Source organism: Lepidochelys kempii, unplaced genomic scaffold (genome assembly GCF_965140265.1).
Source record: "Lepidochelys kempii isolate rLepKem1 unplaced genomic scaffold, rLepKem1.hap2 scaffold_54, whole genome shotgun sequence".
In the NCBI taxonomy this organism is placed as follows: domain Eukaryota; kingdom Metazoa; phylum Chordata; order Testudines; family Cheloniidae; genus Lepidochelys; species Lepidochelys kempii.
In genome coordinates, this window is record NW_027333639.1 from 784,014 (window position 1) to 924,912 (window position 140,899).

At 53.9% G+C, this 140,899-nt stretch overlaps 2 protein-coding genes and 2 non-coding genes across 4 annotated transcripts; 1 reads left to right on the top strand and 3 right to left on the bottom strand.

Annotated features, from left to right (window-relative positions):
• Window positions 1-36,289: 36,289 nt before the first annotated feature.
• On the bottom strand, window positions 36,290-41,506 carry LOC140904648 (C-type lectin domain family 2 member D-like). The gene is made up of 5 exons (XM_073327080.1): window positions 41,410-41,506; window positions 40,246-40,347; window positions 38,927-39,114; window positions 38,081-38,184; window positions 36,290-36,440 (listed from the first exon to the last, which is right to left on the bottom strand). Exons 1-5 carry the CDS (start codon window positions 41,504-41,506, stop codon window positions 36,290-36,292), a joined length of 642 nt encoding a protein of 213 aa, XP_073183181.1.
• A 13,419-nt stretch (window positions 41,507-54,925) lies between these two features.
• TRNAN-GUU (transfer RNA asparagine (anticodon GUU)) lies at window positions 54,926-54,999 on the bottom strand. The gene has a single exon. It is a non-coding gene; the product is annotated as a tRNA-Asn (tRNA).
• Window positions 55,000-60,306: 5,307 nt separating this feature from the next.
• Window positions 60,307-108,050, bottom strand: LOC140904634 (C-type lectin domain family 2 member D-like). Its single transcript, XM_073327036.1, has 6 exons — window positions 107,976-108,050; window positions 104,624-104,880; window positions 103,414-103,515; window positions 62,961-63,148; window positions 62,110-62,210; window positions 60,307-60,460 (listed from the first exon to the last, which is right to left on the bottom strand). Exons 2-6 carry the CDS (start codon window positions 104,715-104,717, stop codon window positions 60,307-60,309), a joined length of 639 nt encoding a protein of 212 aa, XP_073183137.1. The 5' UTR covers window positions 104,718-104,880; window positions 107,976-108,050.
• A 27,156-nt stretch (window positions 108,051-135,206) lies between these two features.
• Window positions 135,207-135,280, top strand: TRNAN-GUU (transfer RNA asparagine (anticodon GUU)). Its single transcript has one exon. It is a non-coding gene; the product is annotated as a tRNA-Asn (tRNA).
• The last annotated feature ends 5,619 nt before the right edge of the window (window positions 135,281-140,899 follow it).

Here is a 140,899-nt window from a genome sequence, read left to right on the forward strand (position 1 = left end):
GTGACCATCGCTTATTAGCACTGTAGTGTCCAGGAAGCGGATCTCTTGTGTGGACTGGTCCAGGCTGAGGTTGATGGTGGGATGAAAGTTGTTGAAATCATGGTGGAATTCCTCGCTGGCTTCTTTTCCATGGGTCCAGATGATGAAGATGTCATCAATGTAGTGCAAGTAGAGTAGGGGCATTAGGGGATGAGAGCTGAGGAAGCATTGTTCTAAGTCAGCCATAAAAATGTTGGCATACTGTGGGGCCATGCGGGTACCCATAGCAGTGCCGCTGATTTGAAGGTATACATTGTCCCCAAATATGAAAGAGTTATGGGTGAGGACAAAGTCAAAAAGTTCAGCCAGCATGTTTGCCGTGATATTATTGGGGATACTGTTCCTGACGGCTTGTAGTCCATCTTTGTGTGGAATGTTGGTGTAGAGGGCTTCTACATCCATAGTGGCCAGGATGGTGTTTTCAGGAAGATCACCGATGGATTGTAGTTTCCTCAGGAAGTCAGTGGGGTCTCGAAGGTAGCTGGGAGTGCTGGTAGCATAGGGCCTGAGGAGGGAGTCTACATAGCCAGACAATCCTGCTGTCAGGGTACCAATGCCTGAGATGATGGGGCGCCCAGGATTTCCAGGTTTATGGATCTTGGGTAGCAGATAGAATATCCCAGGTCAGGGTTCCAGGGGCATGTCTGTGCGGATTTGATCTTGTGCTTTTTCAGGGAGCTTCTTGAGCAAATGCTGTAGTTTCTTTTGGTAACCCTCAGTGGGATCAGAGGATAATGGCTTGTAGAAAGTGGTGTTGGAGAGCTGCCGAGCAGCCTCTTGTTCATATTCCGACCTATTCATGATGACGACAGCACCTCCTTTGTCAGCCTTTTTGATTATGATGTCTGAGCTGTTTCTGAGGCTGTGGATGGCGTTGTGTTCTGCACAGCTGAGGTTATGGGGCAAGTGAAGCTGCTTTTCCACAATTTTAGCCCGTGCATGTCTGTAGAAGTCCAGTCTGCTGTTTCGACCTTCAGGAGGAGTCCACCTAGAATCCTTCTTTTTGTAGTGTTGGTAGGAAGGTCTCTGTGGGTTAGTATGTTGTTCAGAGGTGTGTTGAAAGTATTCCTTGAGTGGGAGATGTCGAAAATAGGATTCTAGGTCACCACAGAACTGTATCATGTTCGTGGGGGTGGAGGGGCAGAAGGAGAGGCCTCCAGATAGGACAGATTCTTCTGCTGGGCTAAGACTATAGTTGGATGGATTAACAATATTGCTGGGTGGGTTAAGGGAACCACTGTTGTGGCCCCTTGTGGCATGTAGTAGTTTAGAGAGTTTAGTGTCCTTTTTCTTTTGTAGAGAAGCGAAGTGTGTGTTGTAAATGGCTTGTCTAGTTTTTGTAAAGTCGAGCCATGAGGAAGTTTGTGTGGAAGGTTGTTTTTTTATGAGAGTATCCAGCTTTGAGAGCTCATTCTTAATCTTTCCCTGTTTGCTGTAGAGGATGTTGATCAGGTGGTTCCGCAGTTTCTTTGAGAGTGTGTGGCACAGGCTGTCAGCATAGTCTGTGTGGTATGTAGGTTGTAATGGATTTTTTACCTTCAGTCCTTTTGGTATGATCTCCATCTGTTTGCATTTGGAAAGGAAGATGGTGTCTGTCTGTATCTGTACGAGTTTTTTCATGAAGTTGATAGATTTCCACTCCATACGGCTAAATTCAGTGCCTTGCATCAGGACAGGTTTCAGAGTAGCAGCCGTGTTAGTCTGTATTCGCAAAAAGAAAAGGAGTACTTGTGGCACCTTGTTTGATGCAATAGAGAAGGGGGAGCTGGGTTAAATGGAGGCAGGGCTGAGGGCGGGGCGCACGTGGATCGGCCGCTGTTGTGATGAAATCGGGCACTGGCGTCTCCGCTGTTCTCTTAGGTCGCGCTGTGGCTGTGAACTCACCCGGCGGGATGCGGCTGCGAGCTGGCCTGGCTGGTGCGTGGGACCTCACCTCCTTCCCCCCGGCTGCGGCACCGGGTGCTCTTCCCGTGGGCGAGACGCTCCCGGTCCCAGGGGTCCCTGCCAGAGCCACCCGGGGCGTGGGAGGGAGGGTGCTGCTGGCTGCTCTGCGGTGGCTCGCTCGCTGCTCGGCGGGGTTTGCGGGCTGGTTCCAGCCACAGCCGGGCTGGGGCGATGGGGGACCGCGGGCCCGAATGCGGGGGGGGGGGGGGGGGGCTCGGGTGGGAGCCCGGATGGGGAGGGGCTGGGGACCGAATGGGGGCTGCAGGGGGCTGGAAGGTCAGGCCTGTGCTGCCAGGGGTGGTGGTTTGAGAGAGCTGACCCATGGCAGGCCTGGACAAGACTCCCCCAAAGGTGCCTCATTTGCCTGCTATGAATTGCTCAAACGGGCACACGTCCCCGGCTCATTCCACCCCTGCACCCCCCAGGTACAGCCCGCACAAGGCATTCTGCCTGGGGCGAGGAGAACACGTGAGCTTCTGCCCTTCTGTCCCATTCCTGCTGCTTGCCCGGAGCTAGGCTGCCTGCAATGGGTTTTCAGTGTTTGCTACTTTCAGTGGGTTTAGCGTGCAAGTGGCTGCGGGAGGGGAAAAGAGAGTCGGAAAGTTGTATCCCGAGGGTTTAGGGAAGCATCAACCTCCACCGTCCCATGAAAGCCATGGCAAATCAAGTATGTGAGGCGGTGCAGGGCGGTAGTTCACATTCCACCGCGTATGTCAGCCTGCAATGCAAGGAGGGGGGTGCACCAGACGTCTCTCTTTTCCTTGCTTGCCTGGACCCAACCCCAGTGATGATAGGGAGGATTTCTGGTTGGCTGTACCGGGTCTGCTACCCAGCAGTGACTTGAGCCCACTCCCGGTGAAAATTCTCACCCTTAGTCTCACAAATAGGGTGCAGGCCGTATCAGGCCATACTGGGGTTGGCATTAGCTCCGCTCACCACAGGGCCCTAGGCAGCAGACGGTTCAGATTCTCAGTTGGTTTTAAGAGCCATGGCAGGAGAGGGGAGGTAGGAGCCCCTTAAAACTATATTGGGCACAGACAGGCTCTTGAGAAGTTTGATTTGTCCCATGGCCCCGTCCCCACTCTGCCCCTTCCCCCAAGGCCTCACTCTCGCGCCCCCTGTTCCTGCGCCCAGGGAGTCAGCACCCACAGCAGGTGTGTAAGACTAAGTGACGCGTGTGTGTGTGTGACAGAGAGAGAGAGGGGTTAGATAATTTCTGTATTGATAAACGCAAGAGTTCAAAATGAGTCAGGCCTCAAAACCATGAGACCCACTTAAAAATCATGAAACTTAAAATACTAAATGCAGAGTTTTTTATCTGCTGGTTTGTGAGCCTTTGGCGGTCATGGTGTGGAACCAGGAAGAGTAGTGTCGTCCCCAGGGGGAGCCAGCGGGGCCGGGGCAGAGAAGGGTGTACAGTTCGGGGGGGGGCATGGCAGGGGGGCCCAGGCCCAGGTCCAGGCCCAGGCGAGTTCAGTTTCAACAGCTGGAGGTGGTGGTGCAGGGTTCGGGGAGACTGAGGCACATGGGCCGGGCTGGGCTACCTACACTCAGAGCCCTGGGTATAAACAGAGAGACTCAGCCTAAGCAATTGCTTGGGGCCCCCAGCAGTTCAAGGGGGGGGCCCTAGTCCCTTTTTTTATTATAAGAACTTGTCTGTTTTAGTATTGGGGGAGGGGCCAAAAGGCAACTTGCGGGGAGGGAGAGGAAGGGATGGGGCGGGTCAGAGCCTCTCTGCAAGCTGGAGAGAGAGAGAGACACACACCCCCCCCCAGCGCCTGTCTTCCCACTTCCACATTGTAAGGTGGGGGGGAGGAGCGAGGGGGCGGGGCCTCAGGGGAAAGGGTAGTACAGGGGGCAGTGCCCCGGTTCGGGCGCCAGTGGTCCCGTCCCCCCCCAGCACACACACTTTAAGGTACTTCCACTGCCCCGGAAAGCCGAGTGTGGGGGGACTGGGCTGTCGCCCCTCCGCAGCCAGCTGCTGCACACAGGGCCTGCCAGGGAGGGGCTGCGGCTCACCGGGAAGCTGAGCCTGGGCAGGGATCGGGCTGCTGCTGCCGCCCCTCCCCAGCCAGGCTCTCCCCAGCAGCTGGCTATGGCCACTTGCTCCCTGCCTGGGGCCTGGCTGCCCAGTCTCTGTGACGCAATCGGTTAGCACATTTGGCTGTTAACCGAAAGGTTGGTGGTTCGAGCCCACCCAGGGATGCGGACCTGCTTTGGGGGGGTAGGGATAGCTCAGTGGTTTGAGCATTGGCCTGCTAAACCCAAGGTTGAGAGTTCAATCCTTGAGGGGGCCATTTGGGATCTGGGGCAAAAAGTGGGGATTGGTCTTGCTTTGAGCAGGGGGTTGGACAAGATGACCGGCTGAGGTCCCTTCCAACCCTGATACCCTATGAACAGGGGGAGGGGTGGAGCAGCAGGAGGACACAGCCCCGCCCCTCCCACCCACATGTCTGGAAGACGCGCCTAATATGGTATCATACGTCACTGGCCGACAGTCGATAGCGGGGGTGGTCAAACTACAGCCCGCAGGCCAGGGGACCCTCCTGTCCAGCCCCTGAGCTGCTGGCCCGGGAGACTCACCCACTTCCCCGCAGCCTCAGGCCAGGCGCTCTCCCCGGCAGCTGGCTACGCTGCACTGAGCCGCATCGGGGGGTGGGGGGCGGCTCTATCCCGCTCCCCGATGCGCTTCATATGGATAATTCCGTGTCAGTGTCCCCGGATCTCGCGGTGCGGCATATTTAAGGAGGACGCCCCGCCCCGCCCAGCCCGAGCCATAAGCCCGGGAGGCAGCCACACAAGAGCGGGGAGCGCTGCGGGATCCTGACCGGCTGGAGCCTCTGCTCTTTGCCTGCTCCCCGGGGACAGACAGCTGGGTGCGTTTCCCTTCGGTGTTGCTGACCTGCCCAGCTGAGCGGGGCTGCAGCTGCGGGACCCTCTCCCCGAGCCTGGCGGCTCCCGGCGGGGCAGCCCGTCCCCTCGCTGCTCCCTCTGCCTGCCAGCCGGGTTCGCTCTGAGCCCGCTCCAGGGGACACGAGCCTGGGCGAGCTGCGAGCCAGGATCCAGGCGCCGGCTGCCCAGGGAGCGATCAGGGGCTGGGGGTCTCCACCAGCAGGTGAGGAGGGGCTAGTGTTGTGCACGGATCGGGGAAAGGGCGAGCAGGGAGGTGCCGGGTGGGGGGGGAGGAGAAGACCTGGGTGGGTGCATCGATCACACTGGGGAACCCTGGGTCTATTGGGGAGGGGGTTGTGTGCTGACCAGATGGGGGCAGGGGCGGGCGGGGTCTATTGGTGAGGGGGCTGTGCGCTGACCAGATGGAAGGAGGGTTAAGGGGGCAAAATAGGCGGGTAACCTGCAGGAGCTGAAGTTGCCTCCCGAGACAAGAACTCCGCTGCTGGGCAGCAAATCATGAGCGCGGATCGTTTTGGGGTGGAAGGGGAAATGATTTTTCTCTGCAGTGAGAGAAGATGTCTCCGTTGGTCCCCAGGGCAGACTTTGTTTCTTTGTCTTTTAACTGATGGGCCAAAGTGTCCTAACACCCCCTCTGAACTGCCGTCCCGGCAGCGTCGCGTGACTCAGCCCGCCGTGGGGGGGAGTCCGGGGCTGACCCTCACTTGGGGTCCCAAGCGAGCCCTGGGGACGAGGCGCTGAAGGACGGGATCTTAGTGGAGGGCAGCTAAAGAGATTTTATTCTAGCAAAGCGCCAGCTCCCTGCCTAAAGCACCGATCTCCTACCTGCTCTGAAATCCATCCACTCACTTGGAGCCTTGACAGTTTGTGTGCCTCGGGGGGGGGGTGTGTGTGCCCACAGGGCCATTTGGACAAGGGATTTCTGAGATCCCCTCCTCCCCCAAACAAAGCCCCCAACCAGCTAAAGTTGACCTGCTTTCCTTACAGCCAGGGCTGAGATCACTGCACCAGAATTTTAAATGCATCCGACGCAGTGAGCTGTAGCTCCTGAAAGCTTATGCTCAGATAAATGTGTTCGTCTCTAAGGTGCCACAAGTCCTCCTGTTCTTTTTTTAGATGGCTGAAAGTTCTCCCAGCAGAGTGAAGGGCATCCCCCAGCCCTTTCGGGGAGATCAAATGACCACGTTATGAACCACTTTGATTCTAGGTTGGCCAGCTGCTGAGCCGGTGTGAGACTCATACGCCAAGCAGATCACGCTGTGCCCGTGCAGGGAGAGAGGGGAAGGAGCTTGAAAGCTAGTTATGACTCCAGGGGGAATGGTCCAGCCATTGAACCGAAGCGGGCATCATGAATTCATGCAGAACAGGTCCATCCATGGCTATGAGCCAAGATGGGCAGGGATGGTGTCCCTAGCCTCTGCCAGACACTGGGAATGGGCAAGAGGGGATGGATCACTTGATGATTCCCTGTTTTATTCATTCCCTCTGGGGCACCTGGCCCTGGCCACTGTCGGAAGACAGGACACTGGGCTGGATGGACCTTTGGGCTGACCCAGTGTGGGAGGTCTTATGCTCTTAGGAGTTCAAATCCAAGCCTTGGTAGGAAATCTGTATCTTAAAAAAAGGAGGCATCTTGCTCTAATCTGCCTCTCTCCAAGGGTTTTTATTATTATTATAATTTATTTTGGGGAAACTTAATCCAAATACAGCAGAATACTCAGAAGGTGCTAACCCTGTCTTTGAAATGACAATGAATTCCACATGCAAATGCTTGCTGGGAGTGGAGGGTGAGAAGGACGGAAGAGTGGCTGGGAATAGGGGCAGAGAGGGGTTGAGGTTGGGGGCTAGATGGGGTGGGGCACTGAGAAGGGAGGAGTGGGGGAGAGGGATGGGGACTGGGGGAGAATAGGAGCGGGGGTGTGTGGGCCATGATCTGGCACCTCCCAGTCCATATATGGCTGACACCCCCATGGGATCTGGGAGCTGGAAGGCCTTGGCCTGTCCTTGAGGAGTCTGAGCCTGTTTCCCTAAAACTTCCCATGTGTGCCTGTCCCTTGTGCGAGTGGCAGGATCTGGGGGAGGGGGGAGGGCCCTGGCCAACTGTGTAGTTCTGACCCCACCCTCTGTGCCCTCCATCCTCATGTGAGCATGGTTCTGGGGGGCCATTGCTTTTGAGGGAGGGTCCTGAGCCCCCTCCCTCCCAATGATCCTCGACCCCCTCATGTGAGCTGGGCTCTGTGGGTCTCTGCCCCTCTGTGGGTGTCTGAGCACCTCTTCCTGCACCCCCTGTGAGCCAGTATGTGGGGAAGCCCTACCACTGTGGGTGTGGAGCGGAGAACAGGTATACTGGGAGCATGCACCAAGAACACACCGCTGACACCAGGGTGAGGAGCTGAGTCCGGGCACGCTTGGTGCATATCCCAGGCTCTCCAGCAGTGGGGATGAGAATATCCATGGCCATGAATGGAGCAGTTCCAGAATATCGAGTTTAGCAAATCTCAGCCACCTAAAAGCCAGGAAATACAGGTACGTGCCCAGGTAGCCGTAACTCCGCCCTCTGAGTGATGTCCCAACAGGTCCAACATACGCTCACACTCGGCCTTTTCACTGTCATGGACAGGAGCTGCCTCCGCTTGCCCAGGGCTCAAACACTAAGCACAATCCCTGCACAATACTGCACATGTGAAATGTACCAACCACTTCCCACTCACTCACTGGATACCATCTAACCTTAGACTTTCCCTTACCCATCATTCAACCCACAGCCTGCTCTGGCATCCCACCTCACTGCTGCCAATCCCCATGGCAAGACCCCCCCAGTGCCTTGCTACTGAGACAACATACACAAGTTTGCAACAAAATGAGGCAGACTGGATCCTCAAGGTACAAGGCTTCCTGCGCTTTGATGGGGTGGGAGCAACCCCTGGTTTCCTCGTAGCCCAGTCACAGCTCGGACACTCCTCAAACTAACGCCTATCACCTCTCTCGACCTGCCCCACCCTTCAGTACAGCTACAGGTCCCACAGTGAGTGCAGCCGCTGTACATGCCGATAATCCCAGTGCCTATTGCCTGCTCCAGGGAGAAGAGTTGAGGTTGCCTGGGCATGGACCGTAACTCTGTAATTCCCAGGTTTCTGATGCTTGAGTTTTGCCGATGCCCACGTCCTGGAAGGGAAGGAGCTGTCCCTGCCTGGCAAGCTGGACCTCTGCCTGCATGAAGTCTCTGCTGTTTAACTGATTTCAGATTCCTGCCCCTGGTTGGAGCTGAATTCACACTGCTGCGGGGTGGCGGCGGGGGGGGGACGGGACGGGGGACAGTCTCTCAGAGCCCCACAAGTCTTGTCCATCCCAGCGGCCTTTCAACCCTCTGGCTCTCTGTCTGTGCATGCTCAGTGTAGTCCAGGGGTTCTCAAACTGGGGGTCGTGAGGTTATTATGTGGGGGTCATGAGCTGTCAGCCTCCACCCCCAAACCCTGCTTCATCCCCAGCCATTATAACAGTGTTAAATATATTAAAGTGTTTTTTAATGTATAATGGCGGGGGAGGGGGGTTGCACTCAGAGGCTTGCTGTGTGGAAGGGGTCACCAGGACAAAAGTTGGAGAACCACTGGATAATCCATTTGGTTCTTGGGCTGGAGGCACAACCCTAAAAGGAGACGCACGCGCTTTTGCCTCTCGTGTTCTCCGTTTTGCTCCGGCTGGTGGGGCTGCAGGGGTAGCTGCTGCCCCTGTCCCAGGCTGGCTAGGGGGAAGGGAGGGACAAGGACCCTGGGCTGGAAGCACTGGGAATGAATTCTCAGCCAAGCAGATTGTGGGGCGTGACACCAGGAGCATGGGAGAGGGTATGAAGCCAGATAACTGGGTGTGGAATGGAGGGGCAACAGCTCCGGAGCCCATTGGGGTGGCATTGGGACAGGGGTGCTTGGGAGAGACACCACTGGTCACAATCCTGTAAGTGGGGAGTGGATGAACACGAGTGAATGTCACCACGTGCCTGAGGGATCCCAGCAGGCCAGGGCCAAGGACTGAAGTGAGATCCCTTCATCTGGTCCCTCCAGGGCGTGGTGAGGGGATATAAGGGGGGAATCCTGATACGGGGACCCCACAACCGGTTCTAAACCATGGAGGCAATGTCGTGACTGACAGGTCTGGGAGGAACTGTCCGAGCTCCCCTTAGAGAGAAGCTTGCCACGTTCAGACAATCTGCAAGGGGCCAGGAGGTGACCAGCCCTGCAAACCAGCTGCTGAGCCACCCCAGAGGGGCCTGATCCCAACCCAACGCTCGCCTGGAGCCCAGATGGATCCAGCAGCTTCTCCCTCTGCCAGGGCACCACAGCCCACAGGGCATCTTCATGGCAGGATGGGCCTGGCACAGCCCCAGGTACCGCGCTTCTCTGCCCGGGACGGGGACGGGGAGAGGCTAAACACGGACCCTGCAGGGCTGAGCGGCAGCAGGTGCAGCTGGCTGGTCCCTGTGTGCATCCCCCCATTGGGATCTGCTGCAGTTGCTCTTTGGGGGGCAGGGAAGGGGCCCTATGGCCAGGCAGGGGGCGCAGCTGTGCGTGCAATGGGTGCAGGGTCTGGAGTTGGGGGGGAGGTGGTGGGAACTGGGGTGGGTGGGATGAGGGATTTCACAACAGCTGTAACGAGTGGACTGAAATGGTTCATTGACTTTTTTTTTTTTTTAAGGAAAAATTGGGTTTTGATTCAAGGCAAGTTTTTGTGGAAAGTGTCGGCTTTAATAGAAAACATTCACTGTCTTCCTGGAAAATTCAAAAACCAAAAATTATTCTGTTTTCAATGATTCTGGACTAATTTTTTCTGATTCTGGAAGAAGATTTTGGCGGGGTTGGCCATTTTTGTCGGAAGTTTTTCTTGTTCTAGCCCTCCTGGCTGGGGAGAAAAGCTTGAAAAGGTGACCCCTAAAGGCTGCACCACCAGGAGATCAAGAACAGAACCCAAAGTTGTTTTCAAAATCTCATCTTGTTTCAGCCAATCTGATGGTTTTGGGGGGCTCTGACTTGTGATTTTTGGTCACTGGGGGTTGGCCACATGGGCTAGAACCAGTTTGGCCAGGATCCAGATGTTAACACCAGTGTAGAGGGCCCTGGCAGTTGCCCATACCCAGCAGATGTGGGGGCAGGAGAGAGATTTGATGTGTTCCCTGAAGTTCAAATTAGCAAGAGAACCGGCCGGGGAGACGCATTATAAACTGGGGGATCAGTGACATTCAGGACGAGGCAACATTGAAAATACTCAGCAGTGTTACAGTTACTTTGCTCTGACGCTCTCAGCCCTGGTGGAGCAGAGCCCCCGGCCCTTCCCTGAACACACCTACAGATACCCCTGCTATGGGGGTCCAGAGCTAGGAGCGGGGCAGGGGGACCCCTGGGCACCAACTCCTCACCACACTCTCCTCTCCCTGTTCTCTCTCTCTCTTTCCAGATCCAGCCAGCCGGAGCGGGGTGGAAGCTCCTCCCGCCCCACAGGGACCCCTTGCTGCAGCTGTCATGAGTAAGTGTTGGGGAGCGAACCCCTGTGCCAGGCCGGGATCTCGGTGTCTGGGGTGGGGGGTGGGGGGATTTCCTGGGGGGTGTCTCTCTTCTGCGCGCTCACAGCCCTGCTTTCCTCTCTCTGTTAAATCTCCTGAGGTGGGATCCACCTTCCACCCCTCCGCTGACCTGCCTGTGCCCCTCTCCTCTCTCTGCCAGGCCCCTGCCTTCACTTGGAGCTCTCGCCGGGGAGGGGCTGCTGCTGCTGACTCTGCTCTGAGCTCTGCCTGAGGCTGGGGAAGATGCACTCGGCTCCTGGAGGGGTCAGGAACCGAAGGTAGAGAGCATCTTGCAGGGGTTCCTGTTTCAAACGGATCGCTGCACCCAGGGCCTGCTGCACTGGGAGAGCCATCGAGGGCCTGATTCTGGGAGCTCCCTCCTCTGAGAATCGGCCCAGAGACGCCTGGGAACTAGTTCATGGTTTGAGATTGTCTAGCTCGGCATTAGTCCAACTGGGAGTCCTGACCCAAAAGGGGGTTGCAAGTCTTTGGGGGGGTGGGGGGGTCAAGAGATCACAAAAATATTCTCAGGGGAGGGGGGGCAGGAGGGGAAGAGGGCTACAACAGCTGTCCCTCTCCAGCTGCCCAGCTCTGAGGGCAGTGCCCCGCCCGTAGCAGCCCAGAAGTAAGGGTGGCAATACCATGCGTATGTTTCTATGAGTCCGTACAGTAACTTGCTATGACTGTTTGGGGGTCGGGGGTTGTCATAGCCTGAAATACTTTCAAAGTGGGGCCAGCAAAACCAAAAGTTTGAGAAGCCCGGGTCTAGCTTATTCTGATACCTGTTGCTCCCAGCCTTCCCCCAGCTGGTTTTATAGAGCTGGTGAGGCTCTTCCTCCCCATCTAGTGTCCGATGCTAGTAAAGCAAGAGGGAAAAAAGTGATCCAGGCAACTACAGACCCATTCATCTAAGCAAAAAGAAAATGAGGACTTGTGGCACCTTAGAGACTAAACAATTTAGTTGAGCATAAGCTTTTGTGAGCTACAGCTCACTTCATCGGATGCATTCAGTGGAAAATACAGTGAGGAGATTTATATACACACAGAACGTGAAAAAATGGGTGTTATCATACACACTCACTTCAGATGAGCTATTACCAGCAGGAGAGTGGAACGGGGGAAAGAAAACCTTTTGTAGTGATATTCAAGGTGGGCCATTTCACTCTCACAAATCTTGAGAGACAGGCCAGTCCTTGACTACAGACAGCCCCGCAACCTGAAGCAAATACTCACCAGCAACCACACACCACACAACAGAACCACTAACCCAGGAACCTATCCTTGCAACAAAGCCCGTTGCCAACTGTGTCCACATATCTATTCAGGGGACACCATCATAGGGCCTAATCACATCAGCCACACTATCAGAGGCTCGTTCACCTGCACATCTACCAATGTGATATATGCCATCATGTGCCAGCAATGCCCCCTGCCATGTACATTGGCCAAACCGGACAGTCTCTACGTAAAAGAATAAATGGACACAAATCAGATGTCAAGAATTATAACATTCATAAACCAGTCAGAGAACACTTCAATCTCTCTGGTCACTCAATCTCTGACCTAAAAGTTGCTATATTACAACAAAATGACTTCAAAAACAGACTCCAACAAGAGACTGATGAATTGGAGCTAATTTGCAAACTGCATACAATTAATTTAGGCTTGAATAAAGACTGTGAATGGATGAGTCATTACACAAAGTAAAACTATTTCCCCATGTTTATTCCCCACCCCCACCCCCACTGTTCCTCAGACGTTCTTGTAAACGGCTGGAAATAGCCCACCTTGATTATCACTACAAAAGGTTTTCTTCCCCCTCCCCGCCCTCCTGCTGCTAATAGCTCATCTGAAGTGAGTGTGTATGAGAACACCCATTGTTTCACGTTCTGTGCTTATATAAATCTCCTCACTGTATTTTCCACTGAATGCATCCAATGAAGTGAAGTGAAGTGCATGCAATTATACTCTCAGCCCAGCAGAAGAATCTGTCCTATCTCGGGGCCTCTCCTTCTGCCCCTGCACTTATTCCCTTCACCTGGGGATAGGTTCAGTTGAGCTACTACCCCTTTCATGGCCATCTCACCCTGGGACAGCCTGAAACTGGAAACCTGTGCTCGAACAGGAACTGTTTGCTAGGAAAGGTGCTGAATACACAATGGAAGAGGAAATCCTTTGGACTGGATTGAAATTATTCCAAAGGAAAGTGAATGAGAGAAAATGTCCAGCCTTACCCTCCTAGCGAAAAAAAAGAATTAAGGTCAGAAAGGACCATTCTGTCCATCTTCTGTGCAACACAGGCCCAAGAACGTCACCGAGCACTTCCTCCAGAAAACCTACGACATGGGACTGAGCCAGAGCACGTCTTCTGGAAAGACATCTCCGTGCATTAGAGCCAGCTGGTCAGAAACAATCTTTCTTCTGCAGTGACGTGAAGTTAAAGGACATGGAGAAGAAGAAAACCTCGACTTGGGTTGTTGCTGGAGCTGAAGCAGAGAGGCCAGGACAAACACGGCTAGGGCCCAGGACTGACTATCAGCAGATCTGCCGTTTTCTATTCCTGGCTTTTTCACCATGAGCGAATTTCTTTGCTTCTCTGTGCCTCAGTTTCCATCACTATAAAATAAAGCTAATCAAGGTTCTGTTTTTTTCTCTCCTCTTTTTCAAGGCGGGACACTTAGAAACATTTGGGGCCTGTCTACGCTATCGGTCTAGAGTGTATTTGTAAGCTGATGACCCCCACATGTTGTTCAGAAGCTATGGATGACACAAGCTCCTAAGGTTATTCTGTGCTTAGCCCCTATGGCACAGCTGGGCTGGGCGGCCTTTTCTTACTGTGCTGTGTGGAGCAGGTTCTGGGCACTAGGGATATGAAGAGGCTCTCGGGGACTAATTCTTGAAAATAAATATCAATGAACTGCAACCCAAATAAAAAATCACTGCTGCTAACATTGGTGGGTGATGAAATAGTAGCAGAGTGGTAATTAATGATGAGGACAGGGCAGTGTCACAGAGCAATTGGATCCCTTGAGAAGCTGGACCCATTCAAAGAAAACAAGTTGGAAAATAACCAAAGGAAGGGTCCTATAGCTAGCAACAAAGCATGCAGGCCACACCTACAGAATGGGGAAGTGTAGCCAGGAAAGCACTGACTGTGAAGAGGATTTCGGGGCCATGCTGGGCAAGCCATTCAACATGAGCATTTGGCTTCCACCTTTGAAAAAAGATTTTGAAATCTTGGAGATGGGGCAGCAAAAAGCAATGAAACATTTCGAGGGCTGGAGAAAAATGCCTGCTCGTGAGCTATTGAGAGAGCTCAGCCTGTTTAGATGATAAAAAAGATCGGGAGGTGACGTCATTGAAGTGTTGAAGTGACTTCATGGAGAGAAACTATCGGGTATTAAAGGGCTCATTGATCTAGCAGAGAAAAGCATAACAAGATGCAGTGGCTGGAAACTCAAAAGAGACCAATTCGTATTCGAAAGAGGGCACACATGTTCAACCGTGAGGATGAATCACCAAAGGAACAAACTAGAAAGGGAAGTGGTGGGAATTCCCCACCTCTTGATGTCTTCTAATGAAGACTAGATGCCTTTCTGGAACGTGTGTAGTCAAAAACCAGCTCTTTGCGCTACAGAAAGCATGTGATATGCAGGGGGTCAGATGACATGCTCTAATTGTCTCTTCTGTCCATAAAGTCTGCTAATTTATGAAAAACTGAGCATAGCATGGGGAGAAGCCTCTGATGTTTTACTGTGTGGTTGGTGTCATCCCCACAAGGAAGAGTCATTGCGTGGGGTGATCCAGGGGAAGCAGCTCAAACATCCAGTGTGGCTGGACAGGGGCAGGACATCAGCACTGCAGGGGAGGGGTGGGTGTGGCAGTGACATCACAAGGGCCTTTGGCAGGACCTCAGCCTATTGGACAAAGGTGGTGGGGAGGCGATGACCTCACAGAGAGATCTTGACATCAGCCAGGCAGGACAGGGGTGCAGGACAGGGGCAACCTCGGAGATCCCTGTGGCTTTGCTTCAGCACGTCTCCTTCTCGAGGTCTCTCCTGGAGGACTGAGAGAGCATTCACTTGCACGTACGTGAGCGCAAGGAGGACCCTCTTCGGAGTTTTCTCCTATTCTTTTCGTGGTTTTGCTCGAAAACAGACGTCCCTGTATAGAAGGTAAGAGCCTCGGAGAAGTTTGGAACCTGCTCAGTCTGATCCATCAGGTGCCAGCTGATTTTTAGGAAAGGAAACCACTAGTTTGTGGGGGCAGCATTTTATTATGTGAACACCCTGGGCCCAGACGCTCTCCCAGGGATACGGGGTGGGGGGGGTCCCCAGCCCAGGAGTCTGGCCTGAGCCCCGCGAACCCCACGGACAGCAGCAGCCGTCACACAGCTGCCCCTTCCGCACGGGGACCTGGGGGTGGGGGCGTGAAGAGCTGCTGCCACTTTGGTCCTTGCTGCTCCGGGGCCGGGGGAATCGGCACCTCCCCTGGAGTCCTGGGCAGGGGAGGGGGGCTCTGCTCTGGGCTTTGGCAGCTGTTGGGGGCTGAAGGCATCCCTGAGAGGGAGGTTTGGGGCCCGATCTGCCCTGGGGGCCTGAGGTGGGAAGGGGGGTCTTGAATCCTGCTCTGCCCACCACGCCCCTGTCCTTCCCTCCCTGGTGCAGGGAGCCCCCTGGATTCGGAGCAGGAGGAAGGGGTGGACCTGGCCAAAGATGAAGCTGCTCTCAAGGTCATCCGAGAGCAGCTCCAGTGCAGAGATAAGGTACAAATGTTCCCCACCTGGGCTGGAACCAAGATTGCCCTGTCCCTTCCCAGCATCCCCACCCCCTGCCAAGGGTCTTGTCCTTCCTGATCCACCACCCCTAATGGGGCCCTTTTACATCCATGATGTGGGACCCCCAGTTGGGGGTCTTTGTCCCACAACAGCCGAGGTCGTCTCCCCCCACAGGCACTGTCCCAGTTCCTGATCCTGCTTGTGTAGGAGTGGGGGGGGATTTGGAGAATAGGCGGGTCCCCACAATCTCCCATTGAGGCCTGAGCCCTGGAGCTGGTTTGGGTGGGGCAGGAAGGTCCCTCGCTAACAGGTTCTCTCTCGCTATACCCCACTCCTGGTGGGTCCAGGATGAGGGGCAGCAGCTCCTGTTCCTTCAGGCCATCTACCCCGCATGTCTGGCTGCACGGGAGAGAGGGGAGGACACGCTGGAGCCGCGCTGCTGCAAGGCGGCTGTGGTGAAGAGGATTGTGGTGAGTGAGACACGCCATACGGCAGCTGGCGAGAGGAGAGAGACATGGGATTGGCAGGGGTATGGCCCTGCTAATGGGTGGGGGCTGGGTACTATTGGAGGTGGCAGCAGAGGGCAGGGATTGCTGTCGCTGAAGACTTGGGAGAAGAGAAGGGAGAAATTCTGAGATTGGTCAGTAGTGGGCAGGGAGGGAATTGTGGGGCTGGAGGGCAGCTGAGAGTGGGAGACAAGGAATTACATGGTCCCAGATTGGTCATCGGGATGGGGCTGAATGGGGGCAGTTTTGACAGGGAGGAGGAAAGAAGGGGATTGGGGGTGAGCTGCGCAGGAATCCGGGAAGTGGGACAAGTCGGATGGGCAGGAAGGAATTGGGGGAGCGGGTGGTGGTGGGGGATCCTGCTGGCCATGTGGGGCACTGGCTGTGTCATCTCCTCACTGGGAGGTGTCAGTCAGGCCTGAATCTTACACTCTCCTTTGTCTCCTTTGCATTTCACAGGAGCTCATCGAGGAGCTTCCCGATGACTCGTCACCCAGCGCCGTCCTCGCCCACTCCCTGGCTGCAGTGGGCAACCTCTGGTACCGAGACAGCCCCACCCCCCCACCCCGCCGGCTCCCCTCACCCCAGTGCTGCTCAGGCCCAAGGCTGGGAGTCACCGTCACTCTCCCTCCCAGGTCACCTCCCAAGAGTGGCACCTCTGGCAGAGATGGTGGGGTGGGAAGGTTCACTCTCTCCTGGCGGGGCTCTTCTTTTCACTTCCATAACATGACAGGGGCCTTGGGGAGGGGCTCACTCCTGGGCTTAGATACAGGAGCGGCCGCAGGCTCCAGGGAACAGGAGCTATTCCTGTCCTGCCACTGTCTGTCTGGGACGCCTTGGCCTTGTCATTCCCTAGCTAAGTGCCTCAGTTTCCATTCTCACCAGCCTGTGCCTCTATCCCTGTGGCTTGGTGTCCATGTTGGCGACAGTCCCACTCCCATACTGCACAGTCTAATACCAGCTCCTCTCTCTTGCCAGCACCATGAAACCTGCCCTGGAGCCAGCCCTAGAGACCCACCTCTTGCGAGCTGCCCTTCACTCCGTCTTCACCCTGGGCACGGAGAAGGACACCACCGGCATCCAGGTACCTCCTCCTCCTCCATCCTCTTACTTTTCCTTGGTCCCTGCTCCCTTGATTTGCTGGAGCTCCAGATTTAGGGGTGGGGTAACAGAGTTGGAACAAGCTGCAGGGTTGGATTCTTCCCTCCAGCAGGGAAGAGATTACCCCTCCCTGGAGGATTTCTTTCTTTCTTTCTTTCTTTCTTTCTTTCTTTCTTTCTTTCTTTCTTTCTTTCTTTCTTTCTTTCTTTCTTTCTTTCTTTCTTTCTTTCTTTCGCCATGTTTTATCCAGAAGCCCAGCTTCCATCCATAGCAACTTGGCTGTTTCATACTCTTCTGCCTACAAGGCCCTCTGCAGAGACCTGCTAAGCTCATGGATCAAAGGTCCAGGGGTCATCAATTCTTGCGAATTGCCTGCCGTGGGATGTGAAGGAGAGAGGCCAGGAGATGTGTTTGGAGTCTCCCCAGTGCTTCCCAGAGACCCCTCTTCCCATCCTGTGGCACGTGTAGGCCCAGGTTCCCTACCTCTGACCCATGCTTTGCAGGCTCTGCACAAAGTCATCCCAGAGGTCCTGGATGCCATGCTGGGGAACCTGCTGGCAGAGTCCCCAGACACAGACAGGCTCCACTTCATCTTGGAGGTGAGCCCCATTTCACCTGAACTCTTTGGGGGACTGGTAAGGAGAGAGTGGAAGATCCATTTTCTACTGTGTCCTCCTAGCTGGGTCCCCAGTGGGCCGTCCTTGGTTGGGGAAGTCAGTGCAATGCAGTGTCAGGTCCTTCCTTCTTGAGGGACAGAGGAAAGAGCTGGGATTTCAAGCCAGAGCTCTGCCTGGTTCTGCTGAGCACTAACCACAGGGCTCCTTGCTGTCTTGGGGAGTGAGAGTCTGAAAACCCACCCTTCCCCCACCCCCCCAACACACACACCCCATGAGATTTGGGAGATGGTTCTCAGAGAAGAGGCACATGCTCCTTCCTAGAGAAACAGGAGGAGCCCAAGGAATCAGCCCTTCCCTCTGATCTGCTCTGAAATTCCTGGGGGGATTGTGTTCTCAGTCACTCCCTACATCCCCCCAAGGATTTTCATAGCAGGGAAGGGCCGAGGGTTCAGTCTCCTTTCTGGTGAACTGTTCAGGAATCAGGAGTTCTGGGAGGATGGGACCAGCCCTGACCCCGAACATTGTCCCAATCTAGAGAGACGCTGACAAGTTGTGACCCGCAGGGTACAAGCTGTGTCCTGGGGGAAAGAATCCCCTTCTAAAGCTCTGCCATCAAGGCCTCAGCTATTCCCCCCTGCGCAGAATGTCTTAGGCCCCTGGGGCTGGGGGCGTGGGGGGCTCATTTGCAAAGCAGGTGCACCTGGACACTGAGTCTGACCTGCCTCCTTTTCCCACAGAATATCAACTTGTGGGTCATGTCCAGGGTGTCACAGGAGCGAGCCAGGGCCATCAGGAGCAGCACAGCCCTGCTGAGATACACAGTCTCCCTCCCTGAGTTCGACGTAAGTGACCTCCGACCCCAGCTTGCTGGCTCCAGGCGGAGGCGGGCTGGCTCCAGCGGGCTGCAGGATCTGCTGCTGCCGGGGCTGTGGCTTAGGAGGGTTCTTCATAGGGAGGCAGAGTCAGAGCAGGGACTGAGCTAGGCTTGAGTCAAGTTCTTCTTGTCCTGGTTCAGTGTTGTCCCTGGGCCTTTAAGGAGCCCATGCTCCACCCCTGCTTGGCATCCCAAAGCAGCTCTGGGCTCCCTTGGCAGCAGAGCAAATGAAGGATCGATCTCAAGCTCCTCTCCCCCAGCATCTCCTGCAGAGGAGCTAAGGGGAAGGAGCCCTCTGGCCCAGGGGAGCTGACAGGAAAATGCTGATGGAGTCCCCTCTCCTCTCCCTTCCATTAGATCTCAGCTGAGTTCCCTAGGATGGGTCACCATGTGGCCCAGCTGGCTCTATTTGTCAGCGATCCAGACAAGGACATCAGCCGGCAGGCCAGGGAGGGGACTTACCGGCTCTACCAACTGCTGCTCCAACAGAGGGGTAAGGAACCCAGCTGGGACACGGAACCCAATAGGGGACTGAGAGTGACCACAGGTGGATAATGGGACCCCAGACCATTGCTCTCCGACTGACCCCAGCTGGAGGACAAGTCTCTCTCTGCCTCTGTTCTTCTCCACTCCACTGTGGAGCCACCAATGGGATTGGAAGGACACAGAAACTGCAACCAGAATGAGAAAAGTCTCTCTCTCTCTCTCTCTCTTCCAGGCCTGACCATACATGATGCGGAAGATCTCTGGTGTTATGACTGGCACCAGGACAGAAGGCTCTTAGGCTACAAGAATACAGCCAGAGTGGGGGAGGTAAGGGCACTGTGCCAGGGCATGACACAGCTCAGGGAGTGGGGCTGGCTGGGTTCCCTGCAGTGGATGCCTCCTGGAGACAGGAAAAGAGCCCACTCCTTATTTCCAGCTCAGAGTTCCTCATCCAGCAACCAGTGGGACAGGCTGGTGCTAAAGGTCCCCCATTGGAACCTCGCTAGTTGCCGTGATTTGAGTGTCTTACATGGCTGCATTGCTCCGTGGCATAAGGAGGATCCCCGGGTGGGTGAGTTAAAATAGGATTATGGCTCTGGGTGTCTCTCTGCTCCTCGTCCCCCTGGCTGATCCCCAAGTGTCTGAGAGGAGAGCCCTGAGTCAGTCAGTCACGATTGCTTGATCAGACCCTTGTTTAATTCCCTGCACCCTGTAGAAGCAGAGAAAGGAGGTGGGCTTTGCCCAATTCCATTGCCAGTCAGGAAGCAGAATGCCCCAACCTGGGAACTGGGTAGGGGACATAGTGAGCTCCAGAGCCAATATGGACCACATGCGCCCCCCTCATGTCTCCAGACCCGACCAGGGAATGGCAGAGTATCTGGACCTCAGCCACTGTTCCAAAGAAGCACATTGTCACTGACCCAAGTTGCGGCTACTTGCTGCACAAGTAGAAAGTCAAAGACACCCCCCCGCCCCCGTCTCACAACTGTGGTGAGAATATCCAAACCTTCGAACACACCGTAACACAGTGCCCCCAGCCTGGAGTCAAAGGTGAAATGGGTGATTGCCACAACATCACAGAGGAGGCCCTGGAGCGGCTCCTGGATAGACAAGGGCATCGACAGAACGCTGCTCCAGAGACGCCCCGTGAGAGAGACTGTGTGAGCTTGTCCCGTCTCACACAAGCTGAATTGCTGCAGCGGAAGAAAAGTCACCCCTTTGGGATGGGGACTGGGCCATGAGTCTCCTTGTCCTTGTGAGGCTGCAGGTTGGATTCCCCTTGAAGAAACCAAGGAGATGCAGAGGCCATTCCCAGCAATGAGAGAAATCACTAAGCTGGGGTGAAGAGACCTTTGGTCTGTCAGCTCCAACCCCCTCGCCCCACACAACACACACACACTCCTCTAGCCGCTGAGGTGCAGGATATCTCTCTGCTGGAAGCAACACAGGGTCCCCTGTCGTCTCGGTGCCCTGCACAGCAGAGTGGGCCTGCTCACACACATTAGAGATCCATTTCCAGCCCATCCTGGCCCCTGCCAGAAATTGCCCTCCCGAAAGAGCCACTGGAGGCTTTGGTCCCTCAGCATCTGCGACCTTTTAATAAAGGGGCTTCCCTGAGCCCTGGGACCCTGAAAGCCTCCTGGGGAATGAACTGCCTTGGCCACAGCAGCTCTCTTCCCCACCCTTTGGGACACTAGACGCCATTGTACCGCCAGGACTTGGAGGCTGGCTCTGGCCAATCTGCTCGAGCCTCATGTCCTCTTGGTTTTAGGTCTTTGGAAAATTCTTCTCCATCGGTCAGAAAAGATCCTTCCTTCAGACAGCAGTGCTGGCCATCCACGACCCCCTGCTGCGTGTCAGCCAGGCTGGGCTGCTGCTCGTCTACTCCCTCCTGGGGGAAGCCCAGCAACTGATGGGGGTCACGGTAAGCAGCTGCAATCGACTCAGGAGCTTGGGGTGGGGGCCAGGGCCTCATTCCCATCCTATCGCCATTCGCTGGCCTGGTGGCAAGGAGCCTAGTGGGGACTTCTGGACTTCATGGACTTCTCTTCTTAGGATGTGGTGCTCTGCTATCACTCCTGGGAAAAGCAGGAGAGTCTCCTAAGAGCCCTCTGGGAACCTTTCCTGCCCCACAGAGCTGCACCCATTTCCCCATAGCCTAGTGTCCATGTCACCTGAGCCACCATCGAGAGATGCTCCCTTCACCAGCAGCCTGGGAGGCCAAGGACTGACTGGTGATGGTGACCGAGCAGGAAGGGCTGAGGCACATGGGCGTGGGAAGCTGGTGTTGCTGCTGGTAGGGCTGGACCCGCTCTCGAGAGATTGGGAGGATTCAGTCAGCAGGGGCTGCTGACCTGCCTCATTCACCAGGGCTGCCATCCTGTGGCTTCAGCTTTTGTCACTGGGGTGACTTGGGGAAAGGTCTCAACCTCTCCCCATCCCACTTCACTGCTGCCAGAATCCCTCCTACCCCCCGCCACCCTGCTAGAGCCCCCTCCCTGCCCTTCTAGAGGGTTCTATGAACTTGAGCGGTGTCCCCAGGTGGGTTGGAGGTGGAACAGCTGTCAGGGGCACTGATGGGGAGGTGGCAGGAGCTCACAGTACAAGGAGGGGGGTTGGCACTGGAGGTCACTAGAGAGGACAGCAAGCCTCCATCCTGGGGGTCGGGAGGGTGAATCCACCACTCAGACATGAGCAGCTGCTGGGTGGAAATGATGGTGCTGGTTCCAGGTGCCCTTAATCCTCCCTGATTCCTGGGGAGTGTCTCTGTCTCTAACATGTTCTCGTTCCCCTGCAGCACGAGGATGTCACAGCCAAGGTCATGTGCCAGCTTCACATCATCAGGCACTTGCACCAGATGCCCGAGGCGCTGCAAGGGCTGTGGCTCGTCTGATGCTCTTAAAGGTTCCCCTCCCTGTTCAGCAAGTCCCGCTCCCTGCTGCAGGTACTGCTCTTTCTCACTGTAAATGCGGGGCTAGTGGAAGCAGAAATGGAGGCCCCTGGCACTCACAGAAATTCTCTGCCCTCTCTGTGGAGCCGGGTCCTTCCCTTGGCCCCCCAAATTCCTTCATGTGGGGCAGGAGCTCTTTCCCTCCCACCCATACCCCTCCCCTCTTTCCTTGAGCTCACCCCCATCCCATTCCCCGTGCTCCCAGGCAGAGATCTTCCTGCCCCATATGGCGCAGAAGGACCTTTGTGTCAGGGCTACAGACTGTCTGCCCAACTGAAGCTCAGGAAGCTCCACATTTGCGGAGGTGAGGATGGGACAGAGGCTCAGGGCTAGCTTCATCTCCTGCCCTTTATTCTTCTTTGGGCTCTCAGAGTCTGACATGAAGAGGAGCCTGCTCCCCCCACGTCTTCTAGGCACTGGGGTGTGTGACAGCCTCCCAGATGGCTGCACTCAGAAGCTGAACCACCTCAGGGAGCAGTGGGGGCAGGTCCCTTGTCCGAGGAAACCAAGCAGTGGTAGTTCTCAAAGAGGCTGAGAGGGAAGACCCCGTTCCCTCATGGAGGTAAGAGCCATTGACTTCTTTGGGCCTATGGGTTTCTTGGGGGAGAAATGGGATCCCTGCTGCATAGCCTGGCTAGGAGCTTCCCCCATCCCTGGGAAAGAGACATCTCCATCAATGTTCCACCCTTGTTTTTTTCCTAGCAAGAGACTCCCCAGAGAACTCCTCAAACCTGTTCTCCTGGGAGAGTTTCTGGGAGGAGGCTCCCATCCCTCAGTCTCCAACTCCATCATGCAGTCTCTTTCACCTTACTTCTCCGCTCTCCAGCTCCACTTCCCACAGCAGAACAAACGGACCTTCAGCTCCTAGAGAACAGACTCTGACCTCCTTCTGATCAGCAATGGGTTTTCACCATCCCCTCAGCAAACCTGTCAGCCGGGCTGGACCGGATTTGAAGGAGGAGGGTATCTAACAGGGTGGCTTGGCCTATGGCTGCCTAGCCTGGGGCAAGGCCAAATTGATGACCAAGTGAGCCCCACCCGAGAGGAAACAAGGGAAAACAGCATCAAAGGTACAGAAACAGAGCGAGCTGTTCAGTCGACGGCCTTGGGTCAAAACCTGGAGTCCAGGGTAGGACTGGGTTCTCTCACCGTCCCTAAGGAAGGGGACACAGAAGACCATAGAAACCCAAGAAGGGCAGGCCGAGCCGAAATCAGGAGGAGGAAGAACTCCCCACGAGGGTGGAAGGCCTTGTTTCTGTTCAAGACATTTTTGGACTTTGTTTGGAAGGAGCACGACCCAGGAAGGAGTGGAGTAAAGGCCAGTCACCTGGTTGGAGGGCTGAGTTCTCAGCCAAAAAACTGCAAGAGTGAGTATCAGTGGGGTTGCTAGCCAGCTAGAAAGCGGTGACACGAGGCCTGGCCAGCATCTAGCGGTGAGTGAACTCTGGTACGCACCTGCTTCCATTCTGGAAACAGCCTCGTATTGGAGAATGAGTGGGGAGAGCAGGGAGGTGGGAGGGGTTCCTGAGGCTGGGGTGGGGAGGAAGCTGTGGGGCTGGGAGGGGAAGGACATGGCCCAGCTTGTGGGAGGGATCCTGCTGGCTGTGTCCGGAGCCCTGTGTAGCCTCTTCTGTGGGAAGTTCCCATGGATCAGTGGGGCCTGAATCTCTCCTGCTCCTTTGGTCTCTTTGGGCTTCACAGGAGATGTCTGGTGAACTGCCCTTGGACTCTGGGCCCAGCACCGCTCAGAAATTATTCGCTACCTTCAGAGAGACAGGGCACAGCTCAGCCTGTTGGGTAGGTTGGAGATTCACACTTCACTCGAACACACAACGCTGAGGTGCTTTGGGAAGCACAGTAACAAAGAAGAGATTTAAGTGAAACTAAGCAAGAGAAAAAGACAAATTTCAATCAGACAAAGAAAACACAACTCACTTTGTAGTGACTTAAACTGAACCTTTACAAGTCACAATCTTTGCCTTAGCTGTTTCCAGACTAACATCTCAGCTTTCCTAACAGACCTTCTTTGATGTCCCTGTAGGGTAAAAAACTTCTCTGTCGAATCCGCGGATTTGATTGCTTCGTCTTGTGGTTTCAGACCCTCTGTTCTCCTTCTGGGCTGCCTGGACCCTGATTGTAACATCTCTCTGGCCCAGCCTCTTACACAGATGTGTGCTGCAGCCAGCCCGGCGCAGGGAGCAGTGGGGACAGATGATCTCATCCTGTCAGACCAAGAAATAGGGGTCCCAGTGAGGCTTAGATGGAAGATCCCAGGCATGTCCTGGAGGTAAGAACTGTCAATTCTTCTGGGCACTTGGGGCTGTTGCAACAAAGAGGGGGCTCCTGTTCCATAGCCTATTTGTCCTCATGACTGTGTTTTTTTATTCTCAGAGGATGCATCCGGGACCCTGGAGACTGTTTCATGCAGGAGGTTTGAGCGGGGAGAGATCACTCACTGTCATGACCCATGGCTCATTAACCCGGGTGTGCAGGGTTCCTGGGAGCAGCCACCCTTCAGCACGCCACCTGGAAGCCTACGAAAAACTGCTTAGCTAGGACTGATGAAGTCCAGACCCAGTTTGAGGCTCCTATTGGCAGAGTCCCAGAGCAGCTAATCGGCCCCCAGGACCTCCTTAAACCAGCAGCAGGAACAAGAAGCTGCCTGAACACCCGAGCTCCCACCCGCCCCCTCTGGACCGTGTGTTAGCTGTTCCTGCTCCCACTCCCCAGGCTTGATTTCCTGGCATCTGGACTCGGGGTGACTCATCTGACTTGAGGTGCTGAACACAATTTGGTCTTTTGCTTCTGCTCTTCCAGTGTCCTGACCCAGCTGACTCTCGACTCCTGTCTCGTGAGTGTGGACTCTGCCTCTGACCACTAGATCTGCCTGCCCATGACTCGGCCATGACACTGACTTTTCTACAATTCCTCCAGTGCCCTTTTCTGCTCTCCAGCTCTGCTCTCCCAGCAAGACACACCGATCCCTGGCTCCCAGAGTCCTGCTTGCCTGTTAGTCAAGGGCTCAGGGGGAGAGCTTGTCTTGCCCCCTCCCCTACCACAGCTGCTTTTCCTCGGGGACTCTCCCTAGTGCAGAGGAGAGTCCGTCCTGGCAGCAATTCAGGAAGTCACAGAAGGGACGGTCTGCTCAGCTCCCTCTGCAATGTCACTGCCCAAGACCATTACGAGTGGGTGCCCAGTGACTGCGCCGGCAGCTCCTTGAGAGACTCCTGGGGGCAGGGCAGTCGTGTTTCCTGGTGACCGCGGGAAGCCATGCAAAGAGTGCGGCGTTGAGGAGACTCTCCTGCTGTCCCCAAGGGTTTCTGTTCTCCTGCACGGTCAGACCGTGGGGCCGGCTGGCAGAATGGGGAAGAGCTGGTTGGTGATAAGTTGGAGGAATCACCATAGAGGTGGCAGCAGCTGCAGATCCTGGAGTCCCTGTGGTCGGGTTACCATGCGTCCGGATTTTCCCGGACATGTCCGGCTTTTGGAGTTTTAAATTGCCCTCCGGGAGGAATTTGTAAAACTCTCCAAAGGGCCAGGATTTCCCTCCCAATGCAGCACTCTGGGGGCGGGACGGGGGGGAGCTGTGCGCTCTGTGGGGGAGCGCGGCACTGTGTCTGGCTCCGCACCTCAGACACACTGCTCTGAGCAGCAGGATAAGGGGGCCAGGGGGCTGGAGAAGGGGCATGGGGTCCCAAGGGACAGTCAGGGGACAGGGAGCAGGAGCGGTTGGATGGGTCAGGGGTTCTGGGGGGAGCCTGTCAGGGGGTGGGCATATGGAGAGGGGTCGGGGGAGACAAGGGACAGGGAGCAGGGGGGGTTGGATGGGGCGGAGGTTCAGGGGCAAAGTCAGGGGCAGGGAGCAGGGGGAGGTTAGATGGGTCGGGGGTTCTGCGGGGGCAGTCAGGGGACAGGGAGTGGTTGGATAGGTGTGGGAGACCTGGGGGTCTGTCAGGGGATGGGGTTGCGGATTGGGGTCCAGGCAGTCAGGGGACAGGTACGGGGGGAAGTTCTAGGGGGGCAGTTAGTGTGGGGGGTGTCTAAGGAGGAGGTAGTTGGAGACAGGGAGAAGGAATGCTTAGACAGAGGGCGGGGTCCTGGGGGTGGCGATCAGGGGACAAGGAGCAACAGTGTTTGGATGGGTTAGCAGTTCTGTGGGGGGCAGTCAGGGGGCAGGAAGTGGGAGAGAGTAGATAGGGGGCAGGGCTACAACTGCCCCCCCCTCCAGAGTGTCCTCTTTTTGGAAAGTTCAAATATGGTAACCCTACCCTATGGGCCAAGCCTCCACTCCTGAGAGTTCAGGCGAACCTCCCCCTGTTCTCAGGGAGTCTTTGGCTTTCACGGCTGGGCCTGCCTGCCGAGACAGAGGACTCAGTGTTTCCATCAGGCTGCTCAGCTGCAAATGCAGCCACCCAAAGAGGTGAAGAATGGAAGCGAAAGAGCAAAGCTGGACCCTCCACTGAGCTCCTGCCATCAAGTGAGCACAGCCTGGGAGAGACGAGGGAAAGCTCCAAGGTGGCTGGTGGCTGCAGGAATCCAGGGGAGGAGAAATAAATAGTTCATGATGAATCCTACGGGCTTTGTCTTGTGTGGTGAAGAGTTTAAAATGGGTCTAGTTACTATCACATTAAACTTTACAATGGCTGTGTCTGATTGAAGGGCAGGTCTGGAAAGGTCAGAGGTCACTCGAGGAGCTTCAAGTCTCCGATTCTGTCCCTATTGCCTGCTTTGACCAGCTGATCTCAGCCCAACACATCCCTCAGGTGGTCGCAGTGGTGAGCTCTTTCCCCCTTTTTCTGGATTAGCCGCCAGCATGGGGACAGGATCCATGTGGCCAAGGAAATGGAGAGGCGTGGGGGTCACTTGCAGAGGCATGCAGAGAACTTGCAGAGTTGCCTGTTCATGCAGCTCCTCTTGGGGAAGCACGGTAGGGTACCGTGCACTCAGGGCACCATTTCAAATTTTGGTGGTGGTGGGGAGAATAATTTCACCATGATTCCAGGGGCTATTTAGGCACCTGAAAACTCTAGTGTTTTGGCAGATAACCTAGCAATGAGGTGACAGGAACACTTGCTAGACTGCTTTCCGGGGAAGACAGCTATAAGAATGGATCCAGGGAATGGTTCTGTATCTCTGAGCTGTTTGGACACTTTCAGGGAACATTCCAGATGCAAGACAGAGATCCCCAAAGTTATCCTGGGTACCCCTGAGAGACTTATGGAAAACTAGCAGATACCTCATCTCTGCTGTCACTTTGCCCTGAGAAACTTGGACTGTCCGAACCTGTTCATGTATTTTACCTGCTTTAAGCTCTCAAGAACTTTCACAAATAAAAGAAAGAAAATTAAATAAATGACGTAGTTACACCGATATAGGGCCGTAGCATAAACCCAACCTCAGAGTTGTCCCATTGAAATGGAATTATTCACAGCAGTCATTAAAGTTAAACATGCACGTAAGTGTTTCCAGGGCCAAGATTAAGGCCACAGCTTATGAGAGGGGCAGACGCAAGAAGAGAAGAGCGGTGCAAAAGCTGAAATACCACTTGGAACTTGGCCCAAACAATGCAGCATGACAAATAAACTCATCTTGTTATACAGTAATAGAGCTGGTTCAAAATGTTTTTACACTGACAATGCAACCTTTGAATTAGAAATGCCACTTTGGATTACATTGATCATTTGAACAAAGTTCCCTTTTTAAAAAAAAACATTTTGGATTTCTCTGCCCACTTGAGAGAGAACGTGGAGTTTTTCCCACCAAAACTAAACAAAAATTTGATCTTTAAAAACATTTGCAAATAAGTTTGAAGAATATCGGGGGGGGGGGAGTGGTTTCTTCTTCAATTTTCATGACTCTCCCCACCCCCACTATTTTTGACCAGTTCTAATTATGAATAAATGTCTGTCTGTCCATGAACGATAAATATGTCTGCTACTGAAACATTTACAAACAATAAGAAAAGGAGTACTTGTGGCACCTTAGAGACTAACCAATTTATTTTGGTTAGTCTCTAAGGTGCCACAAGTACTCCTTTTCTTTTTGCGAATACAGACTAACACGGCTGTTACTCTGAAACCTTTACAAACAATGGCTCTCAGCAGGAGCACTGAGGTCACATTAGGCAGAGAAACACCCAGGCCTGCAGGGCTCACATTCTCCAAGACATAAACCGCCCCAAGGACGGAAACGGGAATGTCACACACAGCACAGCGTGACTGGCCCGGGTTGGTTAGGTGTGTGTTTTGCTGTTGCTGGCGAATTGTGCTTTTTTGAGGTGTTGGGGAGTTATATTTGAAAGGAGTTCTTCATCCTCTCCCATTCTCATCCAGGGGAGACCAGGGCCCACCAGTTTTTACTGGCCATAAGTGTGAGCGACTGGATGAGGGGGGAGAGAAAGGAGCGGAGTGGGGGTGTTTTGGGGGCAAGAGACAGCGTGAAGTGGGAGCTCAGGGAGAAAGACGGCATGAGGGGGGCGCGTCAGGGAAAGGGGCAGTTTGAGGGGGCAGGACCTTGAGGAGAAGGGGTGGCACAGGGGCTGGGCCACAGTTTGGCTGCCAGCAGCCCCCCCACTTTTAGGAAGCTTTTGCCCATCCTGCCCTCATCCCAAATACATTTGTTACAGTAAGAAAACTTTGAGCAACAAGGAGACTCAGAGACCCACAATATAACCACTAATATTCTCAACCGCCAGGGTGAACAAAACTAAAATTTTTCCAAGTTTTTAATGAACCGAAAAGCTTTAAAAAAAATAAAAATAAAAAAGACCCAGGAACATTTCAAGGGTTGTAACTTTTAGAATTTTTAAAATAAAACTGAAGGACATTTTTAAACAAAAAATTGTTTCAAGCTGAAAAATCAAAATGGTTTGTTTGGAAAGTGTCTAAACGAAATGCTTTGACTTTTTAAGAACTGGGGGGAAGGGCTGGACGTGAACAATTCAGCAGACCAGACATGAATTCGCAAACTGCTGAATTGGCATTTTTCACCTAAAAAAAGTTTAGATGAAAAGTTTTGCCGAGTCTAGTCCCCACCATTGAGGGGCATCGTAAGAGGGATCAGCTCTTCTAGCTGGTTTCCCAGCCCAAGTCTGTCTCCATTTAATGGGTCCCTCCCCCCCACTCCAGTTTAGGGTTGCCAATTTTAATTGAACATATTCCTGAAGATTTTATCATATGACATAATTGTTAATTCAAAATTAATCTTTAATTCCTGCAGACTCCCGGTCATCCTGGAGGATTGGCAATGCTACTCCAGTTTCCTGGGCCACACCCGTGTCCCCACCTAATGGATCCCTTCCTCTGGGTTCCTGGGTCAAGCGTCTGTCCACCATTAGCAGGTCTCCTTCCCCATTCTCCAGGGCTGGGTCTCGATTCCTGTTTCTGGTTCCCTGGGCCTGGTCCCCATCCCTGTCACACACTGCGGTGAGCTCATATTCCTGTGAATCCTGCAGACTTCCAGGCTGCTGGGAGGGATGAGTCAGCAGCTTCCTGAAGACGAGTCGCGAGTAGGCAAACGCTTTCCCTCTACCTTTCCAAAACCCACATTCGTATAGTGAGACTAGCACCCCCACCACTGCCACCACTCCACGCACCAGGAGACGATTCCAGGACGCTGGCTCTGAAACAAAAAAAGAGAGAGAGAAAGGCCCCATGACTAAGGGACTCCATTAAATCATCCCACTGCTCCTATGATGATCCCAGAAGATGAAGACGTTCCTGGGATACAGGAAGAGCTGAGTTGGGTCGTGTGCACATGGTCACCACTCAGAGCAGCGGGAATGAGATCTCCAGGCTCATTATCCCCATCGGCCAACGTGACGGCGGGAGAAAGGTGAGCCCGGCAAAGCAGCCCCTGTTCCAGAGTCTGGGAACTGTGATTTTTAAGACGCTCCGGGATGGGATCCATCAAGTCTTAAGGTTAGAGGGGACGGTTAGGATCATCTACTCCAGCGTCTCCTGAAGCGTGGGGAAGGGCTAGCCATGGTGGGAAGAGTGGGATTTGAAGATGTATACAGGAAAATGGGGGGTGAGGTCGCTAACACATTGCTGACAGGTGAGGGGCACGATTGGTTTCTTTGCCTTGAGGAGCGGGCTCAGCTTTTAAAAGTTTTGGGGAGAATAATTTAGTCTGAGCCCTGGCATAACCCAGGCCAGAGAACGTCACCTACTGATTCCTGCACCCAGTCCAGTGATTTATGGCACTGACTTGGCATTGAGAGGGATTTTATCATACGCTGAAATCCAGCTGCAGAAGGGAAAGGGCATTAGAAGCTGAAAGACCCCAGAAGTGGCTCTGGTTTTCTACTCAAAATAACCACCCAGGGCTGATTTTCCCCAGCCAGCACCTTTGAGTCATGCACCCAGGGCCTAGTGAGTTCGGTGTGCAGGCAGGCTCCCAAATCCAGACAGTGGCTCTTCACATCCGCTTTCCCCTGGTGTCAGGGACTGCCCTGAGCGCCCATCCTGCAAACGCGTACGCACCTGAGCCCTCCCTCTGCGATCTAAGGCTACTCCTGTGATGGAGTTAAACACGTGGCTAAAGCGTTTGCAGAGGTTCCAAAGAGCTGAGGCTCTGTGCAAAAGGAACATTAGTCCAGTTCTTCCAATCTTGGGTTGATGAGATGCTCCTGCCCACCCCCTCCCTTCACAGCTGAGTCTCCCATCCAGTGGAATTCTCCAAGGAACTTCCCACTCCAAGAGACAGAGGTGCCTGAAGTGGCCATTAGCCTCTTAAGTCCCTTTGTGAATCCAGCCCTAACCCTTCATCGGGACAAGTCCTCAGCTCCCTGCAGCTGTCCTGTTACCCAGGTCACACGGTGCAGGTTTCCTCTCACCCATCAGACTTCGTTTTTATAGGAAAGCTGAGATGCAGGAGATCAAGGTGGTGCTTCCAGTGAACAAGTACCAGGTCACCCACCCCATGAGATTCAGCCTCGTATGGTCCTTGCTCCAGACCCCCTAACTCTGTGGTTCTCAAGCAGGGGTACACGTATCCCTGGGGTACACAGAGCTCTTCCCAGGAGTATGTCAACTCATCTACATATTGGCCTAGTTTTACAACGGGCTACATAAAAAGCACTAGCGAAGTCAGTGCAAACTAAAATTTCAGACAGACACTGACTTGTTTACACTCTTCTTTCTGCTACACCCGGACATGTAAGTACAATACATGTGGAGAAAGAGGTGGTTCGGGACTATTTAGAAAAGCTGGACGTGCACAAGTCCATGGGGCCGGACGATTTGCATCCGAGAGTGCTAAAGGAACTGGTGGCTGTGATTGCAGAGCCATTGGCCATTATCTTTGAAAACTCGTGGCAAATGGGGGAAGTCCCGGATGACTGGAAAAAGGCTAATGTAGGCCAATCTTTAAAAAAGGGAAGAAGGAGGATCCTGGGAACTACAGGCCAGTCAGCCTCACTTCAGTCCCCGGAAAAATCATGGAGCAGGTCCTCAAAGAGTCAATCCTGAAGCACTTAAAGGAGAGGAAAGTGATCAGGAACAGTCAGCATGGATTCACCAAGGGAAGGTCATGCCTGACTAACCTAATCGCCTTCTATGATGAGATTACTGGTTCTGTGGATGAAGGGAAAGCAGTGGATGTATTGTTTCTTGACTTTAGCAAAGCTTTTGACACGGTCTCCCACAGTATTCTTGTCAGCAAGTTAAAGAAGTACGGGCTGGATGAATGGACTATAAGGTGAGTAGAAAGTTGGCTAGATTGTCGGGCTCAACGGGTAGTGATCAATGGCTCCATGTCTAGTTGGCAGCCGGTGTCAAGTGGAGTGCCCCAGGGGTCGGTCCTGGGGCCGGTTTTGTTCAATATCTTCATAAATGATCTGGAGGATGGTCTGGATTGCACTCTCAGCAACTTTGCGGATAATACTAAACTGGGAGGAGTGGTAGATACGCTGGAGGGCAGGGATAGGATACAGAGGGACCTAGACAAATTGGAGGATTGGGCCAAAAGAAATCTGATAAGGTTCAATAAGGACAAGTGCAGGGTCCTGCACTTAGGACAGAAGAACCCAATGCACAGCTACAGACTAGGGGCCGAATGGCTAGGCAGCAGTTCTGCGGAAAAGGACCTAGGGGTGACAGTGGACGAGAAGCTGGATATGAGTCAGCAGTGTGCCCTTGTTGCCAAGAAGGCCAATGGCATTTTGGGATGTATAAGTAGGGGCATAGCGAGCAGATCGAGGGACGTGATCGTCCCCCTCTATTCGACATTGGTGAGGCCTCATCTGGAGTACTGTGTCCAGTTTTGGGCCCCACACTACAAGAAGGATGTGGATAAATTGGAAAGAGTCCAGCGAAGGGCAACAAAAATGATTAGGGGGTCTGGAACACATGACTTATGAGGAGAGGCTGAGGGAACTGGGATTGTTTAGTCTGCAGAAGAGAAGAATGAGGGGGGATTTGATAGCTGCTTTCAACTACCTGAGAGGTGGTTCCAGAGAGGCTGGTTCTAGACTATTCTCTGTGGTAGAAGAGGACAGGACAAGGAGTAATGGTCTCAAGTTGCAGTGGGGGAGGTTTAGGTTGGATATTAGGAAAAACTTTTTCACTAGGAGGGTGGTGAAACACTGGAATGCGTTGCCTAGGGAGGTGGTGGAATCTCCTTCCTTAGAAGTTTTAAGGTCAGGCTTGTCAAAGCCCTGGCTGGGATGATTTAATTGGGGATGGGTCCTGCTTTTGAGCAGGGGGTTGGACTAGATGACCTCCTGAGGTCCCTTCCAATCCTGATATTCTATGATTCTATGAATACTTATTTCCAATGGGTTTATTTTATAATTGTATGGTACAAATGAGAGTCAGCAATTTTTCAGCAATAGTGGCTGTGGCAAAATTTTTATTTTTACGTCTGATTTTCGAAGCAAGTCGTTTTTAAGTCAGGAGAAACTTGGGGTACGCAAGACAAATCAGACTCTTGAAAGGGGTGCAGTGGTCTGGAAAGGTTGAGAGCCACTGCCCTAACTCATCTCACAGCCTGGGACGTCTTCTCGACTGACGCTCCGCATGGAAGTTAGAGATGAAGGAGAACACCAGAGCCCAGCTTCCCATTAGCGGGAGGGGGAGGAAACACTCACTCATCAGGGGACGAGGTCCTGTTCCTCCCCAGCCCAGCCCGAACTTGCAGCTAGAGCCTGGCACACGGTAGGAGCCCCTGCCCGGGACGCTCCCAGCCCTGCCCCTCCCCCATTCCAGGGTCCAGCACTCAGAGGTTAAAAGGGCCTGGAGCTGGCAGGTGGCAGGGTTCCCTCCTGACCACTGCGCTCGGGGCAGTTGCCCACGTCACCCACCCATAAGATCGGCCCTTCCCCTCCCCCACCATGCCACCCTCACTCCTGCACAGTTGCTGGCAGCAGCGCTGCCTTCAGAGCTGGGCACCAGACCAGCAGCTGCTGCTCTCTGGCCGCTCAGCTCTGAAGGCAGCGTAGACATAAGGGGGGCAGTACAGGGACATATTCCCCCCCCCCCCCCAGCCAGATTTCACAGGGGAGACCAGATTTCACAGGCTGAGATGCATTTTTCATGGTCATGAATTTGGTAAAGCCCTACTCACGGGGCGGGACTGGGGCTTTAGGCAGAGCAGAACTCTGGGTGGTGCCGGGACTCAGGTGCCCCACGCAGTCACAGTTCCTCTCCTCGGTCCTCCTCACTGGGCTGGAGCCTTGGGGTGTCATTTTTAACTGCCCCAAACCTGCAGTAAGTTAATACCCTGCAATGCTTCCCAAGGTACCCAGGGCTGGGAGGCACCTTGCCACCACCTGCCCTTTGCCTGAGGGAGCCTTGTCTGCCAGGGGTCAGCTCCCCCACTCCACTGGCCACACGCACTCGCTTCTGGGCCTGCCGTCACTGCAGGGTAGCAATAGGCCCACTCTGCCCTCAAGCCCTCTGAGCATCTGTCTGGAGCGAACAGTCCCTGGTCCCCTGGGCACTGGCAGGATTCACAGATTCACTATTTCCAAAGGAACAGTAACATCCTCGGCCCCAGCTTACCAGCTCCAGCTCAGATCACTGCTCCACTTAACACACAGCGCTGCCATAGGCTCACAGCGAAATCACCCCTCAGTTCAACAAAGCCAAGAGTCAAGTGGAAGTGTTGGAAACAAATGGTTACATATAACAAAGTCATAACGTGTTCTAGAGCCTAGACCGAACTAACAAGGTATTCTCCTGTCTAACCAAGTACAGCTCACCCGAAATCCTTGCAGCACTTCACAGCCAGGCAGGCTCGGACTCTTCTTTCATGAGACACGTGTATGGTCAGTTTGTCTCCGAGGGGAAGGATCCAGTAGGTCTCTGCGCACCGAGAGAGATCAGACCGATCTTTTGTCTTAATGCTTCAGCACCACAGATGGACACACACACACAGCCCCCTGCTGTTAGTTTCTTCCTGTAGATTTCCCTTTTTTGTGGATTTTGCACTCTAATTTTGCACCTGGCTCAGTGCACAAAGAGACATCCTACGTCAGGCACACAATACACAGATAGCCAGGCAGGGAGGTAACCTCAGTTGCCTCCTGTCTGAAAGGAGCATCTGGGGTACATCACCTCCCTTGACCTGCCTTGACTCCAAGACCTTAAAAGCATCATTGTCAGTCTAGAGACACAGCTCCTTATATAGTATCCGTACAGAGGTCTTGCTCCAATTATGGTGACCATTGGGCTACTGGCCCTTGATACAGACCTCGCTTGCCCCCTTTGGTGAACTATTCTGTAGACCACTGGTTCTCCACCAGGGGAACATGTACTCCTGGCCGTATGCAGAGGTCTTCCCGGGGAGACATCAACTCATCCAGATATTTACCGAGTTTTAAAACAGGCTACATAAAAAGCACTAGCAAAGTCAGTACAAACTAAAATTTCAGATAGTGACTTGTTTACACTGCTCTATCCCTATACACTGAAATGGAAGTACAAGATTTATATTTCCATTGATTTATTTTATTATATGGTAACAATGAGAACGTCAATCATTTTTCAGTAACAGTGGCTGTGACGCTTCTGTATTTTTTGTGTCTGATTTTGTAAGCGAGTAGTTTTTAAGTGAGGTGAAACTGGAGTTTCGCTTTTTAAGTGAGGTGGCAAATCAGACTCCTGAAAGAGGTACAGTCATCTGGAAAGGTTTAAACCGACTGATGTAACAATCAGACTCAGGGGATTCCTGGAAAACCTTCTGTGCTGCCTGCCACTTGGCACCAAGGGGTCCCTGGGTCACATGCATCTTTCCCCCAAACTCCATCTCTGGGCAGGCTCAGCTCCTCTCTCCTGCAAGGAGGGAACTGGAGCCAAGGCCGTGCGCTGTCTGCAGTGTCTTGAGAGAGTGCGCGCCAACCTCAGGGCAGACTGCTGGGAACCAGGGCACAAATCCAAACTGGCTGAGAATTCTAGACCTAGATTTCACCAACCAAACATGCAGGGTAACCTCCTCCGGCATCCTAACAGCCTAGCCATGCAGTCCCCTTGGGTTCTCCGATCTGTCTCGCAACCCAGGTGAGCCTGCCTTTGAGAGACAGATGGTCTCTCACACTCAGAATCACAACAGTATTCAGGTTACTCCCAGTCCCACAGGCCCAGGCACCCCAGGTGAACTGCACCTTAGACGTCACACCAAAGACCGCGCATGTAGCCAGTCTTATTATATGACACTTTATTAAAAAGGAAATAAGATTTATTTACAAGGCTAAAGCGGGTGAACATACATACACAACGAAGCTACAAAGTTTCAAAAGGTAACAGAAGCATCTATAGCAGACATGGGGACTTTGGCATGACCTGCCACCTGGTCTGTCTGTCACACCGACCCCCTCCCTGCCCTTTTCAAACCCACTGGGCTCCAGGAAGGGAGAGAACAGACATTTCTCCTCTTACTCCTACGTTCCAGGCCCTAGGTGTCCCACGAGGAGTGTAACAGGGGTCCTACTCCCTTGGCAGGTGCAGTGCTCTTAAAAAATGGAAAATTAAAACTAGTTTAAAACGTTCATTCTTTCATCCAAAGCAGTATCTGGCAACAAAAACCAGGAACTGGTGTGTAAACCTGCAAACTTCAAAATCAATTGGGTTTTCAAAAAACCCAAAAACTGACCCATAAAAAAATCTTGTTAAAAAGTTTCTTGGGGCGGGAAGGGAATGGAGAACATCCCCCCTCAGCTCTATTCCAGACCATAAAATGGGAATGATGAATATTTTTAAAAGATTCCATAGATAATTTTCTAGAATAAAAAGCTTCTGTTGGGGAATGTCAGGGCAGTGAAAGCTGAGGCTGGTACCTTGGCTCAGTTAGGCAGAGTTCCTGGTGCAGCTGAGGAGGGGTAGGAAAGGCTGGATTTGAGCCGTTCCACTGGCGGAAAAAGAGATGGCACGGGTGTGGGGACAAGATGTGCAAATAGCATCTCTGGTTTTCACCTGAGTCCACAGTGCTCTGCCCAGTGATGCGCAGAGCATTCCCCGATATTCTGGAATTGTTCAGATGTGATCTTGTAAAGAGATCAGTCCGGCTTTTCCGGGACTAATTCCACAGTGCTCTCCTTACGAGCCCCCTTCCACGGCAGCCTCCTGTGCCTGTGTAAATGCATCGGGTTTGGTGCAGATCCAGGGTCTCTCACTGCTGCATCGCCAGCTGCTGACCGCACTCAGATCGTTCAGATACGCGCAGTCTCCTCCTCCTCCGATTGGAAACCTGCAAGACAGAAGCCAGGGAGCTGGTGTCAGGTAGGAGTTGGACATTTCCCATCAGTCACAGGCAGGGAGAGACGCTCTCGCACAGTGCAGGGAGCTGCTGCACTCACAGCCCCTCACAATTCCCCTTCCTGCACCTGCCACAGGCCCCAGCTAGAAAGGGGGCAGTGGGGCAGCAAGGCCAGGAAAGGCTCGAAGATCAACTGACCTCCATGGAGCATTTATGCCAGGTGGGTATTAACCCAGTTCCTACTCTCTCCCCCGCTCCCCCCCACCCCGGCCCAGCTGGGTCTGGATGGGCCCCTGCAGGCCCAACCCACCCAAACTGCCCCGGGCGCAGGTTCCAGGTGACTCTCAGCGTGGCGAGGAGCAGGAGTAATCCTGCACAGAAGAGCTGGGTCCAGGGCTCCCTGGACAGTTTACATCAGCTCTCAGGCCAGAGGCCTGTCAGGACAGGCTGTATTGCAGGGGGCGGCTGGAGTGAAATGCCAGCAGCACAAACCCAGCAGCCATGGGGTGACCCCAGCCACTCACACAGAGCTTCCTGTGAGAGCTGGAGGCCAGCGCTTCCCACCTGGGAACAGGGTGGGATCCAGGCCCACAGGCAAATCCTCCCCCATGGTCCCATCCTGGCTACTCACAGCTGTCATGTGCTGGGCTGGGAGGAGGCCCAGCACTACTCTTTGGGCAGGCCGGGATCTCCCTGCCCTCAGGCCACCAGCCTCTGGCTTGGGGTGAGATCTGTCCCAGAGAAGGGAGAACCCAGCTCACAGCCACCTGAGCAGTTGGCTGTGGGTGGCTCCCCCACCAGCATCACCCCGGAAGAGCTCTGAGGAGATGGCAACGATGCACCCAGAGCCTTCTGCTGGGGCGGGCGCCCACAGGGTGGCAGATTTCAGGGTTAACACCCCACTGAGATGCCTGTTTACCCAGTTCCGGTAAATTGGCGTCACATTAGCCATCACTGATGGTGTCTAAAAATCGCATCTCTGCATCCCATCCAGAGGGGACATGTTCCCAGACAATATGGGGATAGTTGAAAACCCCCATTATTATTGGGTTTTCTGCTTTTGTAGCCTCTCTAATCTCTGAATTTCACAGTCCCCATCCTGGTCAGTAGTATATTCCTGCTGCTAGATTCTTATTCTTCAAGTGTGGAATTTCTATTCTGAGAGATGCTAGGATACAGTTGCATTTGTTTAAGATTTTTACTGTACTTTACTCTATTCTTTCCTGGACATGTAGTGCCATTCTCCCGCCAGCGTGACCTACTCTGCCGTTCTTTCAGTGCTGATGCTCCAGGGTCAAACCCTGCTATCGGATCAGCTGGGGTTTGGTTATTTGATCCCACCCAGATCCCACTGAAATCCCTCTTGGGATGTCGTCTGGGCCATCTCTACTGTACCCCACTTCTCATGGCAGCCCCAGTCACTCAGCGTTTGTGACTATAAGGCATCTTTAACGCAGATGGCCCCACTAAAGCCAGACAGATCTGAAAGCTTTGGCCAGTCTCCCAGCAGACAACACTTGCTTCCACCCATCACTAATATGCAGAGTACATAGCACTGACTGGTGAGTCGGCTGAACTCGGTATTTCAGACACCAGGGACCCAAAGCCCAGGCATTTCACAGAGGACTTACAGGTTGTTGAATTTGGTGCCATTGGCCCATTTCCAGAGCTGCCCAGGGTCCCTCCGGAGGCCAATGCAGTGGTCAAATCTGCCTTTATAGCACAGCAGGAAAGCCTAAAAACAGCAGAGGGAGAGGTGGGGTCAGAGCACAGGCTCTGTGCACCAGAGACTCACAGGGATACACTGACGGGCTCTGTTTTCAGGGAACAGCTGAGGATTTTCGCCTCCTTCTTGCCCAGCTCTGGGTAATTCAGTATTAACTTTCCCATCCCAAACCCAGCTCCCCCTCAGACCAATCCGCCCAGGGCTGGAGCAGCTCTTGGGTGCTGCTGGGTCTAAGCTGCCCCCACACCTCTCTATAGAAGGCCACATTCTGTGTCAAAGCCTCGCCTTACAGAACAGCTGAGCTCCCCTCCCCATCACAGGGGAAGGGGAAGGAAAGAGCCCAGCTGAGCTCAATAAGGGATGCTGGGAAGGGCCAGGGATGAGAGAAGAGCCACCAAATCCTCAGCCAGAAGGGGCCAGGGCTAAGAGGAGCCCCCCCATCCTCATCTGGCTACCCAAGAGCACTGGCTCTTCAAGTCAATCTGGGATCTCAGTACCCCTTTGGCCCCATGCCACCCAGAAGACACTCAAGCCAGCCTAGCCCGAGAGAGGGGCGGTCTCCTTTTGAGAGGGCTGACAGTGAGTGATCCCTGCAGTCAGACACGGACACTAGAGGTGCCCCGGGCCAGCCAGCCAGGCCTGGCATTCAGCAACTGGAAGCTCATTTACTCAGAGCTGCTCCTCGAACCCAGGTTCTCCTGCAGCAGCTGCTGAGCCAAGACCAGAACGTTGCAATTTTAGCATCTCACACCATTTCCTGCTCACTGTTGATCTCAGCCAGGGAGGCGCTGAGCGCAGAGCAGTGGGTCAGGCTGCAGGTCCAGTTCCTTTCGGCCTCAGAGAAATAGTAGCATCTCCCTCGGTATCCGATCCAGCCGTCTGGGCATGTGGGGCCAGCAGGGAGGCCCAGATCAGCTGACAGAAGCTGAGGTCTCCACACTGAGAATGAGACAGAGACACGTGGTGTGAGCAAGACCCGCCACCCGCCAACGAGGAGAACAGGGGGAGATCAGCCCCTGCGCCCCAGGCTTCTGAGACACCTCGAACCAGGGTGGGTACTGAAAGGCCGTGAGGGAGCCAGGAGGACGCTGGGAATCCAGCCCCAGAGGGGGGTTATCTGACTCTGCTCTCACTCTCTTGGGTTCACATTCAACAGGGATGCAGCTGACAAACTGCTCATGCCATGAAGCCCAGGACAGCGAGCTGGGCCCAAGCTCAGCGTTACAACACGGGGTGGGCAGAGAGCTGCAGAGGGAGGGGACAGTTACCAGGGGGCCAGCAGGGGGGCAATAATTAATGGGTAGGAGATTAACTTCAACATGATTTGCCAGGTCTAGTATCCCAAGGAGTTCTGCTAGCCTGGACTGCTGCCCCCTCCCCCTGCTCTGCGCTTTGCTTCCCTGGAGAGGCAGGTTGAGATGAAGACGGGAACAAACTCCCTTCCCTTCAGGAGACTGAACGCCCGCTGCCCGGCCTGTCCAGCACAGCCAGCCAGGTTCACGGTCACCATAAGCAGCTGCCATCTGCGCTCGCACACGCTGTCTGTGCAGGCGGGGACGTCAATAGCGCGATGAGACCCTGCCCTGCCGAGGTCACCAAGGGGTGGGTTTCACGCTGCCTTAAGGGAGGTGTCCGTACTGCGTTCCACGGCTCCTTTCAGTGACACGCCAGCACCTGCCCAGCACTGGGACGACCCGGGGATGCAGGAAGGCCAGGCTGGCACCTCAGGGAGACACGCTGCAGGCAGAGGGCCCAGCTCATTCCTGCCCTGCACCGTCAATCACCCCCACTCTGCATGGGTATCAGTGACCGTGCCTGGGGCCCGGCAACAGTGACTTGGACCCAGAGTGCTCAGAGATGGGCTGCGGGGAGCTAATGTCAGTCCCGACACAGAGAGTGCCCAGGTGCAGGGGTCTGGGAGGGAGCAGGAGGAGGGTCTTGGAGGAACACCCCCCAGGAATCCTCTGTCCCAGGGGCAGAAGCCAGACAGGCCAGGAGGAGAGACTGAGTGTGGTGGCTCCAGGGGGAATGGGATGTGCAGAGAGGGGGAAGGGAAGGGCGAGAACTCACCTGCCAGGAGAATTATAAGAACTAAGAACATAATTGCGAGGGCGACTGTGAGCACAATTGTACATGTCTTGTAGTTACATTTCCTGCAGTTAGGACGACGATCTGAAACAGAAAGACTTGTCAGGCAGGGCTGCAAGGACATGTCTCCCCGACAGCCCCAGGGCTAGAGCTACCTTAGAACAGTGGTTCTCACCCACCAGTTCATGTACCCCTGGGGGTAAGCAGAGGTCTTCCACGGGGCACATCAACTCATTGAGAGATTTGCCTCGGGTTACAACAAGCTACATAAAAAGCACTAAGTCAGTACAAGCTAAAATTTCCTACAGACAATGACTCGTTTATACTGCTCGATAGACTATACACAGAAAGGTACAGCGTTTATAGTCCAATTGATCGATTTCATAATTAAATACGCAACAATCAGAGAGAGTCAGCAATTTTTCAGGAATAGTGGCTGTGACATGTTTGTATTTTTATGTCCGATTTTGGAAGCAAGTTGTTTTTAAGTGAGATGAAACTTAGGAGAGTGCAAGACAAATCAGCCTCCTGACAGGGGGACAGTCCTCTGGAAAGGCTGAGAGCCACTGGACTCGAACATGCACCTTTCTGTTGATTGCTCCTTCCCTCAGATGCTGAACAGCCCCTCCTTCCCCTCAGCCCAGTGCCCTCCCCTGGGCACTCCCAGCCAGGCTGCCAGGAGGCCTGGTGAGCTCAGGGGCACAGAGATAAGGACCCGCATGTCCTGGTGGCAGTTGCTCCAACTGCCCCCCCACCATCCCCACCCCCATTCTGCCCCCTGCCAAGCGCTGGCTGGGCCCACACTGCCGAGTGCCCCTGTCCCCGCACACTGGGGTCTCACACTGGCCAGACACAGCAGAAGGAGGGAGAACGAACCAGGCAGAGATGGGCCAGGGCAGTCACAGGGGGTCTGACACACCCAGCCCAGGAGGGCCCTGCACAGCCCCACGACCACCGCTGTGTGCGCCAGACAGCAGCTGTGAGCCGGGGATCGGTGCCCTGAGAGCCCCTGGGGGTGATCCAGTCCCTGCTACCCACAGACGGGGCATTGCTGGGCACTGGCTGCTGCCACTGAGAGCCTGGCCCCATGTGGGGAAGCCTCAGTGTCTCTCTCCAGCCTGTTCCCAGGCAGTGACACCCCATTACCTGGCTCTCCTCCAGTCTCCAGGTCTCCATTGCCCTCAACAGGCCACTCCTGCAGCGGCTCTTCGCTCCCAGCAGGTCCAGGTGCTGGCCCCATCATCTCTCTCAGTGACGCTTGGGCTGCACACGCTGCTGGAGGCGCTGGGCTGGGGTCGGCTGCTCTCTGTGACTGTGTCCGATTCAGCAGCAGCGAAGCCGAGCTGGGGCGGGGGTCCTGGCCCTGCTTCCCCCCACACCCTGCTCTGGACTCTCCAGCCGATCTGAAAGTCGAGACGGACCCAGCAGGACAGGCCAGTGGGGCGGGGGGGGGAGGGGCGCGATTTGTGGTTTCTCGTTCCCTGCCCAGCAGCCCAACCCCCAGCCAGAGGCTGTGCCATGATGTTTGAACGCCCTTAAACGCCATGGCCCCTCCATCCCCCAGGGCTTCAGAGACCTGATCTGCTGAGGACCCCACCCGCCAGGCACCACCCACGCGTGACAGGCACCCAGCTGGGGTTGACAGGAGGGAAAAACCCTCCCTCCCCACACATACCTCCCGCAATCGAGAGCAAGTCGAGAATCCTAACAGGAGTGGGGAGTTGGCGGGCGGGGGGAGAGAACCAGGATGGAATGAGTAAAATCAAGGCAATTAAATCACCAAGTCCAACGCCTCAATTTAAATAATCAATTTTAATCAACTTATCAATTCACACTTCAGTAATTTTCTAAGGCCAAGTCCCCACTCAGTGGGTGACAGAACCATTAAAACTTCATGTCCAAAACTTCCCCCACGGGGGGGAGGAGGGGCGGGGAAATTGTGTGAGTGGCCCTTTCTTTCCCCCTTTTTCATTGGGAACGCAGGGAAGGGGAGGATGCCCGTGGGAAGCCCGGCCTGGGGCCCCCAAGGTTGGGGGTACAGGGAGCAACAGTGCGCTGATGCCCCCCCACCCCACTGGCTTGGGGCCATGGGAGGGGAAGGGCCCAGGTAGCTCCATGCTGCACACAGGTGCCCCATCCCCAGCGAGCCGACCGAGGCGTGGGGAGAGCCACCAGACACCTAAGAGAGGCCCTGCCCCCAGAGGAGAAGGAAGGGGGACAAAAGAGAGCCCCCCCCACCAGCCCAGAGAGGAGAAGAAGGGAAGGGAGAGGAGGCACCTCCCCCCCCCGAGCCTGGACAGTGGGAGGGGACGGGGGGGGCGCGCCCTGTCACAGAGTGTGGGGGAGTCCAGGCCCTGCACCCCTCTTCCTGGGATTCACTGAGACTCTCAGCCAGCCAGTAAAACAGAAGGTTTATTGGACAACAGGAACACAGTCCAAAACAGAGCTTGGGGGTACCCCCAGGACCCCTCCGTCAAGTCCTTCTGGGGGAGCAGGGAGCTTGGACCCCAGCCCTGGGGTTCCCTGTGTTCCTCCACCCAGCCCCAAACTGAACTAAACCCCCCCAGCCGGCTCCCTCCTGCAGCCTCTGTCCACATTCCCGGGCAGAGGTGTTACCTCCCCCTTCCCCTCCTGGCTCAGGTGCCAGGCTCTCAGGTCTCCCATCCCCAGGGCACATTCCCAGGTCAACAATCCCCCCTCCCTGCTGCCTCACATCCTCACAGGCCTCCCCCCGGAGCCCAGATGGGGGGGGGCGCGCCGCCTCCCCACCCCGGAGCCCAGACAGGGGGAAACTTCCCCAGAGTCCTGCCTGGCTTCATGGGGAGCAGTTCCAGAGCATCGCCCAGGGACTCCGGGACACCCCCCCAGCCCGGAGAGATGGGGGGGGGGGGTTCCAGCCCCTGCCCCCCCTGTGTCCCGGCGCTCCCCCCACGAGCCCGGCACGCGTGGCACGTTTCTCACCGGCTCAGGAGCGACTGTCACCATCCGGAGCCTCCCCAGCCTCTGCGACCGCCCCCCCCGGGCTGCGCTTTAAACCTCGCGCTGACTCCGCCCCCGCCCCGCCCAGTCCTGCCATAAAACAGTTGAACATTTTGACCTGTGACTTCACTTGCTGACCCGCTTCCGCCCTCAGCAAAGGCTCGAGGGGGAGGGTCCTCCGGCGTGTCCGGAACCCAGCGCCCCGCCCGCTGGCTGGCTCGGACAGTCCAAAATGACGTGCCTGGTTCTCAGACTTGTCCCTGCTGCTGGGGATCAGCTCTCACAGCGGGGCGCCCCCCCGGCTTTCTCCGGGAGAAGCCCCCCCGACCCCCCCAGCTGTCTGCTGCCAGGTTCCCGGTCCCTTCCCTCCAAGCAGCTGGGACTGGCCGCTCCCGGAGGCAGAAGACCCCGGGCTGGCCGGACCGAGTCAGACGCGGGACGGTTGTGCCCGAGGGGAGAGCGATAGTAATCCTGAACTTCAGCGAGGAGGAGCCAAGATGGCAATAAACAGGGTCCCACGTCATCGGGGTTGTAGTTGGGTTTGTATCCTCTTTGGTCTATTTAACTGCACCCAGGCTGTTCTGGTTACCAGCGCTTGTCCCTCGCTCGTTTCCAGCGGGGAGCAAGGGGACTGGACTAGGAACTGTGCTACAGAGAAAGGAGAGGGGAGTGTAATTGTTTGAATTAAGCGTCAAAGCCCAAGCAGATGGTGGAGAGACAGGTGGGCAAAGGACAGAGCCGAATAAATAAGGTGACAGAACAAATAAAAGTGTATTTTTACACCTCAAAATAAAGAAATACATTCGTCTTAAAAGCATCTGGTTCAAAACCCTGGGTTTTCTACAACACAATCCCTTGCTTTCCAGTGTCATAAATTATCAGAAGAATAGAAACGTCTGATATGTAGCAATACTGCACAGACGTACAAATCACAGTGCATTCAGATCCCTATGCCAGGTTTTAATGCCCCTGCTAGGATATATCTTTTAAAACAACGAAGACTGTTAACAGTGTGGCCTCTAGTAGAGCTGATCAAAATACAAAAAGCCATTTTCATGCACAGTGGCAAAGTTGTTTTCATTTCAATGTGTTTGAAACAAACCCACTTTTCTTCATTTTTGTTCGAATGTTTAATCCAAAACAGTTATTTATTTTGTTTGCCAAAATCCACTTTTTCAGCAAACCAGTATTTTTGCTCTGCGTTTTGGAAATGATCAAATAGTATTAAAATATTTATTTTTGGCAAACAAACAAAAAGGTCGACAACTGTGCATGAAAAATCTCACTGTTGGAAAAAAAAGCTTTTTATTGAAAAAACCATTGAAACATTTCGACCAGCTCTCATCTCCAGTGTTTCAAGAACAAGAATCCACCATTCAAACAGCTTTGCACAGTCAGGAGTGTTTACAGAGATATGCCCACTGTTGCACCCCCATTCCAGCTATTGTAACACCCTCCCTCTAGGGTTCAGCTGGGTAAGCAGATGGCACGGGCAGTGCTGGTTGGAAAAAGTGGGTCCCCCCACCATGGCAAACTGATGAAAATGCGGGGGGGGGGGAATAATTTTCACTGAAATTTTCTACAGAAAGTTACACTTTTAGGCAAAAAGTTGAAAACCAAAATATTTCAGTTCAACGTAATGCTGCCATGAGGCCACATGGTACCCTGGTAGGATTACATTGAACTGAAATATTTCATGACATGAAACAACATATAACATGGTGCATTTTTCTCAGGAGGCTTGGTGGTTTCTTGATCTGACTGCATCTCCCACAGTGCACCACAGTCTCTCCTCAAGGTGAGGGGAGCCAGCTGTATCGTGGGTGTCTCTGACTATGGTGCATCATGGGAGATGTAGTCCAGCCAACCAGAATGAGGAGAGTCCCTCCCCAGAGCAGAATGGGGACATGAGACACCTGGACCACAGCTCCCTTGCAGCATCCCAGCAGGCTCTACAGATTGAAATGTTTTTGGTTTAGTGCAAATATTTTGTTTTTCAGACATTGGGGGTGGTGGTAAAAAAAACAACAAAAAGAACTTTCCGCAGAAAACAGCCAATTTGTGAAAAATCTGAAGTCAGTCACATTCTGCCCCATTAAGTAACTCTGGGAGGCAAAGGGGATTTAAAATGGGTGTAAACAGCCCTTGAAAATTCCCCTGCACAAGGCATCTCCCTGGCTGTTGTGAAGGCTCGGCACGTGCTCTGCTCCTGGGCCTCTGGGGAGCAGAATGTTACAGCAGCCTCAAGGCTGCTCTGACTCACACCAGGTCAGCACAAAGCCTGCCGGTCGTTCGTCTGCTCTCGGATCACGCTGTCTGATTGAAGAGATTTGATGCACCTTACCCTACTGTACCCGTATCGTGTCCGAATCCCAGAGCTGTCGACACAGTGACATCACTGTAAACGGAACATTCATTAATCCCCAAATCTGCTCAAAGCTTGTAAGTGCAAAGGAGAACGTAATAATAAAATATATTTTAAAAAATCCCTGAGAGGTTTAGGTCTGTAAACAGTGTCCCTCCTATAGGGGCACATCCTATGGTCCATATGCACATCCAGCACTATACAGATCAGATTCAGAGCGATGTTCTAATCCACGTCCATCTCCTCGTCCTCTTGTTCTCCCATCTCTTCCTCTTCCATCTCCCCCACATCGCTGCTCTTGGGGTCATCCTGGGGCTCTGTCGGGAGCAGGGGACTGGCTCTTTGGCCATCCGCTGCTCTGTAGTGACCCCTAACAGCATCTCCCAATGGCAGCTGCAATGTGATGTTCACAGCAAGGCACGAAGCATGGTTGAAATCTACAATCCAAGCAGAAAGCCCCATGGCTGGGTTCAAGGGCCGAGTGCAGGGAAGTTTGTGCTGCCCATGCAGGCAGACGGATGAAGGCAAAAAGATTGAACAAGGAACCAAATTGGACAACCATGTCAGGCTATGAGCTGTCTCAGTGTAGACAAACACCTCATTGCCCCTCAAGCCCAACCTGCAGCTCCCGGCTATCCCAGGCCTTGGCTCCCTCCACCAGAGATTTGTCAATACTCCTCAATCCCACCTCACCCCCCTGCGGTTATGGCCCGAGGTTACCCCGGACAACTCTTGATTCTCGTCACTCCTTCTGTGGCAGATACAGGATACACAGTGGGGCGGTAAGCGGGTTCCTTTGACACTCACTTGGAGTGATCTCTATGGAGATGGAGTTCATCTGTGAGGCTCCATCACAGCCATTATGCCAATTTTATAGAAATTGCACCCGTCCTAAAGTCTCATAAATGCTTATCAAATTTCTTGCACTGCACAGGCCACAGGGGAAGTATTTTACTCAATATTTTAAGCCATCAAAAAAGTGGGGGAGGTGTGGGGTTTGGGGTTTTTTTTTTTTTTTTCTGCCCCACTAGCCAGGTATCTCCATTCCCCAGGCAGCGATTTTCAGAGCTACCTAAGGGATCTGCATGCCCAGTTCATCATGAGCCATGAAATCCTCTTGAAAATGAACTTCCCAGTGCCCCCTGGCTGGGGGTCGTCTGCTGGGGCTGATCAGTGACCTCTGGAACTGGAAAGCAGTTGCCTCTAACAGAACTGATTAAGGGAGAGATACCCAGTTGGTCCCAGCAAAGGATTTGCCCCCCGCACTGCAGAGGAAGGCTAAACACCCCCTAGCTCCCTGCCAATCTGATTTGGAGGAAAATTCCTTCCCAACCCCACATATGGCAATAACTGAGACCCTGAGCATGTGACCCAGCATTAGACCCAGCCACCCAAGCTCCTGAGAGAACGAAAGCTTGGTTCCACTCCAGAGAACTGGACCACCCCATCCAGTGTCCCACCTCCAGCCAGGGCTAACTCTGATGCTTCAGAGGATGGAAACAAACAACAAACACCGCCCCCAACCCAGAATACATGGGGCGCGGGGGGAGAGAAGTCCCTTCCTGACCCCTGCAGGTGACCAGCTGAAGCCCTGAAGCATGAGACTTGGGACTATAAGACATATGCCAGAAAAGACCCCAGAGTTGGCCAGTCCAACCCCCACCATCACAAGCAACCCTGTCATGCAAATCACACTCAAATGTGTCCAAAGCTATCTTAAAACTAATAAAGTTGTTTGTTCCACAACTCCTTTTGGAAGCTGATCCAGAACCTCCCTCCTTGGATGGTTAGAAACCTTCTAATCTCCAGCCTAAACTTCTTCTTGGCCACTTGATCCTCATTTGTTCTTGTGCCTACATTGTCCTTTATGTAGAACAGCTCTTCACCCTCCCTGGTGTCTACCCCCCGATGTATTTATGGAGAGCCATCAGATCCCCTCTCAGCCTTCCTTTTGCTAGACTAAACCAGCCCAGCTCTCCCTTTCTCCTCTCATAGGACAGACCCTCCATTCCAGATGAGGGCCCCCCAGTGCCATATACAATGTCATTAATGCTTCTCTATCTCTACTGGAAAGGCCTCAGCTGATACATCCTAGAGTCACATTTGCTTTCTTCATGGGTCACATCACATTGGTGGCTCCATCATCCTGTAATCGACCAACTCATGAAGGTCTCGCCCTTCCTCTGTCTCCTCCAGCTGATGAGCCCCCAGCATACAACAGAAATTCTTATGATTAGACCCTAAGTGCAGGATCTTGCACCCGGTACTATTAAATTTCATCTTTTTCTGTTACTCCAGTCTACAAGGTCATCCAGATCTTCCTGTGTAAGATTCCAACCCTCCTCTGTACTGACCACGTTTCCCAGCTTTTTATTAAGTTTTAAGTAAGTTTAAGTAAGTTTTGTTATCACTCTCCTACTTTTCGTGTTAACACCATTAGTAAAGAGATTAATGAAGATGGATCCCAAAACCGATCCTTGAAGAACTCCATTAGGAACCTCCCTCTGGTCCCATAGTTCATCTTTCAGCCTTCTCCCCTTCAGTCGGTTCCTCACCCACCTTACAATTCTTGTGCTGATCCCCACCTTCCTTAATTTAGCTAATTATTTCCCATGTGGTACCATATCAAATGCTTTACTGAAGTCCAAGTATATTAGATCTGCTGCATTTCCCTTGTCTAAACAATCAGTTCTCGTCTCAAAGACGGAACTCGGGTTAGTCTGGCCCCAGCTACCTTTGGTTACATCCCCCTTGCCATTTACCTCCATGAATTTCATCATCCTTCCCTCACAGCGTGTTCTACAGCCCCTTGCCTACTACTCAGCTAGGCTTCGATGAATGGGTCTGGAGTCGCCTGGATCACTTTTTTATCTGACACTAGGTGGGGAAGAAGAGCCTCACCAGCTCTATAAAACCAGCTGGGGGAAGGCTGGGAGCAACAGGTATCAGAATAAGCTAGACCCGGGCTTCTCAAACTTTTGGTTTTGCTGGCCCCACTTTGAAAGTATTTCAGGCTATGACAACCCCCGACCCCCAAACAGTCATAGCAAGTTACTGTACGGACTCATAGAAACATACACACGGTATTGCCACCCTTACTTCTGGGCTGCTATGGGTGGGGCACTGACCTCAGAGCTGGGCAGCTGGAGAGGGGCAGCTGTTGTAGCCCTCTTCCCCTCCTGCCCCCGTCCCCTGAGAATATTTTTGTGATCTCTTGACCCCCCCCTCACTGCACCATAGCTTTGCAACCCCCTTTTGGGTCAGGACTCCCAGTTGGACAAATGCCGAGCGAGACAATCTCAAACCATGAACTAGTTCCCAGGCAACCCCTGCGAGATGCTTGCTCTACCTTCGGTTCCTGACCCCTCCAGGAGCCGAGTGCATCTCCCCCAGCTTCAGGCAGAGCTCAGAGCAGAGTCAGCAGCAGCAGCCCCTCCCCGGCGAGAGCTCCAAGCGAAGGCAGGGGCCTGGCAGAGAGAGGAGAGGGACACAGGCAGGTCAGAGGAGGGGTGGAAGGTGGATCCCACCTCAGGAGATTTAACAGAGAGAGGAAAGCGGGGCTGTGAGAGCACAGAACAGAGACACCCCCCAGGAAATCCCCCCACCCCAGACACCAAGATCCCGGCCTGGGAGAGGGGTTCACTCCCCAACACTTACTCACGACAGCTGCAGCAAGAGGTCCCTGTGGGGCGGGAGGAGCTTCCACCCCGCTCCGGCTGGCTGGATCTGGAGAGAGAGAGAGAACAGGGAGAGGAGAGTGTGGTGAGGAGTTGGTGCCCAGGGGTCCCCCTGCCCCGCTCCTAGCTCTGGACCCCCCTTGCAGAGGTATCTGTGGGTGTGTTCAGGGAAGGGCCGGGGGCTCTGCTCCACCAGGGCTGAGAGCGTCAGAGCAAAGCGACTGTAAAACCACTGAGTATTTTCAATGTTGCCTCACCCTGAATGTCACTGATCCCCCAGTTTATAATGCGTCTCCCCGGCCACTTCTCTTGCTAATTTGAACTTCAGGGAACACATCAAATCTCTCTCCTGTCCCCCACAGCTGATGGGTATGGGCCACTGCCAGGGCCCTCTACACTGGGGTTAACATCTGGATCCTGGCGAAGCTGGTTCTAGCCCATGTGGCCAACCCCCAGTGACCAAAAATCACAAGTCAGAGCCCCCCAAAACCATCAGATTGGCTTAAACAAGAGGAGATTTTGAAAACAATTTTGGGTTCTGTTCTTGATCTCCTGGTGGTGCAGCCTTTAGGGGTCACCTTTTCAAGCTTTTCTCCCCAGCCAGGAGGGCTAGAACAAGAAAAACTTCCGACAAAAATGGCCAACCCCGCCAAAATCTTCAGAAAAAATTAGTTCAGAATGATTGAAAACAGAACAATTTTTGGTTTTTGAATTTTCCAAGAAGACCCTGAATGTTTTCTATTAAAGCCGACACTTTCCACAAAAACTTGCCTTTAATCAAACACCCAATTTTTCCTAAAAAAAAAAAAAAAAAAAAGTCAATGGAACCATTTCAGTCAACTCGTTACAGCTGCTCTGAAATCCCTCATCCCTCCCACCCCAGTTCCCACAACCTCCCCCCCAACTCCAGCCCCTGCACCCATTGCACACACAGCTGCGCCCCCTGCCTGGCCAAAGGGCCCCTTCCCTGCCCCCCAAAGAGCAACTGCAGCAGATCCCAATGGGGGGATCCGCACAGGGACCAGCCAGCTGCACCTGCTGCCGCTCAGCCCTGCAGGGTCCGTGTTTAGCCTCTCCCCGTCCCCTTCCTTGGCAGAGAAGTGCGGTACCTGGGGCTGTGCCAGGCCCATCCTGCCATGAAGATGCCCTGTGGGCTGCGGTGCCCTGGCAGAGGGAGAAGCTGCTGGATCCATCTGGGCTCCGGGCGAGCGCTGGGTTGGGATCAGGCCCCTCTGGGGTGGCTCAGCAGCTGGTTTGCAGGGCTGGTCACCTCCTGGCCCCATGCAGATTGTCTGAACGTGGCAAGCTTCTCTCTAAGGGGAGCTCGGACAGTTCCTCCCAGACCTGTCAGTCACGACATTGCCTCCATGGTTTAGAACCGGTTGTGGGGTCCCCGTATCAGGATTCCCCCCTTATATCCCCTCACCCTGGAGGGACCAGATGGAGGGATCTCACTTCAGTCCTTGGCCCTGGCCTGCTGGGATCCCTCAGGCACGTGGTGACATTCACTCGTGTTCATCCACTCCCCACTTACAGGATTGTGACCAGTGGTGTCTCGCCCAAGCACCCCTGTCCCAATGCCACCCCAATGGGCTCCGGAGCTGTTGCCCCTCCATTCCCCACCCAGTTCTCTGGCTTCATACCCTCTCCCATGCTCCTGGTGTCACGCCCCACAATCTGCTTGGCTGAGAATTCATTCCCAGTGCTTCCAGCCCAGGGTCCTTGTCCCTCCCTTCCCACTAGCCAGCCTGGGACAGGGGCAGCAGCTACCCCTGCAGCCCCACCAGCCGGAGCAAAACGGAGAACACGAGAGGCAAAAGCGCGTGCGTCTCCTTTTAGGGTTGTGCCTCCAGCCCAAGAACCAAATGGATTATCCAGTGGTTCTCCAACTTTTGTCCTGGTGACCCCTTCCACACAGCAAGCCTCTGAGTGCAACCCCCCTCCCCCGCCGTTATACATTAAAACACACTTTAATATATTTAACACTGTTATAATGGCTGGGGATGAAGCAGGGTTTGGGGGTGGAGGCTGACAGCTCATGACCCCCACATAATAACCTCACGACCCCCAGTTTGAGAACCCCTGGACTACACTGAGCATGCACAGACAGAGAGCCAGAGGGTTGAAAGGCCGCTGGGATGGACAAGACTTGTGGGGCTCCGAGATACTGTCTCCCCCCACCCCCACCCCGCCACCCCGCAGCAGTGTGAATTCAGCTCCAACCAGGGGCAGGAATCTGAAATCAGTGAAACAGCAAAGACTTCATGCAGGCAGCGGTCCGGCTTGCCAGGCAGGGACAGTCCTTCCCTTCCAGGACGTGGGCATCAGCAAAACTCAAGCATCAGAAACCTGGGAATTACAGAGTTACGGTCCATGCCCAGGCAACCTCAACTCTGCTCCCTGGAGCAGGCAATAGGCACTGGGATTATCGGCATGTACAGCGGCTGCACTCACTGTGGGACCTGTAGCTGTACTGAAGGGTGGGGCAGGTCGAGAGAGGTGATAGGCGTTAGTTTGAGGAGTGTCCGAGCTGTGACTGGGCTACGAGGAAACCAGGGGTTGCCCCCACCCCATCAAAGCGCAGGAAGCCTTGTACCTTGAGGATCCAGTCTGCCTCATTTTGTTGCAAACTTGTGTATGTTGTCTCAGTAGCAAGGCACTGGGGGGGTCTTGCCATGGGGATTGGCAGCAGTGAGGTGGGATGCCAGAGCAGGCTGTGGGTTGAATGGTGGGTAAGGGAAAGTCTAAGGTTAGATGGTATCCAGTGAGTGAGTGGGAAGTGGTTGGTACATTTCACATGTGCAGTATTGTGCAGGGATTGTGCTTAGTGTTTGAGCCCTGGGCAAGCGGAGGCAGCTCCTGCCCATGACAGTGAAAAGGCCGAGTGTGAGCGTATGTTGGACCTGTTGGGACATCACTCAGAGGGCGGAGTTACGGCTACCTGGGCACGTACCTGTATTTCCTGGCTTTTAGGTGGCTGAGATTTGCTGATCTCGATATTCTGGAACTGCTCCATTCATGGCCATGGATATTCTCATCCCCACTGCTGGAGAGCCTGGGATATGCATCAAGCGTGCCCGGACTCAGCTCCTCACCCTGGTGTCAGCAGTGTGTTCTTGGTGCATGCTCCCAGTATGCCTGTTCTCCGCTCCACACCCACAGTGGTAGGGCTTCCCCACATACTGGCTCACAGGGGGTGCAGGAAGAGGTGCTCAGACACCCACAGAGGGGCAGAGACCCACAGAGCCCAGCTCACATGAGGGGGTCGAGGATCATTGGGAGGGAGGAGGCACAGGACCCTCCCTCAAAAGCAATGGCCCCCCAGAACCATGTTCACATGAGGATGGAGGTCACAGAGGGTGGGGTCAGAACTATAGAGTTGGCCAGGGCCCTCCCTCCTCCCCCAGATCCTGCCACTCGCACAAGGGACAGGCACACATGGGAAGTTTTAGGGAAACAGGCTCAGACTCCTCAAGGACAGGCCAAGGCCTTCCAGCTCCCAGATCCCATGGGGGTGTCAGCCATATATGGGCTGGGAGGTGCCAGATCACGACCCACACACCTCTGCTCCTATTCTCCCCCAGTCCCCATCCCTCTCCCCCACTCCTCCCTTCTCAGTGCCCCACCCCACCTAGCCCCCAACCTCAACCCCTCTCTGCCCCTATTCCCAGCCACTCTTCCGTCCTTCTCACCTTCCGCTCCCAGCAAGCATTTGCATGTGGAATTCATTGTCATTTCAAAGACAGGGTTAGCACCTTCTGAGTATTCTGCTGTATTTGGATTAAGTTTCCCCAAAATAAATAATAATAATAATAAAAACCCTTGGAGAGAGGCAGATTAGAGCAAGATGCCTCCTTTTTTTAAGATACAGATTTCCTACCAAGGCTTGGATTTGAACTCCTAAGAGCATACGACCTCCCACACTGGGTCAGCCCAAAGGTCCATCCAGCCCAGTGTCCTGTCTTCCGACAGTGGCCAGGGCCAGGTGCCCCAGAGGGAATGAATAGAACAGGGAATCATCAAGTGATCCATCCCCTCTTGCCCATTCCCAGTGTCTGGCAAAGGCTAGGGACACCATACCTGCCCATCTTGGCTCATAGCCATGGATAGACCTGTCCTGCGTGAATTCATGGTGCCCGCTGCGGTTCAATGGCTGGACCATTCCCCCTGGTGTCATAACTGGCTTTCAAGCTCCTTCCCCTCTCTCCCTGCACAGGCACAGTGTGATCTGCTTGGCGTGTGAGTCTCACACCGGCTGAGCAGCCGGCCAACCTAGAATCAAAGTGGTTCATAACGTGGTCATTTGATCTCCCCGAAAGGGCTGGGGGATGCCCTGCACTCTGCTGGGAGAACTTTCAGCCATCTAAAAAAAGAACAGGAGGACTTGTGGCACCTTAGAGACAAACACATTTATCTGAGCATAAGCTTTCAGGAGCTACAGCTCACTGCATCGGATGCATTTAAAATCCTGGTGCAGTGATCTCAGCCCTGGCTGTAAGGAAAGCAGGTCAGGTTGGGGGCTTTGTTTGGGGGAGGAGGGGATCTCAGAAATCCCTTGTCCAAATGGCTCTGTGGGCCCCCCCCCGAGGCACACAAACTGTCAAGGCTCCAAGTCAGTGGGTGGATTTCAGAGCAGGCAGGAGATCGGTGCTTCAGGCAGAGAGCTGGCGCTTTGCTAGAATAAAATCTCTTTAGCTGCCCTCCACTTAGATCCCGTCCTTCAGCGCCTCGTCCCCAGGGCTCGCTTGGGACTCCAAGTGAGGGTCAGACCCAGACCCCCCACATGGCGGGCTGAGACACACGACGCTGCCAGGACGGCAGTTCAGAGGGTGTGTTAGGACACTTTGGCCCATCAGTTAAAAGACAAAGAAACAAAGTCTGTCCTGGGGACCAACAGAGACGTCTTCCCTCACGACAAGGAAAAACCACTTTCCCTTCAACCCCAAAACAATCCGCGTTCGTGATTTGCTGCCCAGCAGCGGAGTTCTTGTCTCGGGAGGCAACTTCAGCTCCTGCAGGTTACCCGCCTATTTTGCCCCCCTTAACCCTCCTTCCATCTGGTCAGCGCACAGCCCCCTCCCCAATAGACCCCGCCCGCCCCCTCCCTCCGCCATCTGGTCAGCGCACAGCCCCCTCCCCAATAGACCCCGGGTTCCCCAGTGTGATCGATGCACCCACCCAGCTCTTCTCCTCCCCCCCAACCCGGCACCTCCCTGCTCACCCCCTCCCCGTTCCATGCACAACACCAGCCCCTCCTCACCTGCTGGTGGAGACCCCCAGCCCCTGATCGCTCCGCGGGCAGTCGGAGCCCGGCTCGCAGCTCGCCCAGGCTCGTGTCCCCTGGAGCCAGAGCCCCCCCGGGGAGCGGGCTCAGAGCGACCCCGGCGGGCAGGCAGAGGGAGCAGCGAGGGGACGGGCTGCCCCACCGGGAGCCGCCAGGCTCGGGGAGAGGGTCCCACGGCTGCAGCCCCGCTCTGCTGGGCAGGTCAGCAACACCGAAGGGAAACGCACCCAGCTGTCTGTCCCCAGGGAGCGGGCGAAGAGCAGAGGCTCCAGCCGGTCAGGATCCCGCAGCACTCCCCGCTCTTGTGTCGCTGCCTCCCGGGCTTATGGCTATCCCTACCCCACCAAAGCAGGTCCGCGTCCCTGGGTGGGCTCGAACCACCAACCTTTCGGTTAACAGCCGAATGCACTAACCGATTGTGCCACAGAGACTGGGCAGCCAGGCCCCAGGCAGGGAGCAAGCGGCCATAGCCAGCTGCTGGGGAGAGCCCGGCTGGGGAGGGGCGGCAGCCCAGTCCCCCCCACACTCGGTTTTCCGGGGCAGTGGAAGTACTTAAAAGTGTGTGTGTTGGGGGGGGGGGAACCACTGGTGCCCGAACCTTGGGCCCCGCCCCCTGCACCACCCTTTCCCCTGAGGCCCCACCCCCTCGCTCCTCCCCCCCACCTTACAATGTGGAAATGGGAAGACAGGCGCTGGGAGGGGTGTGTGTCTGTCTGTCTGTCTCCTTCTCTCCCCAGCTTGCGGAGGGGCTCTGACCCACCCCATCCCTTCCTCTCCCTCCCCCCAAGTTGCCTTTTGCCCCCTCCCCCAATACTAAAACAGACAAGTTCTTATAATAAAAAAAGGGACTAGGGCCCCCCCCTTGAGCTGCTGGGGGCCCCAAGTAATTGCTTAGGCTGAGTCTCTCTGTGTATACCCAGGGCTCTGAGTGTAGGTAGCCCAGCCCGGCACATGTGCCTCAGTCTCCCCGTACCCTGCACCACCACCTCCAGCTGTTGAAACTGAACTCACCTGGGCCTGGGCCCCCCTGCCGCCCTGCCCCGGAACTGTACACCCTTCTCTGCCCCGGCCCTGCTGGCTCCCCCTGGGGACGACACTACTCTTCCTGGTTCCACACCGGCTGGGCCATGGAGCTGCCCCCACAAGAGTACCCCCACCTCAAGATCAGGAAAGACTGTGACCAGTGAGGATCTCTGGGCGCTGACCCCGCTGAGCTGAGCCCTGGCCGGTGCAGCTTGCCCGGCACTGTGCGGATCCCCCGATGGGTCTCCGGGGGCACAAAGGAGCCAGGCAGGGGGCACAGCAGTGTGTGCAACGGGGGTGGGCTGAGGCTGCAGCTGGACTTGGGGAGAAATGTGGGGAGGGGGGTTCCCTGGTATATTTAACAAGAGGTTAACATGTGTCCAACTTTTTTTGAGGGAAAATTTTGCTCTGGGCGAAGGATTTGGGCTGTAGTTACGTAACCCCTCTTCCAGGTGGTGTCGGCAGCAACAAGGGTGCGGTTTAGTTTCCAGGGGTTCCCCTTAACAACTCAAAACAGAACCAGCTCAAGCCCCCAGCCAGTAATCTGAGAAAACTAAACACCTCCGGGGGCACATCTACGAGGCAACACTTTCCCCCTCATCAGCATGGAGTCTGTGTAGTAGAACAAAAATACCCTGACTTCTATTAAAAGTTCTCACCTCTGCCTGAAGGGGAGAGTTAACCACAAAGGAAAGGAGCACAGGAGACATGCACGGCAAAGCAGAGCACGGAGAGGAGCAAAGGAATCCTTTGCAAAGGGATTTCCTGTCTTGCACCCACCCAACCATCACAAAAGTTCTCTTGCTCGACCCTGTTCCATTGGGGTTGGGCTTCCCTCCCCTCCAGGTTAGGTGACCCAGGTTAGGGCAACAAAAATGATTAGGGGTCTAGAACACATGACTTATGAGGAGAGGCTGAGGGAGCTGGGATTGTTTAGCCTGCAGAAGAGAAGAATGAGGGGGGATTTGATAGCTGCTTTCAACTACCTGAAAGGGGGTTCCAAAGAGGATGGCTCTAGACTGTTCTCAATGGTAGCAGATGACAGAACGAGGAGTAATGGTCTCAAGTTGCAGTGGGGGAGGTTTAGATTGGATATTAGGAAAAACTTTTTCACTAAGAGGGTGGTGAAACACTGGAATGCGTTACCTAGGGAGGTGGCGGAATCTCCTTCCTTAGAGGTTTTTAAGGTCAGGCTTGACAAAGCCCTGGCTGGGATGATTTAACTGGGAATTGGTCCTGCTTCGAGCAGGGGGTTGGACTAGATGACCTTCAGGGGTCCCTTCCAACCCTGATATTCTATGATTCTATGATTCTGTGACCCAGAGCTGGGAGGCAGAAGCAGAGTATAATCCACATTACACCAGGAGGCTGCGGGACTCAGATACACCTCCAACACACAGTTCCTCGTCTGCTTCCTTCTGACTTCTAGGGAGTTGCACTTTCTCTAAACCAGCTGTAACTTACTGCCCATTCTCCCCTTTTATGGCTCATGATAGCTGGTGTTTTTCTTAAAACCCCAGCTCCTAGAGTCCTGTGAGCAGGCCAGAATCTCAGTTCTCATGGTTTTCTTAGGGAGGGCAGACAAAATAAAGTCTTTAACCCTTGCAGAGCATGCTAGAAACCATGACAGCCAAAGGCTCGCAAACCAGGAAATAAAAAACTCTGCATTTAGTATTTTAAGTCTCATGATTTTTGAGTGGGTCTCACAGTTTTGAGGCCCGACTCATTTTGAACTCTTGCGTTTATCAATACAGAAATTATCTAACCCCCCCCCTCTCTCTCTCTGTCACACACACACGCATCACTTAGTCTTACACACCTGCTGTGGGTGCTGACTCCCTGGGTGCAGGAAGAGGGGGCGCGAGGGTGAGGCCTTGGGGGAAGGGGCAGAGTGGGGATGGGCCATGGGACAAATCAAACTTCCCAAGAGCCTGTCTGTGTCCAATATAGTTTTAAGGGGCTCCTACCTCCCCTCTCCTGTCATGGCTCTTAAAACCAACTGAGAATCTGAACCATCTGCTGCCCAGGGCCCTGGGGTGAGCGGAGCTAATGCCAACCGCAGTATGGCCTGATACGGCCTGCACCCTATTTGTGAGACGAAGGGTGAGAATTTTCACCGGGAGTGGGCTCAAGACACTGCTGGGTAGCAGGCCCGGTACAGCCAACCAGAAATCCCCCCTATCATCACTGGGGTTGGGTCCAGGCGAGCAAGGAAAAGAGAGACGTCTGGTGCACCCCCCTCCTTGCATTGCAGGCTGACATACGCGGTGGAGTGTGAACTACCGCCCTGCACCGCCTCACATACTTGATTTGCCACGGCTTTCATGGGACGGTGGAGGTTGATGCTTCCCTAAACCCTCGGGATACAACTTTCCGACTCTCTTTTCCCCTCCCGCAGCCACTCACACGCTAAACCCACTGAAAGTAGCAAACACTGAAAACCCATTGCAGGCAGCCTAGCTCCGGGCAAGCAGCAGGAATGGGACAGAAGGGCAGAAGCTCACGTGTTCTCCTCGCCCCTGGCAGAATGCCTTGTGCGGGCTGTACCTGGGGGGTGCAGGGGTGGAATGAGCTGGGGACGTGTGCCCGTTTGAGCGATTCATAGCAGGCAAACGAGGCACCTTTGGGGGAGCCTTGTCCAGGCCTGCCATGGGTCAGCTCTCTCAAACCACCACCCCTGGCAGCGCAGGCCTGACCTTCCAGCCCCCTGCAGGCCTCGCTCTCTGTGTACAGGTTAGCGATCAACATCCCCAAAGCCTCTGAGCGTCCCTCGGGAGTGCTCAGCCCGTTCCGCTGAGCACACGCAGAACTGTGACTCTAATCCCACAGGCGCGGTCCACAGCAGCTTGTAAGATTCAATTCAGGCCAACCACTCTATTGAGAACCCAGCACTTAGATATACAGAAAACAGGAACGAGTTTATCATCAAAGAACAGAGATGCAAGCGAGAGTGAATAAATAAATACTGGAAAGTAATGGTTACATAGAAAACCAAATCCTCACACTTTCTAGAACCGGGGTTCTCACAAATTTTTGGCAGCCTCAGCATGCGGCTCTGACAATACTTAACTAACTGTAGGAAAAACAAACAAATAAATTACATGTGCATATTTACATAGGGATTTTTTGCAGACTCAATAATAAATATAAGGTACAGTTGTGTCCTATCTTTACTGGACCTAAACACAGAACAAACCAGTGCTTTGCACAGTCTTGTCTTTTTTGTTGTTCTTTTGCTTTTTCGGTCAAAGTTGATAATAGTAACAACAAAATCTGAGCTGTTGCTGTTGTCTTTTCAGCTTGGTTTTTGCATCATTTAACAGCTTGCGCCTCTGAAACTCACCGTGGTAATTTGGTTCAATTTCCCTTGCACGAGTGCTGTAGGGACGTTGCACGACATACATTTCAATTTGATGAATTTCTCTCGCACACTGCAACTTGCTCAGAAACGGAATCGGGTGGCGTCAGAAACACAGGAAACTACCTTTCCCCCTGGTGCTGAAGTGTTCCTTTTTCTTTCTATGTTTTGCTTTTCTTCGCAGAAGGTCCCAGGGGACCGAACTGCTGTCACATTCAAGGTCATGTTCTGGCACTAGATTATTTGAAATATTTTCTGATACCAAGTCACATTTTTAACTCTTTCACCTCCCCCGCCCCCATGAACAATCGCAACCTACACAAACACCACGCAGTGAGATGGCCCATAGCCACTTACAGAGCTACAGTAACATGAGATGTGAATACAGTGCTTAGAGGTCTATAAAATCATGAGTGGTGAGGAGAAAGTGACTAAGGAAAAGCTATTTACTTGTTCCCATAACACAAGAACTAGGGGCCACCAAATGAAATTAATGGGCACCAGATTTAAAACAAATAACAGGAAGTTCTTCTTTACACAGGGCACAGTCAACCTGTGGAACTCCTTGCCTGAGGAGGTTGTGAAGGCTAGGACTATAACAGGGTTTAAAAGAGAACTGGATAAACTCATGGAAGTTAAGTCCATGAATGGCCATTAGCCAGGATGGGTAAGGAATGGTGTCCCTAGCCTCTGTTTGTCAGAGGGTGAAGATGGATGGCAGGAGAGAGATCACTTGATCATTGCCTGTTAGGTTCACTCCCTCTGGGGCACCTGGCGTTGGCCGCTGTCGGCAGACAGGATACTGGGCTGGATGGACCTTTGCTCTGACCCAGTCTGGCCCTTCTTATGTTCTTAGCCAAAGAATACACTTTGCAACTTCAAAGAAAACCACACCGATGTAGCTCAGCTCTGCCGGCATGGTACTATGTAAAAGGGAGCGCGCATTAGGATTTATGGCATTTAGAAGGCACCTTTAATACCTAACATCTCAACGATTGTTGGGGCACTTTGGAGGCTCTTGTGGCTGCAAAACAATCAGCTGGTGGCTGCATTTGAGAAATGCTGTTCTGGAGTCTAAACGAACAAGGCCTTCCCTTCTCTCATTTCCCCAGCGTGTGGCTGAGACTCCTTCTCATGAGATCACTCCCTCTCAGCTGCAGAGAAAAGCTTGACAATGTGACCCTGAGTTTAAAGGTTCAAAAGCAGAAGGCACATATGAAGAATCCATAGTTTAAATGAGACACACTTATTGCTTGAGGGCCCCACTGCCTGATTTTGAGATCCTGGCCAGGCTGACGAATGGGGACTTGGCTCGTTCAAGTAGGTGTGAGTTGGATCAGTGTCATTTCTAGGAGTCTCATTTCGAGCCCCCTTCCAGTGCAGTCTCTTTTCCCATCACATACACCTCAGGTTTACTACAGATCCACCGTCTTTCCATGTAGCACCGTGAGCTGCTGACCCCTTTCTCCTCGTTCAGATACGCGCAGTCACCTCCTCCTCTTATCTGAAACCTGCAACACAGAAGCCAGGGAGCTGCAGTCAGGCAGAGGCTGGGCATTTCACACCAGTCCCAGCCAGGGGAGCCGTTCTCCACAGTGCAGGCCTGAGTGCGGAGCAGCTACTCTCCCAGACCCTCAGGAGCAGAGCTCAGGACAGCGGGGGCTTTGCAGAACCGCTGACTGTTCGTGACCCTCTATGCTGAGCAGCCCACAGGGGTGCTGGAGAATGGAAAGTCCCCAGCAGGATGGAGAGAATTTGTTAGACTGATTGTCAAAAGGGACCGGTCCTCTAACAAGAGGGGCAGACCATCACCAGAACCAGACGACCAAGCAGGAAAAGCGGGGGGCAGGAGGAATCTCGCCTCCTTGAAACACACGGAGCAGAACCAAGATGAACCTGAAAGAGGAAATTGCATTCAAGGGTTTCCTTTTCCATTGATCTATAACTCCTGAGCTTTCCATTGGGGATGGGAGAAAAAGAGAGTGTTGAAGAAGTTCCTTTGTGAAAGCATGTGTGCCTTGTTTGTAATCCTCACGTGACCCTCCCAGAGTTCCTCTGGAGTGGAGGGTGGAGTTCTAGGGACAACATGCCTCTCGGGAGGTTTGGGAGGGTTCAGACCTGGTTTTGGGTCCTACAGCAGCTGATCTGCAGGGTCCCACATCCTAAGGAGGGAACCAGACAGGGAGTCCGTACCCCAGGAGACGGCCACAGAGGCCCGAACTCGGGACAGTGTCTGGTGGCTATTCAGACCCAGTGAGGCTGGAAGCAGGTGGGATCCAAAGGTTGGGTCCAATACAGCAGAATGGGGACTGTCCATTGGGGAGCCCTGACCCAGCGCCATAACAGCCTGAGTTTTCAAAGTACTGAAGTAACCCAGACCAGGGAAGTGGGGGGTCTCCACCCCCCTCTAATGGCTGGCCTGCATAAGAGCTTTATCAATCGGGGGGGGGGTTTCAGTTAAAGAAGTGGATTCTTTCGCTCCTATGGCAGAGGCTCATGCTTCTAGTGCTGAATTCCGGGGTTCAAACCCTGCTCCCAGCTCAAGGTTTTGTGATCACACTTGGAGCCCACTGAAACCCATCGCGGGGTGTTGGTTGGGCAGCCATCACTACTGTACCCCGTTCCCGTGGGAGCCCCAGGCGTCCAGCACCTGTGAACCGCAGGCTCCTTTAACATCGGTGCCTTGCTGCGGATTCAGAGGCCTCACCAGCCAAGTCACTCAAACCTGCCGGCTGCAATCCCCAGCGGGACCTGCACCTGCCATGCACTGCTCGGCATGCTGCCCTCTCTAGCGGCCACTGTTAACCTGAGCTCCCTGCTGCCTCCTTTCCGCAGGGGGGGTCAGACACCCCAGGGACCTTGCTGAAGAGGGCTGGGAGAGAACAGCGAGTGTCCCAGCTGAAATCCCAGCGCGCTGCGAGGGCACCTCTGGCTATGGCGGGCTCTGTCTCCGGCCCAGCACCGTGCTGCGGGGAGGAGCCGAGAGTTCAGGGACACGCCGGCTCCCATCGGTCTCCGATACACGCAGGACGCGAACGGACCAGGGTCGTGTCTGGTGGTTTCACTAGCACTGAATGGTGGATCGACCTGAGCTCAAACCGCTCAGACACCAGAATCCCCAAGCCCAGGGAATTAGTCCAGAGGGGTGAGAGAGACTCACAGGCCCTTGAATTTGGTGCCGTTGGCCCATGTCCAGGGCTGACCCTGCTCCCTCCGGAGGCCGATCCAGTCATAGACACCCTTATGGTGCAGCAGGAATGCCTTAAAGAAAGCCGAGGGACAGCAGGTATCAACCCCAGCTCCCGTGCTCCCCCCACCGCCCCTCCAGGGCTCTGTGCTGCAGAGAATCCCAGTCACATATTGAAGGGCGCTCAGTTTATTTTCGGGGGGGGGGTTCCCTTCCCTCTTGCAAAGCACAAGACCACTCGGGCAGTCTTAACCCTCCCACCGCACACAGCAGCCCCACCCCAGTGCTCCCAGTCACCCACACCCCAAGTCCCCCTGGGCTGGGGGCACCTGCTGGGTCTGAGCTCTCTGCAGAGACGTCTCTTCTCACAGAGCAGCCCCCGCTCACCACAGCAGGGTAGGAGGAGGGAGCGAGTCAAGCTGAAGTGGGAGGGGTCAATGTGACAAGTTCCCACCCCCACCCCACCCCCCCACATCCTCACCTGGCTGCTCCTTTCCCTTCCCCCAAACAGGAGCACTGGCTGGGTTCTCAGTCCCACTCCCACAGCCAGTAGATGCCTGAGCCAGCCGTGCCCTAGAGAGGGGCTGTCTCCCTATTTGGGGAGGGTTAAGCTGAGAATGGCCAATCCTCGTGATCACACCCAGACAGTAGGGCCCTGGGCCCAGCCAGGGCTGGCGTTCAGCAGCTGGAAGTTCATTCACTCCGGCCTCCCAGCACGGGAGGGGGCACAGCTGCTCCTCACCCCACAGGGGCAGAGCCCAGGTCCTACTGTAGCAGCCGCCGCTGAGCCAAGGCCAGTGTCTGGCAATTCGAAAGTCTCTCACCATTTCCTGCTCACTGTCGATCCCAACCAGGGAGGCACCCGGTGGAGAGCAGCGGCTCTGGCTGTCGGTCCAGCTCCCTTCCCTCTCTGAGAAATAGTAACATTTCCCTCGGTATCCCATCCAGCCGTCTAGGCAAGCAGGGCCAGCAGGGGGGCACAGATCAGCTGATGAAAGCTTAGATGCCAGCACTGAGAATGAGACAGTCACATGGAGGGTAAGAGTTGCACCTAGAATTGGGCATTTGACTGGTACAAAAATTGGTTAACTGACCAGTCAAATGTGCCAGATAGTGGTCAGATATTTTAAAATACCAATTTATCAGAACAGTAACAAAAAAGAGCAAGACGTCATTGTCTCCAGTAGCTTTAGCTTGATATGGATCTACTGAATTTTTTTTTTAAAATGTACTTCATTGAGTTATTTTAACTCAGAAAGCAAAGGCGAAACACTGAAACCAAGTTCTGAAAAACACCAGCCAGGCTCCAAGACGCAATCCGAAAGGCAGGCTGCCTCCTGCCCCCAGGGCTCTCGCTGGAGTATTTGACTGTGGCCAAACGAAAAGGAGGACTTGTGGCACCTTAGAGACTAACCAATTTATCTGAGCATGAGCTTTCGTGGGCTGCAGCTCACTTCATCAGAGTATAGCTCACGAAAGCTTATGCTCAAATAAATCGGTTAGTCTCTAAGGTGCCACAAGTCCTCCTTTTCTTTTGGCGAATACAGACTAACAGGGCTGCTACTCTAAAAGAAACAAAGAGGATCAATCAGCTCCACACGCTGCCAACTCATTTGCGGAGGGGTTTGGAGGCAAGGGGACCCGCTCCCCAGCCTGGCATAAGGGGCCCCTGATCTCGAGCGGGGGATGGGACTGTCTCTCACTGTGTCTCTGGGCAGCGCTCAGTACAAGACAGCCCTGACCTCAAGAGCTGAGCTCTAGGTGCTGCCATAACACTCACAGTCATTTATAAGTGACCCAACTGCGTCTCCTTCAAGGCCCGGAAAGGGTTAAATCTCACACACTGATTTTGAGTCTCTCTCTTGTTTAACCCGTCTCCTCCCGCGAGAAACAAGCCCCCACCCCCTTAAATAAACGGTGAATCACGTTCTAGCAGTGTCTGGAGTTAGTGTCTAACAGTCTGGGGCATGCAGTTCTTCTGGCACCGCACCACATGCCCACTGCCTGCCACTGAGTGAAAATCACAGCACTTTTCCAAGCCATTCACCTCCCTTTGAATACCCACAGGTTCATTCTGAAAGTTTTTTTTTTAATTTGTTTAATGAAGCCATCACAGTCTCTTTAGCACATTAATAAGCCTGATATTTCCCAGCTGCTTAGGAGAGAATCCGATCAGACTTTCTGCCCCCTTATTTATTATTATGATGATTTTGTATTACATCAGCTCTTAGGAGCCCCATGCATGGACCAGGGTTGTGCTAGGTGCTGTACAAACCCAGAACACAAAGCCAGTCCCTGCCCCTTGTGCGAGAGTGGCACTGTTAGCCCCATGCGGGATTGATGGTAGGAATCATTCCCTTTGAGGTGGGTGAGACTGGAGGAGGAAGGTAGCTGGGTCCATAAGCGTGTGCCATGAACACAGCTGTGCAGGAAAGGAACAAACCGTGGATCAGGGTTTTAAAAATCAATGTAGAATAAAGGATTAGATGAAAAGCAGATGATGCTATGAAAGGAAATGCTCTGCTACATAATGCGTAATTAGCCTGCGGAACTCATTGCCCCAGGATGTTGTTGAGGCCAAGAACTTGGCAAGATTCCCAGAATAATTTTATTTGGATGAGGTGAGTATCCAGAGTTAGATACTAAAGGTTGTTTTGGAATCACTAAAAAAATTGGGAAGGGCTATAAACCCTCATGCTTCAGGGCACGATCCAACCTAACAAGGGTCAGGAAGGAACTTGCCTTGGGAGCACTTTTCAGAATTTGTTCATGCTCTGGGAGCAGCAAGACTGGTTCTTTCTTTAGGCAGCAGGAGTGTGGGAGGGTGGGGCCAAAAACTGGCTTTACCCAGCAAGATCCAACTTACACTCGCTCCCAGGAGGGAGGAAATTCCTACCTGCTATGAGGCCACAGTTAAAGAAAACATGGATGCAGTTGCAAGAATATGAAATCAGGTCACGTAGAATATCAAGGTTGGAAGGGACCTCATCTAATCCAACCCCCTGCTCAAAGCAGGACCAATCCCCAATTTTTGCCCCAGTTCTGTAAATGGCCCCCTCAAGGATTGAACTCACAACTCTGGGTTTAGCAGGCCAATGTTCAAACCACTGACCTATCCCTCCCACCCCCTTGCCTTCTGCTGACACACATGCACTCTACATGCCTGTCTATAGAAATCTGGGGTCCATCATGTTTGCTGGAACCCCACCCCTTCCATTCCACCCCAGTTACAGATGTTTTGAGCTCCGGGTCCCGGTACAAGTGTCACACCTGTCCCATCTCTCATCAGCCTCACACACTCCACTCTCTGGGCTCCTCCTGGTCCCCTCTCTCCCAGGCCCAGATCAACAAGGTATTTGGGCTCCTGACCTCTACTGATATTATGGGACCCTGTCGCTCCCCCAGGGATGCAGAGCTGCCTGGCATCATTCACCTTCTAGCCTGGCCTGGCTCCTGGTGGAGTTAGTCCCTCCCTAGCAGAAGGGGCCGCGGCCAGGCTGGCACTGAGCCCGTCGTCACAGTGGTGGAGCGGCCCACGAGGCTAGGGCCGCGACTGCGGGCGGTGCTCGGCGCTGCTAGGGAGCCGGGCCCAGCTTGTTGTAAATGCTTTAGTAGGACATGAGGATGTTTGAATGGTTCTGTCAGCCAGGGAGTGCGCACTTTCCCCTAGAAAGAGACTGAAGTATTAATGGAAAAGCTGATTTTAAATTGCTCTTAGCGAGTGGGGCTGATTTGATCCTGGGAGCGGCTCCTAGGGAGCTGGAGGCGACGTTACGGACCCCGCCGATCGCCTTGGGATCGTTGACCCGACAGAGCCAGCTGCAAGAGCAGCCCAGCGGGCTTCAGCCGAAGCCGGGCTCTTGGCGGGACTCGCTTTTAGCCCGCTTCAAGGGCCCCCAATCCTGTGCGAGCCGGGCTCTGTTGGCCTAGGCTCGGGCTGCTTTGGCACTCCGGCGGCAGATGGAGCCATCGGCTTCTCCCCCTGCCCAGGCAATGCACCCCGCGGGGCTTCCTCATGGCAGCAAAGCCAGGCCCAGTGTCACTGGGGGGAGGTTTTCGCCTCCCTGCTCCTGCCCGTGCGAGCAGCACAAGTCTCTGTGCGCTCTGCCTTCTCCCCTGGCCGTGCTCTGCCTTTGGATTGCACCTGCTGCGGTGCTAAGGGGAGGTGCTGCTGGGGGTCAATGTGGGGCAGCAGCCGGTCACGGGGCCAGTGCCCCAGCGAAGCCCCAGCTCCAGGAGGACCCCGACAGCAGCAACGTGAAGGAGGTGGAGGAGATGGGGGGACAGGAAGAGGAGGAGATTCAGACGTGGGGATTCCTGGCCCTACCAACACCCTCCACAACCTCCCAAGGCGGGCTCCTGACCCATGAAGCCAGAGAAGGCACTTCTGGTGAGCGAACCTTTGTAAATACAATAAGGGTTTAAAAGCAAGTGTGTTTAGTGATTCATTTGCCCTGAAGACTTGGGATGCATTCACGGCCAGTACAGCTACTGGAAAAGTCTGTTCATGTGTCTGGGGACGGAGCGGGAATCCTCCAGGGACATCTCAGTGAAGCTCTGCTGGAGCTACTCTGAAAGCCTTTGCAGAAGGTTTCTGGGTGGGGCAGCCTTATTCCGTCCTCCACGATAGGACACTTTACCACGCCAAGCCAGTAGCAAGTCGTCTGGAATCACTGCAGCACAGAGCATGGCAGAGAATGCTCCTGGGTTTTGGGCGCATTCAAGCAACATTTGTCATTTATCTCTCTGTGTTAGCCTCAGGAGAGCGATATCATTCATGGTCACCTGGTTGAAATAGGGGAATTTGTTCAAGGGGACATTCAGAGGTGCCTGTTCTTGCTGAGCTGTTTGGGTGTGGCTGATGATAGCCACGCGGTGGGGCGAGGGGTGAAGCGATCATCCCAGAGAATTGGGTTGAGGGGGGGTGTGTTGTGTTGCACATCCACCTAAAAACTGCAGCCTCTCCTTTTCAGTGGCCAACCCACCAGGCATTGCTTGGTATGGGAAAGGAGGGCACCGCAGTTCGAAAGCATTCCCACATGTTATGAAGGCGGAAGAAGCCAAACTCCGCGGGCCCCTTGGGATTACTAGGGCTACCTGCAAGCCAAATTCTGGTGCCCAGCCACATGTGATGTCTCACACCAAACCAGCAGGCACTCAATATAACAGGCAAAATGTGACCTTGTATCGAAAGAACATGTGCTGTGTGGTTTGAATCGCTTGATTCACTCTGAAAGAGTCTCCCCTTTGTTCTCTAAAATGTATCTTTTTTAATTCTGCTCTCCCTTTTTTTCCTCCCACAGGTGCAAATGTTTCTACGCTCCCCCTATCATCTCCATCCCAGAGGCTATCCCAGATTAGAAGGCAAAAAATCCGCACTCGTGATGACATGTTTTCCGAGCTCATGCAGTCCTCCCGCCCCACCACAGTTGGGGAACCCCATTGCAGCAAAGCCATCCACTATGACCTGCACATTTCCCAGAGTCACTACCCTTGGTAGCAGCAGCTCAGTGATTGCGTTGGCTACTTGGATCCAGCAGCCCCCAAAGTTGATTTGCCCACTCCAAATTAATTCCCAACTGACTGGTAGCAGTCAGGCGTTGCAAGCTTCCAGAGGGCTATCGCCACTCGTTTCTCAACTGTGAGGGCTCCTCCCATCTTGGTATTCTTGCGCTTCAGAGCAGAGGAAAGCAAGTCACAAAGTTCCATGAAAGTGCCCTTACGCATGAGAAAGTTTTGCAGCCACTGGGAATCATCCCATACCTGCAACACTATGCGGTCCCACCAGTCTGTGCTTGTTTCCCAGGCCCAGAATTGGCATTCCACGGCATGAACCTGCCCCATTGCCACCAAGATGTCCAAATTGCCAGGGTCCGTGCTTTGAGAGAAGTGCGTGTCCATGTCCTCATCACTCTCGTCACCGCGCTGCCGTCGCCTCCTCGCCTGCTTTTGCAGGTTCTGCACGTACTGCAGGATAATGCGTGAGGTGTTTACAATGCTCACAATTGCAGCAGTGAGCTGAACGGGCTCCACGCTTGCAGTACTTTGGCGTCTGCACGGGTAATCCCGGAAAAAAGGCACGAAACGATTGTCTGCCGTTGCTTTCACGGAGGCAGGGAGGAAGGGAGGGGACACTGACGACATGTACCCAAAACCACCCGCAACAATGTTGGGTCCCATCAGGCATTGGGAGCTTAACCCAGAATTCCAATGGGCAATGGAGACTCCGGGGACTGGGGGTAGCTACCCACAGTGTACCGCTCCAAGAATTGATGCTCCCCACTGTACTGTGGACGCACTCCCCGATGTAATGCGCTTAGTGGGGGGACACACAATCGACGAAATAAAGTTGGTTCTGAAAAATCGACTTCTGTAAAAGCGACCTAATTTCGTTGTGTAGACATATCCTCAGTAACAAAAGTAGTCCCCCAGCCTCACTACTTAGATCTGTCCTCTCTTGGTGGATACTTTCCAAAGCCAGTCATAACGGTTGCAGTAATTTTAAGACAACTGCCAAGAATCACTCATAAGAAAGCCAGCAGGTTTTCCCAGGTTGGACTCATTTGAACTTCAGTCCCAGTGTATCTTCTATTTGTTTCCAAAATGTTCAATTCTTTTGGACTCTTGCTGAAAAAAGAGTCATAAAAAAACCATGAAATTTGTGGCTTTTTAATGTCTTGGAGATTCTGCAGCTTGTACTAGCGCTAGTTGGCGTAGATGGCCTCTACAGTGTGTGTAGGAGAGATTAGGGTGACACTTTTCTCTGAGCAGAGCTTGTACTCCACTAAGTCTTCCAGAGAAGTTTGTAGCTCCATCAAATGCACAAGCAGCCATCTCTTTGGGGTTCAGTTGACAAGCATTTAACTCTTCTAAAATGTCACAGATGCAGCTGATGTGTCTCCTATAACCTGAACATCTAGAATGCACCTACTGGCCTACCAGAGACATCAAGATAACATATGCAATGACTTAATAATTGATGCCTATTTGCATTGGTGCATTCGCCAGCCATGTATGCACATATTTTGAATATAGTGAGAGAGTTCTTCATTTTTTCAGCTCCTGAGTCTTTCCCTGTTGCACTGCATGTTTCTAGAGAGTCAGCTGAGCTTCTTGCAGAAAGATAGTGAGCATTTGCCAGTCTTGTTCAGAACCAGTGTCCAACTTCAGGATTAACAAGTGACAGTGCGCTTAACATAGGCCTCTAGTTTGTAGTGTGTGGTATCTCCTGCACAAATCCAGGTTCTCGTGTGTGTGTGTGTGTGTGTGTGTGGTTTTTGGGAGGGGGGTGAGGGGGTGAGAGAACCTGGATTTGTGCAGGAAATGGCCCAACTTGATTATCATGCACATTGTGTAAAGAGTTGTCACTTTGGATGGGCTATCACCAGCAGGAGAGTGAATTTGTGTGGGGGGGTGGAGGGTGAGAAAACCTGGATTTGTGCTGGAAATGGCCCAACCTGATGATCACTTTAGATAAGCTATTACCAGCAGGACAGTGGGGTGGGAGGAGGTATTGTTTCATATTCTCTGTATGTATATAAAGTCTGCTGCAGTTTCCACGGTATGCATCCGATGAAGTGAGCTGTAGCTCACGAAAGCTCATGCTCAAATAAATTGGTTAGTCTCTAAGGTGCCAGAAGTACTCCTTTTCTTTTTGCGAATACAGACTAACACGGCTGTTACTCTGATAAACTGAGTTGTGTCTCCAGCATTCTTAACAGCCTCCTTAAGTTCTTCTAAAATTGGCTTTGACAGGGACTGGCTTAGAAGGCTTTCTGCATGTCGACGCAGTCCAGAGGCAGCCTTTTCATGTCGGTTGTCAGCATTGGCTTAGCTGATCAGTCTGGCAAACCAAGCTCCTCCACTTCTACTATATAAATCCATGACATGCCCACATCTTAAATACTGCATGTAGTTCTGGTCACCCCATCAAAAAAGAGATATATTGGAATTGGAGAAGGTACAGAGAAGGGGAACAAAAACGATTAGGGATATGGAACAGATTCCATATGAGGAGAGAAGACTGGGCCTTTTCAGCTTGGAAAAGCGTGGATAGGATAGAGTCTTATAAAATCTTGATTGATGTGGAGAAAATGAATAAAGAAGTGTTATTACCCCTTCATTTAACGCAAGACCCAGGGGTCACCCAATGACATGAATGGGCAGTACGTTTAAAACAAACAAAAGGAAGTATTTCATCACACAACGCACAGTCACTTTTTTGCCAGGGATCTTGTGAAGGCCAAAATTATAACAGGGTTCAAAAAAGAATTCGATCAGTTCATGGAGGCTAGGTCCATCAATGGCTATTAGCCAATATGGGCAGGGATGCAACATCATGATATGAGTGTCTTTAGCCTTTGTTCGCCAGAAGCTGGGAGTGGACGACAGGGGACGGATCAATCAAAGATTCCCTACTCTGTTAATTCCCTCTGAAGCACCTGGAATAGTCATTGTGGGAAGACAGGACACTGGGATAGATGGACCATTGATCTGACCCAATATCACCATTCTTACATAAAATATAATTATAATAAAAAAAAAGTTTAGTACAGAAACTCCCCAAGATAATGACCTCTTGAGATAGCGATGATGTGAGATAATGACGTTGGCAAATAACGCATTTTAAAAATCTTGGCCTACTAGGGAAGATATATTGATGTAAGTTTCTCAGTCACAAATCTAGCTTCTGGAGAAAGGTCACTAAAACATAGTCCAGTGCTCTGGCTGCTGTTGTTTGTCAGGCCACCATTCACCCGATTGCTCTGCCCCAACAGCCCTGCGCTGTCACCATCTGCTGCCACCTGCCACTGTGACCTCTGTGAGTTGGTCTCTCGCGGTTCCCACCCAGCTCTCAGTGGGGGAACCTCCCTGCTAGTGCAGGCTGGGCCAAAGTGTCTTCCACAGAAACACTGTCCCACAGCAGGTCTGAGCACTTAGACCTGATTATCAGAGATTTCAGCTGCAGTGGTCACTGAACAGAACAAAAGACTCTCTAGGGAGCCTAATCAGCTCTGTCTTTAAACAGTGGAGAGGGACAGGTCCCCACCCTCTCCTTTGATGCCCTCAATCAGCGCAGGCTAAGTACAGTTCTGCTGCCCTTTACTCATGCAATAAGAACAATAACCTTTCATCTCCCCCGCCCCCCCCCCCACCCATTCAAGGGATTTGTAACCCAGCCCCAGCCAAAATCTATCACTTGGGCAACAGAGCTCTGTTTGCTGGATACCAAGGTAGATTAGGTGTGAATGTAAATACAATCTGGTCCTGAAGCCTTTCCCCCCAGTCCCCAGCTCATCACTAGCTCTCAGGGGGAGCTCATTTAGACTTTGCTTACAAATCATCATTTGAAATTACTAGGTTGGCCAACCTCACTGAAATGAATGCGCTGACATCGCCACCAAAAACAACAGCTGTATAAGGAAGCTAGTCATGTTCATACTTTTCAAATCTACTGTATTTTTTTCAGATACACCTATTTTATCATACACTCTATATACTTTTAAAGTGGGTATTAATGTTTCAATTTCAATTCAAATTTCCAAACAATCACGAAAGTGGCAATGCTGCAGGTAACTAGTTCACAAAACTGTGGGGGGGGGGGGTTGGGAAAATTTGGGGGTTGGGGTGTAGGGAAATCCCTGCCCCCAGCTTTCTCTGTGAAAAGTTTGCTGGGGCTGTGAGAAGGAAGCTGGCAATATTTCAAATCCCGGAGCTGTGCTCCACCCATGCGGTGGGCACGGGAATTGCACCTTTCCACGTTGCTTTTGAACACACAGTTGCATGAGCTGGCTTTCAGCACCCCCCACTATAAAACCGGATCGAGCCCCGCTGCCCTTTGCCCCCTTGTAGCCCTTGTAAAGAGCAGGCAGCAGAATCTGATTCCAAGTAAGGGGAGGCTGAGGACTGCAGCTTCAGCAGATGTTACCGAGCATGCTCAGGACTATCTAAGCAGCAAATTCTGTCAGGGAGCAGTTTTTTGACAGGACACCTGCCCCCACCTCCCACGCATGGGTGGAGTCTAGAGGGGAGGGAGGGGGTGTGGGCGTGAGGTGTTGCAAATTTTATTACAATCTTAGGCGAAGAAAAGACAATTTCCAGGGTGAAACTGGGGTGGCCAAACCCTGGGGCGTTGGCGAGATCCGATGTCGTCGCTGTAGCCGGGTTGCAGGCTCCTGGAGTCGTTAGCACTGACACAAGGTTTACTCTGACTTGGACAGGAAACCTCAGGGCGTTGGGGCATTTTTTATTGTGCAGGGGGGATTGCCAGTCTGAAAAGGTGGGAAACTGGTGGTCTGCATGATGAACAGAAAGGCCGAATGGAGGGGGGAGGAGGGAGAGGCTAATGGGGAGGGGCATGTTCAAGGCCGTGAGGGAGATGCTCGGTGTGGTGGGGAGGATCCAGGGGCACCATTTCAGATTTTGGGGAGGGGGCAACTCCAAGTCCATGAGGGAGGGGGGAGAGGAGCAAACGATGGGGGGGAGTTTGCTTCTGCCTGGTGGTACAAAACTATGGCCACCCCGGGGGAATCAAAGTATGAAACCTCTGGGGAATTCAACTCCTTCCCTATGGGGTCCGTTCCCTTTTAGGGGGGCCGAGAAAAGGCAGCACAGAAGAGCTGCCCCTTGCTCTCCTGGGCAGGGTAAAGGGAGCCGATGCCAGGGTGAGTCACTCCCTGTGGGTTCCTGTGCTATGGGAAGTATTAGGACAGGCCGGGCTGGGCCTGCCCAAAACTAAAGGCCCTGTCCCTTGACAAAGGGGGAGGAACCACTAAGTCCAGGCTCCAGTTAATGGTGGGGGACAACAAAGGAGAAAACAGGAACGGGAGCCTGGTCTCAGGTGGAAAATCAGGGATCCGGAGGGGGACGCCGAGCAGAGAACCCCCAACAGCCCCCACCGCTCCTCCAAGGCGTCCAGGAGTCAGTGGGCACTGCCCAGAGGAACTCTGCCCGGAGACAGGAGCGGACAAGGGACCGGAAATAGGCCCCACAGTCGCAGGACAAACCCCATCCAGCTTTCTGCTCCTGGAGTGACAGATGGCTGTCGGGACAGCGCCAGGAGGTGGTTGAGGAGGAATCTTATGGCTTTGTGGGGCGGCCGGGGCATGTGTGCAGCTCAGGAGGTGCAGGGAGAAATGCAGAGAGGTTCTGGAGGAGCCGGAAGAGGGGCTGCAACAAAAATGCCGTGTGCCTGGGTCTCTGTCTCCACAAAAGGGAGAGGCACCGGGGGAGCTGGGGAGCTGTGCCAGGTACACACCCCTGCTTTGGCTCCAGGGAGGAGCCACCCACGAGTATCCTCGGCTGGCCGTGCAGCCGGACAGCGGTACTGGCCCCCTGGGGTTCCTCACGCGCTCAGGGGGCAGCAGGCCCTGCCACCCGCTGTTGAAGCTGGACGTGAAGGCGAGGACATGGGTGGGATGAACATGAGAGGGTACAGATGTTCTCTGGTGCAGTTTGGAGGCGGAACATCTGGCTGTTCTCCAGCCGGATCAGGTGGAGTTTTTCCGAAGGGGAGAATTCAGGTTAGATACACAGGGACATTGGGAAGATAAATCCATCCAAAGACTGTGAGATGCTCCCGTACTACAGTGATGGGGTGCGGGGGACATAAGTGCCATAGATCGATGTATAGCCTTGTCTTCACAATCCACACCCTACCTGGCCTCTCTCATTCGCTATCACACCTAGGAGGAGCTCTCCATCAACATTTGCAAAGCCTTCGCATTGCCCTCTTTCAAATCACCCCTCAAAACCTCTCCTGTGTCAGGAAATCTGAAACCAACTTGACACTGGTTAGGTTACTGGGGTGTTGAGACCACAGCCTCTACAGAAATCCATGGTACGCCCACATCTTGAATACTGCATGCAGATGTGGTCGCTCCAACTCAAAAAAGAGATATTGGAATTGGAAAAGGTTCAGAAAAGGGCAACAAAAATTATTAGGGGTCTGGAACAGCTTCCTTGTGAGGAGAGATTAATAAGACTGGGACTTTTCAGCTTGGAAAAGAGACAACTAATGGGGGATAAGATAGAGGTGTATAAAATCATGACACGTGTGGAGAAAGTAAATAAGGAAGTGTTATTTATTCCATCTCATAACACAAGAACTAAGGGTCACTAAATTAAATTAATGACAGGTTTCAGAGTAGAAGCCGTGTTAGTCTGTATCCGCAAAAAGAAAAGGAGGGCTTGTGGCACCTTAGAGACGAACAAATTTGGTGTTTAAGTGTTTAAGTGACCATCGCTTATTAGCAGCGTAGTGTCCAGGAAGTGGATCTCTTGTGTGGACTGGTCCAGGCTGAGGTTGATGGTGGGATGGAAATTTTCTATACCTGGCTTTTTGACCATGAGCGAATCTCTTTGCTTCTCTCTGCCTCAGTTTCCATCACTATAAAATAAAGCTAATCAAGGTTCTGTTTTTTTCTCTCCTGTTTCTCAAGGCAGGACACTTAGATACATTTGGGGCCTGTCTACGCAACCAGTCTAGAGTGTATTTGTAAGCTGATGACCCCCACATGTTGTTCAGAAGCTATGGATGACACAAGCTCCTAAGGTTGTTCTGTGCTTAGTCCCTATGGCACAGCTGGGCTGGGCGGCCTTGTCTCGCTGTGCTGTGTGGAGCAGATTCTGGGCACTAGGGATATGAAGAGGCTCTCAAGGACTAATTCTTGAAAATCAATATCAATGAACTGCAACCCAAATAAAAAATCACTGCTGCTAACATTGGTGGGTGATAAAATAGTAGCAGAGTGGTAATTAATGATGAGGACAGGGCAGTGACACAGAGCAATCGGATCCCTTGAGAAGCTGGACCCATTCAAAGAAAACAAGTTTGAAAATAACCAAAGGAAGGGTCCTATAGCTAGCGACAAAGCATGCAGGCCACACCTACAGAGTGGGGAAGTGTAGCCAGGAAAGCACTGACTGTGAAGAGGATTTCGGGGCCATGCTGGGCAAGCCATTCAACATGAGCACCCAGGGTGATGCTGTGGTGAAGGGGGCTAAAGCCATCATTAGATGTATGAAAAGAGCAGTGAGGCGTATAGGGAGGTGACACACCATGAGGAAGACTGATCATGGAATCCTGCATCCAGTTTTGGCTCCCACCTTTGAAAAAAGATTTTGAAATATTGGAGATGGGGCAGCAAAAAGCAATGAAACGTTTTGAGGGCTGGAGAAAAATGCCTGCGAATGAGCTATTGAAAGAGCTCATCCTGTTTAGATGATAAAAAAGATCGGGAGATGACGTCAATGAAGTGTTGAAGTGACTTCATGGAGAGAAAATATCAGGTATTAAAGGGCTCATTAATCTAGCAAAGAAAAGCATAACAAGACCCAGTGGCTGGAAACTCAAAAGAGACCAATTCGTATTCGAAAGAGGGCACACATATTCAACCGTGAGGATGAATCACCAAAGGAACAAATTAGAAAGGGAAGTGGTGCGAATTCCCCATCTCTTGATGTCTTCTAATGAAGACTAGATGCCTTTCTGGAACGTTTGTAGTCAAAAATTAGCTCCTATGCTCTACAGAAAGCATGTGATGTGCAGGGGGTCAGATGACATGCTCTAATTGTCTCTTCTGTCCATAAAGTCTGCTAATTTATGAAAAACTGAGCGTAGCATGGGGAGAAGCCTCTGATGTTTTACTGTGTTGGGCTTGAGCCCACAATGAACGCTCATTGAGTGGGGTGATCCAGGGGAAGCAGCTCAAACATCCAGTGTGGCTGGACAGGGGCAGGACATCAGCACTGCAGGGGAGGGGTGGGTGTGGCAGTGACATCACAAGGGCCTTTGGCAGGACCTCAGCCTATTGGACAAAGGTGGTGGGGCGGCGATGATCTCACAGAGAGATCTTGACATCAGCCAGGCAGGACAGGGGTGCAGGACAGGGGCCACCTCGGAGATCCCTGTGGCTTTGCTTCAGCACGTCTCCTTCTCGAGGTCTCTCCTGGAGGACTGAGAGAGCATTCACTTGCACATACGTGAGAGCAAGGAGGACCCTCTTCAGAGTTTTCTCCTATTCTTTTTGTGGTTTTGCGAGAAAACAGACATCCCTGTAAAGAAGGTAAGAGCCTCGGAGAAGTTTGGAACCTTCTCAGTCTGATCCATGAGGTGCTGGCTGATTTTTAGGAAAGGAAAACATTAGATTGTGGGGGCAGTATTTTATTTCCGACCTAGGACTTTGTCCCTTAGAATTACTGGGGACATTGGGGTTTCTCCTTTTTGTTTTCCCTTTTCCTCTGTCCCTCCTACCTTTCTCTTCTTGCTTCCTTTGTCCTATTCCTCTGCTCTCCTCCCACCACCAGGAGCTCTGTGGGTGGAGCTGAGGCCAGGGGGGTTGTGGGAGGCCCTCACAGAGAGGTGAGACTGGACTAGTGCTCTGAGAGTGATCCCCTCGGTGGTGACCAGGGCCATTCTTTGGGCTATTTGATGAGAGCCCTTAGCCTCCCACTCCTCAAAATCTCAACCTTGATTGTCTGAGGAGGGGGCTATTGACAGGGAAGAAACTCTGGTCTTCATTGTTCTCTTTTATGAGCAAATAAGCAAAATACTAAGCAAATAAGTCACAACCAGTTAGATGTTTGACCAATGTGGACACTGCTCTCCAATCATTGTCTCAGAGCAGTTCATGATCCTCTCGAACATTCCAATTCTTCTGAAATAATTGCTGAATAATTACTAGGAACAATTGTTGGTCTGTAGCTCATTTGAGAGCAACTCTGCTACTGACTGGCTGCATCAGCTAAGACAAGTCACTGCTCCTTTCTCAGCCTTCGTTTCTCCTTCTGTCAAGAACGAATAACAATCCTCTCCCACCTACCTCGCCATGGGTGGATGCTGGGGATCCACTGAAGAGTGTCACTCGGAGCAGTGCAGACTAGGGGGTGTCCTATAACACTGAGCCATAGCAGATTATGACCTAATATTTGATTTGATTTGTATTTTATTGTTTTGAAATTGTGAAGAACAGCAACTACTTAGCTCAGACTGAAGCATCTCATCTAATTTTCTAGAGCACAGTGTCTTCCCTTTGTGTACGACGAGACAGTTTAATGCACTGTGACGGAGAGAAGATGCTCTTTTTTTGCAAACAAATATTTTTGCAAAGAATTTTCCTCCTACTTGTTACGATTTCAAGAAACAAAGTGGTTTCGTCTGAATGGATTTTCTGACAGAAAACGGTTTCCATGCAAATGTTCACACCTTATTTCCTGGGCTTTATCCCTGCCTCCGGGGGGTTGTTGTCTGTTAGTTAGAACAGGAGTCAGGACTGTTGTCTTCTCTTTCTGGCTCCATCAACTGCTTTGCTATGTGACATCTTGGGTAGGTCCAATGGGAACAGGGTCAATTCTCTAACTCCAAGCAGCAGGGAGCCTGGGTGAGATAAGGGATGTTAAGGCCGTCTGCGAAGGAGAAAGGGATGTTTCCAGGTGTTGAATGTCAAGACTTCTAAACTTTGCTAAAATGGCTCGTCTCAAGAAACAAGAACTAGTTGGGGTCAAACTTTAACCATTGTCTTTTTTAAAGCCCATTCAGGGATGTGAGTCCCAGAGAGCCATAGAGAGGGGGAGCAACTTGCCCAAAGTCCCACAGATCAAGAGGCAGCAATGGAAGCAAGAGTGACCCTCCCTCTCAAAGGCAGGGGGACCAGACATTAGGGCCTGGTTGCAATTGCCAGCTGTGGGAGGGAGTGTGCGGCAGTGGTTAGTGAAGGGGTCCATCCATGGCTCTGACACTCGGTGTGACCTTGAGCCAGTAGCTGAGGCCCGTTTGCCTAGAGTAGGGTTGGGGTCCCATCACTACAGCCCAGCGGGGTTGGGAGACTCCAGGAAGGTGTGTAAAGTGCTAGCATGTCAGGATCCTGGAGGCGCTGTCATCTCTGCACGAGGGCAGTGTTCTGCACCCTCCTCCTGCTGGCTGAGTTTCTCCGTCCCTTGGCAATAAGACAGACTCTTGTTTTCACAGCCAGTCGATCGCCCTCGTGTCATCACCCTGCCTGCTGGCTGGGCAGGGTAACTCCTGAGGTCACAACCCTCTCCAGCCTGCCTTGGGCTTGGAGAGTGAGGAGGAGGGCGAGGGACGTCTGCTGACCCTGAACATCCGCCATCCATCATACCATCACTGAGAGCAAGTAAGTGGCATTCGGGTTCCTCGGTGGCTTCCCCTGTCTGAGTGGGGAGAGGCAGAAACAGGGGGAGAGACTATCTCCAAAGGGGGATTTCATTTGCAAACAACCCCCAAGAGCCCCTCACTCTTAGGCCAGGCAGGGGCTTCTCCAGAGCCATCTCCAGTGTGTTTGGAAAGGTTCCAGCAATGGGGCTACCAGCCCTTCCCTTGTGGGACACTGGTCCCCAGGCTGAGAGTCTCTGAGTTGGGCCAGACCCTGTGAGGTGCTGAGCCTGGAAATCAATGGGGAACGAGGAGGGCCCTGGTCTTCCTGTGCCTAGGGTTTTTGTGACTTTGACGTTGGGAATGGTTTCCCAGGAGAAGTCTGTACTCCTGGATTCTGTTCCTTCTCTAGCCTGGACGGGAGAGTGGCCTAGGAAGATAGGAGGGGGCTGCTTGTCCAGAGTAACCAATGGTCTTTGGGACTGACCCCATTGCTGGAAAAGGATGAGAGTTCCTGGCTATTGCAGCAGCAGGGATTACGAGGGGGAACGTTGGGAGCAGATCATGCAATGAACTCCTGCCCATGTGTGTAGATGGCACTCCCTGCACTCCTGTGGGGGCAGAGGGGGCTGCTGTGGTTGGAGGAGGGAGGAGGAGGGACGGAAAAGGCCCAGGAGTGAAAGGCTGCCTTGAGCCCAGACTCACCCTTGCTCCCCGCTTGGTTCCAGGATGGCCAGGCTCCTGCGGATGTTGCGGAGGAAGGCTCTGCAGGTGGCCCCAGAGTCTGAGGGAAGCAGCTGCCGTCTTCCCAAGGGGCCGAGCAAGCCCTGCGTCCCCGCTGGCGGGGAAGCAGGTCCCGTCCAGGCCAGACGGCGGAAGTGCCCGGCCTTCTGGAAAAGGACCCCGGCTCCCGGCGCAGGCGCCGAGCTGGGAGCGGCCCCGACCAGGCCCCAGTGGAGCTGGCCCAGGCTGCGGTTTGGCAGACAGGACCCAGCCCAGGAGGGGCGCCGGGCAGGGTGGCTCTGGGGCTTGTTGTGTGGGCAGCAGCGGCCCCAGGAGCCCAGCCCTCCTTCCCATCAGGAGGCCTCACCCTGCCCGCTCTCTGAGGCCCTTCCAGCCCCCGCCGGCCAGGAGGGGGAAGGTCCCTGTCCCAGCACCGGCAGCTCAGCCTGGGACCGCGGCAGCACCTGGGCCTCTGGCAGCAGCCAGGCCGATGGAGGCCACTGCTTTGTTCCAGGTGAGGAGCCAGGCTGGGCTGAGGGAGGGGTGAGGACGGGATGTGAACACCCTGGGCCCAGACGCTCTCCCAGGGATACGAGGGGGGGGTCCCCAGCCCAGGTGTCTGGCCTGAGCCCCGCGAACCCCACGGACAGCAGCAGCCATCACACAGCTGCCCCTTCCGCACGGGGACCTGGGGGTGGGGGCGTGAAGAGCTGCTGCCAGTTGGTCCTTGCTGCTCCGGGCGGGGGGAACAGGCACCTCCCCTGGAGTCCTGGGCAGGGGAGGGGGGCTCTGCTCTGGGCTTCGGCAGCTGTTGGGGGTTGAAGGCATCCCTGAGAGGGAGGTTTGGGGCCCGATCTGCCCTGGGGGCCTGAGGTGGGAAGGGGGGTCTTGAATCCTGCTCTGCCCACCATGCCCCTGTCCTTCCCTCCCTGGTGCAGGGACCCCCCTGGATTCAGAGCAGGAGGAAGGGATGGACGTGGCCAAAGATAAAGCTGCTCTCAAGGTCATCCGAGAGCAGCTCCAGTGCAGAGATAAGGTACAAATGTTCCCCACTTGGGCTGGAACCAAGATTGCCCTGTCCCTTCCCAGCATCCCCACCCCCTGCCGAGGGTCTTGTCCCTCCTGATCCACCACCCCTAATGGGGCCCTTTTACATCCATGATGTGGGACCCCCAGTTGGGGGTCTTTGTCCCACAACAGCCGAGGTCGTCTCCCCCCACAGGCACTGTCCCAGTTCCTGATCCTGCTTGTGTAGGAGTGGTGGGGGATTTGGACAATCGGCGGGTCCCCACAATCTCCCATTGAGGCCTGAGCCCTGGAGCTGGTTTGGGTGGGGCAGGAAGGTCCCTCGCTAACAGGTTCTCTCTCACTATACCCCACTTCTGGTGGGTCCAGGATGAGGGGCAGCAGCTCCTGTTCCTTCAGGCCATCTACCCCGCATGTCTGGCTGCACGGAAGAGAGGGGAGGACACGCTGGAGCCGCACTGCTGCAAGGCGGCTGTGGTGAAGAGGATCGTGGTGAGTGAGACATGCCATACGGCAGCTGGCAAGAGGAGAGAGACATGGGATTGGCAGGGGTATGGCCGGGCTAATGGGTGGGGGCTGGGTACTGTTGGAGGGGGCAGCAGAGGGCAGGGATTGCTGGGGCTGAAGACTTGGGAGAAGAGAAGGGAGAAATTCTGAGATTGGTGGGTAGTGGGCAGGGGGGGAATTGTGGGGCCGGAGGGCAGCTGAGAGTGGGGGACAAGGAATCACATGGTCCCAGATTGGTCATCGGGATGGGGCTAAATGGAAGAAGTTTTGACAGGGAGGAGGAGAGAAGGGGATTGGGAATGAGCTGGACAGGAATCTGGGAAGGGGGACAAGTCGGATGGGCAGGAAGGAATCGGGGGAGTGGGAGGTTGTGGGGGATCCTGTTGGCCATGTGGGGCACTGGCTGTGTCATCTCCTCACTAGGAGGTGTCAGTTGGGCCTGAATCTCACACGGTCCTTTGTCTCCTTCGTGTCTCACAGGAGCTCATCGAGGAGCTTCCCGATGACTCGTCACCCAGCGCCGTCCTCGCCCACTCCCTGGCTGCAGTGGGCTACCTCTGGTACCGAGACAGCCCCATCCCCCCACCCCGCCGGCTCCCCTCACCCCAGTGCTGCTCAGGCCCAAGGCTGGGAGTCACCGTCACTGTCCCTCCCAGGTCACCTCCCAAGAGTGGCGCCTCTGGCAGAGATGGTGGGGTGGGAAGGGTCACTCTCTCCTGGCAGGGCTCTTCTTTTCACTTCCATAACATGACAGGGGCCTTGGGGAGGGGCTCACTCCCGGGCTCAGATACAGGAGAGGCAGCAGGCTCCAGGGAACAGGAGCTACTCCTGTCCTGCCACTGTCTGTCTGGGAAGCCTTGGCCTTGTCATTCCCTAGCTAAGTGCCTCAGTTTCCATTCTCGCCAGCCTGTGCCTCTATCCCTGTGGCTTGGTGTCCGTGTTGGCGACAGTCCCACCCCCGTACTGCACAGTCTAATACCAGCTCCTCTCTCTTGCCAGCACCATGAAACCTGCCCTGGAGCCAGCCCTAGAGACCCACCTCTTGCGAGCTGCCCTTCACTCCGTCTTCACCCTGGGCACGGAGAAGGACGCCACCGGCATCCAGGTACCTCCTCCTCCTCCATCCTCTTACTTTTCCAGGGTGGTCCTTGGTCCCTGCTCCCTTGATTCGCTGGAGCTCCAGATTTAGGGGTGGGGTAGCAGAGATGGAACAAGCTGCAGGGTTGGATCCTTCCCTCCAGCAGGGAAGAAATTACCCCTCCCTGGGGGATTTCTTTCTTTCTTTCTTTCTTTCTTTCTTTCTTTCTTTCTTTCTTTCTTTCTTTCTTTCTTTCTTTCTTTCTTTCTTTCATGAGCCATGTTTTATCCAGAAGCCCAGCTTCCATCCATAGCAACTTGACTGTTTCATACTCTTCTGCCTACAAGGCCCTCTGCAGAGACCTGCTAAGCTCATGGATCAAAGGTCCAGGGGTCATCAATTCTTGTGAATTGCCTGCCATGCGATGTGAAGGAGAGAGGCCAGGATATGTGTTTGGAGTCTCCCCAGTGCTTTCCAGAGACCCCTCTTCCCATCCTGTGGCACGTGTAGGCCCAGGTTCCCTAACTCTGACCCATGCTTTGCAGGCTCTGCACAAAGTCATCCCAGAGATCCTGGATGCCATGCTGGGGAACCTGCTGGCAGAGTCCCCAGACACAGACAGGCTCCACTTCATCTTGGAGGTGAGCCCCATTTTACTGTAACTCTTTGGGGGACTGGTAAGGAGAGACTGGAAGATCCATTTTCTACTGTGTCCTCCCAGCTGGGTCCCCAGTGGGCCGTCCTTGGTTGGGGAGGTCAGTGCAATGCAGTGTCAGGTCCTTCCTTCTTGAGGGACAGAGGAAAGAGCTGGGATTTCAAGCCAGAGCTCTGCCTGGTTCTGCTGAGCACTAACCACAGGGCTCCTGGCTGTCTTGGGGAGTGAGAGTCTGAAAACCCATCGTTCCCCCACCCCTCCAACACACACACTCCATGAGATTTGGGAGATGGTTCTCAGAGAAGAGGCACACGCTTCTTCCGCTCCTTCCGAGAGAAATAGGAGGAGCCCAGGGAATCAGCCCTTCCCTCTGATCTGCTCTGAAATTCCTGGGGGGATTGTGTTCTCAGTCACTCCCTCCATCCCCGCAAGGATTTTCATAGCAGGGAAGGGCCGAGGGTTCAGTCCCCTTTCTGGTGAACTGTTCAGGAATCAGGAGTTCTGGGAGGAGGGGACCAGCCCCGACCCCGAACATTCTCCCAATCTAGAGAGACGCTGACAAGTTGTGACCTGCAGGGTACAAGCTGTGTCCTGTGGGAAAGTATTCCCTTCTAAAGCTCTGCCATCAAGGCCTCAGCTATTCCCCCCTGTGCAGAATGTCTCAGGCCCCTGGGGCTGGGGGCGTGGGGGGCTCATTTGCAAAGCAGACGCATCTAGCCACTGAGTCTGACCTGCCTCCTTTCCCCACAGGATATCAACTTGTGGGTCGTGTCCAGGGTGTCGCGGGAGCGAGCCAGGGCCATCAGGAGCAGCACAGCCCTGCTGAGATACACAGTCACCCTCCCTGAGTTTGACGTAAGTGGCCTCCGACCCCAGCTTGCTTTCTCCAGATGGAGGCGGGCTGGCTCCAACGGGCTGCAGAATCTGCTGCTGCCGGGCTGTGGCTTAGAAGGGTTCTTCATAGGGAGGCAGAGTCAGAGCAGGGACTGAGCTCGGCTTGAGTCAAGTTCTTCTTGTCCTGGTTCAGTGTTGTCCCTGGGCCTTTAAGGAGCCCATGCTCCACCCCTGCTTGGCATCCCAAAGCAGCTCCGGGCTCCCTTGGCAGCAGAACAAATGAAGGGTCGATCTCAAGCTCCTCTCCCCCAGCATCTCCTCCAGAGGAGCTAAGGGGAAGGAGCCCTCTGGCCCAGGGGAGCTGACAGGAAAATGCTAATGGAGTCCCCTCTCCTCTCCCTTCCATTAGATCTCAGCCGAGTTCCCTAGGATGGGGCACCATGTGGCCCAGCTGGCTCTATTTGTCAGCGATCCAGACAAGGACATCAGCCGGCAGGCCAGGGAGGGGACTTACCGGCTCTACCAACTGCTGCTCCAACAGAGGGGTAAGGAACCCAGCTGGGACACGGAACTCAATAGGGGACTGAGAAAGACCACAGGTGGATAATGGGACCCCAGACCATTTCTCTCAGACTGACCCCAGCTGGAGGACAAGTCTCTCTCTGCCTCTGTTCTTCTCCACTCCACTGTGGAGCCACCAATGGGATTGGAAGGACACAGAAACTGCAACCAGAAGGAGAAAAGTCTCTCTCTCTCTCTCTCTTCCAGGGCTGACCATACATGATGCGGAAGATCTCTGGTGCTATGACTGGCACCAGGACAGGAGGCTCTTGGGCTACAAGAATACAGCCAGAGTGGGGGAGGTAAGGGCACTGTGCCAGGGCATGACACAGCTCAGGGGGTGTGGCTGACTGGGTTCCCTGCAGTGGATGCCTCCTGGAGACAGGAAAAGAGCCCACTCCTTATTTCCAGCTCAGAGTTCCTCATCCAGCAACCAGTGGGACAGGCTGGTGCTAAAGGTCCCACATTGGAACCTCGCTAGTTGCCGTGATTTGAGTGTCTTACATGGCTGAATTGCTCCGTGGCATAAGGAAGATTCCCGGGTGGGTGAGTTAATATAGGATTATGGCTCTGGGTGTATCTCTGCTCCTTGTCCCCCTGGCTGATCCCCAAGTGTCTGAGAGGAGAGCCCTGAGTCAGTCAGTCACGATTGCTTGATCAGACCCTTGTTTAATTCCCTGCACCCTGTAGAAGCAGAGAAAGGAGGTGGGCTTTGCCCAATTCCATTGCCGGTCAGGAAGCAGAATGCCCCAACCTGGGAACTGGGTAGGGGACATAGTGAGCTCCAGAGCCAATATGGACCACATGCGCCCCCCTCATGTCTCCAGCCCTGCCAGGGAATGGCAGAGTATCTGGACCTCAGTCACTGTTCCAAAGAAGCACATTGTCACTGACACCAAGTTGCGGCGACTTGCTGCACAAATAGAAAATCAAAGACACCCCCCGGCCCCGTCTCACAACTGTGGTGAGAATATCCAATCCTTCGAACACACCGTAACACAGTGCCCCCAGCCTGGAGTCAAAGGTGAAATGGGTGATTGCCACAACATCACAGAGGAGGCCCTGGAGCGGCTCCTGGATCGACAAGGGCATGGACAGAACGCTGCTCCACAGACGCCCCGTGAGAGAGACTGTGTGAGCTTGTCCCGCCTCACACAAGCTGAATGGCTGCCACGGAAGAAATGTCTCCGAGGAGCGTCTGGGATGGGGACTGGGCCATGAGTCTCCTTGTCCTTGTCAGGCTGCAGGTTGGATTCCCTGTGAAGAAACCAAGGAGATGCAGAGGCCATTCCCAGCAACGAGAGAAATCACTAACCTGGGGTGAAGAGACCTTTGGTTTGTCAGCTCCAACCCCCTCGCCCCACACAACACACACACACACTCCTCTAGCCGCTGAGGTGCAGGAGAGCTCTCTGCTGGAAGCAACACAGGGTCCCCTGTCATCTCTGTGCCCTGCACAGCAGAGTGGGCCTGCTCACACACATTAGAGATCCATTTCCAGCCCATCCTGGCCCCTGCCAGAAATTGCCCTCCCAAAAGAGCCACTAGAGTCTTTGGTCCCTCATCATCTGCGACCTTTTAATAAAGGGGTTTCCCTGAGCCCTGGGACCCTGAAAGCCTCCTGGGGAATGAACTTCCTTGGCCACAGCAGCTCTCTTCCCCGCCCTTTGGGGCACTAGACGCCATTGTACCGCCAGGACTTGGAGGCTGGCTCTGGCCAATCTGCTCGAGTCCCGTGTCCTCTTGGTTTTAGGTCTTTGGAAAATTCTTCTCCATCGGTCAGAAAAGATCCTTCCTTCAGACAGCAGTGCTGGCTATCCACGACCCCGTGCTGCGTGTCAGCCAGGCTGGGCTGGTGCTTGTCTACTCCCTCCTGGGGGAAGCCCAGCAACTGATGGGGGTCACGGTAAGCAGCTGCAATCGACTCAGGAGCTTGGGGTGGGGGCCAGGGCCTCATTCCCATCCTATCGCCTTTCGCTGGCCTGGTGGCAAGGAGCCTAGTGGGGACTTCTGGACTTCATGGACTTCTCTTCTTAGGATGTGGTGCTCTGCTATCACTCCTGGAAAGGACAGGAGAGTCCCCTAAGAGCCCTCTGGGAACCTTTCCTGCCCCACAGAGCTGCCCCCATTTCCCCATAGCCTAGTGTCCATGTCACCTGAGCCACCATCGAGAGTTGCTCCCTTCCCCGGCAGCCTGGGAAGCCAAGGACTGACTGGTGATGGTGACCGAGCAGGAAGGGCTGAGGCACATGGGCGTGGGAAGCGGGTCTTGCTGCTAGTAGGGCTAGACCCGCTTTCGAGAGATTGGGAGGATTCAGTCAGCAGGGGCTACTGACCTGCCTCGTTCACCAGGGCTGCCATCCTGTGGCTTCAGCTTTTGTCACTAGGGTGACTTGGGGAAAGGTCTCAACCTCTCCCCATCCCACTTCACTGCTGCCAGAATCCCTCCTGCCCCCCGCCACCCTGCTAGAGCCCCCTCCCTGCCCTACCTGGGTGGGGATGGAGGTAGGGGTGGAGGAGAGGGTTCTACGAACTTGAGCGGTGTCCCCAGGTGGGTTGGAGGTGGAACAGCTGTCAGGGGCAGTGATGGGGAGGTGGCAGAAGCTCACCCGACAAGGAGGGGGGTTGGCACTGGAGGTCACTAGAGAGGACAGCAAGCCTCCATCCTGGGCGTCAGGAGGTTGAATACACCACTCAGACATGAGCAGCTGCTGGGTGGAAATGATGGTGCTGGTTCCAGGTGCCCTTAATTCTCCCTGATTCCTGGGGAGTGTCTCCCGTCTCTGACATGTTCTCGTTCCCCTGCAGCACGAGGATGTCACAGCCAAGGTCATGGGCCAGCTCCACATCATCAGGCACTTGCACCAGATGCCCGAGGCGCTGCAAGGGCTGTGGCTCGTCTGATGCTCTTAAAGGTTCCCCTTCCTGTTCAGCAAGTCCCGCTCCCTGCTGCAGGTACTGCTCTGTCTCACTGTAAATGCGGGGCTAGTGGAAGCGGAAATGGAGGCCCCTGGCACTCACAGAAATTCTCTGCCCCCTCTGTGGAGCCGGGTCCTTCCCTTGGCCCCCCAAATTCCTCCATCTGGGGCAGGAGCTCTTTCCCTCCCACCCATATCCCTCCCCTCTTTCCTTGATCTCACCCCCATCCCATTCCCCGTGCTCCCAGGCAGAGATCTTCCTGCCCCATATGGCGCAGAAAGACCTTTGTTTCAGGGCTACAGACTGTCTGCCCAACTGAAGCTCAGGAAGTTCCACATTTGCGGAGGTGAGGATGAAACAGATGCTCAGGGCTAGCTTCATCTTCTGCCCTTTATTCTTCTTTGGGCTCTCAGAGTCTGACATAAAGAGGAGCCTCCTCCCCCCGCGTCTTCTAGGCCCTGGGGTGTGTGACAGCCTCCCAGATGGCTGCAGTCAGAAGCTGAACCACCTCAGGGAGCAGTGGGGGCAGGTCCCTTTTCCGAGGAAACCGAGCAGTGGTAGTTCTCAAAGAGGCTGAGAGGGAAGACCCCACTCCCTCATGGAGGTAAGAGCCATTGACTTCTTTGGGCATCTGGGTTTCTTGGGGGAGAAATGGGATCCCTGCTGCATAGCCTGGCTGGGAGCTTCCCCCATCCCTGGGACAGAGACATCTCCATCAATGTGCCACCCTTGTTTTTTTACTAGCAAGCGACTCCCCAGAGAACTCCTCAGACCTGTTCTCCTGGGAGAGTTTCTGGGAGGAGGCTCCCATCCCTCAGTCTCCAACTCCATCATGCAGTGTCTTTCACCTAACTTCTCCGCTCTCCAGCTCCACTTCCCGCAGCAGGACAAACGGACCTTCAGCTCCTAGAGAACAGACTCTGACCTCCTTCTGATCAGCAATGGGGTTTCACCATCCCCTCAGCAAACCTGTCAGCCGGGCTGGACCGGATTTGAAGGAGGAGGGTATCTAACAGGGTGGCTTGGCCTATGGCTGCCAAGCCTGGGGCTAGGCCAAATTGATGACCAAGTGAGCCCCACCTGAGAGGAAACAAGGGAAAACAGCATCAAAAGTCCAGAAGCAGAGCGAGCTGTTCAGTCGACGGCCTTGGGCCAAAACCTGGAGTCCAGGGTAGGACTGGGTTCGCTCACCGTCCCTAAGGAAGGGGACACAGAAGACCATAGAAACCCAAGAAGGGCAGGCCGAGCTGAAATCAGGCGGAGGAAGAACTCCCCCCGAGGGTGGAAGGCCTTGTTTCTGCTCAAGACATTTTTGGACTTTGTTTGGAAGGAGCACGACCCAGGAAGGAGTGGAGTAAAGGCCAGTCACCTGGTTGCAGGGTTGAGTTCTCTGCCAAAAAACTGCAAGAGTGAGTATCAGTGGGGTTGCTAGCCCAGCTAGAAAGCGGTGACACGAGGCTCACACTTCACTCAAACACACAAGGCTGAGGTGCTTTGGGAAGCACAGTAACAAAGAAGAGATTTAAGTGAAACTAAGCAAGAGAAAAAGACAAATTTCAAACAGACAAAGAAAACACAACACACTTTGTAGTGACTTAAACTGAACGTTAACAAGTCACAATCTTTGCCTTAGCTGTTTCCAGACTAACATCTCAGCTTTCCTAACAGACCTTCTTTGATGTCCCTGTAGGGCACAAAACTTCTCTGTCGAATCCGCGGATTTGATTGCTTCGTCTTCTGGTTTCAGACCCTCTGTTCTCCTTCTGGGCTTCCTGGACCCTGATTGTAACATCTCTCTGGCCCAGCCTCTTACACAGATGTGTGCTGCAACCAGCCCAGCGCAGGGAGCAGTGGGGACAGATGATCTCATCCTGTCAGACCAAGAAACAGGGGTCCCAGTGAGGCTTAGATGGAAGATCCCAGGCATCTCCTGGAGGTAAGAACCGTCCACTCTTCTGGGCACTTGGGGTTGTTGCAACAAAGAGGGGGCTCCTGTTCCATAGCCTATTTGTCATCGTGACTGTGTTTTTTTATTCTCAGAGGATGAGTCCGGGACCCTGGAGACTGTTTCGTGCAGGAGGTTTGAGCGGGGAGAGATCACTCACTGTCATGACCCATGGGTCATTAACCCAGGTCTGCAGGGTTCCTGGGAGCAGCCACCCTCCAGCAAGCCACCTGGAAGCCTACAAGAAACTGCTTACCTAGGACTGATGAAGTCCAGACCCAGTTTGAGGCTCTGTTGGCAGAGTCCCAGAGCAGCTAATCGGCCCCCAGGACCTCCTTAAACCAGCAGCAGGAACAAGAAGCTGTCTGAACACCCGAGCTCCCACCCGCCCCCTCTGGACCGTGTGTTGGCTGTTCCTGCTCCCACTCCCCAGGCTTGATTTCCTGGCATCCGGATTCGGGGTGACTCATCTGATTTGAGGTGCTGAACACAATTTGGTCTTTTGCTTCTGCTCTTCCAGTGTCCTGACCCAGCTGACTCTCGACTCCTGTCTCATGAGTGTGGACTCTGCCTCTGAACACTAGATCTGGCTGCCCATGACTCGGCCGTGACACTGACTTTTCTACAATTCCTCCAGGGCCCTTTTCTGCTCTCCAGCTCTGCTCTCCCAGCAAGACACACCGATCCCTGGCTCCCAGAGTCCTGCTTGCCTGCTAGTCAAGAGCTCAGGGGGAGAGCTTGTCTTACCCCCTCCCCCACCACAGCTGCTTTTCCTCTGGGACTCTCCCTAGTGCAGAGGAGAATCAGTCCTGGCAGCAATTCAGGAAGTCACGGAAGGGATGTCTGCTCTGCTCCCTCTGCAATGCCACTGCCTGAGACCATTACGAGTGGGTGCCCAGTGACTGCGCGGGCAGCTCCTTGAGAGACTCCTGGGGCAGGGTAGTCGTGTTTCCCGGTGACCGCGGGAAGCCATGCAAAGAGTGCGGCATTGAGGAGATTCTCCTGCTGTCCCAAAGGGTTTCTGTTCTCCTGCACGATCAGACCGTGGGGCCGGGTGGCAGAATGGGGAAGAGCTGGTTGGTGATGGGTCGGAGGAATCACCATAGAGGTGGCAGCAGCTGCAGATCCTGGAGTTGCCTGTGGTCGGGTTACCGTGCGTCCGGATTTTCCCGGACATGTCCGGGTTTTGGGGTTTTAAATCGCCCTCCGGGAGGAATTTGTAAAACTCTCCAGAGGGCCGGGATTTCGCTCCCAATGAAGCACTCTGGGGGCAGAGGTTGGGGAGCTGTGTGCTCTGCAGGGGAGCGCGGCACTGTGTCTGGCTCCGCACCCGAGACACACTGCTCTGAGCAGCAGGGTACGGGGGCCGGGGGGCTGGAGAAGGGGCATGGGGTCCCAAGGGACAGTCAGGGGACAGGGAGCAGGAGGTGTTGGATGGGTCAGGGGTTCTGTGGGGAGCCTGTCAGGGGGTGGGCATATGGAGAGGGGTCGGGGGAGACATGGGACAGGGAGCAGGGGGGGTTAGATGGGTCGGGGGTTCTGCGGGGGCAGTCAGGGGACAGGGAGTGGTTGGATAGGTGTGGGAGACCTGGGGGTCTGTCAGGGGGTGGGGGTGCGGATAGGGGGCGGGGCAGTCAGGGGACAGGTACGGGGGGAAGTTCTAGGGGGGCAGTTAGGGTGGGGGGGTCTAAGGAGGAGACAGGAAGAAGGAAGGCTTAGACAGAGGGCGGGGTCCGGGGGGGTGGCGATCAGGGGACAAGGAGCAGCAGAGGTTGGAGGGGTTAGCAGTTCTGTGGGGGGCAGTCAGGGGGCAGGAAGTGGGAAAGAGTAGATAGGGGTTAGGGCTATAACTCCCCCCTCCCCCCCCGGAGTGTCCTCTTTTTTGAAAATTCAAATATGGTAACCCTACCCTATGGGCCAAGCCTCCACTCCTGAGAGTTCAGGGAGTCTTTGGCTTTCGCGGCTGGGCCTGCCTGCCGAGACAGAGGACTCAGTGTTTCCATCAGGTTGCTCAGCTGCAAATGCAGCCACCCAAAGATGTGAAGAATGGAAGCGAAAGAGCAAAGCTGGATCCTCCGCTGAGCTCCTGCCATCAAGTGAGCATAGCCTGGGAGAGACGAGGGAAAGCTCCAAGGTGGCTGGTGGCTGCAGGAATCCAGGGGAGGAGAAATAAATAGTTCATGATGAATCCTATGGGCTTTGTCTTGTGTGGTGAAGGGTTTAAAATGGGTCTAGTTACTATCACATTCAACTTTACAATGGCTGTGTCTGATTGAAGGGCAGGTCTGGAAAGGTGAGAGGTCACTCGAGGAGCTTCAAGTCTCCGATTCTGTCCCTATTGCCTGCTTTGACCAGCTGATCTCACCCCAACACATCCCTCAGGTGGTCGCAGTGGTGAGCTCTTTCCCCCTTTTTCTGGATTAGCCGCCAGCATGGGGACAGGATCCATGTGGCCAAGGAAATGGAGAGGCGTGGGGGTCACTTGGAGAGGCATGCAGAGAACTTGCAGAGTTGCCTGTTAATGCAGCTCCTACAGGGGAGCACGGTAGGGTACTGTGCACTCAGGGGCACCATTTCAAATTTTGGTGGTGACGGGGAGAATAATTTCACCATGATTCAAAGGGCTACTTAGGCACCTGAAAACTCTATTGTTTTGGCAGATAACCTAGCAATGAGCTGACAGGAACACTTGCCAGACTGCTTTCCGGGGAAGACAGCTATAAGAATGGATCCAGGGAATGGTTCTGTATCTCTGAGCTGTTTGGACACTTTCAGGGAACATTTCCGATGCAAGACAGAGATCCCCAAAGTTATCCTGGGAAACCCTGAGAGACTTATGGAAAACTAGCAGATACCACATCTCTGCTGTCACTTTGCACTGACAAACTTGGACTGTCCGAACCTGTTCATGTATTTTACCTGCTTTCACCTCTCAATAACTTTCACATATAAAAGAAAGAAAATTAAATATATGACGTAGTTACCGATATAGGGCCGTAGCGTAAACTCGACCTCAGAGTTGTCCCATTGAAATGGAATTATTCACAGCAGTCATTAAAGTTAAACATGCACGTAATGGTTTCCAGGGCTGAGATTAAGGCCACAGTTTATGAGAGGGGCAGACGCAAGAAGAGAAGAGCGGTGCAAAAGCTGAAATACCACTTGGAACTTGGCCCAAACAATGCAGCATGACAAATAAACTCATCTTGTTATACAGTAATAGAGCTGGTTCAAAATGGTTTTTCACTGACAATGCAACCTTTTAACTAGAAATGCCACTTGGGATTACATTGATCATTTGAAAAAAGTTCCCGTTTAAAAAAAAACATTTTGGATTTCTCTGCCCACTTGAGAGAGAATTTGGCATTTTTCCCACCAAAACTAATCAGAATTTGATCATTAAAAACATTTGCAAATAAGTTTCAAGAATATGGGGGGAAGTGGTTTCTTCTTCAATTTTCATGACCCTCTCCACCCCCGCTATTTTTGACCAGTTCTAATTATCAATAAATGTCTGTCTGTCCATGAATGATAACTATGTCTGCTACTGAAACATTTATAAACAATGGCTCTCCTCAGGAGCACTGAGGTCACATTACACAGAGAAACACCCAGGCCTGAATTAAATTAATCTTTAATTCCTGCAGACTCCCGGTCATCCTGGAGGATTGGCAATGCTACTCCAGTTTCCTGGGCCACACCCGTGTCCCCACCTAATGGATCCCTTCCTCTGGGTTCCTGGGTCAAGCATCTGTCCTCCATGAGCAGATCTCCTTCCCCATTCTCCAGGGCTGGGTCTCGATTCCTGTTTCTGGTTCCCTGGGCCTGGGCCCCATCCTTGTCACGCACTGCGGGGAGCTCAGATTCTTGTGAATCCTGCGGACTTCCAGGCTGCTGGGAGGGATGAGTCAGCAGCTTCCTGAAGACGAGTCACGAGTAGGCAAACACTTTCCCTCTACCTTTCCAAAACCCACATTCGTATAGTGAGACTAGCACCCCCACCACTGCCACCACTCCACGCACCATGAGACGATTCCAGGACGCTGGCTCTGAAACTAAAGAGAGAGAAAGGCCCCATGACTAAGGGAGTCCGTTAAATCATCCCACTGCTGCCATGAGGATCCCAGAAGATGAAGACGTTCCTGGGATACAGTAAGAGCTGAGTTGGGTCGTGTGCACATGGTCACCACTCAGAGCAGCGGGAATGAGATCTCCAGGCTCATTATCCCCATCGGCTAACCTGACGGAGGGAGAAAGGTGAGCCCGGCAAAGCAGCCCCTGTTCCAGAGTCTGGGAACTGTGATTTTTAAGATGCTCCAGGATGGGGTCCCTCACGTCTTAAGGTTAGAGGGGATGGTTATGATCATCTACTCCAGCGTCTCCTGAAGCGTGGGGAAGGGCTAGCCATGGTGGGAAGAGTGGGGTTTGAAGACGAGTACATGAAAATGAGGGGGTATGGTCGCTAACAGATTGCTGATGGGTGAGGGGTACGATTGGTTTCTTTGTCTTGAGGAGGGGGTTCAGCTTTTAAACGTTTTGGGAAGAATAATTTAGTCTGAGCCCTGGCCTAACCCAGGCCAGAGAACGTCGCCTACTGATTCTTGCACCCAGTCCAGTGATTTATGGCACTGACTTGGCATTGAGAGGGATTTTACCATAGGCTGAAATCCAGCTGCAGAAGGGAAAGGGCATTAGAAGCTGAAAGACCCCAGAAGTGGCTCTGGTTTTCTACTCAAAATAACTACCCAGGGCTGACTTTCCCCGGCCCAGTGCCTTGCAGTCATGCACCCAGCGCCTAGTGAGTTCGGTGTGCAGGCAGGCTCCCAAATCCAGACAGCGGCACTTCACATCCGCTTTGCCCTGCCGTCCTGCAAACACGTACGCACCTGAGCCCTCCCCCTGTGATCCAAGGCTACTCCTGTGATGGAGTTAAACACGTGGCTAAAGCGTTTGCAGAGGTTCCAAAGAGCTGAGGCTCCATGTAAAAGGAACATTGCTCCAGTTATTCCTATCTTGGGTTGATGAGATGCTGCTGCCTGCCCCCTCCCTTCACAGCTGAGTCTCCCACCCAGTGGAATTCTCCAAGGAACTTCCCACTCCGAGAGACAGAGGTGCCTGAAGTGGCCATTAGCCTCTTAAGTCCCTTTGTGAATCCAGCCCTAACTGTTCATCGGGACAAATCCTCAGCTCCCTGCAGCTGTCCTGTTACCCAGGTTGCACGGTGCAGGTTTCCTCTCACCCATGAGACTTTGTTTTTAAAGGAAAGCTGGGATGCAGGAGATCAAGGTGGCGCTTCCAATGAACAAGTACCAGGTCACCGACCCCATGGGATTCAGCCTCGTATGGTCCTTGCTCCAGACCCCCTAACTCTGTGGTTCTCAAGCAGGGGTACATGTATCCCTGGGGTAATCAGAAGTCTTCTGAGGAGTAGGTCAACTCATCTAGATATTGGCCTCGTTTTACAGGAAAGTTAGAGATGAAGGACAACACCAGAGCCAAGCCTCGCATTAGGGTGAGGGGGAGGAAACACTCACCCATGGGCCTTTCCTTGTTACAGGGACCCACAGTGACACGGACTCTCTCTCACTCTACAGCTTCTCAGGCTCTGCTGCTGGGAACAGCTGCGGGTGGATAAAAGGCAGCCAGGTTCTGTCTGAGACGTGTGCCGCGGATCTCAAATGGATCTGCCAGAAAGAAGCGGCCCTGATATAAACAGTGCAACTGAAGATCCACATTTGTGTAGCTGTAATGTGAAGTACTCCCTGTTTAGTCTCCTGGGTAGGGCCCTACCAAATTCACCCATCCAGTTTAGTAAATTTCATGGTCATGAGATTTTTTAAAGTCTTTTAAATTTCACAGTTTTAGCTATTTCAATCTGAAATGTCACCCCCTGTTGTAACTGTGTGGATCCCATCCCAGAAGAGGGTCAAGGGGGGGGGGCGGGTTTCAAGGCTATTGGGGGAAGGGTGTCACGGTATTGCTCCCCTTACATCGGCACTGCTCCTGGCAGTGGTGCGACCTTCAGAGCTGGGCTCCCGGCCGGCAGCCACGGAGCTTTCTGCTGCTGGGGAAGGTTCCTGGCGGTGGCTCTGATCTGACCCTGGGAGCAGCCCATGGAGGGGACGAGGTCCTGTTCCTCCCCAGCCCAGCCCGAACTTGCATCTAGAGCCTGGCACACAGTAGGAGCCCCTGCCCGGGACCCTGCCAAACCTGCCCCTCCCCCGTTCCAGGGTCCAGCACTGAGGTTAAAAGGGCCTGGAGCTGGCGGGGGGCGGGGTTCCCTCGTGACCACCGCGCTCGGGGCAGTTGCCCACGTCACCCACCCATAAGGTTGGCCCTCCCCCCCCCCCAGCAGCTGCTGCTCTTTGGCCGCCCAGCTCTGAAGGCAGCGTAGACATAAGGGGGGCAGTACTGGGACATATTTCCCGCCCCCCCGCGAGACAGATTTCACAGGGGAGACCAGATTTCACAGGCTGTGATGCATTTTTCATGGTCATGAATTTGGTAAAGCCCTACTCACGGGGCGGGACTGGGGCTTTAGGCAGAGCAGAACTCTGGGTGGTGCCGGGACTCAGGTGCCCCGCGCAGTCACAGTTCCTCTCCTCGGTCCTCCTCACTGGGCTGGGGCCTTGGGGTGTCATTTTTAACTGCCCCAAACCTGCAGTAAGTTAATACCCTGCAATGCTTCCCAGGGTACCCAGGGCTGGGAGGCACCTCGCTACCACCTGTCCTTTGCCTGAGGGAGCCTTGTCTGTGCCTGCCAGGGGTCAGCTCCCCCACTCCACTGGCCACACGCACTCGCTGCTGGGCCTGCTGTCACTGCAGGGTAGCAATAGGCCCACTCTGCCCTCAAGCCCTCTGAGCATCTGTCTGGAGTGTCCAGTCCCTGGTCCCCTGGGCACTGGCAGGATTCACAGATTCACTATTTCCAAAGGAACAGTAACATCCTCGGCCCCAGCTTACCAGGTCCAGCTCAGATCACTGCTCCACTTAACACACAGCGCTGCCATAGGCTCACAGCGAAATCACCCCTCAGTTCAACAAAGCCAAGAGTCAAGTGGAAGTGTTGGAAACAAATGGTTACATATAACAAAGTCATAACATGTGTTCTAGAGCCTAGACCGAACTAACAAGGTATTCTCCTGTCTAACCAAGTACAGCTCACCCGAAATCCTTGCAGCACTTCACAGCCAGGCAGGCTCGGACCCTTCTTTCTTGAGACATGCGTACGGTCAGTTTGTCTCCGAGGGGACGGATCCAGTAGGTCTCTGCACACCGAGAGAGATCAGACCGATCCTTTGTCTTTATGCTTCAACACCACAGATGGACACACACACAGCCCCCTACTGTTAGTTTCTTCCTGTAGATTTCCCTTTTTTGTGGATTTTGCACTCTAATTTTACACCTGGCTCAGTGGCAAAGAGACATCCTACGGCAGGCACAGAATACACAGATGGCCAGTCAGGGAGGTAACCTCAGTTGCCTCCTGTCTGAAAGGAGCATCTGGGGTACATCACCTCCCGTGACCTGCCTTAACTCCAAGACCTTAAAGGCATCATTGTCCGTCTCGAGACACAGCTCCTTACATAGTATCCGCACAGAGGTCTTGCTCCGATTATGGTGACCATTGGGCTACTGGCCCTTGATACAGACCTCACATGCCCCCTTTGGTGAACTATTCTGTAGACCACTGGTTCTCAATCAGGGGTACATGTACTCCTGGCCGTATGCAGAGGTCTTCCCGGGGAGACATCAACTCATCCAGATATTTACCTAGGTTTACAACAGGCTACAGAAAAAGCACGAGCGAAGTCAGTACAAACTAAAATTTCAGATAGTGACTTTCAGATAGTGAATTTCAGATAGTGATACACTGCTCTATCCCCTATACACTGAAATGGAAGTACAAGATTTATATTTCCATTGATTTATTTTATTATAAGGTAACAATGAGAACGTCAATCATTTTTCAGTAATAGTGGCTGTGACGCTTCTGTATTTTTTGTGTCTGATTTTGTAAGCGAGTAGTTTTTAAGTGAGGTGAAACTGGAGTTTCGCTTTTTAAGTGAGGTGGCAAATCAGACTCCTGAAAGAGGTGCAGTCATCTGGAAAGGTTTAAAACGACTGATGTAAAGATCAAACCCAGGGGATTCCTATAAAACCTTCTGTGCTGCCTGCCACTTGGCACCAAGGGGTCCCTGGGTCACATGCATCTTTCCCCCAAACTCCATCTCTGGGCAGGCTCAGCTCCTCTCTCCTGCAAGGAGGGAACTGGAGCCAAGGCCGTGCAATAGCGCTGTCTGCAGTGTCTTGAGAGAGTGCGTGCCAACCTCAGGGCAGACTGCTGGGAACCAGGGCACAAATCCAAACTGGCTGAGAATTCTAGACCTAGATTTCACCAACCAAACATGCAGGGTAACCTCCCCCGGCATCCTAACAGCCTAGCCATGCAGTCCCCTTGGGTTCTCCGATCTGTCTCGCAACCCAGGTGAGCCTGCCTTTGAGAGGCAGATGGTCTCTTACACTCAGAATCACAACAGTATTCAGGTTACTCCCAGTCCCACAGGCCCAGGCACCCCAGGTGAACTGCACCTTAGACATCACACCAAAGACCACGCGTGTAGCCAGTCTTATTATAGGACAATTTATTAAAAAGGAAATAAGATTTATTTACAAGGCTAAAGCGGGTGAACATACATACACAATGAAGCTACAAAGTTTCAAAAGGTAACAGAAGCATCTATAGCAGACATGGGGACTTTGGCATGACCTGCCACCTGGTCTGTCTGTGTCACACCTACCCCCTCCCTGCCCTTTTCAAACCCACTGGGCTCCAGGAAGGGAGAGAACAGACATTTCTCCTCTTGCTCCTACGTTCCAGGCCCTAGGTGTCCCACGAGGAGTGTAACAGGGGGTCTACTCCCTTGGCAGGTACAGCGCTCTTAAAACTAAAAATGGAAAATTAAAACCAGTTTAAAACATTCATGCTTTTATCCAAAGCAATATCTGGCAACAGCAAATAAAAGGAACTGGTGGTGTAAACCTGCAAACTTCAAAATCAACTGGATTTTAAAAAGACCCCAAAAACTGACCCATAAAAAAAACTTTGTTAAAAAGTTCCTGGGCGGGGGGGGGCAGTGGCGCGGGAACGTAGAACATCCCCCCGTAGCTCTATGCCAGACCACCGAATGGGAATGATGAATATTTTTCAAAGATTCCATACATAATTTTCTAGAGTAAAAAGCTTCTGTGCGGGAATGTCAGGGCAGCGAAAGCTGAGGCTGGTGCCTTGGCTCAGTTAGGCAGAGCTCCTGGTCCAGCTGAGGTAGGTTAGAAAGGCTGGATTTGAGCCGTTCCACTGGCGGAAAAAGAGACGGCACGGGTGGGGGGACAAGATGTGCAAATAGCATCTCTGGTTTTCACCTGAGTCCACAGTGCTCTGCCCAGTGATGAGCAGAGCATTCCCCGATATTCTGGAATTGCTCAGATGTGATCTTGTAAAGAGATCAGTCCGGCTTTTCCGGGACTAATTCCACAGTGCTCTCCTTACAAGCCCCCTACCACGGCAGCCTCCTGTGCCTCTGTAAATGCATCGGGTTTGGTGCAGATCCAGGGTCTCTCACTGGTGCATCGCCAGCTGCTGACCCCATTCACATTGTTCAGATACGCGCAGTCTCCTCCTCCTCTGATCGGAAACCTGCAAGACAGAAGCCAGGGAGCTGGTGTCAGGTAGGAGTTGGACATTTCCCATCAGTCACAGGCAGGGAGAGACGCTCTCGCACAGTGCAGGGAGCTGCTGCACTCACAGCCCCTCACGATTCCCCTTCCTGCACCTGCCACAGGCCCCAGCTAGAAAGGGGGCAGTGGGGCAGCAAGGCCAGGAAAGGTTCGAAGATCAACTGACCTCCATGGAGCATTTATGCCGGGTGGGTATTAACCCAGTTCCTACTCTCCCCCCCACACACACCCAGCTGGGTCTGGATGGGCTCCTGCAGGCCTAACCCACCCAAACTGCCCTGGGCGCAGGTTCCAGGTGACTCTCAGCGTGGCGAGGAGCAGCAGTAACGCTGCACAGAAGAGCTGGGTCCACGGCTCCCTGGACAGTTTACATCAGCTCTCAGGCCAGAGGCCTGTCAGGACAGGCTGTATTGCAGGGGGTGGCTGGGGTGAAATGCCAGCAGCACAAACCCAGTGGCCATGGTGTGACCCCAGCCACTCACACAGAGCTTCCCGTTAGAGCTGGAGGCCAGCGCTTCCCACCTGGGAACAGGGTGGGATCCAGGTCCACAGGCAAATCCTTCCCCATGGTCCCATCCTGGCTACTCACAGTAGACATGTGCTCGGCTAGGAGAAGGCCCAGCACTACTCTTTGGGCAGGCCGAGATCTCCCTGCCCTCAGGCCACCAGCCTCTGGCTCGGGGTGAGATCTGTCCCAGAGAAGGGAGAACCCAGCTCACAGCCACCTGAGCAGATGGCTGTGGGTGGCTCCCCCACCGGCATCACCCCAGACGAGCTCTGAGGAGATGGCAATGATGCACCCAGAGCCTTCTGCTGGGGTGGGCGCCCACAAGGTGGCAGATTTCAGGGTTAACACCGCACTGAGATGCCTGTTTACCTAGTTCCGGTAAATTGGCGTCACATTAGCTATCCTCCAGTCATCGGGTACAGAAGCGGATTTAAATGGTAGGTTACAGACTACAGTGAGTAGTCCTGCAATTTCACATTTGAGTTCCTGGTCCTGGTGACTTGTTACTGTTTAGTTCCTCAATTTGTTCCAAAACCTCCTCTAATGACACCTCCATCTGGGACAGTTCCTCAGATTTGTCAACTAAAAAGGACGGCTCAGCTTTGGGAATCTCCCTCACATGCTCAGCCGTGAAGACTGCTGCAAAGAATTCATTTAGTTTCTCTGCAACGGCATGGTGCCAGCTGCGGTGTGGACAGACCCCAAGCAGGCCGGCTAACAGATGGGCTCATGAGGCAATCACAAAGACAGACTGCTGCCGACACCAGGGCATCCTTGCTGGAATATGTGAAAATATCTGACTGGGATCAAATAGGTCATCAACTGACTTGTTTTCTAAGCCTCCTCTGGGCACATTTTCCAGCTTCCCATCAACCGCAAAGGGCTCTTTTAAAAATGCCATTCAGCTGTAAGTACCTAAGACTGGCCACATGGGTCAGACCAATGGCCCATCTAGCCCAGTGTCCTGTCCTCCGATACTGGCCAGCGGTAGGTGCTTCCGAGGGAATGAACAGAACAGGGTCAGTATCGAGTGATCCATCCCATTCACACCTAGCTTCTGGCAGTCAGATGTTTATGGACACTCAGAACATGGGGTTGCATCCCTGACCATCCTGGCTGATAGGAATTGGTCGAGCTATCCTCTGTGAACTTATCTACTTCTTGTTTGAACAGAGTTATACTATTGGCCTTCACAACATCCCCTGGCAAGAAGCTCCACAGGTTGACTGTGTGTTGTGTGAAGAAATACTTCCTAATAACATCAGCCACACTGTCAGAGGCTAGTTCACCTGTACATCCACCAATGTGATATATGCCATCATGTGCCAGCAATGCCCCTCTGCCATGTGCATTGGTCAAACTGGACAGTCTCTACGTAAAAGAATAAATGGACACAAATCAGATGTCAAGAATTATAACATTCATAAACCAGTCGGAGAACACTTCAATCTCTCTGGTCACACAATCACAGACATGAAGGTCGCTATCTTACAACAAAAAAACTTCAAATCCAGACTCCAGCGAGAAACTGCTGAATTGGAATTCATTTGCAAATTGGATACTATTAATTTAGGCTTAAATAGAGACTGGGAGTGGCTAAGTCATTATGCAAGGTAGCCTATTTCCCCTTGTTTTTTTCTTTCCCTCCCCACCCCCCCCGACGTTCTGGTTAAACTTGGATTTATGCTGGAAATGACCCACCTTGATTATCATGCACATTGTGAGGAGAGTGGTCACTTTGGATGGGCTATTACCAGCAAGCGAGTGAGTTTGTGTGTGGAGGGGTGGAGGGTGAGAAAACCTGGATTTGTGCTGGAAATGGCCCAACTTGATGATCACTTTAGATAAGCTATTTCCAGCAGGAGAGTGGAGTGGGAGGAGGTATTGTTTCATGGTCTCTGTGTGTATATAATGTCTTCTGCAGTTTCCACAGTATGCATCCGATGAAGTGAGCTGTAGCTCACGAAAGCTCATGCTCAAATAAATTGGTTAGTCTCTAAGGTGCCACAAGTACTCTTTCTTTTTCCTTTTGTTTGTGTCAGACCTGCTGCCTATTCATTTAATTGTGACAGGTTTCAGAGTAGCAGCCGTGTTAGTCTGTATTCGCAAGGAGAAAAGGAGGACTTGTGGCACCTTAGAGACTAACCAATTTAGTTGAGCATAAGCTTTCGTGAGCTACAGCTCACTTCATCGGATGCATTCAGTGGAAAATAACAGTGAGTAAATTTATATATACACAGAACATGAAAAAATGGGTGTTTAAAACTATTTCTCCCCCCCTCCCCCACCACCACTGTTCCTCAGATGCTCTTGTAAACTCCTGGAAATGTGCTGGAAATGGCCCACCTTGATTATCACTTCAAAAGGTTTTCTCTCTCTCCCCCCACCCCACTCCCCTGCTGGTAATAGCTCATCTTAAGTGATCACTCTCCTTACAGTATGCGTGTTAAACACTCATTTTTTCATGTTCTGTGTGTATATAAATTTACTCACTGTTATTTTCCACTGAATGTATCCGATGAAGTGAGCTGTTAAACGTTAAATTTAATTACATTATGGTCACTATTACCGAGCAGTTCAGCTACATTCCCCACTTGGACCGGACCCTGTGCTCCGCTTAGGCCTAAATCAAGAATTGCCCCTTCCCTTGTGGGTGCCAGGATTAGCTGCTCCAACAAGCCGTCATTGATGGTGTCTAAAAATCACTTCTCTGCATCCCATCCAGAGGGGACATGTTCCCAGACAATATGGGGATAGTTGAAAACCCCCATTATTATTGGGTTTTCTGCTTTTGTAGCCTCTCTAATCTCCGTAAATTTCACAGTCCCCATCCTGGTCAGTAGTATATTCCTGCTGCTCGATTCCTATTCTTCAAGTGTGGAATTTCTATTCTGAGAGATGCTAGGATACAGTTGCATTTGTTTAAGATTTTTACTCTAATTTACTCTATACTTTCCTGGACATGTAGTGCCACTCCCCCGCCAGCGTGACCTACTCTGCCGTTCTTTCAGCGCTGATGGTCCAGGGTCAAACCCTGCTATCGGATCAACTGGGGTTTGGTTATTTGATCACACCCAGATCCCACTGAAATCCCTCTTCGGATGTCGTCTGGGCCATCTCTACTGTACCCCACTTCTCATGGCAGCCCCAGGCACTCAGCGTTTGTGACTATCAGGCATCTTTAATGCAGATGGCCCCACTAAAGCCAGACAGATCTGAAAGCTTTGGCCAGTCTCCCAGCAGACAACACTTGCTTCCACCCAGCACTAATACACAGAGTACATAGCACTGACTGGTGCGTCGGCCTGAACTCGCTATCTCAGACCCCAGGGACCCAAAGCCCAGGGAATTCACAGAGGACTTACAGGTTGTTGAATTTGGTGCCATTGGCCCATTTCCAGAGCTGCCCAGGGTCCCTCCGGAGGCCAATCCAGTGGTCAAATCTGCCTTTATAGCGCAGCAGGAAAGCCTAAAAACAGCAGAGGGAGAGGTGGGGTCAGAGCACAGGTTCAGCTGACGGAAGCTGAGGTCTCCACACTGAGAATGAGACAGCGACACGTGGTGTGAGCGAGACCCGCCACCCGCCAATGAGGAGAACAGGGGGAGATCAGCCCCTGCACCCCAGGCTTCTGAGACACCTCGAACCAGGGTGGGTACTGAAAGGCCGTGAGGGAGCCAGGAGGACGCTGGGAATCCAGCCCCAGAGGGGGGTTATCTGACTCTGCTCTCACTCTCTTGGGTTCACATTCAACAGGGATGCAGCTGACAAACCGCTCATGCCATGAAGCCCAGGACAGAGAGCTGGGCCCAAGCTCCGTGTTACAACACGGGGTGGGCAGAGAGCTGCAGAGGGAGGGGACAGTTACCAGGGGGCCAGCAGGGGGGCAATAATTAATGGGTAGGAGATTAACTGCAACATGATTTGCCAGCTCTAGTACCCCAAGGAGTTCTGCTAGCCTGGACTGCTGCCCCATCCCCCTGCTCTGCGCTTTGCTTCCCTGGAGAGGCAGGTTGAGATGAGTACGGGAACAAACTCCCTTCCCTTCAGGAGACCGAATGCCCGCTGCCCGGCCTGTCCAGCGCAGCCAGCCAGCTTCACGGTCACCATAAGCAGCTGCCATCTGCGCTCGCACACGCTGTCTGTGCAGGCGCGGACGTCAATAGCGCGACGAGACCCTGCCCTGCCGAGGTCACCAATGGGTGGGTTTCACACTGCGTTTAGGGAGGTGTCCGTACTGCGTTCCACGGCTCCTTTCAGTGACACGCCAGCACCTGCCCAGCACTGGGCACAACCCGGGGATGCAGGAAGGCCAGGCTGGCACCTCAGGGCGACACGCTGCAGGCAGAGGGCCCAGCTCATTGCTGCCCTGCACTGTCAATCACCCCCACTCTGCACGGGTATCAGTGCCCGTGCCTGGGGCCCAGCAACAGTGATTTGGACCCAGAGTGCTCAGAGATGGGCCGGGGGGAGCTAATGTCAGTCCCGACACAGAGTGCCCAGGTGCAGGGGTCTGGGAGGGAGAAGGAGGGGGGTCTTGGAGGAACACCCCCCAGGAATCCTCTGTCCCAGGGGCAGAAGCCAAACAGGCCAGGAGGAGAGACTGACTGTGGTGGCTCCAGGGGGAATGGGATGTGCAGAGAGGGGGAAGGGAAGGGAACGGTGAGAACTCACCTGCCAGGAGAATGATGAGAACTAAGAACATGCTTGCGAGGGCGACTGGGAGCACAACTGTACGTTTCTTGTAGTTACATTTCCTGCAGTTACGACGAGGGTCTGAAACAGAAAGACCCGTCAGGCAGGGCCGCGAGGACATGTCTCCCCTCCCCAGCTTCAGGGCTGGAGCTGCCTTAGAACAGTGGTTCTCACCCACCGGTTCGTGTACCCCTGGGGGTAAGCAGAGGTCTTCCACGGGGCACATCAACTCATCAAGAGATTTGCCTCGTGTTACGACAGGCTACATAAAAATCACTAAGTCAGTACAAGCTAAAATTTCCTGCAGACAATGACTCGTTTATACTGCTCGATAGACTATACACGGAAAGGTACAGCGTTGATAGTCCAATTGATCGATTTCATAATTAAATACGCAACAATCAGAGAGAGTCAGCAATTTTTCAGGAATAGTGGCTGTGACACGTGTGTATTTTTATGTCCGATTTTGGAAGCAAGTTGTTTTTAAGTGAGATGAAACTTAGGAGAGTGCAAGACAAATCAGCCTCCTGACAGGGCGACAGTCCTCTGGAAAGGCTGAGAACCACTGTACTCGAACATGCACCGTTCTGTCGATTGCTCCTTCCGTCAGACGCTCTGGGAGAAGAGCCCGGAGGGTCAGGCCGGCTGGGCCTGGCAGAACAGGCCCTCCTTCCTCTCAGCCCAGTGCCCTCCCCTGGGCACTCCCAGCCAGGCTGCCAGGAGGCCTGGTGAGCTCAGGGGCACAGAGATAAGGACCCGCATGTCCTGGTGGCAGTTGCTCAAACTGCCCCCCCGCACCATCCCCACCCCCATTCTGCCCCCTGCCAAGTGCTGGCTGGGCCCACACTGCCGAGTGCCCCTGTCCCCGCACACTGGGGTCTCACACTGGCCATACACAGCAGAAGGGGGAAGAACGAACCAGGCAGAGATGGGCCAGGGCTGTCACAGGGGGTCTGACACACCCAGCCCAGGAGGGCCCTGCACAGCCCCACGACCACCGCTGTGTGCGCCAGACAGCAGCTGTGAGCCGGGGATCGGTGCCCTGAGAGCCCCTGGGGGTGATCCAGTCCCTGCTGCCCACAGACGGGGCGTTGCTGGGCACTGGCTGCTGCCACTGAGAGCCTGGCCCCATGTGGGGCAGCCTCAGTGTCTCTCTCCAGCCTGTTCCCAGGCAGCGACACCCCATTACCTGGCTCTCCTCCAGTCTCCAGGTCTCCATTGCCCTCAACAGGCCACTCCTGCAGCGGCTCTTCGCTCCCAGCAGGTCCAGATGCTGGCCCCATCGTCTCTCTCAGCGACGCTCGGGCTGCACACGCTGCTGGAGGCGCTGGGCTGGGGTCGGCTCCTCTCTGTGACTGTGTCCGATTCAGCAGCAGCGAAGCCGAGCTGGGGCAGGGGTCCTGGCCCTGGCTCCCCCCACACCCTGCTCCAGACTCTCCAGCCGATCTGAAAGTCGAGACGGACCCAGCAGGACAGGTCAGTGGGGCGGGGGGGAGGGGCGCGATTTGTGGTTTCTCGTTCCCTGCCCAGCAGCCCAACCCCCTGCCAGAGGCGGTGCCATGATGATTGAACCCCCTTAAACGCAATCGGCCCCTCCAACCCCAGGGCTTCAGAGACCTGATCTGCTACGGACCCGACCCACCAGGGGAGTGGGGAGAGCCACCAGACACCTAAAACAGGCCCTGCCCCAGAGGAGAAGGAAGGGGGAAAAATAGAGCCCCCCGCCACCAGCCCAGAGAGGAGAAGAAGGGAAGGGGCGCTCCCCCCCTCCAGAGCCCGGCGAGCGGGAGGAGGAGGACAGAGACAATGGGAGTCGGGGTTCAGGCGGGGGGGTGTGTGTCCAGCCCCTGTCCCCCCCAGTCTCCAGCACGCCCCGCACGTTTCTCAGCAGCGACCGTCTGCGCCTGAAGCCTCCGCAGCGTCTGTGGGTTTCGACTGAGGCCTTTTAAAGCCTCGCGCTGACTCCGCCCCCGCCACACTTTTAGGAAGTGTTGGTTAGCAAAAAAACACCGGGCTGCGGGGGGGGGGTTCTCCGTCCCCTCCCCCTATTCCTCTCCCTCTCCCCATTTCCGGGCTAGGGGGGTGTCACAGAGTCCCTGGGCGATGCTCTGGAGCTGCTCCCCATGAAGCCAGGCAAGACTCTGGGGAAGTCTCCTCTCTGGGAGCAGCCTGTTTGCAGGACACAGCTCACCCGACTCCACCTTCCTGGGCCTGACCTTGGAGCATTCAGCCTCCCCTGCCCCTCCGTGCGCTTCCCACAGCGAGTCCACCCAGGCGGGGTCCCCCCTCCCCGTCCCCGGACTCCTTGGAGTGCGGGGGGGCGCAACCCCCTCCCTCTCCCCCTCCACAGGCTCCTTGGGGGGGTGGGGGGGTGCGCCCCCCTCCCCATTCTCCTTGGGGGGGTGCACCCCCCTCCCCCTGTCGGGCTCCTTGGGGGGGCGCCCCCTCCCCGTCCCCGGGCTCCTTGGGGGGCCGGGGGAGCACGCCCCCCTCCCTCTCCCCCTCCCTGGGCTCCTTGGGGGTCGGGGGGCGTGCCCCCCTCCCCCTCCCCGGGCTCCTTGAACACTGTGTGCAGATCTGGTTGCCCCATCTCAAAAAGGATCTATTAGAATTGGAAATGGTACAGAGACAGGCAACAAAAACGATGAGAGATATGGAACAGCTTCCATGTGAGGGGAGATGACTAAGGGGGGGATATAGGAGGTCTATAAAATCATGAGTGGGGTCGAGAAAGTGCAGAGGGAAGTGTTGTTTACTCCTTCACGTAACACAAGACCTCGCGGTCACACAATTAAATGAATAGGCAGCAGGTCTGTGTCACGGAGTGTGGGGGAGTCCAGGCCCTGCACCCCTCTTCCTGGGATCCACTGAGACTCTCTGCCAGCCAGTAAAACAGAAGGTTTATTGGACAACAGGAACACAGTCCACAACAGAGCTTGTGGGTACAACCAGGACCCCTCAATCACGTCCTTCTGGGGGAGCAGGGAGCTTAGACCCCAGCCCTGGGGTTCCCTGTGTTCCTCCACCCAGCTCCAAACTGAAAAACTAAACCCACCCAGCAGGTTCCCTGCTCCACTCTCCGTCCACATTCCTGGGCAGAGGTGTTACCTCCCCCTCCTGGCTCAGGTGACAGGCTCTCAGGTCTCCCATCCCCAGGGCACATTCCCAGGTCAACACTCCCCCCTCCCTGCTGAGTCACACTGTCACATCCTGACACAAACAAAAGGAAAAAGAAAAAGAGGACTTGTGGCACCTTAGAGACTAACCAATTTATTTGAGCATGAGCTTTCGTGAGCTACAGCTCACTTCATCGGATGCATACTGTGGAAACTGCAGCAGACTTTATATATACACAGAGAATATGAAACAATACCTCCTCCCACCCCACTGTCCTGCTGGTAATAGCTTATCTAAAGTGATCATCAGGTTGGGCCATTTCCAGCACAAATCCAGGTTTTCTCACCCTCCACCCCCCACACAAATTCACTCTCCTGCTGGTGATAGCCCATCCAAAGTGACAACTCTTTACACAATGTGCATGATAATCAAGTTGGGCCATTTCCTGCACAAATCCAGGTTCTCTCACCCCCTCACCCCCCTCCCAAAAACCACACACACAAACTCACTATCCTGCTGGGAATAGCTCATCCAAAGTGACCATTCTTCCTACAATGTGCATGATAATCAAGGTGGGCCATTTCCAGGACAAATCCAGGTTTTCTCACATCCCCCCCACCCCCATACACACACAAATTCACTCTCCTGCTGGAAATAGCTCATCCAAACTGACCACTCTCCAAGTTTAAATCCAAGTTAAACCAGAACATGGGGGGGGGGAGGAAAAAACAAGAGGAAATAGGCTACTTTGCATAATGACTTAGCCACTCCCAATTGGATACTATTAATTTAGGCTTAAATAGAGACTGGGAGTGGCTACTGTGAGTAGCCAGGATGGGACCATGGGGGAGGATTTGCCTGTGGGCCTGGATCCCACCCTGTTCCCAGGTGGGAAGCGCTGGCCTCCAGCTCTCACGGGAAGCTCTGTGTGAGTGGCTGGGGTCACCCCATGGCCGCTGGGTTTGTGCTGCTGGCATTTCACCCCAGCCACCCCCTGCAATACAGCCTGTCCTGACAGGCCTCTGGCCTGAGAGCTGATGTAAACTGTCCAGGGAGCCCTGGACCCAGCTCTTCTGTGCGGAGTTACTGCTGCTCCTCGCCACGCTGAGAGTCACCTGGAACCTGCGCCCAGGGCAGTTTGGGTGGGTTGGGCCTGCAGGGGCCCATCCAGACCCAGCTGGGTCTGCGGGGCTGGGGGGAGAGAGTAGGAACTGGGTTAATACCCACCCGGCATAAATGCTCCATGGAGGTCTGTAGATCTTCGAACCTTTCCTGGCCTTGCTGCCCCACTGCCCCCTTTCTAGCTGGGGCCTGTGGCAGGTGCAGGAAGGGGAATTGTGAGGGGCTGTGAGTGCAGCAGCTCCCTGCACTGTGCGAGAGCGTCTCTCCCTGCCTGTGGCTGATGGGAAATGTCCAACTCCTACCTGACACCAGCTCCCTGGCTTCTGTCTTGCAGGTTTCCGATCCGAGGAGGAGGAGACTGTGCATATCTGAACGGTCTGAGTGCGGGCAGCAGCTTGCGATGCAGCAGTGAGAGACCCTGGATCTGCACCAAACCCGATGCATTTACACAGGCACAGGAGGCTGCCGTGGAAGGGGGCTGGTAACAAGAGTATTAGAGAATCTAGCCCTGGAAAAGCCGGTCTGTGATTTCTTGTGACCATCACATCTGAGCAATTCCGGAATATCAGGGAATGCTCTGCGCATCACTGGGCAGAGCACTGTGGACTCAGGTGAAAACTTGAGATGCTATTTGCACATCTTGTCCCCCCACCCGTGCCGTCTCTTTTTCTGCCAGTGGAACGGCTCAAATCCAGCCTTTCCTACCCCTCCTCAGCTGCACCAGGAACTCTGCCTAACTGAGCCAAGGCACCAGCCTCAGCTTTCACTGCCCTGACATTCCCGCACAGAAGCTTTTTACTATAGAAAATTATGTATGGAATCTTTGAAAAATATCCCTCATTCCCATTTTATGGTCTGGAATAGAGCTGAGGGGGGATGTTCTCCATTCCCCTCCTCCCCCCAGCAACATTTTAACAAGATTTTTTTTATGGGTCAGTTTTTGGGGTCTTTTGAAAACCCAATTGATTTTGAAGTTTGCAGGTTTACACCACCAGTTCCGGGTTTTTGTTGCCAGATATGGCTTTGGATGAAAGAATGAACGTTTTAAACTAGTTTTAATTTTCCATTTTTTAAGAGCGCTGCACCCGCCAAGGGAGTAGACCCCCTGTTACACTCCTCGTGGGACACCTAGGGCCTGGAACGTAGGAGCAAGAGGAGAAATGTCTGTTCTCTCCCTTCCTGGAGCCCAGTGGGTTTGCAAAGGGCAGGGAGGGGGTAGGTGTGACACAGACAGACCAGGTGCCAGGTCATGCCAAAGTCCCCATGTCTGCTATAGATGTTTCTGTTACACAACTAAGCTACAAAGTTTCAAAAGGTATGTATGTTCACCTGCTTTAGCCTTGTAACTAAATCTTATTTCCTTTTTAATAAATTGTCATATAATAAGACTGGCTACGTGCGTGGTCTTTGGTGTGACGTCTAAGGTGCAGTTCACCTGGGGTGCCTGGGCCTGTGGGACTGGGAGTAACCTGAATACTGTTGTGATTCTGAGTGTAAGAGACCATCTGTCTCTCAAAGGCAGGCTCACCTGGGTTGCGAGACAGATCGGAGAACCCAAGGGGACTGCATGGCTAGGCTGTTAGGATGCCAGGGGAGGTTACCCTGCATGTTTGGTTGGTGAAATCTAGGTCTAGAATTCTCAGCCAGTTTGGATTTGTGCCCTGGTTCCCAGCAGTCTGCCCTGAGGTTGGCGCGCACTCTCTCAAGACACTGCAGACAGCGCGATTGCACGGCCTTGGCTCCAGTTCCCTCCTTGCAGGAGAGAAGAGCTGAGCCTGCCCAGAGATGGAGTTTGGGGGAAAGAGGTATGTGACCCAGGGACCCCTTGGTGCCAAGTGGCAGGCAGCACAGAAGGTTTTCCAGGAATCCCCGGGGTCTGATCTTTACCTGAGTAGTGTTAAACCTTTCCAGATGACTGTACCTCTTTCAGGAGCAGTGTAAACAAGTCACGATCTGAAATTTTAGTTTGTACTGACTTCGCTAGTGCTTTTTATGTAGCCTGTTTTAAAACTAGGTAAATATCTGGATGAGTTGATGTATCACCTGGAAGACCTCTGCATATCGCCAGGAGTACATGTACACCTGATTGAGATGCCTGATAGTCACAGTGGTCTACAGAATAGTTCACAAAGCGGGTTTGCCAGCTCTGTGTCAAGAGCCAGTAGCCCAATGGTCACCATAATCGGTGCAAGACCTCTGTGCGGATACTATATAAGGAGCAGTGTCTCTAGACTGACAATGATGCCCTTAAGGTCTCGGAGTTAAGGCAGGTCACGGGAGGTGATGTACCCCAGATGCTCCTTTCAGACAGGAGACAACTGAGGTTACCTCCCTGTCTGGCCATCTGTGTATTCTGTGCCTGATGTTGGATGTCTCTTTGCGCACTGAGCCAGGTGTAAAATTAGAGTGCAAAATCCACAAAAAAGGGAAATCTACAGGAAGAAACTTACAGCAGGGGGCTGTGTGTGTGTCCATCTGTGGTGTTGAAGCATAAAGACAAAGGATCAGTCTGATCTCTCTCGGTGCGCAGAGACCTACTGGATCCGTCCCCTCGGAGACAAACTGACAGTACGCATGTCTCATGAAAGAAGGGTCCGAGCCTGCCTGGCTCTGAAGTGCTGCAAGGATTTCGGGTGAGCTGTACTTGGGTAGACAGGAGAATACCTTGTTAGTTCGGTCTAGGCTCTAGAACACATGTTATGACTTTGTTATATGTAACCATTTGTTTCCAACACTTCCACTTGACTCTTGGCTTTGTTGAACTGAGGGGTGATTTCGCTGTGAGCCTATGGCAGCGCTGTGTGTTAAGTGGAGCAGTGATCTGAGCTGGACCTGGTAAGCTGGGGCCGAGGATGTTACTGTTCCTTTGGAAATAGTGAATCTGTGAATCCTGCCAGTGCCCAGGGGACCAGGGACTGGACGCTCCAGACAGATGCTCAGAGGGCTTGAGGGCAGAGTGGGCCTATTGCTACCCTGCAGTGACGGCAGGCCCAGCAGCAAGTGCGTGTGGCCAGTGGAGTTGGGGAGCTGACCCCTGGCAGGCATAGACAAGGCTCCCTCAGGCAAAGGGCAGGTGGTGGCGAGGTGCCTCCCAGCCCTGGGTACCCTGGGAAGCATTGCAGGGTATTAACTTACTGCAGGTTTGGGGCAGTTAAAAATGACACCCCAAGGCCCCAGCCCAGTGAGGAGGACCGAGGAGAGGAACTGTGACTGCGCGGGGCACCTGAGTCCCAGCACCACCCAGAGTTCTGCTCTGCCTAAAGCCCCAGTCCCGCCCCGTGAGTAGGGCTTTACCAAATTCATAACCATGAAAAATGCATCACAGCCTGTGAAATCTGGTCTCCCCTGTGAAATCTGTCTGGGGGGGGCGGGAAATATGTCCCAGTACTGCCCCCCTTACGTCTACGCTGCCTTCAGAGCTGGGCAGCCAAAGAGCAGCAGCTGCTGGGGTGGGGGGTGGGGGAGGGCCAACCTTATGGGTGGGTGATGTGGGCAACTGCCCCGAGCGCGGTGGTCACGAGGGAACCCCGCCACCCGCCAGCTCCAGGCCCTTTTAACCTCTGAGTGCTGGACCCTGGAACGGGGGGGGGGGGGGGGGGCAGGGCTGGCAGCGTCCCAGGCAGGGGCTCCTACTGTGTGCCAGGCTCTAGCTGCAAGTTCGGGCTGGGCAGGGGAGGAACAGGACCTCGTCCCCTGCATGGGCTGCTCCCAGGGCCAGATCAGAGCCACTGCCAGGAATCTCCCCCAGCAGCAGAAAGCTCCATGGCTGCCGGCCAGCTCTGAAGGTAGCACCACTGCCAGGAGCAGTGCCGAAGTCAGGGTCGCAATACTGTGACACCCCTCCCCCAATAGCCCTGAGACTCCCCATGACCCTCTTCTAGGATGGGATCCACACAGTTACAACAGGGTGACATTTCAGATTGAAATAGCTAAAACTGTGAAATTTAAAAGACTTTAAAAAATCTCATGACCATGAAATTTACCAAACTGGATGGGTGAATTTGGTAGGGCCCTACCCAGGAGACTGAACAGGGGGGTACTTCTCATTACAGACACACAAATGTGGATCTTCAGTTGCACTGTATATATCAAGGCCGCTTCTTTCTGGCAGATCCATTTGAGCTCTGCGGCACACATCTCAGACAGAACCTGGCTGCCTTTTATCCACCCGCAGCTGTTCCCAGCAGCAGAGCCTGAGAAGCTGCAGAGTGAGAGAGAGTCCGTGTCACTGTGGGTCCCTGTAACAAGGAAAGGCCCATGGGTGAGTGTTTCATCCCCCTCACCCTAATGGGAGGCTTGGCTCTGGTGTTGTCCTTCATCTCTAACTTTCCTGTAAAACGAGGCCAATATCTAGATGAGTTGACCTACTCCTCGGAAGACCTCTGTTTACCCCAGGGATACATGTACCCCTGCTTGAGAACCACAGAGTTAGGGGGTCTGGAGCAAGGACCATACGAGGCTGAATCCCATGGGGTCGGTGACCTGGTACTTGTTCATTGGAAGCGCCACCTTGATCTCCTGCATCTCAGCTTTCCTTTAAAAACAAAGTCTCATGGGTGAGAGGAAACCTGCACCGTGCAACTGGGGTAACAGGACAGCTGCAGGGAGCTGAGGACTTGTCCTGATGAACGGTTAGGGGTGGATTCACAAAGGGACTTAAGAGGCTAATGGCCACTTCAGGCACCTCTGTCTCTTGGAGTGGGAAGTTCCTTGGAGAATTCCACTGGGTGGGAGACTCAGCTGTGAAGGGAGGGGGCAGGCAGCAGCATCTCATCAACCCAAGATAGGAATAACTGGAGCAATGTTCCTTTTACATGGAGCCTCAGCTCTTTGGAACCTCTGCAAATGCTTTAGCCACGTGTTTAACTGCAGCCATAGATCGCAGTGGGAGGGCTCAGGTGCCTAAGTGTTTGCAGGATGGGCGCTCAGGGCAGTCCCTGACACCAGGGCAAAGTGGATGTGAAGAGCCACTGTCTGGATTTGGGAGCCTGCCTGCACACCAAACTCACTCAGCACTGGGTGCATGACTGGAAGGTGCTGGGCCGGGGAAAATCAGCCCTGGGTGGTTATTTTGAGTAGAAAACCAGAGCCACTTCTGGGGTCTTTCAGCTTCTAATGCCCTTTCCCCTCTGCAGCTGGATTTCAGCGTACGATAAAATCCCTCTCAATGCCAAGTCAGTGCCATAAATCACTGGACTGGGTGCAGGAATCAGTAGGCGACGTTCTCTGGCCTGGGTTAGGCCAGGGCTCAGACTAAATTATTCTTCCCAAAACTTTTAAAAGCTTAACCCCCTCCTCAAGGCAAAGAAATCAATCGTGCCCCTCACCCATCAGCAATGTGTTAGCGACCCCACCCCCGAATTTCCTGTATACATCTTCAAACACCACCCTTCCCACCATGGCTAGCCCTTCCCCATGCTTCAGGAGATGCTGGAGTAGATGATCATAACCATCCCCTCTAACCTTAAGACCTGAGGGACCCTATCCTGGAGCATCTTAAAAATCACAGTTCCCAGACTCTGGAACAGGGGCTGCTTTGCCGGGCTCACCTTTCTCCCTCCATCAGGTTAGACGATGGGGATAATGAGCCTGGAGATCTCATTCCCACTGCTCTGAGTGGTGATCATGTGCACACGACCCAACTCAGCTCTTACTGTGTCCCAGGAACGTCTTCATCTTCTGGGAGCCTCATGGCAGCTGTGGGATGATTTAACGGACTCCCTTAGTCATGGGGCCTTTCTCTCTCTCTTTAGTTTCAGAGCCAGCGTCCTGGAATCGTCTCATGGTGCGTGGAGTGGTGGCAGTGGTGGGGGGTGCTAGTCTCACTATACCAATGTGGGTTTTGGAAAGGTAGAGGGAAAGTGTTTGCCTACTCGTGACTCGTCTTTAGGAAGCTGCTGACTTATCCCTCCCAGCAGCCTGGAAGTCCGCAGGATTCACAGGAATCTGAGCTCCCTGCACGGGGCCCAGGCCCAGGGAACCAGAAACAGGAATCGAGACCCAGCCCTGGAGAATGGGGAAGGAGACCTGCTCATGGAGGACAGATGCTTGACCCAGGAACCCAGAGGAAGGGATCCATTAGGTGGGGACACGGATGTGGCCCAGGAAACTGGAGTAGCATTGCCAATCCTCCAGGATGACCGGGAGTCTGCAGGAATTAAAGATTAATTTAATTCAGGCCTGGGTGTTTCTCTGTGTAATGTGACCTCAGTGCTCCTGAGGAGAGCCATTGTTTGTAAATGTTTCAGTAGCAGACATAGTTATCATTCATGGACAGACAGACATTTATTCATAATTAGAACTGGTCAAAAATAGTGGGAGTGGAGAGGGTCATGAAAATTGAAGAAGAAACCACTTCCCCCCATATTCTTGAAACTTATTTGCAAATGTTTTTAATGATCAAATTCTGATTAGTTTTGGTGGGAAAAATGCCACATTCTCTCTCAAGTGGGCAGAGAAATCCAAAATGTTTTTTTTTTAAACGGGAACTTTTTTCAAATGATCAATGTAATCCCAAGTGGCATTTCTAGTTAAAAGGTTGCATTGTCAGTGAAAAACCATTTTGAACCAGCTCTATTACTGTATAACAAGATGAGTTTATTTGTCATGCTGCATTGTTTGGGCCAAGTTCCAAGTGGTATTTCAGCTTTTGCACCGCTCTTCTCTTCTTGCGTCTGCCCCGCTCATAAACTGTGGCCTTAATCTCAGCCCTGGAAACCATTACGTGCATTTTTAACTTTAATGACTGCTGTGAATAATTCCATTTCAATAGAACAACTCTGAGGTCGGGTTTACGCTACGGCCCTATATCGGTGTAACGACATCATATATTTAATTTTCTTTCTTTTATATGTGAAAGTTATTGAGAGGTGAGAGCAGGTAAAATACATGAACAGGTTCGGACAGTCCAAGTTTGTCAGTGCAAAGTGACAGCAGAGAAGTGGTATCTGCTAGTTTTCCATAAGTCTCTCAGGGGTACCCAGGATAACTTTGGGGATCTCTGTCTTGCATCGGAAATGTTCCCTGAAAGTGTCCAAACAGCTCAGAGGTACAGAACCATTCCCTGGATCCATTCTTATAGCTGTCTTCTCCGGAAAGCAGTCTGGCAAGTGTTCCTGTCAGCTCATTGCTAGGTTATCTGCCAAAACGCTAGAGTTTTCAGATGCCGAAGTAGCCTTTTGAATCATGGTGAAATTATTCTCCCGGTCACCACCAAAATTTGAAATGGTGCCCCTGAGTGCACAGTACCCTACCGTGCTCCCCTGTAGGAGCTGCATTAACAGGCAACTCTGCAAGTTCTCTGCATGCCTCTGCAAGTGACCCCCACGCCTCTCCATTTCCTTGGCCACATGGATCCTGTCCCCATGCTGGCGGCTAATCCAGAAAAAGGGGGAAAGAGCTCACCACTGCGACCACCTGAGGGATGTGTTGGGGTGAGATCAGCTGGTCAAAGCAGGCAATAGGGACAGAATCGGAGACTTGAAGCTCCTCGAGTGACCTCTGACCTTTCCAGACCTGCCCTTCAATCAGACACAGCCATTGTAAAGTTGAATGTGATAGTAACTAGACCCATTTTAAACCCTTCACCACACAAGACAAAGCCCATAGGATTCATCATGAACTATTTATTTCTCCTCCCCTGGATTCCTGCAGCCACCAGCCACCTTGGAGCTTTCCCTCGTCTCTCCCAGGCTATGCTCACTTGATGGCAGGAGCTCAGCGGAGGATCCAGCTTTGCTCTTTCGCTTCCATTCTTCACCTCTTTGGGTGGCTGCATTTGCAGCTGAGCAGCCTGATGGAAACACTAAGTCCTCTGTCTCGGCAGGCAGGCCCAGCCACGAAAGCCAAAGACTCCCTGAACTCTCAGGAGTGGAGGCTTTGCCCATAGGGTAGGGTTACCATATTTGAACTTTCAAAAAAGAGGACACTCCGGGGGGGGGGGAGTTGTAGCCCTGCCCCCTATCTACTCTCTCCCACTTCCTGCCCCATGACTGCCCCCCACAGAACTGTTAACCCCTCCAACTCCTGCTGCTCCTTGTCCCCTGATCGCCACCCCCTCCGGACCCCGCCCTCTGTCTAAGCCTTCCTTCTCCCTGTCTCCAACTACCTCCTCCTTAGAACCCCCCACCCTAACTTCCCCCCTAGAACTTCCCCCCGTACCTGTCCCCTGACTGCCCCACCCCCTATTCACACCCCCACCCCCTGACAGACCCCCAGGTCTCCCACACCGATCCAACCACTCCCTATCCCCTGACTGCCCCCACAGAACCCCCGACCCATCTAACCCCCCCTTGCTCCCTGACCCTTATCTCCCCCGACTCCTCTCCATATGCCCACCCCCTGACAGGCTCCCCACAGAACCCCTGACCCATCCAACCCCTCCTGCTCCCTGTCCCCTGACTGTCCCTTGGGACCCCATGCCCCTTCTCCAGCCCCTCGGCCCCCGTACCCTGCTGCTCAGAGCAGTGTGTCTGGGGTGCGGAGCCAGACACAGTGCCGCGCTCCCCCGCAGAGCGCACAGCTCCCCACCCCCTGCCCCCAGAGTGCTGCATTGGGAGGAAAATCCCGGCCCGTTGGAGAGTTTTACAAATTCCTCCCGGAGGGCGATTTAAAACCCAAAAAGCCGGACATGTCCGGGAAAATACGGACGCACGGTAACCCGACCACAGGGACTCCAGGATCTGCAGCTGCTGCCACCTCTATGGTGATTCCTCCAACTCATCACCAACCAGCTCTTCCCCATTCTGCCAGCCGGCCCCACGGTCTGACCGTGCAGGAGAACAGAAACCCTTTGGGACAGCAGGAGAGTCTCCTCAATGCCGCACTCTTTGCATGGCTTCCCGCGGTCACCGGGAAACACGACTGCCCTGCCCCCAGGAGTCTCTCAAGGAGCTGCCGGCGCAGTCACTGGGCACCCACTCGTAATGGTCTCGGGCAGTGGCATTGCAGAGGGAGCTGAGCAGACCGTCCCTTCTGTGACTTCCTGAATTGCTGCCAGGACTGATTCTCCTCTGTGCTAGGGAGAGTCCCAGAGGAAAAGCAGCTGTGGTGGGGGAGGGGGCAAGACAAGCTCTTCCCCAAGCCCTTGACTAGCAGGCAAGCAGGACTCTGGGAGCCAGGGATCGGTGTGTCTTGCTGGGAGAGCAGAGCTGGAGAGCAGAAAAGGGCACTGGAGGAATTGTAGAAAAGTCAGTGTCATGGCCGAGTCATGGGCAGCCAGATCTAGTGGTCAGAGGCAGAGTCTGGGTCAGGACACTGGAAGAGCAGAAGCAAAAGACCAAATTGTGTTCAGCACCTCAAGTCAGATGAGTCACCCCGAGTCCGGATGCCAGGAAATCAAGCCTGGGGAGCGGGAGCAGGACAGCTAACACACGGTCCAGAGGGGGCGGGTGGGAGCTCGGGTGTTCAGACAGATTCTTGTTCCTGCTGCTGGTTTAAGGAGGTCCTGGGGGCCGATTAGCTGCTCTGGGACTCTGCCAACAGAGCCTCAAAATGGGTCTGGACTTCATCAGTCCTAGCTAAGCAGTTTTTCGTAGGCTTCCAGGTGGTGTGCTGGAGGGTGGCTGCTCCCAGGAACCCTGCAGACCTGGGTTAATGACCCATGGGTCATGACAGTGAGTGATCTCTCCCCGCTCAAACCTCCTGCACGAAACAGTCTCCAGGGTCCCGGACGCATCCTCTGAGAATAAAAAAAACACAGTCATGAGGACAAATAGGCTATGGAAAAGGAGCCCCCTCTTTGTTGCAACAGCCCCAAGGGCCCAGAAGAGTGGACGGTTCTTACCTCCAGGAGATGCCTGGGATCTTCCATCTAAGTCTCACTGGGACCCCTGTTGGTCTGACAGGATGATATCATCTGTCATAGAATCATAGAATATCAGGGTTGAAAGGGACCTCAGGAGGTCATCTAGTCCAACCCCCTACTCAAAAGCAGGACCCATACCCAATTATATCATCCCAGCCAGGGCTTTGTCAAGCCTCACCTTAAAAACTTCTAAGGAAGGAGATTCCACCACCTCCCTAGGCAACGCATTCCAGTGTTTCACCACCCTCCTAGTGAAAAAGTTTTTCCTAATATCCAACCTAAACCTCCCCCACTGCAACTTGAGACCATGACTCCTTGTCCTGTCCTCTTCTACCTCTGAGAATAGTCTAGAACCATCCTCTCTGGAACTACCTCTCAGGTAGTTGAAAGCAGCTATCAAATCCCCCCACATTCTTCTCTTCTGCAGACTAAAGAATCCCAGTTCCCGCAGCCTCTCCTCATAAGTCATGTGTTCCAGACCCCTAATCATTTTTGTTGCCCTTCGCTGGACTCTCTCCAATTTATCCACATCCTTCTTGTAGTGTGGGGCCCAAAACTAGACACAGTACTCCAGATGAGGCCTCACCAATGTCGAATAGAGGGGGACGATCACGTCCCTCAATCTGCTCGCTATGCCCCTATTATACATCCCAAAATGCCATTGGCCTTCTTGGCAACAAGGGCACACTGCTGGCTCATATCCAGCTTCTCGTCCACTGTCACCCCTAGGTCCTTTTCCGCAGAACTGCTGCCTAGCCATTCGGTCCCTACTCTGTAGCTGTGCATTGGGTTCTTCCATCCTAAGTGCAGGACCCTGCACTTATCCTTATTGAAACTCATCAGATTTCTTTTGGCCCAATCCTCCAATTAGTCTAGGTCCCTCTGTATCCTATCACTGCCCTCCAGCGTATCTACCACTCCTCCCAGTTTAGTATCATCCGCAAATTTGCTGAGAGTGCAAACCACACCATACTCCAGATCATTTATGAAGATATTGAACAAAACTGGTCCCAGGACCGACCCCTGGGGCACTCCACTTGACAGCGGCTGCGAACTAGACATGGAGCCATTGATCACTACCTGTTGAGCCCGACAATCTAGCCAACTTTCTACCCACCTTATAGTGCATTCATCCAGCCCATACTTCCTTAACTTGCTGGCAAGAATACTGTGGGAGACCGTGTCAAAAGCTTTGCTAAAGTCAGGATACAATACATCCACTGCTTTCCCTTCATCCACAGAACCAGTAATCTCATCATAGAAGGCGATTCGATTAGTCAGGCATGACCAGAAGGAGGTCAGAATCTGTTCTCTAGGAGCTGAAGGTCCGTTTGTCCTGCTGCGGGAAGTGGAGCTGGAGAGCGGAGAAGTTAGGTGAAAGAGACTGCATGATGGAGTTGGAGACTGTGGGACAGGAGCCTCCTCCCAGAAACACTCACGGGAGAACAGGTTTGAGGAGTTCTCTGGGGAGTCTCTTGTTAGGAAAAAAACAAGGGTGGCACATTGATGGAGATGTCTGTGTCCCAGGGATGGGGGAAGCTCCCAGCCAGGCTATGCAGCAGGGATCCCATTTCTCCCCGAAGAAACCCAGATGCCCAAAGAAGTCAATGGCTCTTACCTCCATGAGGGAGTGGGTCTTCCCTCTCAGCCTCTTTGAGAACTACCACTGCTTGGTTTCCTCGGACAAGGGACCTGCTCCCACTGCTCCCTGAGCTGGTTCAGCTTCTGACTGCAGCCATCTGGGAGGCTGTCACACACCCCATGGCCTAGAAGACATGAGGGGAGGAGGCTCCACTTCATGTCAGACTCTGAGAGCCCAAAGAAGAATAAAGGGCAGGAGATGAAGCTAGCTCTGAGCCTCTGTCCCATCCTCACCTCCTCAAATGTGGAGCTCCCTGAGCTTCAGTTGGGCAGACAGTCTGTCACCCTGACACAAAGGTCCTTCTGCGCCATATGGGGCAGGAAGATCTCTGCCTGGGAGCACGGGGAATGGGATGGGGGTGAGATCAAGGAAAGAGGGGAGGGGTATGGGTGGGAGAGAAAGAGCTCCTGCCCCAGATGAAGGAATTTGGGGGGCCAAGGGAAGGACCCGGCTCCACAGAGAGGGCAGAGAATTTCTGTGAGTGCCAGGGGCCTCCATTTCCGCTTCCACGAGCCCCGCATTTACAGTGAGACAGAGCAGTACCTGCAGCAGGGAGCGGGACTTGCTGAACAGGGAGGGGAACCTTTAAGAGCATCAGACGAGCCACAGCCCTTGCAGCGCCTCGGGCATCTGGTGCAAGTGCCTGATGATGTGGAGCTGTCCCATGACCTTGGCTGTGACATCCTCATGCTGCAGGGGAACGAGAACATGTCAGAGACGGAGACACTCCCCAGGAATCAGGGAGAATTAAGGGCACCTGAAACTAGCACCATCATTTCCACCCAGCAACTGCTCAGGTCTTAGTGCTGCATTCACCCTCCCGACCCCCAGGATGGAGGCTTGCTGTCCTCTCTAGTGACCTCCAGTGCCAACCCCCCTCCTTGTCGGGTGAGCTCCTGCCACGTCCCCATCAGTGCCCCTGACAGCTGTTCCACCTCCAACCCACCTGGGGACACCGCTCAAGTTCATAGAACCCTCTCCTCAAACCCTACCTCCATTCCCACCCAGGTAGGGCAGGGAGGGGGCTCTAGCAGGGTGGCGGGGGGCAGGAGGGATTCTGGCAGCAGTGAAGTGGGATGGGGAGAGGTTGAGACCTTTCCCCAAGTCACCCTAGTGACAAAAGCTGAAGCCACAGGATGGCAGCCCTGCTGAATGAGGCAGGTGAGCAGCCCCTGCTGACTGAATCCTCCCAATCTCTCGAGAGCGGGTCCAGCCCAACCAGCAGCAAGACCAGCTTCCCACGCCCATGTGCCTCAGCCCTTCCTGCTCGGTCGCCATCACCAATCAGTCCTTGGCCTCCCAGGCTGCCGGGGAAGGGAGCAACTCTCGATGGTGGCTCGGGTGACATGGACACTAGGCTATGGGGAAATGGGTGCAGCTATGTGGGGCAGGAAAGGTTCCCAGAGGGCTCTCTGGCCCAGATAGCAGAGCACCACATCCTAAGTAGAGAAGTCCATGAAGTCCAGAAGTCCCCACTAGGCTCCTTGCCACCAGGCCAGCGAATGGCGATAGGATGGGAATGAGGCCCTGGCCCCCACCCCAAGCTCCTGAGTCGATTGCAGCTGCTTACCGTGACCCCCATCAGTTGCTGGGCTTCCCCCAGGAGGGAGTAGACGAGCACCAGCCCAGGCTGGCTGACACGTAGCACGGGGTCGTGGATGGCCAGAACTGCTGTCTGAAGGAAGGATCTTTTCTGACTGATGGAGAAGAATTTTCCAAAGACCTAAAACCAAGAGGACACAAGGCTCGAGCAGATTGGCCAGAGCCAGCCTCCAAGTCCTGGCGGTACAATGGTGTCTAGTGCCCCAAAGGGCGGGGAAGAGAGCTCCTGTGGCCAAGGCACTTCATTCCCCAGGAGGCTTTCAGGGTCCCAGGGCTCAGGGAAGCCCATTTATTAAAAGGTCGCAGATGCTGAGGGACCAAAGCCTCCACTGGCTCTTTTGGGAGGGCAATTTCTGGCAGGGGCCAGGATGGGCTGGAAATGGATCTCTAATGTGTGTGAGCAGGCCCACTCTGCTGTGCACGGCACCGAGACCAGTGGTTGTCAGTGACAATGTGCTTCTTTGGAACAGTGGCTGAGGTCCAGATACTCTGCCATTCCCTGGCCAGGGCTGGAGACATGAGGGGGGTGCATGTGGTCCATATTGGCTCTGGAGCTCACAATGTTCCCTACCCAGTTCCCAGGTTGGGGCATTCTGCTTCCTGACAGGCAATGGAATTGGGCAAAGCCCACCTCCTTTCTCTGCTTCTACAGGGTGCAGGGAATTAAACAAGGGTCTGATCAAGCAATCGTGACTGACTGACTCAGGGCTCTCCTCTCAGACACTTGGGGATCAGCCAGGGGGACAAGGAGCAGAGAGACACCCAGAGCCATAATCCTATATTAACTCACCCACCCAGGGATCTTCCTTATGCCACGGAGCAATGCAGCCATGTAAGACACTCAAATCACGGCAACTAGCGAGGTTCCAATGTGGGACCTTTAGCACCAGCCTGTCCCACTGGTTGCTGGATGAGGAACTCTGAGCTGGAAATAAGGAGTGGGCTTTTTCCTGTTTCCAGGAGGCATCCACTGCAGGGAACCCAGCCAGCCACACTCCCTGAGCTGTGTCATGCCCTGGCACAGTGCCCTTACCTCCCCCACTCTGGCTGTGTTCTTGTAGCCCAAGAGCCTTCTGTCCTGGTGCCAATCATAGCACCAGAGATCTTCAGCGTCATGTATGGTCAGCCCTGGAAGAGAGAGAGAGAGAGAGACTTTTCTCCTCATTCTGGTTGCAGTTTCTGTGTCCTTCCAATCCCATTGGTGGCTCCACAGTGGAGTGGAGAAGAACAGAGGCAGAGAGAGACTTGTCCTCCAGCTGGGGTCAGTCTGAGAGAAATGGTCTGGGGTCCCATTATCCACCTGTGGTCACTCTTAGTCCCCTTCTGGGTTCCGTGTCCCAGCTGGGTTCCTTACCCCTCTGTTGGAGCAGCAGTTGGTAGAGCCGGTAAGTCCCCTCCCTGGCCTGCCGGCTGATGTCCTTGTCTGGATCGCTGACAAATAGAGCCAGCTGGGCCACATGGTGACCCATTCTGGGGAACTCGGCTGAGATCTAATGGAAGGGAGAGGAGAGGGGACTCCATCAGCATTTTCCTGTCAGCTCCCCTGGGCCAGAGGGCTCCTTCCCCTTAGCTTCTCTGCAGGAGATGCTGGGGGAGAGGAGCTTGAGATCGACCCTTCATTTGCTCTGCTGCCAAGGGAGCACGGAGCTGCTTTGGGATGCTAAGCAGGGGTGGAGCATGGTCCCCTTAAAGGCCCAGGGACAACACTGAACCAGGACAAGAAGAACTTGACTCAAGCCGAGCTCAGTCCCTGCTCTGACTCTGCCTCCCCATAAATAACCCTCCTAAGCCACAGCCCCGGCAGCAGCAGCAGATCCTGCAGCCCGCTGGAGCCAGTCCGCCTCCGACTGGAGCCAGGAAGCTGGGGTCGGAGGTCACTTACGTCAAACTCAGGGAGGGTGACTGTGTATCTCAGCAGGGCTGTGCTGCTCCTGATGGCCCTGGCTTGCTCCTGCGACACCCTGGACACGACCCACAAGTTGATATCCTGTGGGGAAAGGAGGCAGGTCAGACTCAGTGGCCAGGTGCACCTGCTTTGCAAATGAGCCCCCCACGCCCCCAGCCCCAGGGGCCTGAGACATTCTGCGCAGGGAGGAATAGCTGAGTCCTTGGTGGCAGAGCTTTAGAAGGGGATTCTTTCTCCCAGGACGCAGCTTGTACCCTGCAGGTCACAACTTGTCAGCGTCTCTCTAGATTGGGACAATGTTCGGGGTCGGGGCTGGTCCCCTCCTCCCAGAACTCCTGATTCCTGAACAGTTCACCAGAAAGGAGACTGAACCCTCGGCCCTTCCCTGCTACGAAAATCCTTGGGGGGATGTAGGGAGTGACTGAGAACACAATCCCCCCAGGAATTTCAGAGCAGATCAGAGGGAAGGGCTGATTCCCTGGCCTCCTCCTGTTTCTCTTGGTGGTGCCTCTTCTCTGAGAACCATCTCCCGAATCTCATGGGGTGTGTGTGTTGGAGGGGTGGGGGAAGGGTGGGTTTTCAGACTCTCACTCCCCAAGATAGCCAGGAGCCCTGTGGTTAGTGCTCAGCAGAACCAGGCAGAGCTCTGGCTTCAAGTCCCAGCTCCTTCCTCTGTCCCTCAAAAGGAAGGACCTGACACTGCATTGCACTGACCTCCCCAACCAAGGACGGCCCACTGGGGACCCAGCTGGGAGGATAGAGTAGAAAATCGATCTTCCAGTCTCAACTTACCAGCCCCCAAAGAGGTCAGGTGAAATGGGGCTCACCTCCAAGATGAAGTGGAGCCTGTCTGTGTCTGGGGATTCTGCCAGCAGGTTCCCCAGCATGGCATCCAGGACCTCTGGGATGACTTTGTGCAGAGCCTGCAAAGCATGGGTCAGAGTTAGGGAACCTGAGTCTACACCTGCCACAGGATGGGAAGAGGGGTCTCTGGGAAGCATTGGGGAGACTCCCAAAAACACATCTCCTGGCCTCTCTCCTTCACATCCCACGGCAGGCAATTCGCAAGAATTGATGACCCCTGGACCTTTGATCCATGACCTTAGCAGGTCTCTGCAGAGGGCCTTGTAGGCAGAAGAGTATGAAACAGCCAAGTTGCTATGGATGGAAGCTGGGCTTCTGGGCAAAACACGGCTTATGAAAGAAAGAAAGAAAGAAAGAAAGAAAGAAAGAAAGAAAGAAAGAAAGAAAGAAAGAAAGAAAGAAAGAAAGAAAGAAAGAAAGAAATCCCCCAGGGAGGGGTAATTTCTTCCCTGCTGGAGGGAAGGATCCAACCCTGCAGCTTGTTCCATCTCCGCTACCCTATCCCTAAATCTGGAGCTCCAGCGAGTCAAGGGAGCAGGGACCAAGGACCACTCTGGAAAAGTAAGAGGATGGAGGAGGAGGAGGTACCTGGATGTCGGTGGTGTCCTTCTCCATGCCCAGGGTGAAGACGGAGTGAAGGGCAGCTCGCAAGAGGTGGGTCTCTAGGGCTGGCTCCAGGGCAGGTTTCATGGTGCTGGCAAGAGAGAGGAGCTGGTATTAGACTGTGCAGTATGGGGGTGGGACTGTCGCCAACACGGACACCAACCCACAGGGATAGAGGCACAGGCTGGCGAGAATGGAAACTGAGGCACTTAGCTAGGGAATGACAAGGCCAAGGCATCCCAGACAGACAGTGGCAGGATAGGAATAGCTCCTATTCCCTGGAGCCTGCTGCCCATCCTGTATCTGAGCCCGGGAGTAACCCCCACCCCAAGGCCCCTGTCATGTTATGGGAGTGAAAAGAAGAGCCCCGCCAGGAAAGAGTGAACCTTCCCACCCCACCATCTCTGCCAGAGGCGCCACTCTTGGGAGGTGACCTGGGCGGGACAGTGACGGTGATTCCCAGCCTTGGGCCTGAGCAGCACTGGGGTGAGGGGAGCCGGCGGGGTGGGTGGGTGGGGCTGTCTCGGTACCAGAGGTTGCCCACTGCAGCCAGGGAGTGGGCGAGGACGGCGCTGGGTGACGAGTCATTGGGAAGCTCCTCGATGAGCTCCTGTGAGACACGAAGGAGACAAAGGACCGTGTGAGATTCAGGCCCGACTGATACCTCCCAGTGAGGAGATGACACAGCCAGTGCCCCACATGGCCAGCAGAATCCCCCACCACCTCCTGCTCCTCCCATTCCTTCCTGCCCTCAGACTTGTCCCCCTTCCTGGATTCCTGCCCAGCTCACTCCCAATCCTCTTGTCTCCTCCTCCCTGTCAAAACTGCCCCCATTCAGCCCCATCCCGACGACCGAGCTGGGACCATGTGATTCCTTGTCCCCCACTCTCAGCTGCCCTCCAGCCCCACAATTCCCCCCCTACCCACTACTGACCAATCTCACAATTTCTCCCTTCTCTTCTCCCAAGTCTTGAGCCCCAGCAATCCTTGTTCTCTGCTGCCCCCTCCAACACCACCCGGCCCCCACCCATTAGCCCGGCCATACCCCTGCCAATCCCATGGCTCTCTCCTCCCTCCAGCTGCCGTATGGCGTGTCTCACTCACCACGATCCTCTTCACCACAGCCGCCTTGCAGCAGCGCGGCTCCAGCGTGTCCTCCCCTCTCTCCCGTGCAGCCAGACATGCGGGGTAGATGGCCTGAAGGAACAGGAGCTGCTGCCCCTCATCCTGTACCCACCAGGGTGGAGTATAGCGAGAGAGAACCTGTTAGCGAGGGACCTTCCTGCCCCACCCAAACCAGCTCCAGGGCTCAGGCCTCAATGGGAGATTGTGGGGACCCCCCTATTGTCCAAATCCCCCACCACTCCTACAAAAGCAGGATCAGGAACTGGGACAGTGCCTGTGGGGGGAGATGACCTCGGCTATTTGGGGACAAACACCCCCATCTTGGGGGTCCCACATCATGGATGTAAAAGGGCCCCATTAGGGGTGGTGGATCAGGAGGGACAAGACCCTCGGCGGGGAGGGATGCTGGGAAGGGACAGGGCAATCTTGGTTCCAGCCCAGGTGGGGAACATTTGTACCTTATCTCTGCACTGGAGCTGCTCTCGGATGACCTTGAGAGCAGCTTCATCTTTGGCCACGTCCACCCCTTCCTCCTGCTCCGAATCCAGGGGGGTCCCTGCACCAGGGAGGGAAGGACAGGGGCGTGGTGGGCAGAGCAGGATTCAAGACCCCCCTTCCCACCTCAGGCCCCCAGGGCAGATCGGGCCCCAAACCTCCCTCTCAGGGATGCCTTCAGCCCCCAACAGCTGCCGAAGCCGAGAGCAGAGCCCCCCTCCCCTGCCCAGGACTCCAGGGGAGGTGCCGATTCCCCCCGCCCGGAGCAGCAAGGACCAACTGGCAGCAGCTCTTCACGCCCCCACCCCCTGGTCCCCGTGCGGAAGGGGCAGCTGTGTGACGGCTGCTGCTGTCCGTGGGGTTCGCGTGGCTCAGGCCAGACACCTGGGCTGGGGACCGCCCCCCCGTATCCCTGGGAGAACGTCTGGGCCCAGGGTGTTCACATCCCGTCCTCAGCCCTCCCGGAGCCCAGCCTGGCTCCTCACCTGGAACAAAGCAGTGGCGCCCGTCGGCCTGGCTGCTGCCAGAGGCCCAGGTGCTGCCGCTGTCCCAGGCTGAGCTGCCGGTGCTGGGCCAGGGACCTTCCACCTCCTGGCCGGCGGGGGCTGGAAGGGCCTCAGAGAGCGGGCAGGGCGATGCCTCCTGATGGGAAGGAGGGCTGGGCTCCTGGGGCCGCTGCTGCCCACACAACAAGCCCCAGAGCCACCCTGCCCGGCGCCCCTCCTGGGCTGGGTCCTGTCTGCCAAACCGCAGCCTGGGCCAGCTCCACTGGGGCCTGGTCGGGGCCGCTCCCAGCTCGGCGCCTGCGCCGGGAGCCGGGGTCCTTTTCCAGAAGGCCGGGCACTTCCGCCGTCTGGCCTGGACGGGAGCTGCTTCCCCACCAGCGGGGACGCAGGGCTTGCTCTGCCCCTTGGGAAGACGGCAGCTGCTTCCCTCAGACTCTGCGGCCACCTGCAGAGCCTTCCTCCGCAACATCCGCAGGAGCCTGGCCATCCTGGAACCGAGCAGGGGTGAGTCTGGGCTCAAGGCAGCCTTTCACTCCTGGCCCTTTTCTGTCCCTCCTCCTCCCTGCTCCAGCCACAGCTGCCCCCTCTGCCCCCACAGGAGTGCAGGGAGTGCCATCTACACACACGGGCAGGAGTTCATTGCATGATCTGCTCCCAACGTTCCCCCTCGTAATCCCTGCTGCTGCAATAGCCAGGAAGTCTCATCCTTTTCCAGCAATGGGGTCAGTCCCAAAGACCATCGGTTACTCTGGACAAGCAGCCCCCTCCTGACGTCCCAGGCCACTCTCCCACCCAGGCTAGAGAAGGAACAGAACCCAGGAGCCCGGACTTCTCCTGCGAAACCATTCTCCACATCAAAGTCACAAAGACCCTAAGCACAGGAAGACCAGAGCCCTCCTCGTTCCCCATTGATTTCCAGGCTCAGCAGCTCACAGGGTCTGGCCCAGCTCAGAGACTCTCAGCCTGGGGACCAGTGTCCCACAAGGGAAGGGCTGGGAGCCCCATTGCTGGAACCTTTCCAAACACACTGGAGACGGCTCTGGAGAAGCTCCTGCCTGGCCTAAGAGTGAGGGGCTCTTGGGGGCTGTTTGCAAATGAAATCCCCCTTTGGAGATAGTCTCTTCCCCTGTTTCTGCCTGTCCCCAGACAGACAGGGGAAGACACCGAGGAACCCGAATGCCACTCACTTGCTCTCAGTGATGGTATGATGGATGGCGGATGTTCAGGGTGAGCAGACGTCCCTCGCCCTCCTCCTCATTCTCCAAGCCCAAGGCAGGCTGGAGAGGGTTGTGACCTCAGGAGTTACCCTGCCCAGCCAGCAGGCAGGGTGATGACACTAGGGCGATCGACTGGCTGTGAAAACAAGAGTCTGTCTTATTGCCAAGGGACGGAGAAACTCAGCCAGCAGCAGGGGGGTGCAGAACACTGCCCTAGGGCGGAGGTGACAGCGCCTCCGGGATCCTGACATCCCAGCACTTTACACACCTTCCTGGAGCCTCCCAACCCGCTGGGCTGGAGCGATGGGACCCCACCTTGACTGACGGCAAACGGGCCTCAGCTACCAGCTCAGGGTCACACTGAGAGTCAGAGCCATGGATGGACCCCTTCACTAACCACTGCCGCACACTCCCTCCCACAGCTGGCAATTGCAACCAGGCCCTAATGGCTGGTCCCCCTGCCTTTGAGAGGGAGGGTCACTCCTGCTTCCATTGCTGCCTCTTGATCTGTGGGACTTTGGGCAAGTTGCTCCCCCTCTCTATGGCTCTCTGGGACTCACATCCCTGAATGGGCTTTAAAAAAGACAATGGTTAAAGTTTGGACCCAATTAGTTCTTGTTTCTCGAGACTAGCCATTTTAGCAAAGTTCAGAGTTCTTGACATTCAGCACCTGGAAATATCCCTTTCTCCTTTGCAGACAGCCTTAACATCCCTTATCTCACCCAGGCTCCCTGCTGCCTGGACTTAGAGAATTGACCCTGTTCCCACTGGACCTACCCAAGGTGTCACACAGCAAAGCGGTGACGGAGCCAGAAAGAGAAGACAACAGTCCTGACTCCTGTTCTAACAGACAACAACCCCCCCGGAGGCAGGGATAAAGCCCAGGAAATAAGGTGTGAACATTTGCATGGAAACTGTTTTCTGTCAGAAAATCCATTCAGACGAAATCACTTTGTTTCTTGAAATCGTAACAAGTAGGATGAAAATTCTTTGCCAAAATATTTGTTTGCAAAACAAGAGCATCTCCTGTCCGTCACAGAGCATTAAACTGTCTCATTGTACACAAAGGGGAGACACTATGCTCTAGAAAATTAGATGAGATGCTTCAGTCTGAGCTATGTAGTTGCTGCTCTTCACAATTTCAAAACAATAAAATACAAATCAAATCGAATATTAGGTCATAATCTCCTATGGCTCAGTGTGATAGGACACCCCCTAGTCTTCACTGCTCCGAGTGACACTCTTCGGTGGATCCCCAGCATCCACCCATGGTGAGGTAGGTGGGAGAGGATTGTTATTCGGTGGATCCCCAGCATCCACCCATGGTGAGGTAGGTGGGAGAGGATTGTTATTCGTACTTGACAGAAGGAGAAAGGAAGGCTGAGAAAGGAGCGGGGACTTGTCTTAGCTGATGCAGCCAGTCAGTAGCAGAGTTGCTCTCAAATGAGCTACAGACCAACAATTGTTCCTAGTAATTATTCAGCAATTATTTCAGAAGAATTGGAATGTTCGAGAGGATCATGAACTGCTCCGAGACAATGAATGGAGAGCAGCATCAACATTGGTCAAACAGATAACTGGTTGTGACTTATTTGCTTGGTCATAAAAGAGAATAACAAGGACCAGAGTTTCCTCCCTGTCAATAGCCCTGTCAAGGTTCCTCCCCCACTCTGAACTCTAGGGTACAGATGTGGGGACCTGCATGAAAAACCTCCTAAGCTTATCTTTACCAGCTTAGGTCAAAACTTCCTGGGAAATGTTGGATAAAAAGCCTCACCAGTTTGCATCGGTGACCACAGACCCAAACCCTTGGATCTGAGAACAATGAAAAAGCATTCAGTTTTCTTACAAGAAGACTTTTAATAAAAATAGAAGTAAATAGAAATAAAGAAATCCCCCCTGTAAAATCAGGATGGTAGATATCTTACAGGGTAATTAGATTCAAAAACATAGAGAACCCCTGTAGGCAAAACCTTAAGTTACAAAAAAGATACACAGACAGAAATAGTTATTCTATTCAGCACAATTCTTTTCTCAGCCATTTAAAGAAATCATAATCTAACACATACCTAGCTAGATTACTTACTAAAAGTTCTAAGACTCCATTCCTGGTCTATCCCCGACAAAGACAGACTATAGACAGACCCACAGACCCTGTTTCTCTCCCTCCTCCCAGCTTTTGAAAGTATCTTGTCTCCTCATTGGTCATTTTGGTCAGGTGCCAGCGAGGTTACCTTTAGCTTCTTAACCCTTTACAGGTGAGAGGAGCTTTCCCCTGGCCAGGAGGGATTTCAAAGGGGTTTACCCTTCCCTTTATATTTATGACAAGCCCCCTCCTCAGCCAATCAGGGTTGAGACTTTGAGGGGTGGGAGGCTAAGGGTTCTCATCAAATAGACCAAAGAATGGCCCTGGTCACCACCGAGGGGATCACTTTCGGAGCACTAGTCCAGTCTCACCTCTCTGTGAGGGTCTCCCACAACCCCCTCCCGGCCCCGCTCCACACACAGAGCTCCTGGTGGTGGGAGGAGAGCAGAGGAAAAGGACAAAGGAAGCAAGAAGAGAAAGGTAGGAGGGACAGAGGAAAAGGGAAAACAAAAAAGGAGAAACCCCAATGTCCTCAGTAATTTTAAGGGACAAAGTCCTAGGTCGGAAATAAAATACTGCCCCCACAATCTAATGTTTTCCTTTCCTAAAAATCAGCCAGCACCTCATGGATCAGACTGAACAGGTTCCAAACCTCTCCGAGACTCTTACCTTCTCTACAGGGACGTCTGTTTTCGAGCAAAACCACGAAAAGAAAAGGAGAAAACTCCGAAGAGGGTCCTCCTTGCGCTCACGTACGTGCAAGTGAATGCTCTCTCAGTCCTCCAGGAGAGACCTCGAGAAGGAGACGTGCTGAAGCAAAGCCACAGGGATCTCCGAGGTTGCCCCTGTCCTGCGCCCCTGTCCTGCCTGGCTGATGTCAAGATCTCTCTGTGAGGTCATCGCCTCCCCACCACCTTTGTCAAATAGGCTGAGGTCCTGCCAAAGGCCCTTGTGATGTCACTGCCACACCTACCCCTCCCCTGCAGTGCTGATGTCCTACCCCTGTCCAGCCACATTGGATGTTTCAGCTGCTTCCCCTGGATCACCCCACTCAATGAGCATTCATTGTGGGCTCAAGCCCAACACAGTAAAACATCAGAGGCTTCTCCCCATGCTATGCTCAGTTTTTCATAAATTAGCAGACTTTATGGACAGAAGAGACAATTAGAGCATGTCTTCTGACCCCCTGCATATCACATGCCTTCTGTAGAGCATAGGAGCTAGTTTTTGACTACACACGTTCCAGAAAGCCATCTAGTCTTCATTAGAAGACATCAAGAGGTCGGGAATTCCCACCACTTCCCTTTCTAGTTTGTTCCTTTGGTGATTCATCCTCACGGTTGAATATGTGTGCCCTCTTTCTCATATGAATTGGTCTCTTTTGAGTTTCCAGCCACTGGGTCTTGTTATGCTTTTCTCTGCTAGATTAATGAGCCCTTTAATACCTGATATTTTCTCTCCATGAAGTCACTTCAACACTTCAATGATGTAAACAGGCTGAGCTCTTTCAATAGCTCACTAGCATCTGCCAGGAAGGGAGTCCCCACAGAGGGACACCGTAATCTCCCAGGGCGGGAAAAGGCTCTCACTGCCATTTCTTAACCTCATGGAGTATTCTCCTGTTCTGCCATCCCCACCCCTATTTAAGCATCTCCAGGTGTCTGAGGGAGCAGGAACCAAAGGCCATCCTGCAGCTCGGACAGAGATGGAGGTTGATGACCTACCTGCCCATGGTGACCATGGTGCAGGACAGCCCTCAGGACATGCGAATGCAGCTCCAGATCTGGGAGCAGCTTCCCTTTGCTGGCACAAGACCTTGCAAGTTGAGGGGGGTGAGACAGGCACTAACTTTTGGAAACCCTCAGTGGGATCAGAGGGTAATGGTTTGTAGAAAGTGATGTTGGAGAGCTTTACAAAAACTAGACAAGAACGGTGCATGTTCCAGGGCAGCTCCAGCCCTGGTGCTGTCAGTGAGACGTGTCCTCCCAGCCCTGCCTGACGGGTCTTTCTGTTCCAGAACCTCATTGTAACTGCAAGAAAAGCCCAACCTGTGGAGTTGTGGTTGCACTGATAGTTGTATCGTCTGCTTTGATCGCTGCCATCATTGCTCTGGCAGGTGAGTTCCCAGCTTCCGCCCTGCTCCCTTCCCCTCCAGTTATGATCTCCGTGCATCCCATTCTCCCGTGACCTACCACGATCGCTCTCTCCTCACCCTCCACCCCCCCACAGAAATTCACTCTCCTGCAGGGGTGGAGGGTGAGAAAACCTGGATTTGTGCTGGAAATGGCCCAACCTGATGATCACTTTAGATAAGCTATTACCGGCAGGACAGTGGGGTGGGAGGAGGTATTGTTTCATATTCTCTGTGTGTATATAAAGTCTGCTGCAGTTTCCACGGTACGCATCCGATGAAGTGAGCTGTAGCTCACGAAAGCTCATGCTCAAATAAATTGGTTAGTCTCTAAGGTGCCACGAGTACTCCTTTTCTTTTTGTGTAAAGAAGAACTTCCTTTTATTTGTTTTAAATCTGGTGCCCATTAATTTCGTTTCGTGGCCCCTAGTTCTTGTGTTATGGGAACAAGTAAATAGCTTTTCCTTAGTCACTTTCTCCGCACCACTCATGACTTTATAGACCTCTAAGCACTGTGTTTACATCTCATGTTACTGTGGCTCTGTAAGTGGCTATGGGCCATCTCACTGCGTGCTGTTTGGGTAGGTTGCGATTGTTCATGGGGGCGGGGGAGGTGAAAGAGTTAAAAATGTGACTTGGTATCAGAAAATATTTCAAATAATCTAGTGCCAGAACATGACCTTGAATGTGACAGCAGGTCGGTCCTCTGGGACCTTCTGCGAAGAAAAACAAAACATAGAAAGAAAAAGGAACACTTCAGCACCGGGGGAAAGGCAATTTCCTGTGTTTCTGAAGCCACCCGATTCCGTTTCTGAGCAAGTTGCAGTGTGCGAGAGAAATTCATCAAATTGAAATGTATGTCGTGCAACGTCCCTACAGCACTCGTGCAAGGGAAGTTGAACCAAATTACCACGGTGAGTTTCAGAGGCGCAAGCTGTTAAATGATGCAAAAACCAAGCTGAAAAGACAACAGCAACAGCTCAGATTTTGTTGTTACTATTATCACCTTTGACCAAAAAAGCAAAAGAACAACAAAAAAGACAAGACTGCGCAAAGCACTGGTTTGTTCTGTGTTTAGGTCCAGTAAAGATAGGACACAACTGTACCTTATATTTATTATTGAGTCTGCAAAAAATCCCTATGTAAATATGCACATGTAATTTATTTGTTTGTTTTTCCTACAGTTAGTTAAGTATTGTCAGAGCCGCATGCTGAGGCTGCCAAAAATTTGTGAGAACCCCGGCTCGAGAAAGTGTGAGGATTTGGTTTTCTATGTAACCATTACTTTCCAGTATTTATTCACTCTCGCTTGCATCTCTGTTCTTTGATGATAAACTCATTCCTGTTTTCTGTATATCTAAGTGCTGGGTTCTCAATAGAGTGGTTGGCCTGAATTGAATCTTACAAGCTGCTGTGGACCGCGCCTGAGGGATTAGAGTCACAGTTCTGCGTGTGCTCAGCGGAACGGGCTGAGCACTCCCGAGGGACGCTCAGAGGCTTTGGGGGTGTCGATCGCTAACCTGTACACAGAGAGCGAGGCCTGCAGGGGGCTGGAAGGTCAGGCCTGCGCTGCCAGGGGTGGTGGTTTGAGAGAGCTGACCCATGGCAGGCCTGGACAAGGCTCCCCCAAAGGTGCCTCGTTTGCCTGCTATGAATCGCTCAAACGGGCACACGTCCCCGGCTCATTCCACCCCTCCACCCCCCAGGTACAACGCGCACAAGGCATTCTGCCAGGGGCAAGGAGAACACGTGAGCTTCTGCCCTTCCGTCCCATTCCTGCTGCTTGCCGGGAGCTAGGCTGCCTGCGATGGGTTTTCAGTGTTTGCTACTTTCAGTGGGTTTAGCGTGTGAGTGGCTGCGGGAGGGGAAAAGAGAGTCGGAAAGTTGTATCCCGAGGGTTTAGGGAAGCATCAACCTCCACCGTCCCATGAAAGCCGTGGCAAATCAAGTATGTGAGGCGGTGCAGGGCGGTAGTTCACACTCCACCGCGTATGTCAGCCTGCAATGCAAGGAGGGGGGTGCACCAGACGTCTCTCTTTTCCTTGCTCGCCTGGACCCAACCCCAGTGATGATAGGGGGGATTTCTGGTTGGCTGTACCGGGCCTGCTACCCAGCAGTGTCTTGAGCCCACTCCCAGTGAAAATTCTCACCCTTCGTCTCACAAATAGGGTGCAGGCCGTATCAGGCCATACTGGGGTTGGCATTAGCTCCGCTCACCCCAGGGCCCTGGGCAGCAGACGGTTCAGATTCTCAGTTGGTTTTAAGAGCCATGGCAGGAGAGAGGAGGTAGGAGCCCCTTAAAACTATATTGGACACAGACAGGCTCTTGGGAAGTTTGATTTGTCCCATGGCCCCATCCCCACTCTGCCCCTTCCCCCAAGGCCTCACCCTTGCGCCCCCTCTTCCTGCGCCCAGGGAGTCAGCGCCCACAGCAGGTGTGTAAGACTAAGTGACGCATGTGTGTGTGACAGAGAGAGAGAGAGAGAGGGGTTAGATAATTTCTGTATTGATAAACACAAGAGTTCAAAATGAGTCGGGCCTCAAAACTGTGAGACCCACTTAAAAATCATGAGACTTAAAATACTAAATGCAGAGTTTTTTATTTCCTGGTTTGCGAGCCTTTGGCAGTCATGGTTTCTAGCATGCTCTGCAAGGGTTAAAGACTTTGTTTTGTCTGTCCTCCCTAAGAAAACCATGAGAACTGAGATTCTGGCCTGCTGACAGGACTCTAGGAGCTGGGGTTTTAAGAAAAACACCAGCTATCATGAGCCATAAAAGGGGAGAATGGGCAGTAAGTTACAGCTGGTTTAGAGAAAGTGCAACTCCCTAGAAGTCAGAAGGAAGCAGACGAGGAACTCTGTGTGGAACCAGGAAGAGTAGTGTCGTCCCCAGGGGGAGCCAGCAGGGCCGGGGCAGAGAAGGGTGTACAGTTCCGGGGCAGGGCGGCAGGGGGGCCCAGGCCCAGGTGAGTTCAGTTTTGACAGCTGGAGGTGGTGGTGCAGGGTACGGGGAGACTGAGGCACATGTGCCGGCCTGGGCTACCTACACTCAGAGCCCTGGGTATACACAGAGAGACTCAGCCTAAGCAATTGCTTGGGGCCCCCAGCAGCTCAAGGGGGGGGGCCCTAGTCCCTTTTTTTATTATAAGAACTTGTCTGTTTTAGTATTGGGGAGGGGGCAAAAGGCAACTTGGGGGGAGGGAGAGGAAGGGATGGGGTGGGTCAGAGCCTCTCCGCAAGCTGGGGAGAGAAGGAGACAGACAGACAGACAGACACACACCCCTCCCAGCGCCTGTCTTCCCACTTCCACATTGTAAGGTGGGGGGGAGGAGCGAGGGGGCGGGGCCTCAGGGGAAAAGGTGGTGCAGGGGGCGGGGCCCCAGTTCGGGCACCAGTGGTTTCCCCTCCCACCCCAACACACACACTTTTAAGTACTTCCACTGCCCCGGAAAGCCGAGTGTGGGGGGGACTGGGCTGCCACCCCTCCCCAGCCAGGCTCTCCCCAGCAGCTGGCTATGGCCGTTTGCTCCCTGCCTGGGGCCTGGCTGCCCAGTCTCTGTGGCACAATCGGTTAGCGCATTCGGCTGTTAACCGAAAGGTTGGTGGTTCGAGCCCACCCAGGGACGCGGACCTGCTTTGGGGGGGTAGGGATAGCCATAAGCCCGGGAGGCAGCGACACAAGAGCGGGGAGTGCTGCGGGATCCTGACCGGCTGGAGCCTCTGCTCTTCGCCCGCTCCCCGGGGACAGACAGCTGGGTGCGTTTCCCTTCGGTGTTGCTGACCTGCCCAGCTGAGCGGGGCTGCAGCCGCGGGACCCTCTCCCCGAGCCTGGCGGCTCCCAGCGGGGCAGCCCGTCCCCTCGCTGCTCCCTCTGCCTGCCCACCAGGGTCGCTCTGAGCCCGCTCCCCAGGGGGGCTCTGGCTCCAGGGGACATGAGCCTGGGCGAGCTGCGAGCCGGGCTCCAGCTGCCCGCAGAGCGATCAGGGGCTGGGGGTCTCCACCAGCAGGTGAGGAGGGGCTGGTGTTGTGCATGGAACTGGGAAGGAGCGAGCAGGGAGGTGCCGGGTTGGGGGGGAGGAGAAGAGCTGGGTGGGTGCATCGATCACACTGGGGAACCCGGGGTCTATTGGGGAGGGGGCTGTGCGCTGACCAGATGGGGGAGAGAGTGGGCGGGGTCTATTGGGGAGGGGGCTGTGCTCTGATTGGGTGGGGGTATTGGGGAGGGGGCGGGCGGGGTCTATTGGGGAGGGGGCTGTGCGCTGACGAGATGGGGGAGGGAGGGGGCGGGCGGGGTCTATTGGGGAGGGGGCTGTGCGCTGACCAGATGGAAGGAGGGTTAAGGGGGGCAAAATAGGCGGGCAACCTGCAGGAGCTGAAGTTGCCTCCCGAGACAAGAACTCCGCTGCTGGGCAGCAAATCACGAGCGCGGATTGTTTTGGGGTGGAAGGGGAAGTGGTTTTTCCCTGTCGTGAGGGAAGACGTCTCTGTTGGTCCCCAGGGCAGACTTTGTTTCTTTGTCTTTTAACTGATGGGCCAAAGTGTCCTAACACCCCCTCTGAACTGCCGTCCCGGCAGCGTCGCGTGTCTCAGCCCGCCATGTGGGGGGGTCCGGGGCTGACCCTCACTTGGGGTCCCAAGCGAGCCCTGGAGACGAGGCGCTGAAGGACGGGATCTTAGTGGAGGGCAGCTAAAGAGATTTTATTCTAGCAAAGCGCCAGCTCTCTGCCTGAAGCACCAATCTCCTGCCTGCTCTGAAATCCACCTGCTGACTTGGAGCCTTGACAGTTTGTGTGCCTCGGGGGGGGGCCCACAGGGCCATTTGGACAAGGGATTTCTGAGATCCCCTCCTCCCCCAAACAAAGCCCCCAACCAGCTAAAATTGACCTGCTTTCCTTACAGCCAGGGCTGAGATCACTGCACCAGGATTTTAAATGCATCCGACGCAGTGAGCTGTAGCTCCTGAAAGCTTATGCTCAGATAAATGTGTTCATCTCTAAGGTGCCACAAGTCCTCCTGTTCTGTTTTTAGACGGCTGAGAGTTCTCCCAGCAGAGTGCAGGGCATCCCCCAGCCCTTTCGGGGAGATCAAATAACCACGTTATGAACCACTTTGATTCTAGGTTGGCCGGCTGCTCAGCCGGTGTGAGACTCACACGCCAAGCAGATCACGCTGTGCCCGTGCAGGGAGAGAGGGGAAGGAGCTCGAAAACTAGTTATGACCCCAGGGGGAATGGTCCAGCCATTGAACCGCAGTGGGCACCATGAATTCATGCAGACAAGGTCCATCCATGGCTATGAGCCAAGATGGGCAGGGATGGTGTCCCTAGCCTCTGCCAGACGCTGGGAATGGGCAAGAGGGGATGGATCACTTGATGATTCCCTGTTCTATTCATTCCCTCTGGGGCACCTGGCCCTGGCCACTGTTGGAAGAGAGGACACTGGGCTGGATGGACCTTTGGGCTGACCCAGTGTGGGAGGTCTTATGCTCTTAGGAGTTCAAATCCAAGCCTTGGTAGGAAATCTGTATCTTAAAAAAAGGAGGCATCTTGCTCTAATCTGCCTCTCTCCAAGGGTTTTTATTATTATTATTATTTATTTTGGGGAAACTTAATCCAAATACAGCAGAATACTCAGAAGGTGCTAACCCTGTCTTTGAAATGACAATGAATTCCACATGCAAATGCTTGCTGGGAGCGGAGGGTGAGAAGGATGGAAGAGTGACTGGGAATAGGGGCAGAGAGGGGTTGAGTTTGGGGGCTAGGTGGGGTGGGGCACTGAGAAGGGAGGAGTGGGGGTGTGGGATGGGGACTGGGGGAGAATAGGAGCAGGGGTGTGTGGGCCATGATCTGGCACCTCCCAGCCCATATATGGCTGACACCCCCATGGGACCTGGGAGCTGGAAGGCCTTGGCCTGTCCTTGAGGGTTCTGAGCCTGTTTCCCTAAAACTTCCCATGTGTGCCTGTCCCTTGTGTGAGTGGCAGGATCTGGGGGAGGGGGGAGGGCCCTGGCCAACTCTGTAGTTCTGACCCCACCCTCTGTGCCCTCCATCCTCATGTGAGCATGGTTCTGGGGGGCCATTGCTTTTGAGGGAGGGTCCTGAGTCCCCTCCCTCCCAATGATCCTTGACCCCCTCATGTGAGCTGGGCTCTGTGGGTCCCTGCCCCTCTGGGGGTGTCTGAGCACCTCTTCCTGCACCCCCTGTGAGCCAGTATGTGGGGAAGCCCTACCACTGTGGGTGTGGAGCAGAGAACAGGCATACTGGGAGCATGCTCCAAGAACACACCGCTGACACCAGGGTGAGGAGCTGAGTCCGGGCACGCTTGATGCATATCCCAGGCTCTCCAGCAGTGGGGATGAGAATATCTACGGCCATGAATGGAGCAGTTCCAGAATATCGAGTTCAGCAAATCTCAACCACCTAAAAGCCAGGAAATACAGGTACGTGCCCAGGTAGCCGTAACTCCGCCCTCTGAGTGATGTCCCAACAGGTCCATCATACGCTCACACTCGGCCTTTTCACTGTCATGGGCAGGAGCTGCCTCCGCTTGCCCAGGGCTCAAACACTAATCACAATCCCTGCACAATACTGCACATGTGAAATGTACCAACCACTTCCCACTCACTCACTGGATACCATCTAACCTTAGACTTTCCCTTACCCATCATTCAACCCACAGCCTGCTCTGGCATCCCACCTCACTGCTGCCAATCCCCGTGGCAAGACCCCCCAGTGCCTTGCTACTGAGACAACATACACAAGTTTGCAACAAAATGAGGCAGACTGGAGCCTCAAGGTACAAGGCTTCCTGCGCTTTGATGGGGTGGGGGCAACCCCTGGTTTCCTCGTAGCCCAGTCACAGCTCGGACACTCCTCAAACTAACGCCTATCACCTCTCTCGACCTGCCCCACCCTTCAGTACAGCTACAGGTCCCACAGAGAGTGCAGCCGCTGTACATGCCGATAGTCCCAGTGCCTATTGCCTGCTCCAGGGAGCAGAGTTGAGGTTGCCTGGGCATGGACCGTAACTCTGTAATTCCCAGGTTTCTGATGCTTGAGATTTGCCGATGCCCACGTCCTGGAAGGGAAGGGAAGGAGCTGTCCCTGACTGGCAAGCCGGACCTCTGCCTGCATGAAGTCTCTGCTGCTTAACTGATTTCAGATTCCTGCCCCTGGTTGGAGCTGAATTCACACTGCTGCGGGGTGGTGGGGGGGGCGGGGGGGGACAGTCTCTTGGAGCCCCACAAGTCTTGTCCATCCCAGCGGCCTTTCAACCCTCTGGCTCTCTGTCTGTGCATGCTCAGTGTAGTCCAGGGGTCCTCAAACCGGGGGTCATGAGGTATTATGTGGGGATCACGAGCTGTCAGCCTCCACCCCCAAACCCTGCTTCATCTCCAGCCATTAAAACAGTGTTAAATATATTAAAGTGGTTTTCAATTTATAACGGGGGGTGCACTCAAAGGCTTGCTGTGTGGAAGGGGTCACCAGGACAAAAGTTGGAGAACCACTGGATAATCCATTTGGTTCTTGGGCTGGAGGCACAACCCTAAAAGGAGACGCACGCGCTTTTGCTTCTCGTGTTCTCCGTTTTGCTCCGGCTGGTGGGGCTGCAGGGGTAGCTGCTGCCCCTGTCCCAGGCTGGGTAGGGGGAAGGGAGGGACAAGGACCCTGGGCTGGAAGCACTGGGAATGAATTCTCAGCCAATCAGATTGTGGGGCGTGACACCAGGAGCATGGGCGAGGGTATGAAGCCAGAGAACTGGGTGGGGAATGGAGGGTTAACAGCTCCAGAGCCCATTGGGGTGGCATTGGGACAGGGGTGCTTGGGAGAGACACCACTGGTCACAATCCTGTAAGTGGGGAGTGGATGAACACGAGTGAATGTCACCATGTGCCTGAGGGATCCCAGCAGGCCAGGGCCAAGGACTGAAGTGAGATCCCTCCATCTGGTCCCTCCAGGGCGTGGTGAGGGGATATAAGGGGGGAATCCTGATATGGGGACCCCACAACCGGTTCTAAACAATGGAGGCAATGTTGTGACTGACAGGTCTGGGAGAAACTGTCCGAGCTCCCCTTAGAGAGAAGCTTGCCACGTTCAGACAATCTGCATGGGGCCAGGAGGTGACCAGCCCTGCAAACCAGCTGCCCAGCCACCCCAGAGGGGCCTGGTCCCAACCCAGCGCTCGCCCGGAGCCCAGATGGATCCAGCAGCTTCTCCCTCTGCCGGGGCACCGCAGCCCACAGGGCATCTTCATGGCAGGGATGGGCCTGGCACAACCCCAGGTACCGCGCTTCTCTGCCCGGGACGGGGACGGGGAGAGGCTAAACACGGACCCTGCAGGGCTGAGCGGCAGCAGGTGCAGCTGGCTGGTCCCTGTGTGGATCCCCCCATTGGGATCTTCTGCAGCTGCTCTTTGGAGGACAGGGAAGGGGCCCTATGGCCAGGCAGGGGGCGCAGCTGTGTGTGCAATGGGTGCAGGGGCTGGAGTTGGGGGGGAGGTTGTGGGAACTGGGGTGGGAGGGATGAGGGATTTCAGAGCAGCTGTAACAAGTTGACTGAAATGGTTCCATTGACTTTTTTTTTTTTTTTTTTTTTTTAGGAAAAATTGGGTGTTTGATTAAAGGCAAGTTTTTGTGGAAAGTGTCGGCTTTAATAGAAAACATTCACGGTCTTCTTGGAAAATTCAAAAACCAAAAATTGTTCTGTTTTCAATCATTCTGAACTAATTTTTTCTGATTCTGGTTTAAGATTTTGGCGGGGTTGGCCATTTTTGTCAGAAGTTTTTCTTGTTCTAGCCCTCCTGGATGGGGAGAAAAGCTTGAAAAGGTGACCCCTAAAGGCTCCACCACCAGGAGATCAAGAACAGAACCCAAAATTGTTTTCAAAATCTCATCTTGTTTAAGCCAATCTCATGGTTTTGGGGGGCTCTGACTTGTGATTTTTGGTCACTGGGGGTTGGCCACATGGGCTAGAACCAGCTTGGCCAGGATCCAGATGTTAACCCCAGTGTAGAGGGCCCTGGCAGTGGCCCATACCCAGCAGCTGTGGGGGACAGGAGAGAGATTTGATGTGTTCCCTGAGGTTCAAATTAGCAAGAGAAGCGGCCGGGGAGACACATTAGAAACTGGGGGATCAGTGACATTTAGGGTGAGGCAACATTGAAAATACTCAGCGGTTTTACAGTCGCTTTGCTCTGACGCTCTCAGCCCTGGTGGAGCAGAGCCCCCGGCCCTTCCCTGAACACACC

What these genes read in the sequence shown, in the direction of transcription:
- LOC140904634 (XM_073327036.1), bottom strand. Translation starts at nt 104,717, where the DNA reads ATGGGGCCAGCATCTGGACCTGCTGGGAGCGAAGAGCCGCTGCAGGAG. An exon ending in GGAGACTGGAGGAGAGCCAG is followed by an intron (nt 103,516 to 104,623) that starts GTAATGGGGTGT and finishes TTTCTGTTTCAG; the next exon opens with ACCCTCGTCGTAACTGCAGG. An exon ending in GGCACCAAATTCAAGGGCCT is followed by an intron (nt 60,461 to 62,109) that starts GTGAGTCTCTCT and finishes TCTGTGTTGCAG; the next exon opens with GTTTCAGATAAGAGGAGGAG.
- LOC140904648 (XM_073327080.1), bottom strand. Translation starts at nt 41,506, where the DNA reads ATGATGGGGCCAGCACCTGGACCTGCTGGGAGCGAAGAGCCGCTGCAG. An exon ending in GGAGACTGGAGGAGAGCCAG is followed by an intron (nt 40,348 to 41,409) that starts GTAATGGGGTGT and finishes TTTCTGTTTCAG; the next exon opens with ATCGTCGTCCTAACTGCAGG. An exon ending in TCTTATAATTCTCCTGGCAG is followed by an intron (nt 39,115 to 40,245) that starts GTGAGTTCTCGC and finishes TCTCATTCTCAG; the next exon opens with TGTGGAGACCTCAGCTTCTG.